The following is a 144,179-nucleotide window of genomic DNA, read 5'->3' as shown; positions in this document are numbered from 1 at the left end:
TGGAGGACCGGCCGAATGTCTGCGCGGGGTTAAATCCTCAAACTACACTTATGACAGCGGTTAGTACAAGGGTTGGCGAAATTATGCTTGTCAGGTCCATTATCTGAACGCCACAAGTAAGCAGCTCCGGCGCTTGCAATCTCTGTCCCTGTTCGTTCGGCTCTGCGTATGTGCGCCGCGTGCGAAACGGAGGGGTATGAGAGAAGGGCCGACCCTCCACATCAAACGACGATGCCCGGCATTAAGTCGCCGAGGATTACGTCTCTGCCTCCGCGGTAATCCGGTCTTCTACAACTTCAACACCGCGTGCGGTCCCAGACGCTTGCTCTTGCGTTCAAAAGCCGCCCCCCCCCCCCCCCCCCCAGCCCCAACCCCCCTCGAACATTCGAAATGCCCTTTGCGACGATCGGATTCAATTTCGGGATCGCTGAGAGCCGGAGACTCTGCCCGTGGCTGCGGGACAACGACGCGGAGGAGTATCGTTGTTGTATACTAAAATTGTTCTTCTTTGAATACGAGGAAAAATCAACGGTTAATTTTCCACCCCCGCGATTGGGCCGCGCGGAGAGGTTACGTCAACGAACTGAAACACCCCTTAGTCTCCTCTCTCCTTCGCCGCTTCTTGAAAGACAATTACGCGGGATTCACCGTCGCCAGGAATGCATTTGTCAGGGCGGTTCGTGGGACCGCGGATTTCCCTCAAGGGTGTCATCGCTCACCGCCTCGCTTCGCCTCGCCTCGCCTCCGCGCCACCCGGGAACCTTCGCCACCCGCTTCCTTCATCGCCCTGGTCTCGCCGTCGAGCTTTCCACCCCCGACGCCCCTCGACGCTGGCTACACAACCTATACCCACCAGCCAGCCTCCGGCCTACCAACACTGGCTTACCTCCACCGCTTCGAGCTCACTCATCGCCGTTTAAGGCGGATAAGCAGCCGCTATTTGTAACCTCTGTTCCACCACGATGAAGATTGAGTCGTCGAGGAGCGTGTTGACTACCTCGAGGACGGCGTCGATGAGACCCGGGTAACCGGCAAACTTTTCTCGCCTTCTTCCTCGTCGCGGTTTTCGATTATACGCTTAGGCGGGATTACAACACTTCTCCTTTGAATGTCACTTTGTAAGTTTGCGAAGGAATTGACGGTCATCGCGGAAAGGTGGCTGTAAGTACGGTGCATCGCGAACGACTGCCAACTACTTGGGGATCATTGCGGCCAAGATTGTTACCAGCCAGCGAGACAATGTCCTCGCGACAATGAATCTTTTACTCCGACGGGTCGCAATTTCGATGTGTAATTGATTTTGGATAAGTTTGGCCAGAAATCACTGATACGACAAGTTGCGTTCTCGAGAGTCTTGGGCCGCGACTACTGACTCTTGAAATATGACTGCTAAGTGGTCAATTGTAGGCGACGAATCTGTGTGTATAAAGGGGGAGCGATGCGTTAGTGCCTGATCTTGGAGAAGGCGAGGACAACTTGGAATAAGTTTCAAGTGGAATACCAGCGTATCTGAGGCATTGTTCGAGGCCCGTAACCGCGTGATCAATGCTCGGCGAACTATTCGCAGGTATAAGGAGGCCGGCTTATACGTGGAACTCGAGAGCTGATGTTCGACGTCCGTTCGAAGCAGGCGGCCGCCGACATTCAAGGAACAATCGCTCCAAGATTCTATGACTATATACGGCCTCTGGGAATGGCCGTTCATTTATTCCGAATTACGCCGGCACACTCCCGAACCCATTATTGAGGAGGAAGGTGCTTTCGTTGCCCGACAATTTAGCGCTTTCGCTAAACCTCCCGAAAGCTCGGCTTAGCCCACCTCCACCCCCGCTCGCTCCTCACTGTCGGTCGGCTGAAAATTCGAGGACGGAATAAAGAAAGCGGGAAATAAAGGTTGGGGGCGCGCATCCGGTATTCGGGCAAATCGCGTATATCGGACTCGAATTTACGCCGCGAGCACCTCGTTATTAGCACGCGCCCAAAGGGACGGATAAACGGTTCCTGCTAATAGCATAATTATACGAGGGACTTACGCGTTCGCCGGCTACGTCTGTAAAATAGTAACAGCAGATGGCACGACTCTGGCGGCAGCGGCGGCGGCGGCGAAGCAAGTTGTATCTCACAGATCTGTCGTGTGATTAAGCTTATTAAACGCTTAACTCATGGCGGGCTGGTTCAGCTGTACCCTTTTCTCCCCTCGCTTCTCTCGCTCTGCCACAGTTTCGGCCGCGCGGTGGATGCAATGCGGGAGAGGCGACGCGACGCGGGGGTGGAGAACGGAAGCGGGGGCGGCAAGACTACCGGCAACCAGGGAACATCCAGTGAACAGCCCCGCACACCAAATCATTGTTATTACGGAATATTACACAGCTGTATCAGCCTCCAGACTTCGCGCTAATAAACTGCGGTTATGTCCCTAATATACCGTATCTCAATTTTCACCGAATGGTTCGTTTGTTCGTTCGTTCGTTCGCTACATCACCCCGGCTTAGCCTTAGCGTGTTACAAATAAACTATTATCCCAACCCTACTTGGAGCATACACACGTGCCCGAATTCTTTTCTCAAAATCCGAAGCGTACTCTGAAAAATTCGGACAAGTTTTTATGCAGTCAGAAATGGTTTTTGGAAAAAAATTATTCATCCACACAGTGCGCAATTGTAACCAACTTTTGCGGAACCTTGAGTGACGATGTTTTTTTTATCGAGATACCCTGCGAGTCATGTGCGATACTTCATTCTGATCTATGGAATAATGGTGGAAAAAATCTCAACTTCAATTCTGAAAAATCTGAAACGGGTAAAATCATTCTCTTTGTTCTTTCAGAGTCGTTATGGCCACTCTGCTGAATCAAGATTGTTTTTACCGAAAGTCGTACTTATTTTACCTAGAAAATTAAAAAGAAACGAGCAACGTTTGCGAAAAAAAATACATTTCTTTATTAATTTGATTTTCTTTCTACATTAGATTAATTGCCTGCTACAAAGTTAGCTCTCCATCTCAATGTTTGTAAAAGTTTTTGACCGATTTTTGACCTAGTAACAACTCATGCGCTGTATCTTTATTCTTTCAATCTAACACTATTAAGGCTGGTAATGAATTTTATACATTTATTTTCACGACTTTGAAAATTGAAGTTCGAATACGATAGAATATTTTTCGAAATGTAGCCAGAGACTCTCGAACCCTGGGACTATTTCGCTTTTGACGCTTAAAGCACGAACTGAATACCATCGAAAATCGAAAGAGAATAAATTGATAAGGTCCGAGCGTTGAAAGGTGACTGAAAAAGCCCCAACGTGGTACCTGCGTTCAATTAGTGTTCTCTTAAATAATTGGCGAGGTAACGTGTCGACGAATCGGTTAATACCAGAGTGGAAAAAGGGGAGAGGGTATAGAGAGACGGTGCCGGGGCGTTCGGTAAGTAATTAACGACTCATTTATACGGTATCAGCGGCAGCAGCAGCACCGGCAGCAGCAGGATTTGTCGGTAAAGGGTGAGAGAGCGGAGAGTTCGCGGAGGTACAGGTACCAATGAAGAACCCCCCAAGCTAATAGGAAACGCTGTCGGTGATACCCTTAAATGTTTCCAGTGTTCCCCCCATCGCCCCTCCCTAATTCTTCCATTAATTTTTGCTGAGCTGCGGGGCTAGTTAATATGCATTAAAAAGAGTTGATAAAAGCATACTTTGCCTACCTGCCGCCTAAAGTCCACCTCGCCACTTTGCCCCTTCGTTCCTGTAGCTAATCGTAAGTATAACACGGATTCGCATTGCTTATGAACTCACAAAATTATCATATACACCACCGTATGCTCGGTTCGCTCTTGGCGAAACTCAACCATTGATGCAGCAGAATTTTAGGGGAAAAACCATTGCTGTCAATGATGTCGCGAAGAGTGTTTTATAGTGAGAGAAATAGAGATTTGGCAAATTTTTTAAAATTTATTCATTCATCTTTTGTCGGTTATAGAAACGCCTTTTCTTTCTAGATATATCGTTTGGCTTACTTACGTTTTTTTTTATCGAAATTATTCTACGATCAACTCTCCTTAAATATTTGCATGAATGGCATCGTGAATCAAGTCGCGAGAATTGCATATTTTAAACTGTAAAATTGATTCGAAGTGTCGAAAGTTGAAGAAGAGTCGATGAAGTCTTCGAGGCCTGTGAGAAAAGTCCAAGAGTAAGAGATTAATCTACCGACGAAGCGAAACTCCTGCTCTGATAAATAAGGAAAGTAGCGAAATAAGCTTATATATACATATGCTATACTACATATATACGAGTATATAAGCTATATACAGTATAGGAAAACAAAGCTAGGCGATAAATAATGCGATTAAACGCGAGCAATTTAAACGAGAAGAAGGTTGCACAGATCTACGACGAAGGCGCGATACTATTGTTCGGTGAATAATAATTGGTCTCTCTCATAATCCCCACGGGGTATATGGATAGGGTATAGGGTGGGGGTGGATGTGGGCGGCTTTGCCGCGAGCCGGACCCGCGAAGGGGTCGAATGGGAATAGGACCCAGCTCTCGCCGGAGGATCTGCATGGGTGGTGGTTTCTGGCTCAAAGTCGCAAATCACTTTAACTGCTCGAGGAGCAGTTTGGACCCGCTAATGGCGTCAAGTGTCTCAGATACCGCGCCGGCGGGTCACCCTAAGGGGGTGGTGGGGGTCGGTGGCGCTCACACCACCCCCAACCCCCTTCCTCCCCCTTTGGCGCATAGGTGCGCGCCGCCCAGAGGACGAGGTCGTGACGTTCGTTTAATGTCCGAGGCGCCCAGGGCTCACGCAGCGGCGTTCGCCATCCGTTACATCTATAAATCTAAGATAACAATATTGCCACCCCTACGGTCCAGTAATGAATGTTTGTACAGCAACCATTAGCGCTGCCCGCATAACCTCGCAAGCCGTTTCAACCATATGGGACTTGCGACAAGCCAGTCATTATCGGCTGAATAATTTTCACCAAGAAAACCTGCGCTTGCGAAAAATTTTCAATACCGTGCTCAAGTTTCATCCGTTAACGGTAAGCACGGCACGTATCTGGAATTGAAAAAAAATATACATATGTTGAAGAAAGTTGACGCGTCAACGAGATAATTTTTCACAGATTTTTGAAAGGATTAAAGATTCATGGATTCGAATGGATGCACTTGAATATATGCATTCGTTTCGGTCAACTCGATATTTTTGTTATGATTTAATTGAATATTCTATTCAGTAAAGTATACACGTATAATACAAAGCTCCGTTCAAATCATTCGAATATTTCTACTAGAATAAATTTTTTCCTGTCAGTTGAACATTTGATGAAATTCAATATTATTTATTATTTCATATTATAAAGGATATATTTCATCCATAATTTACGGAAAGTGTGACTCAAATAAATAATCAAATACAGTAATTCAGTGATTCGAATATATTGTTTGTGTTCAAATAAACTCGACTTGATTAAGAATATTTTCCGATATGCTTATTACGCAGGAAAAATTGCGTGGGGATAACAATTATTTTCTGCTTTTGATTAATTATACTTTTTTTTTTTGTCACTCGGACTAACGGCATGAACTAATACAATTCCATCGAATTTCTAGTAACCTCAATTGAAACCATAAAGCTATGAAACTATGTCCACTTGCTGTAAAGCGCTTTAGTTGAATTGATAATTCCGGGTATACTTCGTTGGTTCGGAAAATTGATTTTTGTCGGAAAATTATTACAGTTGGGCCGTAACGTGCGTGAATCTCTATTCTTCCAATTTGTCACAGAGAAACGATACGAAGCCCCGTGTCAAATGATAAAAGTTTTGGTTGCTGTGCAGCAATTTTGACCAAATATTTCTTTCAGCGACGCTTTCAGAATGACTGTTAGACCACCAGTAGATCCGTGCCCAACACGGTTGGTCAATATCGGTATATATGTATAACGATTTGGTGATAAATTAGAGGTAAAAATTGTCATATACATCGGGAGCGGCGTCACTGGTTGCAACTAGCTATAAAATTTTATTTATTTTTTGTCACCATTTTGCACACAGGTATATCAAATCCGTATACACGTATAGATATATATATATATATATATATATATATATATATATATATATATATATATATATATATATATATATATATGTAGAATGGCAGCGCGGGGTTGAAATTAAATTATTATTTCACCGAAATAAATCACCGTTCACTGAATCGTAAATGAATATTTATATTTCCCCCATTGAATTAGTGACCCGCGTGCATTTGCCTCCCCGTTTTTGATACTGCGGCTAAAATTGAAATATCTATTCGACAAATAACTTGGCCCAAAAGCCGTCGACTCCACAAACATCCGTCTATCGAATCCAAAAAAAAAAAAAAATCCGTATATATATATATATGAATCTCTGACGAAATTGCAAGTGACGAATTTCTCGCTGAAAGAACGATAAGTAAGCAAACTGTGCGGATAATTGAAGAAATAAAGGAATCGTCGATTATGCAAAGAGGAGAGAGGGGCGTCGGATATTACCGTTTGACCCGGGGAACATCATTTTTAACGAAAATGAACATGAGTGATAAGATAATGCAGTATAGTCGAAGCGGCGTCGGATGCTCAAAGTGATAAATGACGCGACGTACATCGGGCGGAAAATGTGAGCAGAGTTGCCGACTGAATCAAACCTCCATCAATCACGCAAGACCGCAACGGGATGCTGCGATGCGCCGCCCTGGAAGACAGCCGACGAAGCGACGAAGCGACGGACGCTGCGCGAAGATCGAGCTGTGCGGAGGCTCCTTAAACCGGCGGAAAAATGAGCACTTTCAATGCCGGAATCTTTCATTTGTCAAAGTCCCGAATGCCGCTCCGCGCTGCTCCGTGTAAGCGGTCACGTTGCCCTTTTCGTCGCGTTATACCCTTTGCCTTTTACTCGCCGATCTATACGCCTGCTGCTGCAGGTTACACGCCGCCTGGCGTTTCTTTTATCTTTCTTCTCAGCCGCGTTTACACGCACGTTACACCTGTTACGCGTCAGATATCCGACACTCGAAACAGCCAAGGGAAACGGGAGTGTCGAGAGATTTGAGTCGGTGATAAAATGCTTTTCCTCTTTTCCACCGAGCTTTTGCTCCTTTTCTTATATTTTCTTCTTCGCTTTGCACTCTCAATGATATACTTTCTTCGAGGTCATTTTTTTCTTACTCTGAAAATAATTTCCTTATCCCAAGTGCGCGGGGTAATAATAAACGAAGATGTTAAAATTTTGCTAATTATTGTTTTTTGTTTTTTCCTCCACGGCATCCTGGTACACCTGAATTGAGACAATATCCATAAAATATTCAGAGATAGAAAAACATTCGTGTAAAATGTGCCTACGGAATTCGCGCGGTATAAATAAAAAGCTCGTGGATCCGGAGGCGGTTTTATAGAGGATATAAACGAGCACTATTAACAATTAAAAAACGAAATATAGTCGCACTTAATAACACTTGCCGAGAAGTAATACTGCATGGGAAGGCCAGTTGCGGTGAAAAATAACAGGTGTTCACCTTCGCCGAGGACGTCCTGCACTTTTAACTCTGGGGATGCGTTTCGCCCTCCCCTGAAACTACCTCCCCGGTGCTTTTACCTGCTGGTTAATTGAACACGCTGAGACGTCGGATCGGCGCTTTGTGATTGTAGGGAAAATGGTGCACATATTTTTTACGACGATAAATATGAGGAAGGAAGTAAAAAGGGCAAAGCCGGTGAAACTTAACAATCAAATATCATTTTGCTCTGAGAAACCATGCGGCGGTAATTCTTTCAAACTTCTGAACGGAGAGGGACTCGCATGCGGTAACTCTGAAGACGTATTTTTACCGCGGATTGCTTCGCCAGTCACGGAATTTAAATTGCGGGAAACAGCGTCGTCCGGAGTGGGAAAACATGATGAAAACTTTGGTCCTTCCGCTGCTGCAAATGATCTTGGATGGAAACACGGCGGTATTGTAATTTATGCTTCAGGTATCAACCGATGCGCAATCAGCGAAATGGTGAGCTGTGGCGGACGGATCTGCGGGCGATTCACTCGGGATTCGAAACATCCGTCAGTGACACCTGTCACACGCCGGACTGCATCGGCTCTGATCCGTCAGTCGTTCTTCGGGCAGTCAACCATCGAAATTAGCCAGCATTGCGAGCCTCGGCGTTGCCGGAGCAGATGTCAGGGGCTCGACTACAAATGTAGACGTCGTCGTTCGATCGATGAAAAATTGTTACGGGCGGAGAAGAAATCGGCGCGTACGACTCGCCGGAGTGGAATTGGAGCTGGAAACGGGGGTGGAGGGTGGGACCTGAAGGGAGGGCGAGGGAAAGTTGCAGAGCGTGTAAATGAATACTTACGATCCACGTAAGGTTAAGCTCATTACGTTCGGAGAAGAAGGCCCTTGCAAACAATTCCAAGCAGCCGGCAACGAATATTACAACACGATATTACCCGAGATGAAATAATCCAGCTGGCTGGTACCCGTGAACAAGAGTAAACGAGGCTCCTGTGCTAATTGCCGTGAAAAGGGTTAACGCCGCTCTACTCGACGGCTCGGCTGAATATCGCCATCCATATTTAATTAGGCACCGCCGGATGCTACCCGGTAAAATTCCTACGATTGTCAACGGATCTACAACCGCCGCGTAACCTCTCTCGTTCTTAACTTTTTCACCCAAACCCTCCACAACGTCAGAACGATAATTCCCAAAACTTATTCGGGGACATTTTTTCTTCTTCGCCGACGCCGATCGTCCCTGAAAAATGGTGTATCAAAAGTTGTTCGCTGTGCAACTTCCTTCTCAGAACTAAGTAATTATACACGTGTATACGCGTATGTGCTGCTGAATACGGCTTTCGCTCGTGATGAATGAGAATTTGCTTGCAGATTAGAAATTTTCTCATCAGTTGGGGTTCGAAAGTGGGTCGAGAAGGGAGAACAATTACTTTGGAATTAAAGCTTCAAGTTTCGCTGTCTCCGCTTGTCGGTACTTGTCTTGTACAGTTTCTTTTATACAGGTATACTACACTTTTATACGTGTACTTTCGTTTCTTCATTTTTACTTATATCAAAAACGGTGATGCGCATGTACACAGAAAGGAGCTATGCATCGGTCCCCAGCAAAGAGAAAATGCTTTCTGTATAATGAGGAGACATGCTTCTCTCACTGTTTCGTTTTTGGTTTCTTCTTCCTTTCTATTTTCATTTTTATTTTCAGGAAAGACCACACGGCGAGAGTAAAAGAGAAAGAGAGTGACAGAGAGAGAGAGAGAGAGAGAGAGAGAGAGTTGTTGGAAATTGAAGAGGTATAGTAATTTGAGTTTCGGGTCGACAGTAATGCCCACCTTTTGCAAGCGAGTGGATCGCTGCCTGAGAATGTTACTGTTATTGCTTACAGCGGCGCTCGCCACCGCTACTGGTCAGTAATTAATCCAGGCTTCTCCGAAATTAAATCAGTAATACAGCAGTGCGCAACGCCCACCCTCCAGGGCTGTTTCAGCCCGCCTGACGCCATTTCGCCAGGTATATAACCGCTGTTATCTGTATTTGTTTTCCCATCAACGCCAGGGAAAATAGCCTTCCTCCCCCCCCCCCACCCCCCTTCCGCCCCAACCCCCCTCCCACCCCCGGGTTTATACACCTATATCCGCGCAAGAAGAGGGGGGAAGAAGCGGCTTACAGATCACTCTTTAAATGAAAACACCACGGCGCAGCCCTTACTCATGACTGCCCTTAAAATTGGTGGCAGTGAACCTGTGTCGGCTTAATTTATTTACCTGCTTCGTAAGGTTAATTCAGTTTATTCGAAGAATAACTCGGACCTGTGCTTATTTTTTTTTAAGGTACGAAAAAATTTTGATTCCAAATGGTGAACTGCGGATGTAGGGAATGTGAAGAGAGGAATAAAGAGAAAGGTGAATGGAGAGAGAAAGGGAAATTTCTCTGGAGGTGTTGTAGCCGCCAATAAATATATCTCCCGCGTCCCGTTCGCGGGTGTTCCGCCCACTTTCACCAGCTTCCGGTTCTCCTCAGTTTTATTTAAAAATCGGAAAAATTATTATCTATAGACGTGTGCGGACGACGGAAGAACAATGGAACCAGAATTGGCGTCTCACCGCGTTGAGCAATAGGTTTATCCCTTTGGAAGGAATAAAGGTACGATCGGTAATTAATGGGACGGTAAATCAGCGACGGGAATAATGCCAAGGAGACAACAGAATAGTTTATAAAGCAGCCGTCTGTGCAGCCTCCCTCTGCAGGTATATTATTGATCAGCCGATTGGTATATTCACTCTGAGACGAGAAACGACGGCTAAACGCTGCGTGATCACGGTTTGTTTGTCGTATGGATATTAGTGCACTACAGGCTTCACTGCAGTTGGCAGAGGTCGGAATGATAATTGTACGATTTCGATGTATGCCTTCTCAAACTCTAATCCTTACATTATTGAGGTATGTACAAAAACGAATTTTCCATCATGTTTTTTTTTAGAAGTCTCATTTCCCAAGCAATTTTCAAATCATTTTGGATTTTCCATTGAATTGTATACGTCATTGGCATGAAAAAAAAAGACTATTCGATTTTGTGCCTCGGCATTATTATTTATTCCCGTTTCTGCACGAAAATACACCGAAACCTGGACCGTTTTGAACGACTGTCCAGAAAAAAATCGATTTATGGATAAGAGAGAACAGAAGGAGGTAAAACGTTTTCAAATCCTAATTTTCAATGCACCGAAATTATTTTCTACACTGCAATCTGTTGAATTCCAACCAAACTCCTCGACATGTGGTAAAGTGAAAAATTTCTAGGTGCTCTTTAACGTTGTCATATCATGCGAATGCACCTCTTGTACCGGAAAATACATTTATAAGGGAACATCATCGATGCGAAGGAGGGAAGAATTTTTTGCCCGAAACGCAGGGTGAAAATTTATCTTAAATTTAGAGTAAACCGAATGGAGAGCGCGCATGCAGGGTACGTTGTCGCGGCTGATATACGAGCTCGTAATGTCTATATTTTTATTATTTACGGACTGAGAGATAACTGAAGTGTGCGGGGCGCCCTGGGCGGACTTCGTGATAGAGACGAAACCGAGCAAGAAATGAAAACGATCCCGTTGCCGTTCGTTCGCGCGTCCCAAAGCTCTCGCGCTTTTCGGCCGCTTCGGTGAAACCGAAGAACCGTGACCTCTCGGCCGCACCGCGCAGCCTCGCCTCGGTTCTATTGTACCGGAATATATCACCCGCCTATAAATCACCGCTGAGAGGAGTATTATATCCAAACTACGTTGGTGAAAAATTCGTCTTTCACTTCCTCCTCCTCCGCCGCGAAGCGCCGCAGACTCGCGTGAAGAGAGTCAAAGCTTGCGGCTCGCGGTTTTCCTGACTCGACGACTTGCGGCTGATTCCCGACGAGGGTGCGAAGAATTAGCGGAAGATCAAGTTGAAAAGCGACGAAGAAAAATTATTTAAGAAAAAAAAAGAGGTGGGAGGGGGGGGGAGGGATTACAAATCGGGTTGGCAATTAATTTTCGTCTCGTTGCTCTTCCGCGGCTCAAGTGAAAAACGGCGCGAATCGGAGAGAGAGGGAGAAAACTCCTTTGTCCCAGTTTCTCTGAGCCTGTAAGGCTACACGCGGCACCCTCTTCTCTCGTAAACGTTGAGCAAATCAAGTCGGGTGACGTTCATTTAAGCCCGTGACCCCCCCACCACCCCTTCGGGCCGCGTGACTCCGCTAAGGAAAACGCATTTTCTAAGATAATCTCGAGCGCTATCGAGCCATCGTCGTTCTTTTTTCTTACCCCTCGGCCCCGAGATTTATTTGGATAGTTTATTGTTATTCCACCCCACTTGGTTTTACGGCCTCCCTGCAGCTCGCCGCACCGACCAAGAGACGCTGAAAAGCCAACCGAGGTAAGGACTTCGAAACCTGCTTACTCAGTAACTGGCGCAACCTTAATTTTCCAGTGTTACATAATTTTTGTACAAGAATTATTGTCGCATAACTTGCGAAACCGTTTTGCAATCAACGTCTGAAACTGCCTGCAGACTATATGTATGTATACGGATAAGTAGTCAGTTTTCGGCAACGGTGGAGATTTATGGAGACGGATATTTTCATAAAACTATATTTGTATATGTATGATGTAAATATATAGGTATAATGTGCAGCCTGGAAACAAAGATGAACGAGGGTTGCGTAACACATGTCACACCATCATTCATCCCCACTACCGGGAACGTCCGCTGATCTAGTCATATTTACGTCGGTACTGAATCATGTCGAGCCGGGTTTTGATTTGTTGACGGGTTTTATGGGTAGGTAGCTGGTATTAACGCGGACAACGCTTCGAATTTTGCTACAGCTAGAAGCCCCGGTGCAAATGTCCCCGCTCGCCAGTTGGCATTTCCGCCAAATGGTGATTTGTTCGCGAGACTGACTCGCGGCCCACCCTTTGGTTCGAGGTGTTTTTTTTTTCTTTTTTTTTTTGTTAATTCATTTTTACGTGTCGCGCTGCACGTTCGTCCGCATAATTCAAACTCGAATGTCGCGCGTCACGAGCTGCTAACAAATTGGGCAATTTTCATAGCTGCACCCTGCAAGTTGTAAGCGAAGAGAATCAGAAATGATGAAGAGGAGGCGGAATATAACGCGTTTTAAACAACCGCTTACGACTGATTAACAACATCCAGCCCCGACAAATCGACGGAAGAAAAAATAGAATCCGAGAGTCAAGTGATATGCGCATGGCTGGTGACATCGACGCCCCAAAGCGTAATTACATGAGAAAGATGGCACTTTGCTCGGCATTTTGTCGCCTTGGGCGCTTAATGGTCGGTGGTTGATAACGAGGTTTCGCAGCCAGACAGCGTTGCCCACTGAGAGATGTTGACAGCGGCTTTCAACCTTACGATGCAGGGGCGAGCGAGCAGTCTCTCTTGCCCCCGCGGGTCACTCGCCCTCCACCCGCCCCCACCCCCGGCCACATACAACCGCCCCTGCCCTTCGATCCTCGGCGAGATCCTGCGGAGCGAAGCTGCGAAGGACGACGAGAGTGCATCGCGACGATGACTCCCTTGATGCAAGTTCGAAAAAAGAACTCCTACACGAATCGTCGAACATCTTGGGGAAGATAACGCTGTTGTAAAACGTCGTGTCGCAGCTTGCACGCGGTGAGAAATTGCGATGCCGAGGGTGCGATTATCGCGTTCGCGTTAAGAATTAGCATATTACGTGCGGGTACGAGGAGGAAGGGCGGCGGTCACGTGGTCACGTGGTCACGTGATAAGGTAGCGTGTGTGCCGTTGTTCCGTAACGCAAGAAGGCTTTCGCGCCCCTAATCCCTGCGCAAACTAAACGAGGTGGTGGATTTGTTCGGAAGAGCTTACTTCGGCGGTCCGCGCTCTCACTCGGAGCCCGGGAAGAGTCCCGTCCCGTTTTCCACCACCATCCAGGTAGGAACTGGCTAGGAAACCAGACGCTGAGCTTTTGCGTGCCCGGTAACCACTTCGAACTCACGGTAAGGAACAACCCGACAACAATAGACCAGCGCTACGCAGGATTACGCTTCCCCGTTGGGGGAGAGCTTTTCCAACTGCTTTTATAACCAACAACACCTGTATACCTACCTCGGCTTTTAAGACTCCGGGTAAAACCCAGCCTTGAGCTTCTCCCACACACGGTGCCGAATCTGCTTACCATTCCGGTAACGCAGTTACGCTTAAGCTTTAGTTGCTTTAGTTTGAGATGCCGGCGAAATACCAAATCGTTCACTGTTTTCTTTGATTCTAAAAAATCTTGGCTTTTTCAACGAAAATACCGGAGGTACTGCGCTTGGCCGATTTTTTTCTTATTCCGTAATGTATTGCAGTACATCAAGAAACATTTTTCGCAATTTTTTTCTTTTTGCTTACTGATTCGATTGATCGAGGGCTAAGAAGCAATATTCAAGTTGAGGCTAACGTAAGTGTGAAAGCACCGCGCACGTTATCGTCTGTTCATGGTCGATATTGTCCGATCGGTTGTTTAAAAAAAAAAACAAAAAAAATTGGCATTCGCGTGAAATCCTAAGGTAATTAATTTTCAGAGGTAAATTTTAGAGCGGTTCTTACCTCCTAGATGAACATGACGGCACGTAAAAAAAAAGATTTGTCTGATGTTTCGTTACTCACAGCAACATGTCACAGAATGAAAGAAATCCCGACTCCCATCAGTATCATTTGCAAAGGGTACAACAGTCGAAGAATTTGAGAAACTATAGTTTTGTCTGGGTGAAAATCAACCAAAGAACAAGGAGCATTTTCAGAGTGACGAGAAGATGCCGGAATAATGAACACGGTACCCTGGAAGTCATAGGCGTTCAATTAACGTTTGCAAATCGGACAGGCGGGTAAAGAGAGATGGAAAAAGAGGGGAGGGCGAGACTCGTACGAGCACGTTCGAACGTTCCGCGCGATGCGTTCACTGTGGTGAAATTAAATTAGTAATGTTTCGTGACGGAGTAGGTGGAGCGGCGGTGGGAAAGGAGGCAGGTCGTCCTGCAAGCTCAGAGTCCAGTTAGCAATTCAATGAAAATTTCCATATTTTCACATACCACGTATGTAGGTATATGTATATGTGTATACATATATATAAACGCCGGGTGTGTTCGGACGCGAAAACGGACCGCTCAAGTGCTTTTTCGCAGGTAGAATCGACGCGTTGCGTCCTGACGGTTCCTCGAGTAGTCAATCGGGCCAATTTAAATACCAAATTTCGGACTCCCGGCTGCAGGCCGACTCCGCGATAGGTAATTCTTAACACGACGAACGTCGAGGACGTCCGCATCGTCTCGCTCGAAATCGGGGAGCTTATTTACACCTGCAAGCGGCCGCGGAAGGACGCTCAGCCCGCGTCGAGACGCTGCAGGCAGCGAAACAGCGTCGGCGAGAGGGAAACGCAGAGAGAGAGACAGAGAGAGAGAGAGAGTGCAGGTAGTAAACAGGCGGGTGCTGACGGTGACTAATGATGGTGGCAAGGGCGAGAGTACACACTCGACTCTAGCCCGACCTGTTGCACCCCCAATAAAGCCCGCAGTCGCAGGAGGACGAACCACTAAATAGAAATGCGATTATGTCTTTTCCCGCCGTAGATGGATTTAAATTTCCTTGGAAAAATCGGCCCGCGTTAACAAACCCGAGCGAATTTCGTTGTTGTCAGAGTTCTGCGAAAAGCGTGGGTGTTACTCGTGTTATTGGTCTCTAAGTCGGTGATCACCGTACCTACTCGAGGGCGGCGGACTCTTATCAAAAGACGGAGTCGCTGGGGTGGAAAATTGTCCGATTATTCGCGGTTAGATGAAGCGCTTCTTCGGGGGTTGGTTCTCGGGATCAGAGACGGGTGTCGGATGAAAAGCTTTCGCCGACGGTCTCATTCTCACACGACGAGGCTGGCCGCGCTCTGGAGGACCCTCAACCCGGATTCAATCCCGGTGAACCCACGAAATAATCATCCGGCGCTAGTTCATCCCTTCACCTACAGAACTCTCCTTCAAATTCTCTCCCGTGTCCACTGCCAGACAACTTACACTCTTTTTATGCGGACCTATATACCTATACACAAACATCCGCCTCGGCCTGAAATTCAACCGCTCCGCAGGGTGTAATTGGATTCGCCTACTAATCGTAAGACGACTGTACGGCGTGATCGCGTCAAGCGATAAAAAGCTCGCCGAAAATCTGGGTCAACAGGAACGAATCGACGCTTCTATTCGAAATTCTTACACAATTTTCACCTCCGATGTACCCAATTACCCTCGAATTTTCATCAGAGATCGTCCGATCCTCGGAAAATCTTACACCGATTTTATTACCGAGAAATTTTCGCTACGATAAATCCCTACTTCTTATTATGTCATCTTCCCGCGGTGGCTGGTGTAGATATGCGTCTTGCGATGCATAAGTTATAATAATATCCCTCCTGTTTTATAGCCTCGTTGTTCTGGAAATCAAGGAACGTGTCAGCGGCAGGTAGGGTAAAAAGGTTAGATGTGCTTCCCGCTCCGAACTCTTCGGTGGTGTAGCCTTGGTCGTTGGCGTTGCGTGGTGGTGTCAGGGCCAGCTAAATCCGCTTCCGTTGCCGCTGCCTGCCTCTACATTTCAACGGCAAATTATCTTGAATGTTTAACTGGTCTGGCACATGCCACAAGCCTGGAGCTTTTCGCTGAATCTTAATATTTCATACCGTTTACCTCGTGGTTCGCCTCGAAAGTGGAGAAAGAAAAGTAAAGGGAAAAGTAAAAGGCAAGAGCACACGTTTAATCGGAATCGCGTGATAAAAATATTGGAAATTTCCGAAAACGATGAACGTTTGTCATTTTCGAACCAACGGAAAATTCCTCAAAGTCAGCGGGTGAACGATGCTTCTCGCGATTTCCAGCCAGTTCCCGCTTAAGCGTCGAGCCTTCGGTTATACTCGACACGAGAGCGTGAAAGGATGGAGGATGAAAGAGGAAGGATGCCGGTGCAGAGGGGATTTGCGAGAGAGTCGGGCAGAGTCGGCGGGAGGGAAAGAGGGAGGGGGAGTGTGGAGGAGCCTCAAGTAGGTGCTTCGTATGCGGAAAGGATCTTCCATCTCTGGGATCGCGCGCTTCTGTCAGTCACAATGGCCAGGCGAGATTGGCCTCCGGAGAGTCGGCTACGCGAGCTAATCAGAAATTAAATCTCGGCCTTAATTTCTCCTGAAACAGTTTTATCGGATACCTCTACGCAATATCGCAGCCACGACGGTGCAACGGAGGTTCAGCGAGTGCCCAACCACTTTCTGCAGTCTACCTGTAATCGGCTCCAGACGCCATCGTCGTCTCCAGGATAATCATTTTTTAGCACATCCGCACGTATATGTATGTATGTATAAGGTACGAGGCTGCCGTTGCTGCAAGTGTACGGTGAAACATAACAATTACTCGGAGAGTTGTTGCAGATAGTGTGCAGATGAGCAGACACCGTGCACGACTGTAATGATATGTAGGAATAGCAGTTGCGAGTTTTGACGCACGGCGCATAGCGAGGATCGGAAAGCTGAAGGGGCGCGCGGGACGGACGGCGTCGAAGCGTGTCTATCGGTGATTCAGGGAAACGATCCATTTGATTTTATTTTACGATTTCCTTTATACGAAATACAGGATTTCTATTACCTTTGTGTTGTTAGATTGAATAGCCCGAGGCTCTCAGCATACGCTCATGACTGTTTCATTTACAAATGTATTTCCTTTCAGAAGGAACTTTCAATTTAGTTAGATGTTCGGCACAGCGTAGGACGTACATCCCGTATGTGCTTCGGGTGGTGGAAGTCGATGTGGAAGCAGTCGCGGGCTACGATGTCGAGGGTGGTGCGAAACCGCCCTTATAGAAACCGCCGGGGTTACGACGACCGGGCTGCCCGAGGATGGAGAGGAAGGGCCGAAGGCCAACCGTTAAAAGTTGCGGATGAGCGCGCATCACCCGCAGAAAACAATCAGAATCTGCAAACGGCTCTAACAGCTAGACGCCCCGGACCATTATCCCCCCTTTTCGCAAAACCCTTGAACAGGATCTCCCTTTTTTTTTTACCATCCGAGGCACTCAGGAGTATACGCGAAAATTTCTACCATACCTTCTTTTTTTACACCAGTTCGATCCGAATGGACAAGAAGTGATTCTGACGATTGGAATAAAGGATTGTAAATTTGGATCGAATCAATTCAACGTTTCAAACGTTGTATATAACGCAAGTTAGCTATCGCGAGTACGATTTAATTCCGAGCATATAAATAATTCAGAGATAAAGGGAGAAAAAAAAGGATTCATTATACACACAAAAGGGAAGCAGAGAGAAACACGAAGCTTGCGTCTCGTCAATTATCCAGGAGCCTTTAATAATAAGCGTAAATATACAATAAGCGGAGGAGAAGAAGTTCCCTCGGGCGGCATCAACATGTTTCATACTTATACCGAGCGTATAACGTATACAGTAGCTAATGCCTTAACGGCTAAGTGTCTTCCTGCAGGAGAGCCGACAAACCGACCGCCTCGCTTCCTGGTGCTCAAGCTAAGACCGGATATTCCAGAGTTCAACCGAGACGACTGCTCGGCCTCAACCCTTTCTTTACCTTAGCCACCCTCCTGCCTCCCCACCTTTGCATATCTAATTCCTCGGGATATTAGCTACATTCAGTTCTTATTCGCGCGGTAATATCGTTACGCGAGGCCAGAATTATTGCAATTCAGTTATCCTAGAGCCGCGTAATTTTCACGTAGGTACTCCAATATCTTTCGGAAATCACGTCATTCGAATGATCAGCCGGGGTTCGCAAAACTGATTGAATGAGTGATCGGATGGCAAAGTGAAAATCTTCGACTTCGTTCAGAGAGCTTATCGTTTTGCCTTATACAGTCCGAGGGAAGCTTTCACTGATTCACTCCAATTTTTTATAGCCTCAATGCAATGTCACTTCGCTGGATGGGTGTATTTAATTATTATAGCAACACCGTTATACCGATACAGATAGCGATCAGATATACACATGTGCATATCGGATTCGACTACCGCATGAATAACTTTTGAACGCGACGTCGTCGTCGTCGTCGTCGTCGTAGGGGGTGAGCGCAAAGCCGGGCGCAGGGCGAAAGCACACTCGAACGCCCCTCCGCGCGCATATATCAAGTCAATAATTAACACCAGTTACAACTTGTGGGAATAGTAACGGCGTTTATGCTCCCCGGGACGTCGTATTTCAGAGAAATGTGCTCGTGCCGTCGCGCTATCCCGTGGTATAGAAGAGCGGGACGCCGGGGCGACGGGGCGCAGGATAACGCGGGCTCACCCAGGGGGTGGAAATGCCGGTAGGCACCCACACTCGGCGCTGCACACGTACCGCCCCCGTCTCCCGTCGGTGGAACAGATGAACAGATACGGGAATATGGAAGGAAATATAGATTTAGGCGCGCACGGCACACAGATAGTATATCTGCGGTCGCTTAAGTCGCGCTACCAGGTTTACGGTGATTACGGATTCCCGTACTCCTCGCGATCCCGCCGAACGGAACGGAACGGAACGGGACGGAACGGAGTAGAGAGAAGCCGAACGAGACGTTGCGTTGCGTTGCGTTACGTTACGTTTCGTATGTTTGGACTGAGTTTCAGGTTTGCACAGCCCAGCTGAGAGAGAGAGGGAGATTTACTGCTGGCTTACGGGGGTGGCGGGTACCGCCGATTCGGAGGAAGCCTCGAGGAGGTGCCACCGCCGCCACTTGCTCGCCTATGAACGAGTTAATGGAGCGAGCGAGTGAGGCTCCCCCTTCTCTCGAACCCGGCAGTCCTAATCACTAATGATAACAATATTACTAGCGACCGGCGTGCACCGCCGGCTCCTAAGCCGTCCTAGCCAGATTTATTACGACGGTGTTTTACCGCTGTGGTACGATATTTGCCTCCGCAGCTTTGCTGTGTATACGGCGTATCCGCGAATCGTTATATGTAACTCACTAAACGCCCGGGATCAGACCGCTGCTCGGTATTTGCCTCCTTTCGTCGGATTATTCGACCTGATGTAAAAAGACTGCGTGAGAAACTCAAGCCCTGAGAGACTTTATCGTCTCGGGGGATTGGAGAATTAACGTTATACGAACTAGGCGTAAATTATTGTAGATCAGCCATTTTAATGAATTCCTTACGAACAGAGTAAGAAAGTGCCTCGATTATCCTAGAGCAGTGAGTCTTCCGATATTTCTATACCTCGTCGAACTCTTCACTTGAAACGCCAGTTGTGGTTCAACAGAAATAGAGCACGGCGTTCGCCCTTGTAGGCCGCAACGAAGGGTGAGGATGTGGCGGAAGTTTGTTCCTGAATGAGGCTGAGGCCATCGGCGAGGTTGTCTTCGCCGAGCATCAGGTAGTAGACAGACTTGAGCCCTACGACGTTGAGGAAGTACCAAGAGGCGGAGGACACCCAGGAGGCGTCGAGGGAGTGAAGCTCGACGCCGCGCTGAAGCATCGTCTTGAAACCGAGGGTGAGGGGAAAGGGGACCTTGGTCGTGACGAATCCGGAGAAGGTCCAGTTTATCCAACCGCCAACGAGGACCATGGGCAGGACGTTGGCCAGGTTGCACTTAATCATCTCGGAGAAGACGGCCGGGTCGATCATTCGCGGGGCGTTCGCCTCGCGCTGTAGCGACTTCCGCTTCTCGGCCTTCAAAAAGCTCTCCACTACGTCGCTCAAGTAGAGCTTCCGGGCGATGAAGCTGACCCGAGGAAGCAGGTCACCGTTCCTTCGCAGCAGCTGGATTCGCCGAAGAACCTCGCCACTCTCAACCTCGATGAATTTAACCTCTCTTCCCGTCGACAAGCACAGACTCGCGTAGTGACGGAGAACTCCGACCAGCAGGGTTATCACGACCAGAGGCAGAAACACCCAGCTTCGGATGCTGGGGTCGAGCAGAAGCTTGGTCATCGCGACGACAGGGTTGCGAATCACTTGGTTCACCTTCTCGAAGTGGCGGATGAGTGACGTTTGGCGAAAATCTCAATGATTAGAACACGACGACGCGGTCTGCTTTCGATATAAAAACCTGACGATCCGCGGATCGAACTGCGAAACGGAATTGACTGTGAGACTGCTTCGAATGACAGTACTTTGATTATAATTTAGAAGCGAATAGGGGCTTCTACTGCGGAAGTAATTGTGAAAGGGTTTTTCAGTTCGCGGTGGATGGTTGGCGCGGGAGAAACAGTTTGTGCTAAATCAGAGCGTCGCTCGTTAGGGGAAGATATACAGGCTAATTAAAATAAATCTTGGGATGGAGTAATTATACGTGTATTAGCTGGGCTGGTAGGTCGGGTGATGGACGGTTGGGCGGCAGATGTACCCAAACACCTCTTCATTCCTAGATTTTGGTGATTTCGCAAATTTCGCGGATCTCCTTCCTCGGGACTTGAGCCGGTCTTTCGGTGCCTTGGACTCACTCGAAACGAATGAACTCGTTTTGCTACAAAAAAAAAAATAACGGATTTCGAGCTGACACGGTACAAATAATGCGGTCGAATTGGTAATTCATTAACTATCCCGTTCGTCACGCACGGATGGAGACCAAGCAATTTTATTAATTTTCATTCCTGACGCATTATTATACATTTAAATATAACGCCGAGCCGTAGTGTGGACAAAATGTAATGTTCGACTGCAGGGTTTGCGCATAAAATAATATACGTTTAGTCATTATTCACAAGTAATCGAATGCAAAATTTCATTAAACAACTTAATGTACCGAATAACCCGATCGCGAAGTACTTTCATGCTGCGGGAAATTCGTTATTTACGCCAATTAAAATAATTAAAATATTAGCCGACATATACTGGAATCGTGCGGATCGGTACGTGTAACGTAAAATATTGATATCACCGGTCAGCAGTACCTCGACATCCGGACTCTGTCGACGTTCCGATCTCCGTCACCTTCACATCGACAGAAGTTTCTCTCGTTAGACACGAAACGGCATATCCTAAGGCATAACACGAGCGTCAAAGTTTCGTACATCGACTACCGATCGAGTCTTCGGACATCTATAAATCAGAGCCCGAGCGAAAGGCTCCGTGAATTCGGGCAAACAGGGGCGGTTTCGTTGGCTCCGATCATTCTCTACGGGTATATCGGGCAGCGTCAGGTTAATTAATTAACCCCGGAAGCCGGGAAGTATGGGGCGGTCGCATGACAGACAACGTTAATATCGATACATTGACAGAGCCAAACGGGGGCACGTGCATGAAATGGCCTCGAGGCGAGCCGCGACGAGCGTCGACGATCCGGGGCGAACGGTGCGCAGGCGGCACTAATGTCCTCGTGCTGGACAAACGAGGAGGAGCAGGACGGGGGAAGAGGGGGGAGGGGGGGGGGGGCGAGGTGGCTGGTTACGGCGAAAGGGGTAAAGGGTGCGGTGGGTGGTTGGGCGAAAACGGGGGTGGGGGGGAGGGGAGGAGGGGTTCGGTGGGCCGTTATTGTTATCTTAGATTTATAGTCATAACGGATGGTACTACCACGGTAGCCAGCCACCCCGAGCGGTCTTATAATCACCCTCCACCCCCGGGCGAGCTCACCCTCGACCACCCTCTCGGCCCCCCTTCGCGCAGCTCGAGCCCGCAGTTTAAGTGATTTGCGACGTGGTGGAGCCGCCATGCAGATCCTTTTGCTGAACCCGGCGCACCTAACCCACGGCTCGATGCCCGAGAGGGATTAACGGGGTCCAAATTATTATACATTGCACAATAACGCGAAAGTAGTCGGTGGCTGCCCGGGGTGACTCGGGGGTGCAGCAGCCGCGGATCTCTCTCTTTATCTATCTCCCTCTCTCGCCCTTTCTACACACTTGGGATGTACCGGCAACGCCGCCTAAGGACCGCCGACTATCCGCCTTCATCTCGACCACCGTGGGATACCTACGTATATAACATGCGGATCCGCTGTACCTCCTCTACAAATCTTCCTTTACTCTTTTTGCAATTAGTTCGAGTGTGTACCGAACGGGTTATCTACTTTTCACTTTGTCCTGTTTTCTTTCGTTTCTTTTCTCTTCGTTCCGGCAAGGATCACCCGAAACCAAGGCACGAGTCAGGCGATATCTCTTCTTCAAAAACTTTCTCAAAACTTCAAAAACGGCTCAACCGTCGCTGGTGATTAAATGTGACTGGAATTTTCTTACTAGAACTTGACTCAAGTTTGGAACGAATACTCAAATTCCAAGGGTTTCGAAAAATTGGAACGGCAACTGCTCGGGATCCTGCAGCACTCGTTCTTCCCTCAGCCCCTTCTGCCATGCACCCTTTAAGAATCGTTCGAAACTCTTTCTGGCTTTCCTCGACCCTTCCGACGGGCGAATCTAAGACGGAAAGGTGGTGAAGCGGGAAAGTCTTGGACCGGTAGCCTTCAGGATCGTGGAGTGAACTGTTGTGACGAGCACGTAGTCCTGCGGATGGAGGCAATCAAGGAAACCCACAGTCAGCGGCTTTGCTCAACTTTGGTTGTTACGGGCAGAACCTCTGTCTCCTGGCCTCTCGGCCTTCCCGCCCCTTTCCTTCCTTCCTTCCTTCCAACCCTAGCCACCTCGCCTCGCTTCGCCTTCTAGCCACCGGAGAACGGGAATAGAATGTTGGCTGGAGGAGTGAAGCGGGAACTGCCACGCTAAGCGACACCATTCCTGCACACGAGAATCCGAAGTTTCTCCACTTACGACGAAACAATAGTCACGAATCACTCACGAACATGCAACGGAAGAATAATTGAAGGCTGCGGGTTTTCAGTCGATCCCCGATGGTTGTCTAAAAGATCGAGTACTTGGTTTGTGATCGTTGCAGGTAAAATCGGTAAAATAGAATGTACGTTTAACTGATAAGAGGAAAGAAACTAGTAACAATCAGTCAGTGATTTCTGCGATAAAATTCGTCATTGTCTCTGTGTCTCTACATTCTCTGGCAAATTGTACTGAATTTTGCAAAGCTAGATACGAAACAGATAAGCATTGAAACGGGACAAAGATTTTCCAGAGAAGGCGAAAATGTGTAGATATGCAGGCGATATGAAATTTACACTTATCAATAATTCATGCTCGAGCAAAGTTTTCTTTTTGCGAATAATTTGGTGCCAAAATAAATGGCGTGGTTCGCATTCGTCCCCCAGGGCGTGGAAAAATGCGAGAATGAAGAAAGCTGGTGAGAAATTTAAGGAAAGGGGAGTGAACTGTGCACGAATGTGAAGAAGCTACACACGTGGTGAAAAAAAAAAAGAAGACCGAAGGAGGGTTGGAGAAAGATTTAACGGAAGCTGGAGCTCCTCTAAAAGCAACCTGCAACGATACGTCATGGTGGTAATGGTGCCATACGTCTCCACGTCTGCGCTGATCAACTTCACGCTCCCGAGCCTTCGGCCAGAATATAAAAAGGGAGGAGGGATGTCTGACTCGAGCCTGACTTTTGCAAAAGTTAAGTTTCGCCGAAAGCTCGGACTTGCACCGAATGAAGGAAGAGAAGAAACAAGACTCAGGGTGCAAATTCTCCCCTACGTTTTGCGACGGATAAAAGAATAAAAAAAAAAAACGGAGCGCGAGAATCGGATGATAGGGTGGAGAACAGATTCTTGGATTCTTCTTTGCTCTCGGGATATCACTCAATATCCGTGAACGATCGAAGGAGCGAGTATCGGTCGGGGCGCGGATCAAGCGGGGGTAGCTGGCAATAATAAAAGATTTTGTTCTTCCCGGCGAGAAGTTGATGGAATTCCATAGATCTCTGTCCGCGACGAGACAGAGTCGGTTGGATAAGCAGCCATTTAAATGCAACCGATGTGTCTCGGGGAGCTATTACATCTGATGGACGGTTATTGACGCCCTGGCTTATACCCACCGACCCAACCCGACCCCGCGAGCCGAGCGCCAGAGAAGCCAGCTCCGAGCCACCCCCGCATCCTGGGGGAGCTGGGGCGGGTTCGGCTCGACGTGCAAGTGAACGAGGAACGCGTCGCAGCGATACGGCGAGGCGCCGTTGAACCGCCGCGACGCCGCGCGTCACCCTGAGAATTGCCTGCGAAGTCGCGGGAAAAGTGCTGTTGTTCGATTCGCCCGCGGTACCGGGGAGAATACGAACGACCGAATTAGGAATTTTACGCGGCTGCATCGCCGCCGCTGCCCTGAGCGAACCTCCTCAGTCCTCGTCTTACGCGGGGAAATCCGGGACGTAGGAAGACCTTCGCGGTCCGATTCTCGGTCAACTGCGCCCGTATTCGTCGACCTTATTACCTCCGCTTAATCGGAGATGACTGGATCGTCGGACACCTTGTTCCACCCGGAATCAAGATCCCGCTAATAAAGATGCCGGGCGTAGTACGTGTCAGCGAAAATTGATCCAATTTCAAAGATCCATGCCGCGATCTAGCTCGCGTACGGCCGTCGGCCGCGGAATACTTATGCGGAGAATATACGTTACGGATTCAGGGCATGTCATTCGATTGCCGTTACACATGCTTATTCTCCTCGAAATAACAATCATTTCGACAAATTTATCGATGCGAATAAAAAATAAGAATATTCGTGAATACACGGGTGTGTCTGTGAATGTGTGCAGCGTGTTTTATAACCGCGTTTGCTCCCGTTTCCAGCGATTTACGTCGTCGCGGGCAACCTCGAGACTATCCGGACAACTTGACGGAGTTGACTTTGCGAGACCGAGAGACAGTGCACGGGGAGTCGGAGAGAGACGGAATCGATGTATACGATTCTGTTTACTTCCATTTCGGGATTTATACCTTGTTACCGGTGTCATTTCACCGACGTTCGGATAAATAAATTCCAAGAACAAACGTCGAGGAACTCCTGCTGGGTATACGGATAAAATCTTCTAAAACACGGCGTCCTCCTTCTCGTTGACCCGTACTACTTAAATTCAATCTTTCGCTACTCGGCAGCTTCTATAGCGAGTGGAAGCTGATCTAGACAGAGCGTAAAACTTCCGCATCAATTTTTCAGCCCAATGCATTCCCCTCTCTCGATCTGAGGTCTGATATATTTTATTCGTTCGTAAGTTATTATATAAATTAGAAAGAAAGAATACACATGTCCGCATACAATTATCGAGTGTCAAAAATTATATCGGAATATTATTCACCCGATTTCACTACTATCGCCGCGATTGTAAAGAATTCTCCAACTACTTTGCGACGAGGTGCGATTAGCGCGACGGGTTGCTGGGCCGAGGCGTGGGTAGAGAAAAGGGAAGGGGGATGAGGGGAAGTTTTCACGGGGTGTAGATATTATCGGCGCAGAAATATTACTTAGAAAATTGCCGCCCATGACTCCATCCGACTCGTTAATTACCGTAAATTACCGTAAATTACCCATAATTATAAGGACAGTAAAAGTTTTTACTATCGTCAAGGGGCAAACAGCTCGCGAGGGGTTGTGATGCAGAGTCTCGGTGGGCCTCTCCTTTTCTTCCTCCTCCTCCTCTTCTTATTTTTGCAGTCTGCGAATGCAACGAACCGAAACCGCCACCTGCTCCCGAACGCCATCAATTTGTGCATCCGATAATGAGACGTTTCGCCGTTTCAGGGTTCAGAAATTCGGTTGGCCGAACCGTCGCCATATTTTATTTTAATCTTTTCTCATGGATAAAATGCGGATAAAAAGTATTTCAACTTATGGTATATATATTTTATTTTTTTTTTCGTAATTGAACGGTAGTTTTATTCGCCGATAACTCGTCTCTTCTTTCTCGTAAAATTTGCAGGATCGATTCCGGAAAGTTTCCAAAATATAATATGAACCGGTCGAGTGGAAGGTTGCTGCCTCTAAGGCTGGTGGTTCGAGAGCGCGGCGTTTACGCGGTTGGGAAAACGCAGGTACAACTCCATCGGTCAATCTGACTATTACACAATACTCATTCGTACTTGACAAGCGGATGTATTTGCTCACAAGCCACCTGTTGCTCTGCTCGCACACTTCACCAGGCGGGTGAAGTTTATACTCTGAAAACGTTTTAAAATGGAGCAAAAGAAAGAAAAAAAAAACAGCCTGGGCATATACACAGACTCTCGCATTTTTCTGGTCCTCCGCGCGGCTGGTCGCGAATTCGCGCGACATCCACGTTCGATGATATATGTATATATATAATAGACACGTCGAACAATAGCCCGGGAGTTTATATTCGCGGTGACAAAATCTGTCGCTTAAACGAAACTATTCCGGTAAATTGTGAGATACGAGGTTAGTGCAGGAATCTCATCGGTAGGAAATTTAATATTCGCGATAATGCAAGCGCGAATTGCAATTGCTCGACATTGCAGTCGCGGATAATTGGGACGGTGGGAGAGAAATGATCACGGGTGACAAAATTTTACTGCAATGCATTTATTGATAAGGTTATCATGTGTAATCGAAGTCTGTGCAGGTCAGCGTTGATAGTTCGTTGCAGCTATGTAATTTTGCCCGTCATATTTCCACGGTTAAATCCAGCGGCTGGACTACACGCGAATCGAACGATGCCTGCAATGATTTTGTAATGAATGCGTCGCGGTGCGGAACGACGTCACCGCATCGGAGCCGGTGGTCTGTGTTACATATAGTATATTCATGGGAATGCAACGAATATATCATTCATAATTTGTTCAGAATGGTTGTGATTTGTAGCCAGCGATGTGCAGCGAGCCTCACTTTCTGTCTTCCCTCCCTCCTTCCCCGCCCCCGCACCGTTCCACCCTCGTTCCCTTCACCCTCTCTCTCTCTCGCGGATCACACGCCAATCGGTTCCTCGCAGCAGAGATTCAAATTAATACCCAATAACGCTTGTAAATCATTAGGGAAGCGCTATAGCCACGTTAAAACTACAACGATGTTCACTCATGTCTATAACGTTAGGCCAACGTGAAATATTCTCATCAATTTACGTGAAAACAAAAAAAAAGATAAGCAATATTACCGATAAATTTTTTCCTCTTTCAATTCACTGAATCACGCTTTAATCATAATAGTTTATCGTATTTTTAATGCTCGGTCCGTCTAGAATAAGTTTTGAGAGAACAGTTTTTGTTTTATCTGCATTACGTTGCAACCGAATTAATAATCTGTTCTTTTCGACGCATGTATCATTGGGTTGTGAGAACAGTTTAAAAATTGTGCCATCGTATTATGAATTTTAAGATTTGCGATACGATCGGTAAATTTCTCGACGAATTCATTTATTGCGAATTTATTTCGCATCGTGCTTCAAAGTTGGTCAATCATTCTATTGATCCGAAACAAATCTTTCTCTCTCTCTGTCTCCGTTTCCTTCCTACCGATCTCTCGCTCTAGAGTAGATCTGCGATCAAATTGAACTGAATTATGAAGGCCGTTAGGACCGGGGAACGTCCGCCGCCATAATTCGAACTTTTGGTTCACGTTCCGAGCGCGATAAGATCGGCAGTATTTGGCTGAGTGTAATCTCATACTTCCTAATAGCGGGCCGGGTTCGACGGTATAGCTTAGTTAGCTGTATTACCTACACCCATTGCAGAAGTGATTCTAAGCCAATAGCAAACACAAGTAAATCAAGATTGTTCGTGATTTGTAGTTACGGGGTTTGGCTCGAGTTTCATTGTTCAGATACGGGCTCCGTATCCCTGTTCCTTTCGGCCTTGATCCTTGGCTATCGCTTATTTGGATAAAGACGCCTTAACCCCTTCCCGTTTCCCCATCAGTTACGTTTGCAGAGAGGATCAGGTTCTACGTGTTGTACGTAACACTGCACAGCGGATACGTGAATGTGTTATCGGCGTTGAAGAGCACAAATGAGGCGTTTCTACTCCTTCGAGAATAAGTTGCGCGATCGTATTTTCACCGCACGAAACGAGGCGAACGTAATAAAGGAGGAGGGACACGGCGCCTAAACTTTGTCACAACGAGGGGTTATAAACAGGAGGGAACAAATGATATTCAAAATTGCATCACGGAAAAATATCGGCAAAATGTTTGAAACAGTGATAGCCGAGGATTCGAATTTATTCGTAGCATCCGCAATAACTTTACGCTATAAAAGCCATCAACAAATCAAATTTTGACGTGATTCACTGCCCGGGTATAAATACCGAGGCAGCAACAGCACCACCACCACTACCACCACCAGCAAACGAGAGCGCCGGTTGCGGAGAGACGCCGCTGACACCGACAGACATGTGTTTTCTCTCTTTTTCATAGCCATTTATTGTTTGATGCTACCAACAAACAACAACAAGTTACTTTTGACCCAAGTCCATTACGACCGCGAAACAACCCCCCGTTCTTCCAGTCCATTTCAAAGCCACCGTCCGATTCGATACGAAATGTACGAGCTCGCTTTAATTTCAGAATTTTTTCACTCTTCGCCTGCTTCAGGATACAAGCTCCGGAATAGATCAGCTTTCACGTCTATGAGGAAATCGGCAACGATCATTGCTCGAGGCGTTAATTTACCTCCGGTGTACCGTGATAATTGCACTCTCGTCATACATTGTACTTTATATATTTTCGAGTAAGATGAAAAGGGTGCAGGAAAGAAAACGTCTGCAGGCCGATAGGCGAGCGGGTGTGTATTTTAATTCTGGTTCGTTGGAACCCTCGTCCTTGCGCTACGGGAGCTTATTACACCCTGAGGTGGATCTTTTTCTTTATTCGAAATAGAAGAAAGAAGAGATCTTAAGGAGTCTGGAAATATGCGGGAGAACATTGCGCCTTCCACCTCCCGGGTCTTCTTCGCCAAATAATGAGGCGAGGCCTCTCTTCCTCGCCGCTGGTCCCCGCCTTGAATAAGGGATGGAACGACAAACGCGACGAAGCCTAGAAGCATGCCTGATCCGTTTCCCGGATTTCCCCTCGGAGTCAAAAACCGCAAATAAAACAGACTGCCGAATTCTCCGCTCAGCAGCGACAGGTTAAATTCCTGATTCCTGTCCGGGTGTTTACGGCGAACCCGTGACGGAATCGCAAATGTATCCGGCCGTTTCCGTTCGTGCACAGTTACGATTACAACGTCACATACAGGGTATAAGATACAGCGCGCAACACTTTACGGAGTTAGGGGTGACGGCGCTGGGAGAGGGGGGGAGGGTGGCTACCACGTGGCGGGCGCGCCGAATGTTCGGATTATCACCACGTCGTCGGGCGTCGGTAGGGGTTCAGGGGTCTGCGGGGGGCGTCGAAGAGATAAGAACACGGCTCGCGTCACGTTCCGGTTTGAGTGTGATGGCCCTTCCCGCTTTCACCCCACCTTCTCCCTTCTCCTCCACCACCCTCTCCTTCACACGCAATATATACACCTACGGGAGGCCGGAACGAGGCCAGGCTCCGCGGGGTTGAAGGTTGGGGGGAGGGAAGCAGGGCTGTTTCCTATTCCCTATTGCTCTGCCAAGACTCTAACGGCGACGACGGTGTATCCGTGGCAATTTGGCCGCTAGTTAACGGCTATAAATACTCATAGCATAGGACATCGGGACGAAATTGCACCCCCTGTCTCGAACCCCTCCACCTCCCCCCTCCCCCCTTCCGCCCGCCTCCTCCTGACCTTCCTGTTCCCCGAATTACGGATCTCGTTATGTTTCGCAATCGGATCTGTCCCGTGACCCGGGTTAATGGGACTATATGTGGTCGCCAAAAATTTGATCCTGCAGCTGATCATCGACAAGGTGGATGAATTTTTTACGCACGCAGGGATTCCCGGTTATCCTTACTTGGCTACGTTGCGTTGCTCGCAGAACGTGGGGTGGCAATAATCGAGGAGCAAAAGTTAACATCGTGCTAGTCGGTCGACGGGTGTCTATATCGTTTGGAGAAGAAGCCTCTGGGAGCCGAAAGGGTTATGGTAGTCAAGATAGCGAGCCAACGCCAACATGGTTGCGAGTTGCGGGGGTGACGCGGGCCCTGGGTGGTGGGTGGAAACGGGGACGAGGCGAGGCGAAGCGGGGAAAGCAATCAGAACTTGGGCCATTGCTAGATATTACGGAGACGTGAGAGATGTCTCCTCAATCATATTAATTGTCGAGATAACCGTCGCTTCACCGGCAATGCTATTCCACCGTCGGCTCGACTCCTCTCTTACCACCCTGCACGGTACTCGCCCGCGCTGCAAGTTGGAAGGCGCGTTGATATATCCAGTCGTACGCGGTATACATACCGGCAACGTCTACCTCTGTATCTACGTCACGGATATGTGTAGTAGGGTATATATATATATATTTACCCCGGTAATCTGATGTTTGTTTCGGGAGTGACTGCACGGGGACCTGCAGTTAGCAAACTTTACTGAAATTACAAGAACTAGTACGCAGTATATATAGCGCAACGTTTTCAAATCATTGTCGTATTGGCGAGATTGATTTTTGACGCGTATCTTCCAGTGGACATGGGAAAAAAAGAGTTCAAGCCAGACATCGTGCATTTATATATATGTTTCTGCACGAGGAAATCAGAGAGCGTTTTGCATTTCTTGGGGAATCAGCTACCGGGGAGAGGTATAAGAGGAGACGTAGATTTTTATATATATATATAAACATATATAGATTCTCTAGGTATATAGAAAATTTCATTTCGCATATTCTGAAAAATACTGAGTCAGCCCCGGCTTGCTGAAGGGATCAAGGCACATATTGGATGCTTGTATAGATATTGTTTCTGATGCAACTCGATAACGAGCGCGCAGCTTTCCATGCCGTTTCGCTACGTTCGGTTCGTTCAGTTCTCTCGGTATCACTCGCCTGCTGACTTCTTGATATTTCCCTCTAAGTACCCTCATCTTGACAGACACATGATCGTCACAAATCCAAACTACGCGCTTTTATATTCCCCAGCAGAAATACGTATCGCTAAACACTTCGTATCCCGGTTGCAGCGGTGTAGTAATTCGTGTCACGACGTTCTCTTCGACATTTGTAAATCCGTATACAGGCAAGAAACTTTGACTTGTGGAAAATAATTATATAATTTTTTACAAGGTGAATTCGAACGATAAGTTATTTGACGAATTCGTTGAAGAAAAATGCTCTCGAAAATAGATAACAATCTTTGAATACTTACATGAATATTTGTCAAACCGTGAAAATTATTGTGCTACAGAATTAAAGAAAAAAATTCTTCTCCGCGTCGAGGGAAGGGAGGGTGAAATTTTAATTGGGTTTTTCAGGGGGCGTTGTGACGTTGGCAAGTCGTGATACTTTCGGCGTTAGCCTGACCGAGGGAAGCGCGAGTTGGTTGTATTATAATAAGCCTCTGCCGAAGGGAATGGGGGGCACGGGTGTAAAGTGCAAAGTGTTGAGCGTTAAAGTATAAAGTAAGCGCGTAACTACACACATCCTTATGACAGGGTAAATGTTCCTACGTGCTCGCGACAGCAACTCAGCGTATATAAAACACGCTGACCGACTCAGGACTCGAAACCGCGTTGCGCCGTTTCCCTCGCGACGGATGAGTTTGCCCGAAAGTGCAGAATCAGCGCGCTGATCGAGGGACGAGGGGAGAGGAGAGAAGAGGAGAAAAGAGGAGAGCCGTCGGACTCAACTCTCGTGTAATCTTATGTCAACAGAAGAGGCACTTGCCGTTACTCATCCAGAACAGCACCCAAGTTTACATTAATGTTACATACGTAATCACGTGTGTGCGAGGTAAGTATGTACAGCCCATGGTCGATGGTTGCAAAGTTGTGCAACAGAGACTCCAAGAAATTGAAGGAACGTCTCATAGATGCCAGAATTTATAAATTATCCGTAGAAAATCGAATGTAGACATGCAGTTAGAAAGAAATTTTCCATCGAAAGTCTGTGAAAATTTCTTCCGACGTATAGTTTTAATTAATATCCGTTTCTTTCCTATTTAGTCCATACGATGTATGAGATTCTTGATGAACGGATTTTCATGGGAGAAAAATCTGGACTCCTATATGATGTACGACAATTTTTCAAAAATGACAAGTCTACGAAGGTTCTTTCGATGATACTTGTAATTAAAAAATGTAAGCTGGAATAATTGAGTCTTAATTTTAGTTTCAATTGCTTTGAAAGACTAGATTATACAGCTGAATAACTCAAAAAATTGCAAGCAAATCAAAAAATGATCACAGAGTATAATTATTTAATTGACTAGCTTTTTTCAGAGCTACGCGAACACAAATTGGCCCTTTTCAGGTCCAAAGATGTGAGCCAAAAGGCCCCCTACGTTCTCGTCATCGGCTCTGTGGGTGCTTATACGTGGCATAAAAATATGCGCAAGTAAGTATCGCAGAGAAGGGGTCTACTTATTAATAAGACTTTGATTCTGTACAGACTGGTGCCTTAAGTGATTGAGTCGTGCAAGGCGTCATTTAATGCTTTGATTGGCTTGAATTTTTTTGAGCTGCTCATCTCTAGAAGTTAAAATGAGACACCCTGTATGACACGTTTTTTCTTATTTGATATTTCGTTTCGTTCGTAATGCAACACATTTCTGAGACACATTTTTATAATGCACATCGTCTCGGTGGTTTCGATAGTTTCAAATCGCTATCGATAGAGTCACGAAATCTGTGATAGCTGATGCGGTATTGATTTCTAATGCGGTTCCACAGATATAACGATGGTGGTAACAACGGCTAGAGGTAAGCCTGAATGAATGGATGACCGGATAGGTATGATCAAACCCGTGAAATAACGAGGAGGTCATTTAAGCGCGTTACATGTATTTATACCTCACATACCTACACGTATACCTGCATGCGAAAATAGAACCGTTTTATTGCGTCGATCAGGATAATCAGCGACAATCAAGTTTCACGGCAACGTTAATGATTGCGGGAGTACGCGGGCATGAGATGATATGCCGCACGGACGTTATCCGGCAGCATTATTTCTCTTTGCCTGTGTGCACCGTTATGCACTCCTGCAGGCAGACTGCAACCCGATAATAAGCCGCCCCTTTTGCAGCTGCATTGCCAAATCCGCCTCCGCCAATCACCGTCGTGGCTGTCGTTATTCGTCTGTTATGATATGCTGATCGGACAGATTATACCGAGAACGTCAGTGTTGACGTCCCACAAGGCTTAACGGCAGTCGGAACCTTCTCGTTTCTGAATTGCCCTAGAGGTATTGAATGTGCCGCATTGCCTACCCGTGTTTGCATTACGTCACTTTAATAGCGATCGATCATTTGATGGCCGTGCTTAATTGTATCCTGAATGTTATTGTACGGCTCAATATCCGTTTCACTGACTTCGATCGTTCAGAGAGGCTATTCATTCGGCTGGATTCATCGCGGTCCTTCGTTTTCTTTTCCACCCATCTTTTGAATAAAATTTCCCTTTAAATAAATTGCTGCAACAAAATAATTATCGGTAGTCGAATATCCGATAAAAAGCGTGTTTTGGTTGCGATTCAACGATAACATTTTTGTTGAATGATTTGTTATACGTGTACGTCGAAATAATTTTACCTGCCGTGTAAAAGAAGAAACGGAAGAAAAAAAAACTGCACGTTCGCATAGTGCGTGCTAACGAATACCGATCTAAATAAAACAACAAAGAGGAAATCAATGAATTGTGTGCATCGAAACAACCACGCTGCTAAACCATCCCGCAGGCATTTTGATCGGTGCTGTTTTATATTTTCCCTATGAATAAATAACTCGTTACAGGTCTACGTGTGAATGTACGTTGTGTGAAATCGGAAACACAATGAATTAATATTTGCCAGTATATAAGTATGCGCAATTGCCGTACCTAAAATAAACTGTTCACCCATCGAGATGTGCCAGAAACGTTATCGGTACGCACATTATAGTTACTGCGATATCAAAGGAACTACCGCACGAAATTAAACGCATGTGAATTCAAATGAACAAGCTATTTTAGTCGACCGTACCGTCTTTGCCAGAGCGGAAAATTTACAGAAACCATTTTGAGTAATCGGTGCATTCGTGCCGATTTTGAACAGATACTAATTTTCAGTCGATTCCGTAATGCAATTTATCGATCCTAACAATTGCAACGTTACCGTATAGTCTGTACCTTATTTCACTTTGTCTAAATTTTTTCGTGCAGGCTGCGGACACGGAGACGCAAAATTTTTAGGGAACGGTATCCGTCACGGGAGTCCGGAGACAATAATTTGGGAATAATTGTGCACCCCGTCCGAAGCGTTGAACATTTCTGCGGAATACCTAATTCCAGCACGCGGTGTATCCGGTGCAGGAAAGCGCCCGCTCGAATTGCTTACCAATTCATACGTTCCGTCCCGAGGGGTGGCTACGTGCATGTGTGCATCCACACGCGCCATGGCCATTAACGTAAGCTATCGCCCGACGCAGCGTACAAATTCTCCCCGGCTTGCGGAGCTTGCGACAATTAAATATTGCAGAAGACACCCTGCAGCTCTGCAGACTGGCCCTCTGTTAAAACCGGTAAAAACAACGCCGATGGTCCGCCTGCAGCCGTAGCCATAATAAAAACGAGGATTGATCCTAAACTGCGTCAGTTTCTGCACAGCGGAAAATAACGACGTGATACGTTACCGTGGAAAATTAATGTTTTTCGGGGATAATATAGTTGCTTGAAAAAGAAAGAACGCACTTTTCTTCTTCAGCTCTGTGAGAAGACGAGCGGTACGTTTTCTTCGGGGTCTGTTATCAAGACCAATACTTTACCGTGAGAAAAGCTCGGGATAACCCGAGGCTTGCGAGCCGCGAAGGTATAATACCTATAGTGCGGTAATTTTGTGGGCATTACGAGCCAAAGTGGAATAAGTGGGGTCATTATAAATGCATGACGAGCTGCTATGCCTCGGCAGGTAATGCGTGACGGATGAACCTGGCCTATCCCGCAGCATCCCCCTTACGTATGGCTCACGCATTCATCGGCCGGAGGATCACCCTCCGAACAAGCCTTCGCCTAGCGAAACGTTGTATAGATTACGGTTAGCGATAAGTTTCCCAAGCTACGCCGGCTTCGCGAATTCGATTCCTCCCTTACAGCAATTTCTTTTCCCCTCCTGATGTTCGGAATTTTCAAAATTATTACGAAGAAGTCGTTTTAGTCGGTATAATAGAAGCCGAGGATAAAGAAATCGACGGTGCAGATGCCTGAATTAAAAATTATGAAGTGTACACTGTATTCCCTGATAATATTCTTTTAATCGTTGAATTAATCGATGAAATACATGTAAATAACTGATTTAAACCTTCGTCAAAAAGTTTACGTTATTTGTGAAACTTTCACCCGCAAAAGTCTATGAGAAATATTTGAAATGCTCGTAAAATTACGGCGATAGAATTGATCGTCCAATGGATTAAAAAGTGCGCGCAGCGTCTGACCGCATCAAACCGTTACTACTGATCGCAGCTTATAGGGTTCGCCAAATTTCAGTCGAAGAAGCTTTGATGTCCGTCCGGCTGACCAGTCGGTAACAGCGAGCTCTTGGCAATTGCATCGAGGCTGATAATGATTGATAATAATCCATCGGCGTCATGTTTCTTGATGATAAAAATAACGGTCTCAAAGATTTCGCTGAAATTTGTGCGAAGATGGATCTGAGAATATTGTAACAAGGAACGCGTTATGCAAGAGGTTTGTTTTAATAAAAGAATGAAAAGATTGAAGCAGTGACCGAAAGTATATAGTAAAATGGTATAATGGCGCGGTTTCCGTGCGGCGGAGACCCGGATGTTATTGGCAGGAGAGCGGAGCCATTAGTCGCAATGATGGATGCCTGACAGGAGCGGCGGCGTCCCACCCCGACGGCAGTTATAGTAAGTAATGGCTTCACTCTGTGCTCTGAGAAAGCCTCCCCGTAATAACAACAAATCTTGCCTATATTAATTCCCTGACGGACATAACTCTCGGTATATGGACGCTAACTCAGGAAAAATTGCGCGATGAAAACGTCGCGCTCTAACAAAATACGAGCCAAGTATTAGGCCAGGTCGTCGCGTCTCGCGCATCTCACCACGACGACGACGGGGGGAAAAAAATAACAATGATAAGGATAACAGCGAAACAGAACAAAAAAAAAAAAATAAAAAATAAAAAAAAAGGAAAGAGAAGAAAAAAAATTAATAAAACGCAAAAAAGAACGCCGACGAATAAACCGCTCGAACTACAATGTCGAGCGTATATACGAACGCTGAAATTTTCGGTGAAATGCGGACACTGCTGAATGCCGTTCTCGCTGCAGCGCTGCAGCGGCGGGTATTCAATTACTTTGCTCGGAATGATCGAGGCTCGCGTGCCCCGAGATGCTATATAATAGAATACGGCAGGTAGCTCGACGCGACTCGGTGTGCCGATAATATCTCAGGAGGAGAAATTGGAAGAGATCGACGAGCTTCATATATATTATATTATATTATATAATAGGCGTAGATGATATACCGCAAACGCTGCTGCCTTTTTCGGTCCGATTGTGAGACGTGAACCTGATATCGAACCTTATGTAGCTATAAGTATGCCTGTACATATACTTGGCGGTAAGGCAATTAATGAGGTTCCGACGGAGCGTTTTTTCGCCTTATTAAACTCCCGGGATCCTGTAATCGCCGAGTCGTTTGTCTATCCCGTTTCTTTCTCCGGGCGTGCAGGGGAACCCCTGAAAGCTTCCATCCCTCGTCGAGGGATGGCTTGTACATTACCGTTCGGCAACAGACTCAAAAATGTGGAATTTTCGATTCCTTGCCGGCGCGATTCCGAACCACGCAGAGCCTGCAAATTTGCGAAGGGAGCCAATTATTATTAGAATAATCTGCGCGGAGCCTGTTGGGACTGTTTAAATTGCGTTCGGTATTGCTGGAAGCGTCATTGGGCTCGGTCCATACCCCTAAATCATTGATTGTTGCATTATCTGTTATTGGCAATGCAATTAACCGTTTAGCAAAACAACATCGTGCGTATGTGCCGTTTTGCGCGGGCGGAACGCGCGGCATAAAGGCCGCTCAGCGGAGCCGAGCCGTGCCGAGCCTATCTATGCACGAGCGAATTGATTTGTTGTACATGAGCGGCGGGATTAAACACACTGCAAATACCGGGGACACAAGCGGCGCTTTAATACAGAGCTATGCTGTTTCCGCCTAGCCCTGTATAATCAGCCGGTGCATTGCGGTGCAGTTGCAGTTGCAGTTGCAGTTGCAGTGGAGCGGAGGTGCCACGCTGCATATCCGTCTCCGAGAAGCGGCGACAGTTGATCCCAGCAATTACCGCCCGAGTCTGCAGCTTGTACAGCGGAACACCGTGCGGAGGCAATTGCACATAGAGTCGGTCTCTTTTTCACCGCAGGTGCGATGCATGCGGAAAAAAAAACGGGGATAATTTTCTGATAGTGAGCTTAGGAAAGGTGGCGATCCTGCAGAATCGCGAGGCGTGAAGCTTATATCCAGGAGGAGTAAGGCATTAGCGACAGTTAATAAAAGTAAAAGCTATAAGGGTATTATCGCGGTGTAATAACCTTGAGGTCAATAAGATGCCGTCTAATTGAACGTTACCGGTATTAGAGCAATTATCTTTCTCATTATAGGGCCGTACTAAAATCCGTGAAAGACCTGCAAGCTGCGCTTAAGTAATACCCGATTATCGCCCTGCAGTATTCTCATAATAAAACATGATGTTAATTCAAAAATTTTCTTACTCCGATTATATACCGTTTATATCTTGCAGCCGCTACCTGCAGGATATAATTTCCTAATTGCCTTATATCCCTGCAACATCGTTTTTAATTCTTCAGTCTTATCGAGTCCGCGCGCGAATCGAACACTTTACTAGAAGAAATAGAAAGAAAAAAAAAATGGTTAACCAAAGCTCGTGCAATGAAAGAAGTTTTCCAAGCAATTGGAAGCCTGAGGATAATTTTCAAGCCGAAACTAATTCGAAGATAAATTTTTAAATCAAAGACATAATTAGGCCGGTATTTTTGCAATTCTTCTCGTCAAATGAAAGAGGAAATTAAACTATGAAGAAACGTCGAGTGTACGAGTTTTCCAAGGCGAATTTGTGATTATTCTCGAAAACATCTCGGTGCGAAGTATTAAACCTGCTGGCAGGAGTGTCGAGACGGGCGTCGCGAGGATCCGCATTTTTCCCCGTTTGAACAAGATGCATGAATATGGAGAAGTAAGCTAATGCCGACTGCTACCCGGTGCCACGGCAAAGACCGTAGGCTTCTTGTTCAGGCTTTCGGCTCTAAGTCCTTGTTATGATTCAACACTTTAAGCTGGTCTTGGCGTTTGTTCGTGTTTCCCCTGCTAATTCCCCGACCGACGCGAAGTTGTGTTCGTTGTCTATTTCCTACTGCCAGGAGAGGAGGAGGCGTATGCGCCGCGATCCCCGCATCATAATACATATTCCTCTCTGCCAGACGCGATGCGGTGCGTGTGTCTCACACCGACGCGACGTAGCAGAAGCAGCAGCGGCAGCAGCAGCAGCAGCAGCTACACCATCGCCTGACAATTGCCGGGCTTATCTACGCGGAATATAACCAACATGAGCTTATTTCGTTCCGTTTGAGGACCGCGCCGAGACAACAGCTCCGAGGATCAACCCCGATGAATATCTCAAACTTGAATTAACTTCGGGAGAGCCGCGTGGATTCTACCTCGTTTTTGGCGACGCTGCAAGCTCCTAATGACTCCGTACAAACCGCGTTGACGGGTAGACAAACTTGATCTCTCGATACCATTCTTACCGTTATTTTCGAAAATAGGATGTTAGAAGAAGCGCCAAGAAAATGGTTGTTCCAAATGTTCAATCAACTTTCATTACAGTGATACTTCAAATTTTTTTTCTCAGAGAAAAGAAAGCTCGACGAAACGTTTCTTGAATATTCAACCACGCGTACTTAACTCTCAGAAACTATCGGGATGATCATTGTACACACCTGTTCTATTTTTTTATCAACTTGTCTTGAACGCGACGATTTTAGAAGTGAGCAAACCCAGCGTCCGGCTTGTGAAAAAACGGTTGCGTTATTCCTTGGACCAGAAGGTTCGCCGAGTCAATAGGAATCATCGAGACTAATATAATGCGTATAAGCCACACTGGAGAAACATTCGTGGGTGGAGTGTCGGGCATCCATTAGTAACAGAAGTAGGTATTCGTCGGATAAGATACATTACACGCATGTGTGTGTGTGTGTAAATGTGGACGTCGAAGTAGAGAGAAATTTATAGTGACAGGAGCGCTTGAAGGGATTGTAAATCCCCGTTTGAGGATCGCTGATACCGAGTTTTATGTGGGACATTAGTTGGTCGGGGCGTGGCTGAAGGCCGGAGAACGCAGCGCGCGGAGCGGACGGTGAAACCGGTGAAACCGGTGAAACGGCGAACGGTGAACGGTGCGGAGTCGAGAATAGCGGCCGCGGAGTTACCGGAGTGCAATAAATTAACCCAAAATGAAAGACAAATCGCCTCAGAGCTGTCCGCCCGCCACCGTGATAGAAGCACTGCCCTAGCTGATGCCGGCTAGCGGTCCCTTGGGCAGCGAGCTCGTCAGCTTCCACGAGCTCTCCCCCTCGCCACCCCCCCCCCCCCTCCCCCTCCTGCCCCCGTACCCGCCCCCGCCGCCCCCTCGTCAAGCAGCCCCTGAGCCCTGGACCAGGGTGATGGACGCCTGCCCAGCCACGGGGGACTCCCAGAGCAGACCCGACGTCGCCGCAGCGCCTCCGTCATCCGAACTTTGTTTTTCGCACGACGTTTGCCGCTGGACCGACGAGACCGAAACTTCTTACTCGTTACGGTGTCTGCGCGAGCGGGAAAAACTGGGAGAATAACGGTGGGTTTCTTTGGAGTGGTCTTTTTTTTTTTTTATCGCACTCTAAAAATCGAGACGTTCGAGACGAAAAGCTCTGTTTGACGACAGGACGATTTTTGGTTCTGTAATATTAAGAAGCTGATTGGTTGGTCCGAAATCCATAATTGTTGTCAATTTTGTTAAGCGATGATAGTGCCGCGTTGAGTGGTTATCAAAATCTTAATATAAGAAAGATTTCTTTGGAAATGTTAAAATTGAAAATATGTACTGGAATTACGAACGGAAAATTAGATAGCAATACCTATCTTCCGATCGCTTAGAAATCGTTCAAAAACTATAGTAGATTCATCCCGTTTCACTCTGTTATGAATCATTTTATTCAGAACACTATTTCCCACAAAATATTGAGCTTATGATCAACAAATGGCAATATTGAATTGACTATGAACCATCGTACAGTGATATCAGACAAATCTACTATACCTTTTACAACTCTGAAGCAATTTAAATTGAGACATCGATATTCAATCCAATTTTTGTAATTCCAGTACTTTCTTTTATCATATTTTCAAAGTGATCTTCACGGCTTAGGAATATGATAATTCGATGAATACTTAATGCACCGCTCAATCGTAATAAAATTCATAAAATGTATCGACATTTGGTCAACCAAACTCTTTGACAATTCAAATTTCAACATAGAGCTCGCTAAGTTACAAATGCGCACGACGTTTTTGGGGTTGCCATGTACTATGCAATCCATCTGGCACCAGCTCAATCGGTGAAGTCAGCTTCGTTCGTCTTTAACCAAGATCGCATACATTTTTAAAATTCTCGTACCAATTGATATTCTCATACAATTTATAACTTGATGTCAAAGTTGACCAAGTGATGAACAACACAATGAACGATGGTTTCCTGTTTTCTACTGCTTTGTTTTCTTTTGTGCAGTTATAATACTCGGTAGCTTTGCGGGAATATTTTTATCACGTATCGCATAAAAAGTAATGAAAACGACATCCTCGTTAACGCAGACCAGAGCTTACCTTATACCTACCCTCTAGAGTCTGTATATATACATATATATAGAGAGATATATATATATATGTGTATATATACATAATACATATAACCTACGTATATATGCTCCGTGTAAAAAAGACCGTGCTTATTTGTTCATCCTGTGGTTTTCTGCCGGATTAGAATTTAGCTTCTTCTTGTTCTTCTCCTCCTTATTTTTTTCTTCCGCAAAAATAGTCTCGCAGATTACCAACCCTCGCTGCAGAAAAGTTGAAAATTTCTTACCTACTCTTCATGTTTACTAAGAAAACCCGAGTTGATTGCGAGTAAAATTTCCATTAAAGTTGAAAGTGTGAAAACATATTGTAGGTAATCGGGTGAAATAGGTTGTTCACCTACAGACAAGACGCAGATGATGCGATCGGACGATTGACACATCGTAAAGTTCAGTACAGGACTTGTTCGGAAGTCAATTGTAATTTCGCTGTGAAATCACACGTTCGAAGAATGCGTGATGCTAATTCGAATACTTTGATCCGATGAACAAATGATTGACATTTATGAATCTTGAACTTGAAGATGGTTTTGGAATTGAACAAAAAGACAATAACCACCTAGGGTTGCATAATTTAGCCAACACAAAGATAGCATAGGTCCTGAAGAGAGTGAGAAACTGACGTGGCAGTAACCGACCTTGACGAAGGGACTTCCTTCAATCTTGGCTTCGCCGCGCAAGCAAACATCTCAAAGGAACTTCAGCACCAAGAACCACTCATAAGCAGCCGAAGGCCCGAGGCGTGACACCGTCGACTTGAGATCTCTCTGTGTCTCGCCTGCTAAGCTCAGACGTATCAATTAATTAACCTACCGGATAGAACCTGCTAGGCATTGTACGCCGCGAAAGCTCAAGTTCCTTCGGTAGAACGGTTCGAAATTTACGGTGCTAGTCGGGTTTATCACGCGTCTGTCTAAGAAATTCGACAGAAGCTCGGTCGAGCTTGAAAAGGATCCGACGACTCCGAGGCAAGGAGCAGAACCTTCGAAGTGAATTCACCTTCGTCCGGAAAGTGGGAAAGGGTGATAGATCAGAGGAGGAGCTTCGGGGATTGGAGGGGACAATTGGGGACGGTTATCGTTGCGCAATACAATCAGCAAAGTTTCTATATAAGCCCGGCGGCCGATAAAGCTTTATGTATATTACTTGTCCAACTAATGATAGTGCCGGCACGTGAGATTTGCGTCAAAGCTTCCTCTTACAAAGTTTATCGCGAAATCGAAATAGCTTTATCCACCGGATCGAGGCGCGCTGGGTACCGAAGCAGTAATAATCGCGCGTCCATTCCGACGCCTTTGCAACACCTCGATTCATTCCTCTCGGAAGTATGCCGAGTAACGTAATAGTGGCGGAAAGAAAAGAAAATTTAACAAGCAAGCATTCAGTTAATTTATTCCAGACAGTCGGTGTATGTAATTCGATTGTAAAACGAATCCGTCTTCAGGTAACGAGTATCGTTATTTCTAACGAGAAAGTGGAGGACGAGCTTTTGCATGCTTCTGCCATCTAGCGCCGCTCTCCTCAACTTGGACGCCAACATCAATTAGGACGTGTGGATTTACCAGTTGCAGCAAACCGAAACTTCTGGAATCTGAAGGAACATAACAAATAGCCTGTGAAAATAATGTTATAAGTATGCGGAATTTAAATTGATAACAAACCGTCAAATACTGAGGCCATTCATCTCTCGAGTACGTCGTCATCAATTCTTCACTTTTGATCAATGCTGCTTCTCAAACCCTAAAATAGATTCAATCCAACAAATACGAAGGATAAACTAATCCCAGAGTAACTCAGACTGTGTAACCAATAAAAATTGTTCAAGGTTTCGTCCGACGGTGATTCTCGCGTTCAAGCTTTTCGCTTGCAATCGATACTGAATACTGAAACAAGGAAACAAAATTCAGCCAAACGAGAATCCGTCTGGATTAGTTGACTGATCAAAAAGCTGAAGCAGATACACAATAAAGTAGGCACTAATTGGCCTTCTTTTCTTAGGGTTGTCGGCAGGGTTCGGTACCTTAAGTCCCAGCCGGCAGTTGGTAGGCAGAAATCGTATGATATTTTATTCGCTCCTTTATCCCCTAGATCGCGGAGAGAACAGTTGGAGACATAAATTAACCACAAAAGGCATTATCAACCTATATTGCCATAATTTATGGCTACTAATTAAAGGGTTTAAGGAGGATCGTGGGGCTGATTTGCACCCCGCCGAGTGGAGTGAGCAAAGTTTAAACGACAAGGGCTCATTAAGATATGAACTGAGCCCAAGGAACGGTCCCTGTGAGCTCCTTCACTGCGCCTTCGCTCCGGTTCCCGTCTCGCTCTGCTAACGAAACTAACAAAATTTTACTAAATTAACCAAATTGAAATGAAAAAGGAAGAGAGTCAAAGAAAGGATAGAAAACAGGAAATAAAAACTTGATCATGGCTTGGAGATATTCCGGAAGAATATAATAACACCAGCATCGAATTGTCGGATCATTTATATACTTTTGAAAGGTGTGTACATACTGTGTCAGAATCATACTCGAGCTTCTTTGTGCCCACATCAAAGAAAGATAAACATGAATTCAAGTTCTGTTGGGCCAATCTGGCGATTTGAAACCCAGTATATAAAGTTGTGGAAAAAATTTTTCGGATTAGGTTCCAAGAATTTTGCGACTTGAGGCAAACACTGACTCGGTATATAATCGTTGTGAAATAATGAATACGTAATTTTTCCGCCCAATGCCAGTTTTTTTTTTTTTTTTTTTTAAATAACCCCCCTCCCCTTTTACCGCTTGCCGGTTTATATCCGAGCACCTCCCCACCTCTCTCACTCTGACTTGTACGACAGTTGTACACCGAAATATATCATCGCCCGATATCACTGTAGTTTTGTTATAGCGGACTCAACGTGCCGATCTCGCTTATATATCTTCTACGACAAAGTAAGTCCTGACCATATTTACCAAATAACTGCATCCTTTAATTCTACTTGTATTGAATAAATCATTGATTATCTATCAATATATGTATGTGATAAGACAAATTTATGTTACGAAGCAAATGGCCTTTATCTGGAATATCATTTGTTTTTGAAATATTAAAAAAAGATTTTCTTTATCCCAAAAGAGTGCTGCATACTCTGGTTCAACGCGGAATAAACAAACTGTTTTTTTGCGCCTTGTATGAAGATTATTGTTTTTATTACCTTTGACGAGCACTCCCCAATTTTTTTACAAACAAGAATTTTTAATGTTCTGGGTCAGGTACTATAATACATTGAATGTTTTCGAGCGACCTTTGAATATTCATATTGAAGCTTGATCTTTTTTACAACAGTTTGACATAATTATGGAACAAAATTACAAATGATACACATAAAAATACTTGATAATATACAGTTACTGGCATACTCAATTTACGGATAATTTAATTAAAAATAAGTTTTTCACCTGAATTCTTTTGAATTTTTGATAATTTTTGCTTAAGATGATACTAATTAATTTCAAAATGCATACTATTAACACTGACTTATATTCTAAAAGAGTGCAATTTTCGTCGCGAGTTAAGATTTCTGCACGACGATCGTTAAGCTTTTATATTGGTTTTCAGGGATTCCTGCAACAAGTCGATACCATGTCTCATCCCGTCACCATACAACCAAACACCATGTTAACCATCAGTGGCCCAACGATCAACCCGACAACTAATTACTTAAAAACTCTTCTTGGAATTCTCCGATTACTGGAAGTTGTGAGTACTCCAGCATGTATCGATAAATAAATTATTCACTGCGCGGTATAACTTCGCATAGTCAAGTATTTCATCATCCTTGTGAGTCGTGTTCTATAATTTTTTAATAAGACGGAAAACTGCTAAAAAAGTCGGTTCCTGTCTAGCGTTTCACGCGGTTGGCGGTTCTCGATAAGGACACCGCGATAAGTCAGTGAGTTAAAATCTGACCGTTGCGCAAGACGTCTTGCTTGCTATAAGGTTGCTCTAACGTAAATATATTGTGTGCAAATTATTGTAATACCATGCAAAATTTGGTAAGAGTTAGCCCTCTTTTGCTGATTTTCTCTTAACGGTCATACACAAACTGGAGCCTACGGATTTAGTACTTAAACATGGTGGACCAGACTTCGGTACATCATATACGGCGACGGCATAAGTTTTTGAGCAATTCTTAGGCCATGGCTGCCCATACTCGTACATGAACTCACCTGCAGTTTACGCGCTCAATTTCAGGTGCTGGGCATCGTCTGCGTTGGGATCATTGGATACGCTCAGAATACAATTGGCAATATAATTGATGACGTTTACGCCGAACTGCAAATACCTGGCGGTGCACTTAACTACTATTTCAACGGTCTCAGTGAAGATTTCCGTGATAGTTTTGGTAGCATTGCCAGCAGTGTCAACCAATATGGGCGCATTGTCAAGGATTTCAAACTAAGTGCTTACGCCGCCAACATTCCCGTCCTGGGGATTGTGACTAGTTTCATAGTGACAAGACCGTACAGCATGTTTTTTTTCCTCATGACGACAACATTCATGGTCGCATCTTTCATTCTTCTAGTATCATGAATCGCGTCCTTTTCAATCAACTTGATAATATCATAGGGTGACTACGTAAGTTCATCCAAGATGGAATTAACGGAATCCATTTGTGGTCCTCATTACGTGAAATTATTCCACTGCACAGTGAAACTTCACACACCAGCATTGATCCTATAATTTCCAGTTGCAAGACGTACTCTACCATGTGATCGGATTCGTATTGCTCCTGGCAGCATCAATTAGCATTCTCATAGAAACTATCTTAAACAGTTCCAATCGAGTTGTAGAATTGGTTTTTTCCTCGAAGAATGCCGTAATTACAGCATCGGTGAGTTTACTTAAAATAAACAATTAATACCATGATAACGGTGGATGATTATACAGTCGACTCTGAGACATGCAATTACTTCCTCACAAGTGTCTCTATTCTTGCACCATACACTCAAAGTGTTACTTGCAGATGTCTGCTAAAATGAGAAAATGAAACTCTTGGAAACAACCAATATTTAATTTTTTTAGGTTATAGGAATGGTCAATGCGTTATTGTACTTTTTGCTTAAAGAAACTCATACTTAAGACAGTTACATTTACATTACCAAAGTTGTAAGGAATGCAGAACAGCAACTATCAGGCGCAAGCAAAGACTCTTGTATCATGATCGTTCCCATCGTATGATAAATGTGCAACAACGAAAAAAAAAAAAACTAACGAACGTCGAAGTATGCTGTAACGGATCTGCCAGGATCCAAAATTTTTAGGCTGAATCCCTAATCTCAACCATACGGTTAATTATCTAACAAAATTAATCAGGTGAAAATGTAACTTACTTTTAAAACAAATTGACTAACATACTATTTCTAATTTAATATTGTATTCATATCATACACGTAGAGCCAACAGTTTATCACTAATGTATTATCTTGATAATGGTAACCCTCAATCGAAAATTCATGTATCGATGGATCTAACACAAATAAATGGGCATTAGCCAAACTCACGGGTAATAGAAAAACAGCAACTCGAAGTTGTGTGGCAAAACAGACTGCGAAGTTTCCTTTCTCTGGAAACACGCATGTGACGCAATAATAAAATTTTCGGTATTCAAGATATCATAGAAGCACAAGCACGAACACCTTCGGTCAGTTGCGTCCGAACGAGTCGAATTAGATCTCAAAATTCTCTTTACACGGGCTTCAAACGCTTCGTTTATAAACATTAAATTTCATTATTCTTTCAATTTGCCAGTACAATTCTATTTTGATTTATATTTGTTAATCTGGCACTGAGCCTTTCCTTTTTCAATCATTTACATGTCTATCCACAAAATAAGTGAAAACTGCTTCACTATTAATATCAAATCGATCGCTCTCTTTATTTGATCTAGCTAGCCTCAATCTCTCTTCAATAGAATGAATGACGGAGGATTCTTCGGTATCAACCAGTAGTAATCTGTGTCAACCTTCTCCCAGTCCTAAGCTACGATCACGAAAAGCGGGCGAAAAAAGAGACAGAATATTCTTCGGAACAAGCCCAAACAACTGGAACCTTTACTGTCAACCGACGCTTTAGTATCACGCGTTATACTTTTTTAAAATACGGTTTTTTCTTATTCAAAATTTTTTTCCTCTCCTTCATTCGCCTTCAAGCGGTGACTAAATGTATTAAAAATATATCGCATCCAAGTTCGTTTAATTAAAGGATCCACATGTACGCTGCGTTCTCGCACACAGTCACATACCGGTTGGTTTTAATAATGCACGGAGATCGCAGGGTACGAGTGCGTATGAATTAATTCGCATGCAAGGTTTATTATTTATATATATGTATATGATATGAAAGTTTGCTCGAACAAAAGACCGTCCGCTTACTTCTCGATTAATTAATATTTTTTTCATGTTGTTTTTTATTCTTAACCCCCATATAAACTTTCTTTATTTTTTATACAGCAAGGCGTCTGCGCAACTTTGCAGGCTCAGCGACTCGTGACGCGAAGTAAAAATAAAGGGGAACGGTAACTAAATCATCAGGTAAACAAAATAGAGTCTATACGTGTGCGAAATTGGAACAGTCCCTCACTCTTCTCAACGTGTATCATATAAGTATATGTATATGTATGTGTGTATGTGTGTAGATGAACGTATGTACGTGATATATGATAAGAGAGTTTTCGTGCTCGGTGGGCATCGGTCTATGCCATACAACGGAAGTAGCTACCAAGGTTAGCCGTTTTAACGCAAATGGAAACAACTTATAATTCTAGACTCTATTGCGAGGGTCAGATAAAAATCCAATCTATTCGTACGCTCCGATTGCTCTATATATTGCATACCTACCGACCTCAACAACCCCTTCGTGACGAAGCGTCACCGTAAGAGCAGCGGACAGCTAAAGAAGGACGTAGCAGTTCAGTAAAAATTATATGTCGCTTTGTCCCTGAAATTTGAAAAGGAAGAAATCAGGCTTCACCGTTGATTCGTTACGCGGAATTCGGTTCGAGAATAATCTAGCGGTGTTAGGAGATTCGAAATCAGATATATCATAAGAGTCACGCCTTGCGGTTCGACAGTCTTGCGAGTAGCCGTTTTCGCTTGAATATAGAATGACGGGGGCGTTTGGTTGCACGGGGTTGACGTAGGGCGCCGACCACCCCCGGTTAAGGAGGGGGCTTAGTGTAGGGCGAAACGGGAGCAACCAACATCGTTAACAAGTACTTACGAGGCATTGCCGGGTAGCAGGTAAAGTAGACGAGCCGAAGCTCGCACCTGCGTGCCCCATTAAACCTACTATTAAATATTACCGCAAACTTTTATGGGGTCATAATACACTCAGCAGCTCATTGCTGCGCCGCTGCCTTCGGGTTACCGGGTGGATTCTCGATGCCGTCGGATGCTCCGAAATAGCGACGCAGTCGACTTACTCGCACCTCGCACTTTTCTTACTTCCAGGAATAGAGCTATTCGGCTATGTGTCTATACGCTGTACCGAAACTATGACAACTTCGAGAGTTCAACCGCGGCACTTGGAGCTTCTCGGTATAACACCTCGAGTTTATACGCCGGGAAGGCAGCCTAAGACCGACTTAATATTCTCCGAAGGGTACTCGACGCCATCCGAATTTTATCGCCCCATCTCTTGCTATGCGAAATCAGGAATTGAATATCACTATTGTGAGTATCACACCTGTTTCAATAAATACTCAACTCCTAAGAGTTTAATTCTGAGATGTAATCTCCACACGGTATGGGAATGGCCATAACCGTGTGGCGAAGAAATTGGCAGGATCATTTTTAAAGCGAAACATTGGATTTGGACATTCGGTAGTTTCTGCAGAACGAGACTCCCGAAAGCCGCGAAGACTCCCTGGACATCCATCCATCCACGGAGTCCGTGTCTCTCGGCTCTTGGTTGATGGCTCTCGCCCTCGGTGGTTCGCCCCTCTCTTACCCCTCTCGTTACCGGAGCAGACTCACGTTCGATAAGCCGGCCCCAAGGGTCTATACAAAGGCCTAATTACCCATAAATTTTCTGATTTATGGCGGTCTAGAAATGTAAATATGAAATATGAAAATGAGGAGGAGAGTAATAAAAGTGATGTACCGGGCTCGGCGGGGTCGTTCGCGAAGGCGTCCATCATTGGCGCGACAGGCTTCTTTGTCTGGTGCGCCGCGCGAGGAACCATTTCGCTCTTCTCACCAGGCGACGCGACGCCTCGTCCCCGCCCTCCACCCTCCGCCGCCGCCGCACCAGTTCCAGCCATCGCCTTCCATCCAGTGGACTGGCCTCGAGCTCGCCCGCCGACGGAGAGGTCGGAGTGATGAACGGGCTATGGACTAACTTACTGCCGCCAACGCACCGGAAGATATGTGGATATGTCGCAACAAAGACGCGACCAAACCACCGCCGTGCCTCGGAAGCTCGGGAGAGGACGAATGAGAGAGACGGAAAGGGAGAGAGAGAGAGAATGAATCCGGGAGAAAGGGATGGTGGACTAGCTGGAGGAGTCGCTGATGTCCAAGAACTTCGGAGAGGCGAAGCTTCCGGAAGCTGTTGGTCTTGCTCCGGACCTGACCGCTTTCGGATCAACTTGGTGCCATTCGTCTATTTGCTTTTCTCTCTTCGTTTTCACCCCTGGATCGCAGACTTTGGCCGTCAGTTAGGATCAACTTCAGAGGGGAAATTTATCGGGTCATGTTACATGTGTGTGAGTATGAATTTTTATTGCATATCTTTGAGTGAAACAATAATTGCACGAGATGTGTATCTCAACACTGATTTCTTTGCACCGATGAAATCAATCTCGTACGTTATACGGACATGAAATCGAGATCCATGTTTCAACGCGTTTCGTGTCGACGGCCTGCAGGTCAGCCGAGGTTGCGCATCGTCGTAAATGGCCTGCTCTCAGCAATGCCGTAACTCCGAGAGCCCATGTACTCCGACATGGCGATCTGGAGCACAGTGTACGACGTGTCAGGATGGAGAGGCTGATTTTTGACGACACCGTAAAGACCAAGAGATTCGTCGCCATTGCCGACAGTCACGATCAGCTCATCTTGAAGTTCCTCCTACGGGAATATACAGTTTAATCTCTATGGTACAATTTCAACGAACTGACGTATTGTCACTCTGAAATAAAATTCACGCGTACATCGTTCAGTGTAATGGCGATGTATCCATTCCTCTTCACCTCCGCTTTAACTTCCGACAAAACCGGGTCTATTTCATCGTCTTGGTAATCGTGAAGTTTGTCCAAACTGCAGACCATGACAAAGTACGTCCTAAGGTAGGGACATACAATCGTTGATCACATACACTAACCATCGGTACATCTTTAATTTAAGGTCGAGAGTTCAAGGACAGCACGGGCATATGGGGTGGAGGAGGTTCGTTGGGTATTTAGTACACGTGACTGATTTCGAGTCACCTACCAAATTGGACCACCATTGAATTCGGACACTGGACTGAGTAGGACGTCTGCGGTTGTGTTGGTGACGGTTTCTTGGAGCACGTAAGGTGGATTCTCGCGTAATTGCGGTGTGCCGGGCCTCGTATAAATCGTGATTGTAACTGGTAAACTTGCTGCGAGAGTTACAGCGACGACTGTAATGAAATACTCCGATGCTGGCTTCAGTCCTTTTATCTGGATGACATTAATGGCTCGTGAACGTCACGAGTACAGCTCATTTTGACGTGCGTACTTTACGCCAAAGAAATACTCGACAAGGTACCTATCCTATGCCACGCAAACCTGACTCCTGGACATACTACCGCATAAGTCAAAGCTTAAAAGGAACGCTGACACGAAGAGAAGATTGTTACCCGCACCCGGCATACTTGATATATCTTCTGACCACTAACCTGAGCTGCGTACGTCGTATTTTCTCTTAAAAATTTTACGTCGGCTGACATGCCGCTGTCGCAGCACAACTCTGACACGTAAGAGTCCACGTGTTCGGTCTGGATGCGAAACGATCTAAGAATCCCATTCGTCATGTTCGGATGGCCCCATTCGATGATAAAACTTCGGTCAGTCTTTCTAACCAGGCCCAAAAACGATGGCGGGTCAGGAGCTGGCAATAAAATCGGTCAATGTAAACGGTTCAAATTGTAAGTAAAAAATTTGCATAACCGTGTTTACCTCCTTCGACTGTTAGCACGGTTACATTAGCCGGTAGTCCCAACTCTCCTACGACGCTGCTGAATTGCCGAACCTGAATGTTCATTGGACCGTATTGAACTTGTGTTATAAAATGGCAACTAATTTGTAATTCAAAACTTACCGAGATCAGATAAGTGACGTTTTCTTGCAGGGAATCAATTTCGTGGCACACGAGCGTTCGCCAAACTGTGCAGGATGAAGTCAAGACTCTTTCAACAAAAGTTACATTATTTCCAGTCACGTGAATTTCAGCGGAGTCGATGGGACCGTGCAGGTATTCAGAGGAGCGCCACCTCAGACCCACCATGGTCGGCCCACGCGTATAGGCCACCAACTCTTTTGCTGGATCTGGAACTATCATCTGAGAGTTTATAGAAGACTGTGAAAAATACGCAAACAAAATATGCATCTACCTTTCGGCCTCGTCTGAACGGTAAAATTAAGCATTGTCTGGTCATTCCAAAGGGTATCAGCGAGACTCATATTATTCACGATGATAATTTCAATTTTGAATATGGTGAAACTCGGCAGCATGGTAAAGTTAGCGGTAGTGTCCCGCGTCAGAGCTGAACCCTTCGATGTTTGCAAACTATCGGCATTCCCTTCCTCGAATATACGGTACCGGTAGCCAAGAAGAGGACCATGCTGCAACGAACAATCAACTGGTGGCAACCACGACACCAAAACCCATGTGCTTCCGCTCACAGGAGGATTAAGTGGATCCGATCGTGGTGCGATACCGGGAGCTATGGCAGACAGTCCCTTATCAAATAAAAATCAAGATCCATTGATGGCGTTTTGGAGAATGGCTATTAATATGGATAGATTGATCAGCTTACTTCCGGTCAACGTGCTGACATTCACTGTGGCGAAATTTCCGGTTTCTCCGGTGAATGCTGCGACTGCTACTTCGTAGCTTGCGTATGATTCCAGGAGCGTCAATGTAACAAATGCCTGGTTTCGTTCTATGGTTCGGTTGTCGGTGCAAGCATGCGAGGACTCCTCACAGGCCAAAAGTCGGACGCACTGTGCAAATTGTGACATAGAGTGCTTGGAGTTGTTAGAAGTAAAAAAAGATTCACTTGTTACTTACTCTGAAAGTGACTACAAAGTACTTGACAGCATCGCGTGGGAGACCTGGTGGGTAATTCCAACTCACGGTGACAGTCGATGACGTTACCTCTGTTGGTTTCAGATCCATCACTGCGAGGGCAACTGTGCGGTAAAGAATAAAAACTGTTGAATAACATATCATTACGCAGAAATGATTCTCAATCGCAAAGTCAGTACTTGTTCCCCGAGTCCTGACGGGAATCTCAAGCTTATAGTCGTGATTGTGAAGTCCACCGGTGACCACTTGCTCGATATGGACAACGTAATCTGTGTATGGTCGAAGGGAGGTGAATTTTATCGGAGGATGAGTAACGTTTCCTTCCGCGACAAGAACGTCTTCTTGATTCGGTTCCTTCGTATACAACCAGTACCGATAGTGCAGAGGAAAGCCATGCAGTAGTCGGCAATCGCGGACAGACTCCCAAGTGACCTCGACGGAAGTTGACGTCCTCGATATGACTGTTTGATCACCAGCCGTTGGAGCTACTTCCGGAGCTGACGATAAAATTGATGAAAATTAAAATCACAGTCATGTTCGGTAGTGAACGCAGACTCTATAAAGGATCAGTTCCGCTGCTGATTGCAGACCGGCAATTATTCGTTATTTATAACCCCGTGATTCTGACCGGCGAATGGCGTTGCTGTCTTCGTTTGAGCCCAGGGGCCCAACTCGATCGTAAACGCTGCTACCTTGATGCCGTACTGAGCGTGAGGACGTAATCCCGGCAATCTAACGGTCAATTCAGACGTTTCGATCCGTCCGGCGGAGTCTTTGCAGTCCAAATCCGGACAGGCAAGATACCTCAAACACTGTTGGTCGAAAATTGTGTAACATTTATTTATTAAGTTGGTGGTACACTTCGAATTTTATGACAATCATACCTCATACTCTATAATGTACTTCTTGATTTTTCCAGACTTTTTCCTAGGCTCCCTCCAGTGAACTTCCAACTCCCTTGACGAGATTTGCTTCGTCACAAGATGAAGTACAGCGGACGGTGCTTGATGGATAATTTAAAGTTTTAGAAAGCCTCCGTCATGATGAATAAGTGTACATTGTAATTACCGACCTCCCTGCAATGCTCGAACCGATGCAAAATCCGAGACAGCCGAGGGTCCACGCAATGTAACTGCTTGAATTTGTACAGCATACTTGAAAAAAGGGCTCCGGTTTGGAACGATGATCCTCGCTTCCGTTGTTGTGTTGTATAAGTAACGACGCCAGCCTTCACGAAGATATACGCGGTAATGTATCAAATCGCAGGCAGTGCGGTCTCTTGGTTCGTACTAAAAATTACCCTAATTATTATATCGACCGAGAACAAGAATTTATCGGAAGAAAATAAAGTTCTCAAAGGGCTGATAATTACTTTCCACTCAACCTCGAAGTCATTTTGCGTACTCCACGTCGCTCTAATATCGTACGATGGGGTTTTGGGAACTGTAAAAAGAAAAACAACATATACCTACAATTACCATCTCAGTGGTTATTGTATTATATTAACTACTTCGTGGTTAATTCAACTAAATTCATAATACAAAGTTCCAGGGGTGCTCGACCTTGACAACTAGTGGTCACAGTGGTGAACGGAACTCTGGAATCGTTGCTGTAGTAGCTTCCATCCCTGTCGATAAGGACTATTCGGAGTTTGTATTCAATGCCAGGTCGCAATTCGTCTACAACTCCTGTGACGGGTTGTGTAGAGTGTCGTTGCAACAGAACAGGGGTCCTCGAGGTCCATGAAGAAGTTCTATTGCCCTATAAAAGTGTAACGATCATATCATCCGTAAAGAACACTGAATCACATCCACGCTTGACCTGACCTTCAATTCAACTTGATAAAAGCAAGGATCCCCTGCACCATAAATGCTATCTGGATCTGACGAAAAAGTGTACGTAACCCTGGTAGCTCCCACTTCCGTTATTGTCGGTGGTTCAAGAAGGTAGCTGTACGCTGATAAACAAATCTTTAATGGTCTGATTGTGAGAAAGAAAATCATTTATCTTATAGATAGTAGGTCTTCTATCATTCACCACTTATTATCACTTACTGATGTTGCACAGAGGCGGATAAAATCCTGAGGCACACCCCTTGGCACACATGCCTGTGTAGGCGTCGCAGGAGCTCCCGGGACTGCAGGTACCACAGGAGAATGAACAGTTTGAACCGTACCATCCAGGTTCGCACTCTGCATGAACATTTGTATCAAAACGATTACGAAAAATAGAATAGTGCAAGTAAGTATATACCAACCAATGTCACAGCCAACTCCGGTGTACCCTGGGGCGCATCCACAGCCAATCGTAGGAACGCACAGTACTAATCCCTCGCAGCCGTTTTTTCGTCCTGAACACTGTCCCAAACAGTCATAGCCGAAAGAATTTGGTCCACATCCTGTGGGAGCAGAATAATTGGGTTCATCGAAATGGCGTTTGAAAAGGTTTGACTTGAATTATACTCTTGTTGTGGTTGTTTTTTTTATCGTTGGTAGTTGCCGCATTACTCAAACGAGTAACTAATACTCCGCGTCTTTCGTAATGACTACCTAGCACTTATTTGTCATACTTTCTTTCAAGATACACCAACCTTCTTCGCAGGTATCACCAGTAAAGCCAGGAGGACAAACGCACCGGCCGGAAACAGATTCGCACTTGCCACCGTGTAAGCAATATGGACATGTTCGCGCTACTTCTGAATAGGTAAAAATGGTCTTATCAAGTAAATCTACTATCTGAGAGTAATATTCTTCATAGCAGAATTATTAACCTTCCTTGTCCTGAACCGTTGGAACGTTACATATGAATGGACTCGCTCTATTGAATGAGATTTCTGTCACTGCAATTTCTTCCTCATCTGTAGAATAGTAGCCATCGAAAGCATTGTCAATAGTGATTAAACTTTGAATACTAGGATATAAGAGTCATATAAAAAAATCTACTCGTTCTCGATACCATCTGGATTGCAGCCCATGAGACCGTGGATTGAGATGAGCGCAAAAGGATTTCCTTTCAGGCCTTCAATTACGATTTGAATGTTACCGTTACTGACGTGATCAGAGGATTTGAATACGAATCGTTGAAGTATCCACTTCTTTTTCTGAAAGCAGAAGTTACCTTGAATCATGAGATCATACGAGAGAAGTACGAAAGGCAAGGATGAAACGGAAGCGTACATTTTCCCAGCTATTGCTGAATATTTGCCCCATATATTCATAAGAGCCGTTTGAGAATCTGGCTGAAACTTTAATTCCAGAACCAGGTATGGAATCCATGAACGCAAAGAAGGAAATGCAGACTCTTGGATGTCCACCTAGTGCCAATATTGGACTCTTCAACATCCCGGTTACGCCAATTAGGGACCATAAACGGCCATCTGAAGTAAAAAAAAAATAATTCCAACTATTTTCACGAAAAATCATTCTTTGAAATGCTGGCTATATACCCAGATATAAAACCCAGTCACGTTCAATCTCAGAAGTCGTCACGGCGACGTATTTCACTCGAAGAGGGCTCGAATCTGATTGCGTGAAAAGTGCTGACGATGAGCCGTTGCGCCATAGCTGCAGTTTTCCACCTGCCATGTCCATTTTGAACATGACGTATTCTTCGCCCAGCCACCGCTGCGAAAATGAGCCCAATACACATTAACATGAGAATCTCTAATCCTGACTTGCCAGCTAGGATCAATTGCGGTTACGTGATCGAAACACGGCTTACGATATAAATGTTACCAATGCTGTGACACCTTCGTAACCCGATTCCAGGTCCCAAATCAATTTCATGAATATACTGACGTCCTCTGCCACATTTTAACAAACTACTAGTCTGGTGTGCAAGGTAGAGCATATTGTGGACCACGTCAAGAACGTAGAGTTCCGCATTCGCAATGTCCATATCGGTTAGCAGAAAAACGCGTGCCGTGCCTCGCGTCGACGTCTTTACCGAAAAGTTGAAGCTAGGCCAGAACAACGGCACAAGCTGCGATGTTACAACACCGTTGGTGCGAATATAAACGGATTCTGTGGATAGAAGTAAATTTCATTTTTGCATCGATGTCGGATCTTCAATCCATATCATCGCATGCTGGTTCCTCAGGGTACATCAAAAGTTGAATTACGTAATTACCATGATGCAACCTTAACGGTGGTAAATTAGGATCTGACCCTCCGGTGATTTCCCAACCCTGGGAAGTCCATGGACAGTTTGGCTTCAGTCCTATCTGGCAACTCGGAACCAGCAATCCTATTTCCGGTTCTAGAATAATCATTGGTCCTAAATTTTCAATTCGATCGAGACTAATAACGCGGATTCAACTCAATAAACTCCGAGTTCAAATGTAATTGATCATCACGCATTGTTCAACGTCTGAGATTTTACCAAAAGTAGAACCATTAGGAGCAATGAAGGGCAGCCCTAATGCATCGGTTCTCGAATGACATTCCGCGGAAGCGTAATTTTGCTGAGGATGTCCATTGTTTCTGTATATCGTCGTCACGTCAAATCCTCCGCATACCCAGTAGACTACTTCCAGAGAGTTGATGATTGCAATAAAAATATCGAACAAGGTATGGCATGAATGTATTTAAATAATGATGACTCAAGTTATTAACTAATTAGAGGATCGGAATCCTCTACAACTGAATCAGTTGTACCGAAAACGTTTACTATATGAAATGATTTTATATCATACCGATGAAATGCACCGTCAAGAACAGAAGCTTTGATGAGAATCGGGAGCTCATTCTCGAACGACTGATTGATTGTGAGTTTTGTATAGTCAGTACAACCTGGAGGTATAATTAACAGCTTACTAGCTTCCAGCTTCAGTAACAATCGTGTATAGCAATAATATTTTCACACCGTGGTACCACAATCGGTTGTTATCTATTCAACGATCAACATGCTTTCAAGTATGCGCTCCACTATCGATCGCTCTCCAGTTACTTTAACTTGAAAACTGTAATTGATACGCAATTTCTGAGTATAATTAGGATGTACAACATTTGAATCCGGTGTGAATATCTCTCTAAATAATTTTATTTCTAAAACGTAGTACAATGTATAGTTCCTCTTTGGTCGCAACGGAACTCACATTTTTAAGGCAAAAATATCTATTACTTCTGAAGAATTAATACAACCATAATCTTTCAAGATATCCAGTGGTTATTACACCTACATACAGATACACAAAATAATGGGACGTGTAGGGCAAGTTTAACAATCGTCAAGTTAACCAGTGATGATGAGTCTTCCAGAAACCGACATTCAAAATTGCGCTGCGCGTCCCGCCGTAGCGACAGCAGCGCCAATTGCCAAATCCAGTAACTAACGAGGCAATTCACATGCGGCCAATCGACCCAATCCAGTTCGCCTACGCATCGGGTGTAAAGATTGTGTTACTCCGCCATATTTACATTTCTGAAAGAAAATAATCTCACGAGACAATTTTCAATGGAAACACATCGACGATTCTGACAGTCCCGAGTAGTGAATCGATCGGGTAGTGGATTAAAAATTTGTTAAATAATTAAAACGACAGGTACGTTCTGGTAATATTATTTAAAACCGTGAGTTGATCTCATCTGTTTGGACCTACATATCCATCTCGCCAAATCGAGGCGTAACAACGCAGACGTCACTTTTCGCACTTTCAAGTCTATCGAGTTTTGTAAACAATAATCAATCTCTGCAGCGTTCCGAGCTCAATTATATCGTGCGAAATGTTTCCGTTGAACACGACGCCGACTGCGTGTCGACGGCATCTTGAAAATCCCTCACCTATCATAAATCATATCGAATTCATAACTGACTCAATTTTTTGGTTATTTTCGCGCTTTCGCACGAAAAAGCTGAGCCCGCTTCGTTGTAGATTCTGGCATATTTGAACAGACATTAGGTATTTGACCGTTTATTTTTAGCAATCTCTCTACCCAACAAGTCCTCTTTTTATTTGTCAAATTCAGACTGGTATTACAATAATGACTTGGAGTCCTAACCTCAAATCTTGCAGTCCTGAAACTGTCTGAGACTATAAACGATTGATTTTTCAGTTTGTAGAACAGATATGAACAAAGATTTATGCTACAGCAAAAACAATTTTCATTCCAGCATCTGATTAGCCAGCAAAATGTTGTCGGAGCAAGCTATTCTAACCGAGCAGCTGACTACTGGCACAGAATCGATGCCGCTCGGCTTCATAATATCTGATGATGGCAGAACTCTTCTGGCAGTCACAGGTAAATATCAGAAATATGTTGATCTGAATAGTCTCTATTATGTAAATAAGAAATGAACAATAAACTCAAGGCTAAGAGTTGTTTTAAACTGTAAAGATAATAGTTACAACAGCTATTCAACTCTTAGAAATTGTACTAACTGAATTTTGTGGTTCGCATTCACAGAGCGGGATGACGGAATTCTGGAATTCATGTCTGTACCGGTGACCATTCAGCAAAGCAACGTGATTACAGCAGCTCCGATGAAAACGAACGAAGGAAGCGTGAGTATCGAACAAGAGGGTAGACGATGAATTGATGCAAGTGTAAACACGGTAAACACATTGAACATCTGCCTTTTGCTTTTGCTGTTACAGTCTATATTTCAAGTAACGCTCGAAGCTATGGGTGCGGATAACGCAGCGCAACAGGCAGCTCTATTTACGACACAGGGTTACCAGACCATCCCTGTTTTAACCGAACCGGAGCAGCCATCTTTTGCCCCAAAAGCCATTGAACTGAACGCTGGTGGCACTACCGTCGAACTCACCCCTAGCGCGACAGAAATTAACAGTTTACAAACAAAAAATTTTGAAATATTCGAAACCCCTGTGTCCTCTGCTCTTCCACTTCCTCCACCTGTTGTCAAACGAAGTCCTGGCAGACCGAGAAAGGATGGAAGTACACCACCTTCGGCGGTAGGTTTGCGAATTGGAAAAGATATTTCTCAGTGTTGTAGATATCCTTCATAAAAATACCAGACTTATAATTTGACAATGATTTAGGAAGGATAAAGAAAATTATTTTTATTTCTCTGTTGGATTTGTCTCACATGTTTTGCGTGGTATTTATACTAATTGGATTTGTTCCATTGTCTGTTTCTCTACTTTCAGCATCCGAATAACCTCAAGTGTAAAATATGTGGTAAAGGATTCACCAGACTAATGTTACTTCGAAGACATACCGAGCAACATGCAGAAGAGAAACCGCATCGTTGTCCGAAATGTCCCGCATCTTTTAACGTTCCTGTAAGTTGTGAAAAATTAATTTTTCTTAATTACTTTGAAACATGGCCACAAATTCTCTGCAAATCGCTCCATGATCCGAAAATAGTAACTGCTGATACCTCAAACTCCTTAAACGGATCAGATAAACATATGAAGTCGCTTTTTTATATTGCTCAAGGATAATGAACTTAATTAAAAGCCTTTAGTACTTTTCAACCGAAAAAAAATCTGCCAAATCAATTCAAAAATGACTGCGGTTTCAATGAAACATAAAATCTGCATTGTAAAGTTTTTTTCGTGTCTTCGGTCGCAATTATAAAATCGATTTTCGGTTAGAACCTCGGTAATTTGAAATTATTGTATCAGAAATAGTTATTTCTAAAGCTGGAACTTTTTGGCTTTCCCTACAGTCTTAATGCAATATAGTTGAATAATTTCTCGTTCGAGCTCGAATGAATATATCAAATGATTGATGAGTGATTAATAAAAATTAGGGCTTCTAAATTGTTTATCAAATTGTAAGAATTCGTTAGTAAAAAAAAAAAAAATAAAGAACGGTTTTTCAAACATATTTCTCGAAATGTTTTCGAATCTTTGATTGATTTTGACCCGGCATCGAGATATTTCTACCTAGTTGCATATTGCCCCCTATCCGTGAATTAAAATGTAAATTAAACGCCAGCAAATATCCTCCGAAGCATGCTCTGTTAAATCTGCACAATGGCTATGTTGCAGACTAATTTTACGCTTCATATGGCGACGCACAATATCGGTGAACCAAAGTGTCCAGAATGTGGTCGAAAGTTCGCCCGAATGGCGAGCCTCAAGTCTCACATGCTGTTGCACGAAAAGGAGGAGAACCTATTCTGCACGGAGTGCGAAGACGCCTTCACGACGAAGGTGAGCAACCTTTAATCATACCCCTAAATAATTCCCGCAGCGCAATTTTCGAACAAGCTTAAAACTTCGATGTAGCCGCAGTCGACTCCTAAACTTGAAACCAACTCCCATCCTCCGCTTGCTAACTTCACCTCAGGATTATCAGCGACCTACTCTCTGATACACCTTGCCGCATTCCTGCTGACCGTGCAGACCGAGTTACTGATAACATGGTCTGAAATCGCCGTTTCTTCCAGCCTTCTATTCTTTATACGAGATCATTGCGCAACGCAGTTTCGCCGAGAGTGCTCCGCATTCACTATTTCAATTATCACAGATTGTTTTCCTCTCTGCACCGAGGAGATTAACTCTTGCTCTAAAAAAGCCGACAAATTTAATTCATTTTCACTAAATGATATCTTTTATTCGAGTATTTTTTTCTCCTCTTGTTTTGTTTTTCATATATCGCGGAGAGTTATAGAAAGCTACTGTACGCAGCATCTTGTGTTGTAAAATATACAGTATTATAACGTGTACGAAACAAAACGTTTCACCAAATATGTAGAGTTAGCCAGATTATTCGGTGCATGTATATCAGTACCAGTTTGGGTAAGAGGCGCCTCCTTGACCCTAGCTTTATCTTTACGCCTTTAATGTAACTACGATTAAACGATTTAGAAAAAACAAACGGTTCTTTCATTAACCGTCGACACATCTAAATTAAAGGATAAACTTTTCCGTCACGATTTACCAATATTTTGTAAGCATTCCAAAATTCGGACGCGTTACATGTAGTATGGATGAAAAAATACTTTGTGTCTTTGTTAAGTTACGCAACTTTCTTCCCAACGTCGTTATATTATATATAATTTAACTAAATCTAGTATGTGTTATTAAAAAATGTACAGTTTTATCTTTTTCCGCGTAAATGACAATGTTTTTTTTTTCTTTCCCCTCTCACGGTGCGACTCGATAGATTAGTCTGAATAATCAGCAAATCGGAGTAAAGAAAACAGAAATACTATAAACTCGCGAATAATCTGTACAGCATTTCCATCAGTCTGATCTGTTTTTATTTCGAGAAAACTCGGGATAGAACACGTGCGGCCAGCGGTAGCGACGAGAGCGTTTAACCTAATATCCAATGAACCCTGGGTCTTAATACTTTTTTTTTCAATTGTTTGTTACCCAGATCGAGACAACTGTTTCTTGATTCCAAGTGTAGGGATATTTTTCATTATTTATTTTTCTCTTCACTCCCGTAATGAAATTACGAAATGCTTCAGTTCGCACGGAAAAATACAAGCGACAAGTTTTGTCCAAGTTTGTGTAAACCTGACATGGTTAGCCGAATATATCCTAAAATTTGGTAATTAAGTATATATATGTGTGTGTGTGTGTGTGTGTGTAGTTCGCGTCTTGATCGTATCTCGGGAAGACAGCCGTGCTCGAATTTGTGTATTTACGTCTATTGTATAATAACGCGAGTTGTAGGTGCAGCAGTAAAAAATTCTCCAAGGTTGTTTCGCACTCTCTCCCAGTCTCTTGCCTTTTTCGTAAAAACCATGCGTGATATTGGAATACTGCTAGCGTCGAGTATTATATTATACTAATGTTAGCCAATTGCTGATATATCGTCGTATTTCCTAACCGACGCGTCGCCGACACACGGCTGATGTTTTCATATCCAAGGATCATTTTTATTGTTCTAGCTAGTTAAATAGATACCGATTTTTAATAGCGCGCCTCTTATCTGCCGCCACTTCGTTAAACTGCTTTATATATTATGTATAAATACGCTTTGCCGCATGTGAGCTATGATTGTTTCAATTTTTATGAACAGATCACATTCCTCTATGATACTTGTCGCGTGAAAGATCTATGATGAGATCATATGCCGCCACAACGATGCTGATGCAGTTGCGTAACATGTGCCACAACTGCACCGTACGCTGATGTGTATAATAACGACAACTTGACAGAGTCAACCGCCTACTTGCAGTTTTACAACCCACATCCCTGTATACCGCGCATATGCTGTATATTGTTCTAATAAGACTCCGCGTGTGTGTCAATTCGCAAAAAAGAAACATAAAACAACGACGATCATTTCTATTAAATGGTATACGCAAGAAACCAGCCGATCTTCGTACATTCGAGCACGTGACAAATTATTCCCCTAGAGCAGCACTGTCAGTATCTTTTCGGTGGTTTCATCCGGTTGTCAAAGGCAAATATATTATGTCGTTACAAAATCGTTCTGCAAAAACGTCTTTGCTCTTATTTTTCACCGCACAGTTGGAAAGAAGCGATGTATGAAAAGGGTGGAAATTTACTTGGTGGCTCTTTCTCTTGATAAAATCGTACGATGAGTTGAGAAATTTCAGTCATCACTGCTGGAGTAGTCTGTAAGTCGACATTAATCAATCCGTGTAACTATCTCGACTGGTTGTGTAAATCGAGACCGTTTCCATCAGCTTGAAAACGCGTGAAATAGAAGAATCAAAGGGAAACGACTAAAAACGAACTTTAATGCATTTTCCGGGTATAATTTCGTACGAATGTTTGTACGCCAGACTGTTTGTATACGAATTTATACCCACCAGCGCAGAGCTTCTTGTTTTTACACATGTGCAACAACACCATGCACCATGCCCACCATTCATCCTCACGCATGTAACGGCCAGATGACGTCGAACATTCGAAACCCCGAAAAACTTATTCAAATTCGAGTGTGTTCTACCACCGAAGCACGATCGCTTCGCCAACGAGCTGGAATCAGAATCCGTCAATTTATCGACTGCAGAACCATTCGAAGCGGGGCAAGCCATTATCAACGCAACCCAATGGTTCATCAATCATCGCATCATCTCTGACCCGCGTAGCAAAAACATGCGCAATTTGTCCGAAAATATTAACAAACTACCGAAGGTTGAAGGTTTTTTTTCAATTTGAATTACAACAAACGGAGTTGTCAGTGAATTGTATAAAATTTAAACTCTCTACCGATTAAAATCTTTCTTCCAATCTTAAGAGCCAAAGAGCAAAGTGTCACTTCGGAGTGAAGATCTTGATAATCGTGAGAGAAGCGCGAAGAAACTTGAAGGAGTCAACGGCCGACTGTTTAGACTATACTACATCTGTTTAGACTATCAAATCGTGATTACCGCTGACTGGTTTTAGGTGTACAGATTTCACGCGGACTTTTGACTTATTCACTAATTTTATTTTCGCTTTAACGCTCCTTCGCGGGCCGATTCAAGGCGATATAACTCAATCCCACGCAGGCTATTATTGGAATTTGTATAATCGATGCACGACTTGGATCATATTCGCTATATCTGTACACTTTTTGCCGCTAGCGTCGACACTCGGTCCTTCTCTGACGCGTTCGGCCTCGTGTAACGATAATTAGTAAGATCATTCCGCGACCTTGTATACGCTCTGAATGAAAACGAGTCCCACGTTTTGTCCACAAAAATGATTATACAGAAGAGACAGTCTCGTTGACGCTACAAGTACATGGGTTACCGACTCCCGGACACAGATTTATAATCTTTACTTAATCCGATGTACACGTGCGGCTCGCTTTCGAACGTTAAGTGCAATATTCGACGCTAATTTTGACGGACTATGAGATATCGACGAATGATTTCATTCAAAACCAAAGATTTAAAACGTTTGTGCAACGTAATGTTTTATTTATTTATTTTTTTTAAAATTTTTTTTCATCCTACAATCGAATCAGCAGTTCTTCAAATTTTTATCACGTGTGATAAATATAATTCTGGGATTATATTTGCGAATAATTTGTTGCAGATTTTGGTCCCTCTTGAATCTCTTTGGTTTATGGTAATCGAATTCTCTTTATCACATTGTCAGAAATATTCTGAGATTATATGAAATTTGAACGATTTTATTATTGTTTTGTAAAAATACAAACTTTCAGATGTCCGAAAAATTCACGCTACGTTACTCGGCAATTGTCGATCTCAAAATGTTGGTAATAATTTGGGATATTTAATCTTATAATTAAAGCTTACTAACAAACCCTGACAGTCGTCCTCGTCACTGTAAATTCGAATGAGTCAGTATCACGATTCGAACTTGGTTATACTTACATTTTTAATTACCGCAGCGTCGGAAATCCCGAGACATCGTGAGATTAAAACAAACCGTATTAATAACGTCACAAGATGAAATTTGAATCACGTTGAAGTTAACAAGGGTATCGTAACGATTCATGCTAAGGAAATTCGTTATTTCGCAATTTTGGAATTGTTTTGAATTCGGTGAACCGTGATAAAATAAGGCATATTCATATTTTAAAATCTGTGTTTCTTCACAATTATTGCGAAAAGAGGAAAATATTCATTCTTTCCCAATGTTCCGTTTCGATAACGTCAGTAACGTCAACCTCTTAAATTGAAATCCGAGACAAAAACTCCTTCATCGATCCTCGATCCTCTCCTCCTTTCTTCTTCCTTCTTCGACTATCTCCTAATAAGTATGTCCCTTCATCTCATCAATCCTCCCGTTTCCAGCAACGTCTTTCAGAATCGTTTCGAAACCCTGTCGAAAACCGATCGAAACCTGTAATCACCTGACCATAAAATTTTCACTAAAAATTGTAACGGATGCTGCCCGAAATCCGTTCCGAGACTAACATCCTTCTCCTCTTCTTCGACGAGTATAGCTGCTGCTGCCGCCGCTGCCGCTGCAGATCCGGCGAAGCCGCGTGTTCTACCATTGACAGTTGGTCACCGACCGCGTTCGGTGTCGTCGGCCACGCGAGAATCTTTCGTCTAGTATAAGCAGGACCTAGTTTTGCCCGCCAAGCACGTGGGGGTGGACCGTGCATTAATTTTCCGCGAATTTAAACGGTCGTAACTGGATCCTCCAATTTCTCGATCATCCGCCTTACCGACGCAACCTGTTACCTACAGCGTGTGACAGTGATTGGTGCGTAAAAAAGGATAAAAGCGGAAAGTTAACATAAAATGAAGAAAATTCGGCAGACGAGTACAAAAATTTAGTCACCGTGTAACAGATGAAACAGTGCCAGTTGCGAATCTCGACAAATTCATCCCGCCAATTTGTGCGACGAGCTTTTTCGCCGAATACCGTGCCAAGGTTTTAAATTTGTTTTTCTATTTCCACGCGAGTTCTAAATTTCTTTGCTGCGCGTACGGTGAAAGCTCAGCTTTTACAGGTACGTTCATCGGAGGACGGTGTACAGCCTGTGTAATTATAAGGATCGTTAAGGTACTTCGAGAAGGGTTTGGGGGACTGGTTCTTCCTCCTCGTAGATATTCGGAACGGGATGATGCTGCGGGCAATGAGAAAGAGAGAGCGGTCGAAAAACGCTGCCACTCTGTGGAGCTTCGCGAAAGATTCGCTGACGTAATATTATGCGCAAGGTTAAAATCTTTTGAAGGAACCGCCTGCACCGGATCGCTAGGGATCCTAACTCGCAGGGCGCCTTTTTTCTCAATTTTATTTTCCTTTTTTTCTTTCCTTCCCTTTTTCTTTTTTTCATTCCGTCCGTACAACATTCTGCTTCTCTTGTTGTACCTTACAGTTATTCCTACCCTATTACAACTCGCGGCCACTGCGGCCTGAACGTTGAACTTCGAAAACGCGAGACATTTCTTTGTGCGAATTATAAACCCCGGCAGTCTAAACCGTGACTCTATACCGTTTATAGCTTTCGGTCGAATTCTTACGTGCCTGACTGCCTGCCTGTGAAGTGCACGTGTTTTCGCACGGCGGCGTGGGTGAAGGCGTGTATAACGCATCAAAGTACCGCGAAGTTGAATTCGAGAGAGTTAGAGACGCGTCTGAGAATCCTGAGTAAAAGTCGAGAAATTTTGTGAAACATTAGCAGCGCCGAATTCGATTAATATTGAATCATACAAAGGGAAGAAAATTTTGAATTTGAAAAAACGAAGTCGCGATAACTTAGAGAATGTTCAAAATTAAAAGCTTGTCTTAAGGATCGAACAAATTTTTATCACCTTTTTTCTGTATTTTAAAAAATTCACTTCCGTTATGCGTAATAGGATGAAATGAAAACTAAATGTTGTGTGAAATTTTGATATTTTATTTGTACATTTCGGATCCATGCACGTGGAGAAAAGACATCGTTATTTATTCCAGCGTATATAATAATAATTATATAACAAGTTGCCGGCTGGGGAGGAGCGGGGGGTTATTTGTTTATTCGACGCCTTCCGTTTCTGCGAGTTTGACGTAATCGTCCCAATGCGTACATGTACAGTACAGTACGGTACAACATATACGCGCAAAGATCGCGGGCAAGCGATCCTTGCCGCAAATCTGCACGTGGAAGGTACAGTGGTATAAAAAAAAAAAAAAAAAATGCGAACTGTATCGTGTATAAACTTCTTTGTTGTCCTCGCTGACGATGAGACACACGTTTATCGAACTCTCGACTTGCGCTGCATCTCATTTATACGAGCGGTGAGAAAGAAGCTTGCATGACGTCAGATCACAAAATATGTCATGTAACGGCTGACGTGTCTTTCTCAGTATTTTTCTTTCTCCCTTCGCGTCTGTAATGAAGCTTTTTTCGGACCTTGTCATTTCGTTTCGTATTCGTTTTTTTTTTTTTCAAAATTTTGTCTTCATTATTTTCGTTGCTTACTTCTGTTATCTTCATATTCCGAATAACGCAGCTGCAGCAAAGCCTCATAACAGCACAGAATGCAACAACGGCACAAACGCCATGGTTCACGGATGAATTTATACCACCCGTATCACGACGTGACTTACGAAACCTGTTGCTGCATCTGACCGCTAGCGAGATGCTCCTGCAGAACATCCGGAGGCGAGTTCGCGGCTTCCCCGTCGTCATGTCGGCGAAAGTTTATCGCAGAATAAAACTAAACGTCACGAGCTCATCATTATTATACATACATATATCCGCGTCGTATACACGTAACAAAAAGGTTTTCGGCTTGTTTAATACTAAAGGATACATGGTGCATGCGTAGTGCATAGGTATACATATATGTGCATGAACGAGAGAAATGACTCGGATGATTTATATGCGTACTGCATATGCACGCAGAATCTTCCACGGAGGCGAGTTATTAAACGAGAAAAAAATCGCTACCATGCCTTTATATGGGACGACGACGACGAGCTTTCGGACAAATTTCACTACCCTTTACAACTTTATTGTCTATATAATTGTACGTTCGAATTTCGGATATAAATATTTATAAACGAAACCCCATAAAATGCATATAATCAGGTAACAGTTTATCTTGAAACTTATATTGATTACCTCGTGACTGCGTTTCCATTGATTGAATACCCTTATGAACCTTTTTTTCGCTACGTATATGTATAACGACATAGATCTACGTGTAGGTGCATATAACGCGCAAGGCTGATTGTGGGAATCGTGTGTTGTACACTAACACAAGTACACGTTAACTACCTTCGGTCCATGGAGAGAACTCAGATAAAGATAAGACGTGGTAGGTGGTGGTTTTTTTTTCTTTTTTTTCAGAGGGAAGGGGGAGTTTCTTCTTTTTATTGCTGTTTTGTTGTTTTTTATTCTCTTTCATACGTTATGTTACTAGCTTCTGAGATAAGCCGTAGCCGCCGATATAGATTCAGAAACCTTTTACAACGGAAGGCAGAAATATTATGCGTTATTAAAAAAGTAACACGCCGGCGGGATATTATCGAAACTAACCGATCTTTATGTTTTTAATAAAACGCTGATATACCAAGTAAGGTGGAAATATTTATATTACCCCTGAATAGACAAGAATACAAAATATATGTTATTTATCAATTAAGAAGAGGAAATCCAAAAAAGAGAAAATATCTTTTGCTCCACGTGAAGTCCAAGTTTGCACGAGTTGATTGATTAAAATGATTTATTCATAGATGAATCGAAACTATCGAATGACCTCAGCCTTCGTACGTGACGGACTTGAAACGAATCATAATCCAACTTCACTTCTGTCTTTTATGTGCATTGTAAACTATAAACATGATGCCGTTAACCCCAAGCCGATTGACCCTGCAGTTCGAAGAAATTCAATGCACGGTATAAGCATGGCGAAGAAGATTTGCCATTTTTATGAAAAACTAAGGAAAAACGTTTTACGCGTGCACAGCGCGTTAGAAAGTGAAAGAACGAGAATCGTGTAGAGTAAAATATTCCTTGTTTCGCTCAATAGACACCGGGTAGTGTCATCCGTCCGTATGATTTGTCGCAAATTGAGTCTACTGCGTTTGACATAAATTAGATGTTTCGCGCAAAGAACTTCATACTTGTCAGTGAATATATTCTTGCAACACTGATATTCGTACCGTGTAACAAGAATATAATAGAAAAATTTAGCCACGGTTATGTCGACAAATGTATCACTTATCGGATTAACCCTGACTGATTATTAAGCGTGACGATGCCTTCTACAGTCATTAATATAGGTACTTAAACATCGCTAGCTTTCAATGATGTCGTGGATGTTGAGCGACCCATAGTTATTAGGTAATATAAACATGAAGGAATCAGCTCCACGTAATTCGTGTCGCGAGTAAATTTGTCGACCAATTTTTTAAATACCCTTCGATAGACGTTTCGATCTATTCGAAAGAAGCTGTATGCTCGATTATTTATCACGCGTGCAGTAGAGAGTTGAAAGAAGAAGCACGTGAAATATACATGTACGCAAACGGCGATGCACCATATACGCACGTAATATACGTATAATATATGTATACCTATATACAAATAACGGTGGGCGATGTATCAGACACTTCCTGAATGCAGCTCTTTTAGATAAAAGTTGAACTCTGCTGTGATAATGATATTAAAACCCCGTCCTGATGCAGTACTTTATAAATATACGTACAGTTCATATACGCCACTCATCGTTATGGTCTCAGCAAATTAAAAATGTATCTAAATCTGCTGGAATTTTGCAATCGTTAGTCGACCCGCCGAAAGGATATCCGTTTAGTTCGTTTTACCAACCGTAGACTTCCTCGTCTTACTATCATATTCCGTGATGCGATTTGCACAAGAATTTGTAGAGTGATGCATGTGACACGTTGAAAAACTGTTATTCGAAGGAATAGAGTTGCCTTTATGCGCGAGCTAGGATTTAAATCTTGCGAATATATGTGTGGAATATTAATTTACAAATGTATAATATTCAGTTGGACTGGAAAAAAATAGTACGTTCACTTTCTTTCGACGTCTCGGGCAGTGAAGAAGAAAAATGATGGGCATTTTTTGACGAAAATGTTACCCCGTAATTTTTTGACATTAATAACTGTTTACATGTGGAATTATCGCTAAATTGTGACAAACGTTCGTCCCACCTAATGCCCAATCCATAAATCTCTAATGAGTATACATCTTACATATAATACGTACTTGCATGCGTGGACGTTAAACGATTATGTATTCAGTGAAGTACAAATATGTTCAATTGATTTGTGTACATGCGTGAATAATTGAATCTAATTTGAAAACATCTGCTGCGGTCGGCTATATGGACGTTTATATATATGCATACACACACATATATATATGTGTGTGTCTGTGTGTGAAATAATTGTAAATTCGTGTATTCTAATGAACGTGCAGGACAACGAGAAGAAGTGATTTATTTGTCGATATTGTAAATGCTCGTATAATGGTATCCAAACACGTAGTAAATTGATTTCTACGATGTCACTTACGGTTGAGTGCCTTAATTTTGCATTGCTGCTCATCTGTTCCCAAGTATTTCATTTCGCGCTTGGTTTAAGCGCCCATTACTACAAGGTATACACACACGATTGTTACTATTATCTTCTTATTACGATTTTCCACTCCTTCTCCTTCGCTATAAATCTCACCCTCAAATTAGTTACCAAATTCGAAAACTTATTTTGAATATAAAAATGCGTTGCTTTAGAATGTCAAGTCTGTTCAAGACTGTTTATTGAAAAAGTTATTGTACATTTATTTATATTGTTTACTGAAATTTTTTGTGTTCTTATCGATAATCGATGTACTAAATCTATACTGTTTCGATCTCAGGCACAACTTGATGCCCATTTAAAACTGCACAATGAAAAATGGACCACAGACGATGTTAGAAAGTGTAAACTGTGCAACAAACAATTTACACAGCCGGCACTTTATCGTCTGCACATCCGCGAACACTATAGAGTGAGTACCTACATAAATTCAACCTCATAATTCCACCCATGATAAACCTATAAATTTTCATCTGTCTCTGACAGATTGCAGATTAATTAACGTGTCTTACTATTTGTTTGCCCATTCAGTTACAAACGAAATTAGTAAAGCAGACGAAGAAAGGGGTCAAGCAGAAGACCATGTACAAATGTAAAATATGTTTGAAATCATTTCAAAAACCGAGTCAGCTTGTACGCCACATAAGGGTTCACACTGGGGAGAAACCATTCCAGGTTCGTTGGGATTTTATTAAGTTTTCAATGCTTTTCAATTCCAAGGTTTGCTGAGCTTGGGTTTGAATTGTTTTGTTTTTCTCATTCAACAGTGTACAATTTGCACTCGAGCGTTTACGCAGAAGGGATCCCTTCAAATACACATGTGGAAACACAACGGATTTCGACCGCACAATTGCAGCTTTTGCAACGCAAAATTTAGCCAAAAAGGTAAATAAGTTTGAAATATAGTTCGAGATCTTCGAGAATATACAATCGACGCTGATGATAACTTCTCTATGTCTGATACAGGAAACTTGAACGCTCATATACTCAGAGTCCATAACGTGCCGGATGGCAAGCCTTACTACAAATGCACGTACTGTCCTTGTACATTCAAGAAACTTGGAAGCCTCAACGCCCACATGAAGAAAATGCATTCAAATCCGGTAAAGATACATGTTGTTAAAAAATTCTTAATCTCGACCAGATAAGTTACTCTGCGTGTCAATGTAGTCTCACCTTCTATCTGATGCTCCGATTCCATGAACAGCAAAACTTCCGACATCAGAACTGTTCATTGTAGTTTTGTACCAAATGCTGAATATTATTCGTGAAAATTACAACTACGAACGAGTAAAACGTTTCACTCATGAAATCGGTTTGTCTTTTTTCTGTCATACCTGTAAACGCTGATTCACATGCTCAAACCAGAAACCACAAAGCTGTGTCAGCTCAACAGAAGACATGCAAGCGACTGTCGATACAGTCATGTCTCAGCTGGCCATGCTTGAATCTGGAGTTAAAAATCCAGCCGATTCTACGGCAAACAGTTCTCCAAATAAGGACATACTGCAACAAGCTTTGAAGAACAGTGGATTACCCAGCAAGGACAAAGAACCGGCTCCAGGTACAGAGTCATTCGTATCATTTTTTTATTATATGTCTATTTTATGCTGCCATTTATGAAGTCGATATGATTACAGAGGTGCAAACACCCAAGAAGGGTGAAGCACAGACCACTATGGTCACCTTACTGGACAGCAGTATAGACAGTGCTACGAGGTAATTATTAATAATGTAAGAAATGTGTAATGGAAATGATCTGAATTTACAACGAGGTGTTTTCTTTATAGAAAATATGTTACGATCAAGCAACGCACCATCGGAAATACAAGGTGGTATACTTGTTCTTATTGCCACAAAGAATTCAAGAAACCGTCGGATTTAATACGCCACTTACGTGTTCATACGCAGGAAAAACCGTTCAAGGTACTATTTGAAGAAATAATTGAACTGTTTCTAACTTGGAAAATTGGGATTTTATACCAATGATTATCGGTGTTTCAGTGTTCATATTGTTCCCGGTCTTTCGCAGTGAAATCAACGATGATCGCACACGAGAGGACGCACACGGGAGTAAAAAAGTACATGTGCTGTAATTGTAACAAAATGTTCGCATGTCATAGCAGTCTCACGACACACATGAGGTATCTAAATTGCCGCAAGATGCATGCAACGATTACTTCATTCTTCAATTAAATCTCATTCTATTGTTCAATTGAATTTTTGCAGGATTCACGCGGGTGTGAAACCATTCACGTGCAACATATGCGATAAATCTTTCAGTGCTAACACCCTACTTAAAAGCCACATGAAATCTCATGCGAAAACGAAAACAAAACCAACTCCTCAGACGGAAATAATCGCTCCGTCTATAGTGCTTGAGGAACCGTTAATCATCACAGACGCTGGGAACAAGATCAGTATTGCTCAGGTCCAGTCGAAACATCAGCAAGTTTATAATAGTAACGACGTTGCCAGGCCTCACAAGTGCTGGGTTTGCCCTGCGGCATTTAGAAAAATGAGCCACTTGAAACAGCACTATCGAAGACACACTGGAGAGCGACCGTATAAGTGTCAAAAATGCAACAGGTATTTTAATCGACAACTTGTTCATGTATTTCATTTCATCGGCAGGTAATTATGATTTGTTTCTGCTCTGTGTTCACAGGAAGTTCACTTCCAACAGCGTACTGAAATCTCATTTGCAAACCCACGAAGGGTCAAGACCTTATAATTGCTCGATGTGTAGTGCGAAATTTTCTACACAAAGCAGTATGAAACGTCATCTAGCTACGCATAGTAACAAGAGACCATTCATGTGCCCTTACTGTCACAAAACATTCAAGACGTCGGTGAACTGTAGGAAGCACATGAAGATACATAAACACGAACTCGCACAGCAGGTGTGTTTAGAAAATATTGCGCATTTTAACTAGATGTATTTCTGCCAGTCAATGGCTTGATAATTTATATTTTCATTTGCTATGAGCAGCAGTTGAATCAGCAGCAGTCGGGACAGCAACAGCCTAATCAGCTGCAGGATAAACCGGCGATGACGGTACTATCCGAAAATTTAACACTCCCTGAAGAAATGGAAGTCACATTCCAACCGCAAATGGCACCCGATTTTTCGCAAGCATTCTCCGATCAGTTTCACACTATTGCAGTTGAAAAAGATAAACCGTTGATCCCTCAGAACAATCCGATACAAACGATCGTTAACCGTAAGTTCGACCAAGTGTTGATCTGCTTTTTTGTAACTGTAAACAATCGTAGCAAAACAAGTTGAAACACCCAAGAATTATGGTTTGCAAAATTTCAGTTCCAATATTACTGAAAAATATCGATGCTTTCAGAAGCCCAGCCTGCTGTCGAACCGATTAATTTGGGCCCAACCCAAACCCTGCATGCGGATGAAACTGGAACCATAACGTTACCCAATTATTCTGGGGACCAGACACTCACGCCGGTTTGTTTTAATTTTTTTTTGCTAACGTGGTAATTAAAATAAACGTGTTTTTTAATTGTGAATCGCTTTTATCAACTCTGTATAGGAAAGTATTCGCGAAATTGAAGAAACTTTGAATCAGCAACTGTTCAACATTGGTATGAACCTTGGACTGGGAGGAAATTTGACCAGACAGATAAGCGAGACAGCGCCGAACTCCCTAGAACAACGAGAACAACCCATTTTAAATATTATTTACGAAAACTCAAAGAACGTAGAGACTTCTACCAGCGGTACAATAAACAGTGGAATATTTGCACCACAGTTTGATTCCTTCGACATGAGCCATATCGCACTTCAGGTTCGTATCAATCATACAACCTCATAGCTGAATACTTCAACTTTATAATTATTGTGTATCACTTTGAATTGTCAAATGCCTCATCCACTTCACAGGGGGAAAACGAGATGGACATTGGTATTACTCCAGCTAATTCAACAAGTATGGCAAGTATCTTGCCTAGATCTGCTCAGGAAGAGCAGCATTTAGTGTCTGTCACAACGACGACATCGATGCCGGATGATAGCCAGTCGAAACAACCGCGACATTTGATGGTTGTTAGTTCTATGCAATCGTGTCCTGAATTATCTCGTCCTGTTCAAGCCTGTCCAAAATATCCAAAAGTTATAGCCAAAGCAGATACTACTGACGGCTTGGACGTACCAACGTCAGAAGAAACGGTCAAGGATATCGCCGTCCAAGCTGAATCTTTGTTGCCTGAAAAACCATCGCAAATTCCTTCCTACAAGTAAGTAAATTTAGATTGGACTGTAATACTTTTTCCTCAGTTAGGCTTTTGGATACTTATACGTAATTTATTCTCATTTCTTTCAACTCATTCCAGATGCAAAGTCTGTGATAAAACTTTCAATAAGCAAAGTCAGTTAAGAACTCACAAAAAGATTCACACATTGCAAATGGCACAAAAACCTGAGGATAAGGAGCTAGCATCTGTCGCAGAATCAGAAAATCTATTGCAATGTCACATGTGTAGTAAAACAGGACTCACCGCAGTCGCTTTAAAGGTACGTAGTTACGAAATGTCTACATGTTGAATATACCTACCAATAAAACCTCGGATGTGTGATTATTGCGCATCGTGCTAACGATCTTACATCTATCCTTAGGATCATCTTAAAACACATAAAGGCGTCAAAGAATTTCAGTGCACAGAATGTCCTCTAAAGTTTTGCACGAATGGAGGACTTAGTAGGCATTTAAAAATCCATACAAATAAAATGTGAGTAAATTTAATTCTGTTTATGACGAAATCTCTCACGGCATGAATTTTTATTCGCTTCATTCAATTTGCAGATTATGGAAGTGTGCAACGTGCGATCTGACATTTCAAAATAAGACTCAATTGTTACTTCATGAAGAATTCCACCAAAATAGCACAAGTTTAAATACCGTAGAACCGGACAGTTCGCAAAAGGATCCGTTGACAATAGACGGCAACTACTTGGCCCCTCCTCATATACGATTAGAAGACAATTCTATTATTTCGGAAAAAGTTCTTATGGATGCAGTGGCCGAGAAAGAGACAGTTAGTCTCTTGTATTCTTTTGACATGACATTTATTTCCAGCCCGTCAATTTGCATTAAAATATGTCTCAATTCTTCCATCTCATCTTATTCCAGGAAACCGATCTGAAAAAGGACAAAAAAGTTTACACAAACAAATGCAAATACTGCCCGAAAACTTTCCGGAAACCAAGCGATCTCGTTAGGCATATCAGAACGCACACAGGGGAGCGACCTTATCAATGCGAGTATTGTAATAAATGTTTTGCTGTTAAATGCACACTAGATTGTCACATGAAAGTACATACTGGAAAAAAGACATTCTCATGTCACGTTTGCAACAGTCTTTTCACAACGAAAGGCAGTCTTAAGGTCCACATGCGATTGCATACTGGTAACTATCACGTAATATTTTCTATCGAGTATTTCTGACAGAAGCAAACCACGTCAACTCTGTCTCTGAATATTTTATTCCAGGATCCAAACCTTTTAAATGCCCAACGTGCGATTTACGGTTCAGAACATCAGGGCACCGAAAAGTGCATTTACTAACCCACATGAGGGAGCACAAAGATCCCTCGAAGCCAAAGCCAAAGGTGCGAAAAATTGCTGCGATAGCTGGTGTCGCTGCCGAACTCGAAAGATCGGTAGGAAATAATGTTAATGCCGAGGCGACGGGGCCTCATGCCGAAGAATATGGGAATATCGATTCGATTACGATTGAGACTAACGCATTAACCGAAAATATCACGCCCCACATTACTTTCAACGCAGACGGAACGATATTGAACAATAACGCAATGTTGTCATTAAACGAGAGCAATGAGCTTGTCGCAAATCTCCATTTCCTCCTTGCTCACGGGTTGGTAACTATCCAATCTGACGACCCGATGTTACAACAGATGCCTGATGCTGAGACGAATGTTATACAAAATGGAACAACCGTTGAAGAGCTCATAGATCCGGAATCGTTAAGAGCGCCGACGCAATCTCTGATAAGTAATACTGAAATGAGTGATTCGAATTCGCAGCCAGTTTTATATGAGACTGAGAACATGGAAAATGGCGGCACCGAGTCGCACGGGACGTTGGAACTCGATGACTGCATGCACATAGATCCAGGGAAAATAGCATCCTTGTCGGATCCTGAGGAAAGTAACCAGAAACTGACAATTGATAGAACGCAATTTAGAAGAGAATGCGATATTTGTGGTAAAAGTTTTCTTAAACCGTGCCAGGTTGAGCGGCACAAGCGTATTCACACTGGAGAAAGACCGTATAAGTGCAATTTATGCTCTAAATCATTTACGCAAAAGAGCACGTTAAAAATACATCAAAAACATCATACAGGGGATAGACCATATCCATGTCCTCATTGCGATTTTTCGTTTAGCCAGAAAGGTAATTTGAAAACGCATCTAAAACGTGTTCATCAGCTAGACACGTTGGTGGTAAAAAAATTGCGGAGAGGGCAGCATCTACTAAGTGCTAAAATAGAACAAGATAATTTAGAAGATGACAGGATAATAGGACTGGAAGATATTTCGTTTGCTAACATTCACTGATAACGATCCTACTCGGTCTTCTACCGTAATTGGATTGAGTCAAACCGCGCAGTATATCTGTTACGAAAGCCAAAGATTGAGCAAAAGACTGAAGTCACGTGTATCAGCCTCATAATGCAAACGTTTAATTTTATCTTATTCGCATATCCAGATCCAATATCTCCATAACTTTGAATCACCTAATTAGATATCACAGATCAAAAGGACTGGGGTACATTTGTCCGTGTGTCCTGATTTACGGCCCGTAATAAATTACCTTTCAATTTGTACAAAATTTTACAATCAATGTAGTATGTATGTACAAAATTCTCGTCAAGCACTACTCCCAATCTCAAAATTAATGGTTTTTTCTTTTTGGCATACGTTTAAAATGAGAAGTTTGTACCTGTCACATTCCATGTCGACTATCTGAAAAACTAATACGAATGAAAAGTACGCTATACAACACTAATGAAAATGGAATATGTAGATTATAAATTGCAATGAGCCGCACTCTCCGTACCCAATTGGGCTTTCTTACGACCGATTTTTATTACACTACCAGTATGTGCAATGAAAAATCACGCATGAGTGAAATAGCACGCTACACAAAAAAACAACACATTTGCTAGTAGCATTATTTGAGACATACATTCACACTTTCCGCAATTTTTTAATCGAGGTCGATACAGTGATCACTTCGTTGCTTCACAGCTTTATTTTATGTTATGACTAATTTTATATAGTTATTTGATGGTCGTTTAAATGTCATATTAATTTTATTGGGAACGAACGTCAAGGCGGGGCCTAGCAATATGACAATATTTAGTGCAAGTTGTGAAGCTTTAGTTGTTCAACAAGGAATCAATGTACCGCAAAAAATACGACGGTAGAGTTCTTTAAAAATGAAATATGTCCCACTTAGAGCAACGCATTATTCTGGCAGCAGATGTCACAACGCCATACTTTCGTTCCCAATATCGAACATTCTAGTTCCCATATCTCCTCGTGCCTTCCATTCTAATACATAATACATTAGCTAATCACTACTAGGTATTTATTATGCATTTAACGAATGATTGAAATATTGTTGTTTTATTGAGCAATTGAATCTGCTTTGCAAGGAAATAGAAGGTAATTCAATTGAATATCCGAAATCTAAAAATTCGGTGGCAGATGAAGTATGTATACATATATGAAGCTTATCTCTCACAAACATACACTTTGTCATAAAATGCTTAGCTGAAAAGTTTACAGCAATCAATCGTTGATCAACTTGAACTGCAAACTGCGAACCACATTTTTTCGTAATTGAGAAATATTTAGCAGTCTTATATGTTATTACTAAACTTACGTAATAGAATTGCTGGAAGTTTAATTACTTTTTATAAATGTAGCTTTACCAACTACAGGAAAGGAACTATACGCACAACGCATGTATATTGAGGATGGTAATCACTTTCGCGTAAAGTAGGCGTACTAAGCACAGCTGTATATATTGTATATTGTCGTTATAAGTGAACTATGATATAGCACTAAGTTTGAAATAGAATTGTTTATAATGTAATTTGTCTTTGTAAATTGTACCATCTATGTACGATAATAAAATACATTTTTTATCACACTCCAATACTTCTGGCGTTACAGGAAGGAGCACCTTAATCTTTTTGTAACCCTGTATCACTACACGGAATTTTTATTTACTACTGTACTTTGCATTCCCGGGAGTGCAATAAGTAGAATATCAAATTTATGAATCGAGAAGTTGACGGCGATACAGCAAAATTTCCAGTTCAAAAAATTGCAACGAAAAAAATTTTATACATGCTTCTTTGACGTTGTATTGATAAGAATGAGAAAATTTCATCGCATGGCCTTCGCACATTCTTAGCTGACGGAGCTGCGATGTTTCAAAAGCGTTTTCTGAACTTTTTTGTGTCCAATTAATCTGGAAAGGATTTCTCTCTATCGACATCTATCCGATTTCATTTCTATTGATTCCACGACGGAATTTTTTTTACTAGAAACACGTAAGGTTAACCCCTACGAATTTTATTCGGTCTTTTCAACTAGATTTTCGGAAAATGCTGTGATTCATTCATTCACAGCTGTGAGCAACGGATCAAGAGTTACGGCAAACAAACGAGATACCATTTTTTTCGTCAATTTTATGCGGCTGGTTATTACATTACAACTTCTCTGCTGTGCGACCTACACTCTTTCTGTTGCGTTTTTATTCATTCCTAGGGGTTCAATTAGTCTAGAAATGGTCGTACAAATCGATTGTCAGACAAAAGTTTGTTTGGCCACAACAAAGGTAAGTTTGGGGTGTCAAGGACAAGGACACTACGGATAGAAATGGAAATTGAGATTTTATTTGTTTTTACAAATGTCGATGTTATGTAATACTTAATATATGTATTTTGTCACTTTAAGTAGCCGTGGGTCCCACTCTGATAAGCGGTGCGCAAGGGGTGGGGAGCTGAGTACGCCGTGCTTCAGATGCTGCTGTTCTGATTTACCAGTACGCGGGGGTGGCTTACAACCTCCCGGCGTCGGTCGTGTTTTCCAAATAATTTTACTTTTCTTCGCCGCCTTCATCGTTTATAACTTCCAGGAGACAAATTAGGTTATCTACAAAAATAGGGCTATTATATGAAAATAGCAGAATTATTCATTTCGAAATGGGATTCTGTTCGACACGCGCTCGATGTATTCCATAACATGAATATTCATAATTATACCAAAAACTTTTCATTTGCTCTCTCGATCTTGAATTTTCGTAGGCATAGAATCTAAATGCTGTGTTAGCTAGTCGCGAGTGAAGTATCTAAGTAGGGTGGAGATGCAGGATTCTGAAAAACGTGATTGTCGGCGATTTTTTTTTTCTTTTTTTGATAGGGAGAGAAGGAAAGCAGCTTCTTAAAACTTCAAGTGTATTTTAACACACATTTAAAAGGTGCGAGCAAAAATTTTTATCATTCAACTATCGCGGAACGGCAGCGTTATAAGCTGACCCATTGACTGAAGAATACATCTTTAGTCAACGGCTGACCATCGGAGGTCCTAGCCGCTTGAGTCTGGAATCGGAAGAAAAGATAAAGTGCGTATTTCTTGTCTGATATGTGAAAGCAAATCGTTATACATCATATCATATCATACATCATACATCATACATCATACATCATCATACATAGTATTAAAGTTCGAATCCAAAATTCGGATGTCGGATGTTCAGAAAGTGACGTCACCAATTCAAAATCAGCTAGCCGAATTCCTCAGTCTGGAAACAACCGCGCAGTAGAGCGGACGGATGAGAGTCGCGCTCCGCAAATTTCGAGTACCGGGTTCTCAACCTCCCGGATCCCGCGCTTCGGGTCCGCTACGTATTTCGAGTACCGGGTTCTCAACCTCCCGGATCCCACGCTTCGGGTCCGCTACGCGGTGAAACTCGACTTCCAGGACAAGCGCTCCGTAATTTCTTTACTCCAGGTCCGCTACCTGGTGAAACACGACTTTCAGGACACGCGCTCCGTAGTTTTTGCGCTCAAGGTCCACTACCTGCAGGAACTCGACTTCCAGAACAAGCGCTCCGTAGTTTTGGCTGTCCAGGTACTTGACCTGATGACTTTTGACCTCCGGGAGTAATTTTGCGTAGTTTCGGCTGTACAGGTTCGTGACCTCGTGACTTTTGACCGAGCACTGTGTAGTTTCTACGCGGGTCCGCTACGCGGTGAAACTCGACTTCCAGGATAAGCGCTCCGTGGTTCCTGGTTCATGTTTACAATAAATTATTTCAATTCGTTTTTCGCGCAACCCCAAATTCGGTAGCTGTCGGTCCGCTAATAAAATTTCTCGACTTCCAGGATAAGCGCTTCGTGGTTCCTGGTTCATGTTTACAATAAATTATTTCAATTCGTTTTTCGCGCAAGCCCAAATTCAGTAGCTGTCAGTGCGCTAATAAAATTTCTATAACTTTACAATCTTCTCATAATCTTTTTGGTAAAATATGTCGATAAAAAAATTATATTAAACCTTACACATTATTTTTGATTTGTTCTCATGCTGAAAATATTTATTAGTATTCGAGGTATAACTCGAGGTGGTTGGCGGTGGTCGTTGGGGGTGGTTAGGGGTGGTTGCGGGTAATCGAGGTGATTCAGGAAGGGGACGAGGATTTGTGCTCGGTGAGTAAAACACTTTTATAATATATCATGGCAATTGTAATTATATTTTATCTAAAATATTTCAAACTAGTCATGTTTACATTAAATTGTTTCAATTCATTTTTTGCGCAAGCACATATTCAGTATCTATGAATAAGCTTATACAATTTATTATGTTATTAATTAATTAATTAATCAATTACTCAATTATATTAATCCTTACACAATATTTTCGATGTGTTCTTATACTGAAAATATTTATTACTATTCAAGGTATAACCTGAGGTGGTTATCGGTGGTTGTTCGAGGTGGTTGAAGGTGGTCGGAGGTGGACGAGGAGGAGGACGAGGAGGAGGACGAGGAGGACGAGGATTTGTGCTGGGTGAGTAAAACACTTTTATAATATTTGATGGCAATTGTAATTATATTTCATCTGAAGTAGGTATTACAAACTTGTCACGTTTACAATAAATTATTTCAATTCGTTTTTCGTGCAAGCACATATTCAGTAGCTACGAATAATCTTGTACAATTTATTATATTATCAATTAGTTAATTAATATTCTTATAATGGTTAATGGCAATTGTAATTATATTTCATCTGAAATATTACAAACTTTTCACGTTTACAATAAATTATTTCAATTCGTTTTTCGTGCAAGCACATATTCAGTAGCTATGAATAATCTTGTACAATTTATTATATTATCAATTAGTTAATTAATATTTTTATAATATTTAATGGCAATTGTAATTATATTTCATCTGAAATATTACAAACTTTTCACGTTTACAATAAATTATTTCAATTCGTTTTTCGTGCAAGCACATATTCAGTAGCTATGAATAATCTTGTACAATTTATTATATTATCAATTAGTTAATTAATATTCTTATAATGGTTAATGGCAATTGTCATTATATTTCATCTGCAATATTACAAACTTGTCACGTTTACAATAAATTATTTCAATTCGTTTTTCGTGCAAGCACATATTCAGTAGCTATGAATAATCTTGTACAATTTATTATATTATCAATTAGTTAATTAATATTCTTATAATGGTTAATGGCAATTGTCATTATATTTCATCTGCAATATTAAAAACTTGTCACGTTTACAATAAATTATTTCAATTCGTTTTTCGTGCAAGCACATATTCACTAGCTATGAATAATCTTGTACAATTTATTATATTATCAATTAGTTAATTAATAACATTAATCCTTACACAATATTTTTGATGTGTTCCTATACTAAAAATACTCATTACTATTCCAGGTATAACCCGAGGTGGTCGGAGGTGGACGAGGAGGAGGACGAGGTGGATGAGGAGGAGGCGGGGTGGGTCGTGGGAGCGGCGAGGAGGGAAGGGGGAAGGGGCGGGGAAGGGAAGGGGGAGAGGTGGGTGGGGAAGGGGGAGAGGTGGGCAGGGAGGGGGAAGGGAAGGGAAGGGTGGGGAAGGGATGGGCCGGGGCGGGGCGGGGGGAGGAGGGCGGGAGGGAGGGAGGGGGGAGCGGGCGGGGGGGAGGGAGGGAGTGGAGGACGGATGTCGATGCGAGCCCGTTAAATTTAATAGAGCAGAACGCCCGCCCGCTCGCCTTCCCGCCCCCCCTGCCACCCTCCCTCCCTCCCTCCCTCCCTCCCTCCCTCCCGCCCTCCTCCCCCCGCCCCACCCCGGCCCATCCCTTCCCTACCCTTCCCTTCCCTTCCCCCTCCCTGCCCACCTCTCCCCCTTCCCCACCCACCTCTCCCCCTTCCCTTCCCCGCCCCTTTCCCCTTCCCTCCTCGCCGCTCCCACGACCCACCCCGCCTCCTCCTCGTCCACCTCGTCCTCCTCCTCGTCCACCTGGTCCTCCTCCTCGTCCAGCTCGTCCTTCTCCTCGTCCACCTCCGACCACCTCAGGTTATACCTGGAATAGTAATGAGTATTTTTAGTATAGGAACACATCAAAAATATTGTGTAAGGATTAATGTTATTAATTAACTAATTGATAATATAATAAATTGTACAAGATTATTCATAGCTAGTGAATATGTGCTTGCACGAAAAACGAATTGAAATAATTTATTGTAAACGTGACAAGTTTTTAATATTGCAGATGAAATATAATGACAATTGCCATTAACCATTATAAGAATATTAATTAACTAATTGATAATATAATAAATTGTACAAGATTATTCGTAGCTACTGAATATGTGCTTGCACGAAAAACGAATTGAAATAATTTATTGTAAACGTGAAAAGTTTGTAATATTTCAGATGAAATATAATTACAATTGCCATTAAATATTATAAAAATATTAATTAACTAATTGATAATATAATAAATTGTACAAGATTATTCATAGCTACTGAATATGTGCTTGCACGAAAAACGAATTGAAATAATTTATTGTAAACGTGAAAAGTTTGTAATATTTCAGATGAAATATAATTACAATTGCCATTAACCATTATAAGAATATTAATTAACTAATTGATAATATAATAAATTGTACAAGATTATTCGTAGCTACTGAATATGTGCTTGCACGAAAAACGAATTGAAATAATTTATTGTAAACGTGACAAGTTTGTAATACCTACTTCAGATGAAATATAATTACAATTGCCATCAAATATTATAAAAGTGTTTTACTCACCCAGCACAAATCCTCGTCCTCCTCGTCCTCCTCCTCGTCCTCCTCCTCGTCCACCTCCGACCACCTTCAACCACCTCGAACAACCACCGATAACCACCTCAGGTTATACCTTGAATAGTAATAAATATTTTCAGTATAAGAACACATCGAAAATATTGTGTAAGGATTAATATAATTGAGTAATTGATTAATTAATTAATTAATAACATAATAAATTGTATAAGCTTATTCATAGATACTGAATATGTGCTTGCGCAAAAAATGAATTGAAACAATTTAATGTAAACATGACTAGTTTGAAATATTTTAGATAAAATATAATTACAATTGCCATGATATATTATAAAAGTGTTTTACTCACCGAGCACAAATCCTCGTCCCCTTCCTGAATCACCTCGATTACCCGCAACCACCCCTAACCACCCCCAACGACCACCGCCAACCACCTCGAGTTATACCTCGAATACTAATAAATATTTTCAGCATGAGAACAAATCAAAAATAATGTGTAAGGTTTAATATAATTTTTTTATCGACATATTTTACCAAAAAGATTATGAGAAGATTGTAAAGTTATAGAAATTTTATTAGCGCACTGACAGCTACTGAATTTGGGCTTGCGCGAAAAACGAATTGAAATAATTTATTGTAAACATGAACCAGGAACCACGAAGCGCTTATCCTGGAAGTCGAGAAATTTTATTAGCGGACCGACAGCTACCGAATTTGGGGTTGCGCGAAAAACGAATTGAAATAATTTATTGTAAACATGAACCAGGAACCACGGAGCGCTTATCCTGGAAGTCGAGTTTCACCGCGTAGCGGACCCGCGTAGAAACTACACAGTGCTCGGTCAAAAGTCACGAGGTCACGAACCTGTACAGCCGAAACTACGCAAAATTACTCCCGGAGGTCAAAAGTCATCAGGTCAAGTACCTGGACAGCCAAAACTACGGAGCGCTTGTTCTGGAAGTCGAGTTCCTGCAGGTAGTGGACCTTGAGCGCAAAAACTACGGAGCGCGTGTCCTGAAAGTCGTGTTTCACCAGGTAGCGGACCTGGAGTAAAGAAATTACGGAGCGCTTGTCCTGGAAGTCGAGTTTCACCGCGTAGCGGACCCGAAGCGTGGGATCCGGGAGGTTGAGAACCCGGTACTCGAAATACGTAGCGGACCCGAAGCGCGGGATCCGGGAGGTTGAGAACCCGGTACTCGAAATTTGCGGAGCGCGACTCTCATCCGTCCGCTCTACTGCGCGGTTGTTTCCAGACTGAGGAATTCGGCTAGCTGATTTTGAATTGGTGACGTCACTTTCTGAACATCCGACATCCGAATTTTGGATTCGAACTTTAATACTATGTATGATGATGTATGATGTATGATGTATGATGTATGATATGATATGATGTATAACGATTTGCTTTCACATATCAGACAAGAAATACGCACTTTATCTTTTCTTCCGATTCCAGACTCAAGCGGCTAGGACCTCCGATGGTCAGCCGTTGACTAAAGATGTATTCTTCAGTCAATGGGTCAGCTTATAACGCTGCCGTTCCGCGATAGTTGAATGATAAAAATTTTTGCTCGCACCTTTCAAATGTGTGTTAAAATACACTCGAAGTTTCAAGAAGCTGCGTCCTTTCTCTCCCTATCAAAAAAAAAATCGCCGACAACCACGTTTTTAGGTCTTCAAATCAGTACACTACGTTAAATACTGTCTCATATACGGAGCATCCATTTCATCTCAATCAAAATTAGCGCAACCGTGATGTACTACAGTTACTCTGAATTTATTTCCATACGAACACATTTCGAAAAACAATTCTGCATCTTCACCCTACTTAGATACTTCATTCGCGACTAGCTAACGAAAATTCAAGATCGAGAGAGCAAATGAAAAGTTGTGGGAATAATTATGAATATTAATGTTATGGAATACATCGAGCACGTGTTGAATAGAATTCCATTTCGAAATGAACAATTCTGCTGTTTTCATATTACAGCCGTATTTTTGTAGATAATCTAGTTTGTCTCCTGGAAAATTATAAAATTTATAGTGTGCGTCACGTATTAATCGTAAATGGATCATGTATATTAATATCGTACATGGATCGCATATACATATATACTTTTTGGTGTCTGCATCATTATTACATCTGATCTATTATTACTTATGTTCTATGTATACATTCTATTCTCGGGTACCTATACTTTAATTAAATCACTGTTCTGCTACAAATTTTGGAAGAAATTTATTCTCATTATAATTTCTTGCATCGTCGACAAGGCAGTCAGTACACACAGGCTATGCACTGGCTCCGAGCTCACCATTGCGAAGACTGTGTTACTCGGAAGGTGAATGCAGCCAGCATCATGTCGAAATCGGTAACTCTCTGATGTTCTGCAGTAAGTTCTCAACTCTACCGTTGGAACGTCTTTACATTCTTCAGTCAACGACTTGGGTTTCAGAGCACGAGTAATCCGTCTGATACTCTCTACACCCATGCTTTATAAGCTTTCTCTGTTAGCTCTGTTAGCCTTTACAGTTGAATGAAGATCGATATATCCGGAAGATGTCGCTACTGTACAGTCGAAAACGAAGCAGCAGGTAGCGAGAAATGTACGAACCATTCCACCTACCGTGACTACATTTTCACTCCACCATCTCAATCAGATCCAGTAAATAGCAATGGCCTCCGCTGTAAGGACTGTCCGTCGCCAAGTGCGACCAATTTTATCCATTGATCAACCTGAAGCACGGTCCAGAGTTCTCAACTTATACAAAGCGTGGTACCGCCAAATCCCATTTATCGGTAGGTACACCTGAACTTCGTCTATTCGTAACAAAATCCGGTTTTCTAGCGTTTAACGTCGTTCCAAGGTGCGTAGACAGTTTTCTCCTTCGTTATTGCTTTTCCGTATTACTTATCTCAATTCTTACAATATTAATGCATTTATTGTTAATGTTCTTTTTCTCTTCGTTACTCAGTCATGTCATCTTATAATGTACTAGCCCTGTAACAAGTATATTTTATCGATTACATAAATAACCTAACCTAAACTGTCTACTTATTTTCTGCTGTAATTATTAACAAGCCCCGCTTTTTATGTCAAGAGACTTTAACTCTACTACAAATGAATAATTTTTTTTAATCTAGTTCAGGATTACCATATCCCGAAGTCTGTGATACAGTGCAGGAAGAAACTTCGCGAGGAGTTCTTGAAGAATGCTCATGTGCGAGACATCAGAGCCATAGATCTGCTTGTTATTAAAGTAAAGTACATTTTTTATCACTCATTTTAAGCGTAACTTGAAATTATTCATAATTCTCAGATTTATGGTCTTTTAAAAATTGGAAATAATTGTATTTGTCAATGTGAATCCAATTGTAGAAGTATTCCGATACACTTTGGTTATCGACATTTGAGAAATATCTGTTACTTTTACAAAGGGTCAAATGGAACTGAAGGAAACTGTGGAGATTTGGAAGCAGAAAGGAACGCTCATGAACTACTTCAAGGAAACCGAGGAAAAGAAACCCACCGACTTTCTGTCTAAATTTTTATCAGGGCACGATTAGTTTCGATTGTGCGCGTAGACTTTTCGAGATAGCCAAAGTTATAGTTTTTCAAAATCGATTCAATCACATTAATGACAAAAAATCTGTACAAGCAATGTCTTTTTCCTGTAAGTTATTATTGAAATAAAATGTACATAGTATATCATAATCATCTGCCGGATAGTGAAATTCTCTTAGCTTCACATATCTATTTCGTATATTATTATCGATAACGGTAGGCACTTTTTTACTATATAATTTGTAACAAATAGGGCGTAAATAAATTAATCACTCGAATTGTTCGCTGTCCGGGATACAAAGCTACTTCAATCCTAGGACGGGATAATTGTTACACAAGATTGTCACAGTTTTAAAGATTCGAAAAGGTAAATTTTTAATTAGCATTTACAGAAGGTGAAATTTTTTTGTTTGCTTTCTCTTAAAATTACATTTCATTTTCACATAGATATATTATTATTTACTTATTATATACATTTGACAACATGATATATTACTAAGCACCTTAGGTACGATCTAGTTCACTTTTCACAGCCATACAGATAATTTGCTTCCCTTCAGTGAACAAGTATATGTTATGTTATGCATATATAAAATTATTTGTATTTTATATTTATATGTATATATAAATATATATAGAATACAGCACTTTTTGAGACTAAGAGCATCGATAGCGGTGCTTACCTTATTTTCAATTTGTATTTTCATTGTTAAGGTCTCGTTGGTTCACTTTCGTGCTAATGCACAGAGCGATCTCATTTAGGAAGATCATATTTCATGTTTGTATACTTTGGTTAGAATGATTTTCATAAAATATTTTTTTTTTTTTGTTTCTTATTTCTTGTTACACGCTTAGGTATTTTAAAACTAATTTTATAAACATAGTAACAGTCCCGCACTATGTATTAACCGCATAATCACCATCAACATCATCATTCAACGCTCATTTTAATACAAATTATAAAATATCTTTATCATATTAAAAATATACACTGACGGTAACTTTCATATACATAAATTGCACATACCTAAATTGTAAGCTAAAATGGCAACAGATAATCATCATGCTTATGACTCATAACAATAATATTACTTTGACGATCCTTTGCATTATCAATTGATCTACATTTTCACGTAGGTCATTATTTATATACAAAAAGGCGGAAAGTGATGAAGGTTAGGAGAAGAAAAAAAAATATGAAACAGGGAAGAGAATCATCAAACTATACTCTCCCTTTCCGACTGTATGTCGTACCCTGTTATCACTCCCCTCCGCAGAGATGCGTCGCTACTTCTCAAACCGTTTCCATTAAAAAGATTCACCAGCCAACTTCTTATCGAGTTCCTTGCCGACGATTTTTTGTCAGGAACATCCCCTGTACTCGGAGTAGGTGCAACTTGATCCAGCGAACGCCATCGTTTCACAGGCACTACTTCTCCTACGCAACTTCCGTCACCTGAGAGCAACGGAGTATCTACATCACAAGTTACATTGTCTGTTCTAGGCACTATTATCACATTGCCATTAGGGTAATTATTATTCAACACTTTATCGGTTGATACGTCCGTTTTCGATGTAGTCTTTGTGCACTCATCACAATTCTCCATAGATCTGAAACTCTTTTTATTTTCCTTGGTAGAAAAATTCGGAGATTGAAGCTTCCGACTGCACTGCCGTTCCATGGGGAATGGATCCAGCGATCGAGATTCTCTCAAGATTGTCGGTGACGGATAATCACTCGTCGAAGAGGAGGCGGCTATCGTCGATAACACTCTGGCATTCTTACGGAACTTCGGTTTGACGTCGACGAACATGTCGTCGAGCGCAAGCTTGACATTCGCAGCTCTGGTATCCATCTCCCTGGGCAGCGCGATGTTATCTAATGTCATTTTCGAATTACTCATCAAGCTGTCAAGCAAGTAAAGAGGAGTCCGCTCCAGCTTCTTTGTCACGGAACGGGGTACGGGACTCGATCCTCCGTGCTGCGAGGACGAATCATCGGTATTTCCCGGCCTAGGCACGCTAGAGTGTCTTCTACTACCGCCACCTCCAAGGCCTGCCAAAAGCGATGCTTGTCTCGATTCGGGATTAAATTTCGGGCTTCTTCTGGGCCGACAAAATAGAGGCGGTGGAAGCTCTCCCAGATTCACCTGCAGAAATAGAATAATTAATTTCGCTAATAATTTCGAATCAAAAGTTCCATCTCATCTGTTGATCCAAGCGACATCGATGGTCAAAGAGAAACGTACCTCTCTCTTCTGTATGGCTTTTTCAGTCGCTCCAACAAGCCAGTATGTTTTCACCTCGCCCTTTCCCTTCATATTAACGAATCCCCTGTCCTCGACGATATATCCCCCGACTTTGTCGAGGGCTTCCTTGCACTGGGCGCTAATGTGTATCCGCAGAGGTTCACCATTGGATTCCATTCGCGACGCTGTATTCACGGTGTCTCCGAATAAACAATACCGCGGCATTGTTAGACCGACCACACCAGCTACCACAGGGCCTGTAAAAAATATGGAATCACGATTGGAATAAAAATAAAAAAGTTCACAATAATCAAAGCGTATCAAGTTCTAATACACGCAAGCTTTTTATACCTGTGTGAATTCCAATCCTGAGTTTAAGCGTATCGTTCGGCCGATGAGCTATCGTGTGATGTTTAACAGCATTCAACAATTCGAGGGACATCGATGCTATTTCACCGGCGTGTTTGTTTCCGTTCTTAATTGGAAGGCCGGAAACCTGAGGAAAAACATAAACACGGGAATTTCGTGTTGCGGTTATATTTAATCGGAGAATTGTTACGTGTTAAAAATTTACAAGCTTCGTAAGACTCACCACCATGTAGGCGTCTCCGATCGTTTCAACCTTGTAGACGTCGTATCCTTTGATGATACGATCAAATAAAGTGTACAGATCATTCAGGAAATTAACAACCTGTAATCACAAGTATATACAAATTGTGTCATACATCCGTTCCGACATCCGTATACATATACGAAGCGTCTAACGTTATTTGCGACAATTGCAAAGGCTCAACGGGACAAATGTGAATGAAATTTTACCTGAAACGGTGTACTCTCAGCTGACATTGCAGTGAATCCTACAATGTCACTGAAGTATATTGTGACTAAATCGAAAGCTTCTGGCTCAACTCCAATACCGTTTGTGAGACAATTGGCAACAGGTCTGAAAAAATCAAAGAACATTTTTGAATACGTAAAAATTTTTTCTCGCGTATAATCCACGGAACTGTCGACAATAGGAAAATGGAACTCGATAAATAACTAACTCAGGTAACATTCTGTGGAGAAGATCTTCGGTTTTTTGTTTCTCCTCGAAGAGAAGGCGCGTACGCTCACTGACTAGATCTTCGAGGTTGTTGGCATATTTCTCCATCATGTCCATCATCTGGTCCATTATATTTCTGTGCCTGCCTGCTTTCATCTTCTTCAAACGAGTCCTTATCATTTTAAAGTCTGGTCTAAGTTCGGGGCTCTCTGCCCAGCAGTCGGTTATAGTATTGACTATGTAATCGCTGGATCCCGTTTCGGAATCCGACAATATGTCAATGTTCGGTCGAAACGGCGGCTCTCCTTCTTCCGGGTATCTCTTTACTCGATCTATGATTTCTGATCATCCCATAATTTCAATTATACGTTATATTTCGAAAGTTATCCGACTAAACATGAAACCTTTAAATTTCGTCAATTACCTTTGGGCTCTAGATTTACCCCCCCAAACGGTCCCTTCCGTCCAATTATTTCAAACAATATGATAGCAAACGAATATATATCTCCTTCCTGAGTTCCTCTTATAGGTGCGTTGGGATTCCTCAGTAATTCTGGTGCTTTCCAAAACAAGCCTGAAAAATTATTTCAATTTATTTTTTTTTCACCGATCAATGGAACCGTGTCTCACGCTTGAATCTTATCTTTAAAATTTAGCGATCAATTACTTCGATAATACTGATGTTCCCCGATACTGTCAGATTCAGCGCAGTGACGCATGTCGTGGAGACCAAAATCCGAGACTTGAAGTACCCAACGTGACGTTACTACGCAGTTGGAAGACTTGAGATTACCGTGACAGACTAGCACGGATGACTCGTGAATGTACAGCATGCCCTAAATTCAGAAGAAGGAAATAATTGCATTGTAAACTGTGAAGTAATACTTCTAAACATACGGTTGTCTAAAATCCGTATACGCTGCTGCGAAATGCACGTTGGATTCTTTGAATCCATCGAAATGAATTTACCTTGATGAGATCATGAACTAACGACGCAATGAACATATCGTCCAACTTGATATCCTCATTTTCGATTATGTCCTGCAATGAAAACGACAATGTTTACTGCCAATTCTTAGCGTCGACTGCCACAGTCATTGGCGCACGATTATCACGTTTATACTCACGTAAAGACTTCCTTTGGCACAATAGTCGGTAATTAGCAATATTCTCATGGGTTCGACGCAGGCTCCGATAAAAGAGTTTAGATTTCCGTGTCTTATTTCACGAAGTACGCGCATTTCCTTCATCACGTCTCGCGGGGTGTCTTTCTTTTTTGAGAATTTCAGTTCCTTTATCCGTACAACTACCCCATGGTAATGACCAGTCTGTGCAAACACTTGTCCTCCACACCTGGATTCGTATGATATGGCACTAACTAAACTTAACTGTAAAACCAACCAAAGGATAGCGTTTTTATTCATATAAACTATGACGGTGAAAATTTTTCACGACTCAACGGAGACGAAAATTCTTTCCAAACAAATCATTTCCACTCATTCTGCAAATTTCTCTTTTCCATCAGTCATTGTTCTCTCAAGATGTCTCAAGTTTTCCCGGAATATCAACGAAATTATAAAAAATTTGCCAAAATCGATTTCACTGACCTTGCTAGGGGATGACATCATGTTGTCCAGATGAGGATAGCCGTGAATTTCACTCGGATCAATTTTCCACAGCAGTCCCTCTATCTCCTGTTCTATTTTCCACCTTCGATATATACTCAGGGCAATAACTCCGGCGCAAAATAATAAGGCAGCTAGTACACCTGCCGCGATAATGCTCCGCGAATACGTGTCAATTATTGGACAGTGTTCGTTTCGAAAACCACAACCGGGTTCGGATTCCGGTTTGTTTTTACCAGGCCAATCCATTGACTTGATAGGCCTGTAGACCTGCAACGGTAATTATTCATCATCATTGAAATGCGATAATTTTGATTACTTCAGACAACTTGATCGCGCAATTCAATTGCTCTGAAACGCAGAGGTTCTGATCCATTTTTCAATTATTTGATAAATCAGATTACCAAAAGAAGACTTGGCGGAGTTTTAAAGACAGGTACGGGTATAATTATATTTTCACGAGTGTTATGAACAACTCACTCACTATAGTATCACCCTGTTGAAATTGCCCGACGGGAATCATTTGGTAATCGCACGAAAATTTATCTCGCGTCATAGGTAATTTTTGCAGTGCAAGAACGGAGAAATTTCCCTCCGAGTCTCCGTTTTCGTCCAGTTTTATCGTCGCTCCGCTAATACCTGCGGAAATGAGAATCGGTGAATATCACATCGTGAATGTAAGAACGGAGCGATTGAAATACGAATACTATACCTACTCGAATGAATTTCCATTCAGTTTTAATTTGCTATCACGGAACTAGATACGATTATAGGTATATGCCGTTATACGTACTGTCGTAAGTGTGCCTTTTGATGATCGTCTCTATTATCCGAGTGCCATTGCTGGCAATCTCTTCGACGCTGAGATCTTGGTGCTCCCTAATGAGTTGATCCAAGGCCTGAGCATATAATTTTACCGAATCGTAAAGATAGGCCGCGTGAATAGATACGTGCTGAAAATATTAGAAGGAAATACAATATTTAAAAAATGAATAACCGAAGAGTAATACGTGATGTTTACTCCGCATTTATAAGATTATACTGACTTACGTAGGTACGCGAATAGATCTACGAACATGAGAGTATACGTTATTTTAATTTCTGTAAAGCAAAATTTCAAACATTGACAAACCTTTTCGAAATTCGACTGTTTGAAGAGTGGAGGAATAGAGAAACGAAACGGTTCCTTTATGTTGTAGTCGCTAACTTTTTTAGTAAATACTTCGTAGCCCTGAGTCGGCGACGTAGCGACAACAACCAGAAGCGAACGACCCTTTTTCAAAAAATCCTTTGGCTCCAAGCAATTTCGTAAAGTATTAACACTGTTCGGTCCTAAAAAAAAAAATATGAAAACTTATAGTGAACCAGTGTCAAATAAACACAGAGTCAATTACTGTTATATACGTTAATAAATTGGCAAAAAATATTTCACGTGCAAATCCCGAGACAAATCATATGAATTATATAATCCTACACGTAACAGGATTACTATTAATTACTGCAAAAGTTTAATACGCGTAATGCGATGTTGTGATATTCATACGAAAACAAGAATCATTTGCTCGCTAGTCTGTGAGCGGTGACGTATTCATTCCGTGCAACGATAATCAATGGCCTTCCAGTGACCTTTGTGGCACACGATGTTAACTGAAACTACTGCGGATGATTTATTTCAGAATTTATTGAAATTAAAGACAAACAAAATCCATTTACTACGCGTCTCTTTGCCATCCACAGTTTATACGTACACAATTAAGCGGAAAATTTACTCAAGTATCACGACATACACAAAATCTACGTAAAAAGTATCTAACAAAGGTTTAGATGACTCAGGGTAGAACAAAAAACAAAATAACAGTGTATTGTAAGTATACGGAGGTAAACGGGTGACCGATTAAACGCGATTAGCGTATCATCGTATAATATCATATAACGGGTATGTATGTTGTAATGTACGGTAAGTATTAATAAGTCGGATTTGATAAGCGACTAAATTCTCTAAGAAGCATGGCTATACTAACTCCATAAGTACTTCTCTGCTTCTCGTTGAGAATATGTCATCATGTCAACATGTATTACCATGTATTCTCCATCGTCCAATAATCTTTGATTTTGCATTGAATTCATCATGTCTACCAGGGATGAGGCTGACCCAAGGAAAATATAAACTGAAAATAGGATAGTAAAAAAAACATGTACATCGGTGATTGGGATTTAAAAAAACAATACTGTAATGAACATGAAATGAGAATGTGTTTAAAACTTGCGGACTGACTGCGAGTCATGTTTTTGGTGTCCTGTATCAGCTGAAACCAATCGTTTCCGCAGCAAGGCAATCTCTGTTCGCAGCAAATGTGCCGGTCTTCGACGGGTTTAAAATGGTTTACAGTGAGGTTGTGCTTAGCTGCCTGATCTTTCAACGAGTGAGCAACGGTCGCCCAAGATTTTTCCGTTATTATAGAAAATTTGTCCCAATTGTAATGAAGCAGCAACGCGATGACGGACTTCGACACCTGAGTGTCCGGCGGCTCCGTCCGCGCAAAAGTTGACACCGCCGATGCCTTCGAATCCGAGCATTTCTGTAAAATGACCAAGGAAAACAAACTTACACAAACGGACCTTCGATAAAAATGAATATTCTGCAAATAAATCAAACAGTGCCGACCTGCATCGAACACGTTTCCATTTTTTTTAACTGGAAATGAATTTTTCAAAAAATGACCTGGAAGACTGGCATTCTCTAAAATATTCCTCATCTATGAAAACCCATTTCATTCGTTGCAATGTTCTTTTTTTCAAGTTTTTTATTTCATTTACGTGATGCAAGAAATACGGTGTACAAAGACCGGACTTGACAAAAGCGCATCGGATGGTCAGTGCACGCATTATGCAGAGGGATATAGTAAAAAAGAATGTTTGTTTTTTTTCTTTTTTTCTTTTTAATTTGCGGAACAGGGTCGAGTGGTACTCAGACACTCGGGTACACGATATACCTGTCAATAGGTCGGTAGAAGCACGATTACGCAGGAAATGCATTAGCGCCATATTCCGTGCATTCTATACACGCTGATATGCTGTAAGCTTTTTCCCTGGCCTCCACAATCAGCGAATCAGGTATGGAAGAATCGTGGTTAAGTAACGCGATCGGGGATCGTGCAGTATTTGAAATAATAATCGGCGCATGCTTCGGTCAGAGATACAAGATAGCCGCCAGCCGCCGAGGCAGCATATTGCACATGCTCCGAAGAATTCGAAGTTAAGAATCGACGGACCCTTTCGCTGCGGAAAGGCGGCAGGCTGTTCGTGTAGGCTGCTGCATATGGTTTGAGAAGAGGGAACGAAACTGTTGCGAGCTGAATGCTGGCTGCTGCAACGGCGTGCACAGCAAAATGGGCTGCGCTGTTAGGCCGCAGTGTGGCGGTAGGTTAAATATAAACTTGCTGCGCGGGCGGGAGAGGAAAGGAAAGAGGAGAGGAGAGGAGAGGAGAGGAGAGGACGTGGACGTCTCTGGAGTGCACGGGGCGGTCGACTGAAATGTGACATGCGCTCATTAACATATAAATTAAATGTGACAACTGGGGGTCAGCACTTGATTCTCTGCAGTTCTCTCCCTTCCCCTCTTTCGGCCCGTCCTTTCTTGGATTTTTTTTTTTTTTTTTGTTTTTTGTTCTCCATATTCTTATTCCTACTCTTCTTCGTTCATAATTCTTACCATTTTATCCCCCCCCCCCCGGATCTAACAATACTTGCTGCATCATATGCATTGCAAGTCCATCATGCAACGCTGTTTGTCGCCTTGTTGCGGGGTATGCGTTTATAGATATATAGATGGACGGATCGTATGTATATCGAAAGGATTCGTCTCACTGCGGTTCATTGAATTGAATCCGAGTAGCAGAGTCACTACACACGCCTATATTATTGCACACACCCTGCACACGTACGTTATACGCGACGCGCGACTGTAAAAGCGAATCGCAGTATGTACGAATATATATATATATATATGTATATACGCAGAATAGGTATAAAGTATAACAGTCCGACTTCCTACATAATTTTCAATCTCTGCTGCATGCAGGGATCTAGACGCGGAATTTATTTCTGAATGCTGCTGCCGCGGGCGTATCGATGACGGATGCAGCGGCCACCTGTCGCTCTCGGAGAGAGAGGTGTGTGAGAGAGAGAGAGAGAGAGAGAGAGAGACGGAAAATCTCCACCGTACCGCGTTCTATCTATATTCATAAACGCTCTTTTCCTCCCGCCGCTCCATCGCCCTTCCTCTCTCTCTCTCTCTCTCTCTCTCCCCGTCTCTTTCCATCTGTTTGCATCTCTTTTCTCCATGAGGACGTCGCGTCGGCTGCAGCGGCAGCATCGTCGTCACCGTGTGTTGTGCAGCCAGCAACGACGAGCCGTGTGTGAGGCCGATGGCCTGCGGCAGGCAAGCCTATAGGAAGATCGTCGGAGCTAGTGCAGCAGGCAATTAGTCGCAACCCCGTTAAGCCCGGTCTAATCGCCACAGAGCATCGGAACGGTGACGCTGATCGATTCAACATCTATTCTCATTTGCAGTAATCTACCCTACCACCCCTCCCTCCGCTGTTAGGATAATCACTTTTGCCAGGTGACTGTATTTATTGAGCGATAAATATTGCGCGTTTTTCATTTCGTTACCACTCTCGGATTCTGTATTATTTACACGCTATTTATACACGTCTATGAGATGCGTTCAACTGGTGAAAGGAAATTTTCAGTATTCAATGGAAACAGGTTGGTATAATTAATTACACCGTTGAAAGATATTATACGCTGCGGTAAATGATCCTCACCATGATATGTAACATGGCCAAAATAAAATCGTTCATTATAACGACATTGTTCACATAATTCTGTAACGACATTTTGATTGAAATACTTACGTTTTGGAAAAATTTTACTTTCCATCACGCGGTACAACAATTTCAACCCAAATTATCGTCACTAAAAAAATTTGTTATTACAGATATGACTGTAATATATCTTATATATATATATATATATATATATATATATATATATATATATATATATATATATGTATAAGAATCGTTACGCGATCAGTCAGTGAAGATTTATTCGTGTCTTGAAGCGGAAATCAGGCATCAATTACGCGATGGAGAGAGTCGCGATATTGAAATGGTGTCTCTTCGTCGAATAAATGTCACGTACAGTGATGTTCGTTACAATGTCTTCCCAATGGCTAGCAATTTTTTTTTTTTTTTTTTTTCGCAATCAAAACCGAGACGAGTTTTCTTTCTAAGAAAATTTTTTGTGCCAACATGATTATAGCGACGCAAGTGAAACGGAGAAGAAACAAACGATACGTTGATCGCAGACACGTACAATTTCTGTACAAAGAAAATTCGTTTCAGTTTTTATTCCATAAACAAAAAAAGAAGAGAAAAAAAATATTGACCCACTGAGAAGCGATTAATGAACATTACTCTATATATATATATATATATATGGATATGGATATGGATATGGATATATACGTATATCCAAAACACAAGGTACGCATCGTTGCACACACACACACAGGTATATTTCCGCACGCCCAATCTCGTCGCACTCCGTCATGCTCACGAGCGATACAATTCCTCCAGCGAACCGTGTGAGTCAGGTACCTATACTTCACATGACACCATACACGAACGTGCCTATGTCGTCGAGGCCTATCCATATACCTATAGGGTGAAAATAAACTGCATTTTATGCAGTGCTAAAAGGCATTATGCGGCCATATATAATATACGAGTATACTATACTTCCAACAGCAGCAGCAGCTTCGCCGCGACTAACAGTAATTGCCGTTGCTTGGTGCATGGTGCATGGTGCATCCATGGGTTGCGGTATGTACACCTACCCAGGTACTTGCGTAGGATCATGTGCCTGTACCCAACGTATACGTGTGTAAATACTTACAAAAATTGAATGCAACAAGTGTTGCGTTGGTACCTCGCGTACCTACAGGACCTACCCACTGCGGGAGGAGAATTCTTGCGCATAAATACGTACGTATATGTTGGGCACGAATCCTCGAGTCTGGCCTGCCAAGCTGCACCGTGTGCATCGTTCGCGATGCATGCGTGCAAGCGTGCACGGGATGAAGGGAGAAGAAGGCGAAGGCGACAAGATTGTCTTCCGACGACGATGTTGTCAAGACGGATTTAACACCTGTCGGGCGTCTGCGGAGGCCGGGATTGAGACCTCGCTCGACCTCCTGACCCCCACCCAACCAGAGACTCGTATATGTATATTGTTAGAGGTGCGGTACCGAGGTGCATTATACCCGGCATAATGCACATGCATACGTGTACCTCGAGTACTTCTTAGCATAAATCATGCGGTAATAGCGAGGATCCGGAGGATCTGGGACAAAGATTAAAAGTTTAAACCGTAACGTGAAGTATGATAGAGATGAAATAATCAAGTGTCGTATACTCACATTACGTATAAATATACAAAATTTCATGCAACAATAATGAGCGTTTGGTACAGACAAGAATTCACAGTTAAATGCACGGCATGTTTAAATTCTTATATGGGGATTGGTTTTGATTGTTGGTATATTGACAATGGTACGTCGTATCTACTGTCGAATTAGTTTACTGTAAATACGCGTATTAACGTTGAAAAAAGAAAAAATAAAAAGAAGCCAAGAACGACAACTTGCTTGTCTCGAGTGTACGATTCGCGATTAATTTTAAATATTTCATAATATCGAAAAAATGTCTAACAAAATTCGCCGTAACTAAAGTCCAGGGCAAACGTCAAATTATAGGATTTAAAAAATCCTTACAATCCTATGAAATTTTTGAACATGCGATCGCCTTCCGACGTACGATAATCTTCCCTGACAATTTATAACGCCGTTTCACAAAATTATTGAGATGATGATGGAATTTGCAACTGCAGTACGTCCCGATATTTGCATAAGAATATACTTTGCATATGACTATATATTACACAAACAATATGCAAATTTAACTAAAACGGACGTCTCACGACACCGCTGCACAAGTCAAAGCGGCCAACGAAGCCGAAGAATGTTACGTGAATTGGAAAAGAGGAAAAGAGGAAAAGAGGAAAAGTACAGCGGACGAATCGAGATGAGAAACACGCGGTCGACCCAGTTTTTTTTCACCCCCCACCCTTCGTTCTCACCGGTTTTACAGAGAGAAAGAAGAAGAGGAAGAAAAAGGAGAAGAAGAAGAAGAAGAAGAAGAAGAAGGCTGTGGCGGCTTGGTCATTGTCGACGGGTCGTCTGACGGTGTTATTCTGGGCCTCGATCGTCTATATTTAGATGGGACCACCTTGAGAGCCACAAGAAGCTGCAGACGGAGGACCCTGTAGCCCTGGCCGACGCGATGCGATGGGTTGTGCAACGACTTATTGTTTGAAATTCTAGCGACACAATACGACGTCGACCATTCGTTCATCCGTTCATCCGACGATTACCGCGGCACGGAATCGATATACATACCTCTACATGCTGAACAGTGATCGGCAGGGCCCGGATAAATATATTTATGAAAAAATTGCAAAATATGTACATGTAGTATACATGTGAAAAACTAAAATATGGGAAATGGAAACTGCATTTTTTCGGTCCAAACATCCATACTTTATGTAGAAAAATCAGATAAGGATTGAAAATGATTCGATTAAAAAATATCTATTTACATGTATAATATTAATCCTCTCCTTGGTGATCGCGAATCAACCGTAAAGATCACGTAAGGACAACGTGTGATCGGTAACGTTAAATACGTATGTTCATATAAATGATCGATCGAACGGTGTAACGGGTTTTTTCTAGAGCTATTTTTAGACCCGGTGTATGAAAAATTTCGATACACGCGTGACGTGAATATGTATATACGCGGACAGTGCAGCAGTTGGGGACAAGGTGAATGAATGGTAATTAACGTTTTGTAATTCGAGGTTGACAGCTCGCGGGTATAAGCAATACAGCACCGTGCTTATGCCAATTCTCGTAATAATTGCGGCAGCCATAACTCTGGAATTCCCTTACCTGCCACTAATTGCAAGTTTTACGCTTTAACGATGACTCGGTAATTTCTCACTTGCGGAACTGATTTATCGTCGAATTAAACAATGTTCTTCGATATTAATGTACGGTAATGTTCATTAACGGCTCTCCCTTTTCGGCTAACTTGTTTCCCGGTCCGAAACAAAATCCGAGTTCGATTCTGTACGAATTATGTGACACTGACCGGTGACGCAGCCGACGAGACGTGGGAGATTGATAATCATTGTCACATAACTCGTGTAGAATCGAACTCGAATTTTGTTTCGGACCGGAAACAAGATAGCCGGAAGGGTAAGGAATTAATGAACATTAAATTACCGTAAAATAAGTGGTATTCCGGATGTTTACGATCATTCGATTTAGTTAATCAAAATTGAAATTACCACGAGAATGACGATTTTCTTTTTCATTCATTCACTTTCGACAATGATCGTAAATAAAATGTCGAACAGCTTCTTCCAAAAATTCAATTTCTTACGCAGAGAAAATGTGTAACATATTTTTCCGTATGATTATATAAATTTTCTCTTTACAGCGCGGTTGTGGCTGGAATATTTACACGTAAGATTTTCTTCCAAGATTTTTCAGCAACCCCACGCACATATAATATGCTTACGCAATGTGTGAATAGTCCCTTATGGCACGTCGTTGATATATTTAGACTTATTTTCCATATGCGTATGAGGTACGAAGCGACGTGCAGCGCAAGAAAAACACGAACATATTTTGAAGAAAAATATCACGTTCTTCGGAGCTATTACATATTATATTTTAAGTCTGCGTGATTTTGTTCCAACGAAAATTCATTTGACGATAAAGAAAAGAGACAATCGTTATGATAAATTGTCTCGATAAACGGTGGGGGAAATTTTTACGAATACAAATACCTCCGACAGATATTTCAACTTGAAATATATAAATTGTTAAATTCATTTTGCCGAAAAATTGTCAAATCTTCGACATTTTCACGCAGTGACCGTGAATTACTGTACGAGTTTTACAATTAGAAAGCTTTGACCCTTCTTTCGCTGTATCGACGTATCTTCATTATTAAAAATATATCTCGAAAAATTTTCACGGCGAATATAAACTACAACATGCTCGAGTGAAATCCCTCGTGTACGTAGGTATATATTTTCCTGTAGCCCTGTGTCTTTTCAACTTAATCAACAGCCAATACTTCGGCATTAAACCTTGGTAAAAACTCTGAATCGATATCGAAATACGACTCAATTACGGAATGAAAAATCACTGGAACGACAGTACAACATATGAATAGAAAAAACTGTAGTCTACGATAATTGAGCATGGATCATAACTCCTGAGAAAAACGTTATTTTTTCCATAACAAGTTTGACGTTCGTAACGTTACGAATGTATCGACGATGTAATCGTAGAAGAGTAACAAAAAATCATTATTATCCGACATTTGTGTGTTTGTCTGAATTTCACTAAAACGTGACAGAGCAGAATATAAACTCATACACGTATTTCACAAACCACAAATCTTCCAAAGCGTTTCCGAGATAGCAGAATAGTGATTTTTCGTACAGTCTTACGTTACGTTACAACGCAGCTTACTTCAACCTCGTTATCTTCCGACTAACATAACGTGTATCATAATATTACTCGTACCGCGCCTCTACGTGTGGATCAAAACTCGAGTACCTACACAAGTACCATGCGTATAACGAGAAAAAAAGAAATAAAATAAAAAAATTGAATCTGTAATACATATGGAAGGAAGCAAAACAACGCGTTTTCCGAGATACGTAGGTGTGTGTAGACGATATAATAATAACCAGTCGTCGTTCGGTTTACAGTCGAAGCGGTTGGTTACATTACGATCAACTCTGAGAGCTTGCGAAGAGATGAGAAGTAGGAGGTGGAGGAGGTCGCAGGAGGGAAGGGGTAATACGTACTTAGGAACGCACACTCGGTACCGAGTCGACACACACGTTGCACACAAGGAAACGTATTTCACGTCCCGTTTATACACGGGCGCGTGTTCGACACGCAGAAGCGGCATGTTGCGTATACGGCAGCGCACACGGGCGGCAAAGGCATGCTGCTTTCGTTTATTCATAAATCAACAGATTCTATTTATAGAAATATCAGACAAATAGCGATAGTCTCACCGCGGTTGTAATGTATATCCTTGAATGGCGAAACGCGAAATAGAATAACTTGTACGCGTTAAGTGGCGTTGCGGAACTTTACGTATAACGCAACTTATTATACAACCGGTATAGTTACAACCGTAATACATTGTTGACTAGCTTACACGGAAGAAACCTGTCGCTGTCGGGGCGACTGGTTGATTGATCGAACGACAAATTTCAAACGAATTAAAACTTTATTTTCGTATCGAGACGTCGCCGAGTCTCTCGGACTCGAATTATCGCAGTCGCGAAGTATGCGAAAAATGCGCAACTGCTGCATCAAGTTTCGCATATATGTACACGTACGTGTACATATGTAATAAAACGTCAGATTTCATAATTGGCCTGCCGAGTTTAGCGCCGCGATTCTATAACTGCAAGCGGTTGACTGCGGTTTAGTTGTCGTCGACTCGAGGAGCGGCACTACTCTAATTAATTCAATACACAGCTCTTCGTATTAATCGCGTCGTTACGGTCGGATCGCGCATTCCTTTGTTTAAATAAACAAGCTCGCGTTGCGGGCAACGATAAAATTTGTAGTACGTATACCTATGTATACCGAGTGCAGTTGATGCAGCCTTTAATTATAATCTACATCGCGGAGCTGAGGCGGCGTGCAGAAATTAATAGCTGCGTCAAGAAAAAATGCGGCGGGTATGCGACGAATTATCCACTTTTCAAATGGCGGCTAGTAATGCGCTTAAGAAATAAAAAGAAAAAAAAAACAAAAAAAAAACATCGCACGTAATCCATCAAAACTGAACGTTGCTCGTACTGCATTCCTTGCTACAGGGGCGTTTCGTAAATCGCATTCGAGGCTGAATTCGGTGCCGGCTAATGTTGGCGTAAATTACTGAAAGTGCTGCGAAGCAAGGCAAGGCAATTTGTAAATACGTTCAAGATCACGCACCTATTTTTTTTTGTTCGTTTCTTTCTTTTCAACCTTAATTTTTTCCCTCGATCTATTAATATTATAACTCTTCTTCTATTCGTGTCTCTTCACATAATTTGTGCGATTATATAGTTGAATGAAAAATTTCGAAAAATTCCAACAGGTCCGTCAGACCTATGGCGAAAAATAATTATATATATTATAAAGGTAAATACGCACAATTTTGATTTTACTTTACTTCGGAGAAACGAAAATTTCTCCCCTTCCCGTACTTTTCTCACAAAATATCTGCATCTTTTCTACTCTGCGTCTGCGTCTCGTCACGTATATGCAACAATAATTGTAACGTATACATCAAAGTGGAAAAAATCGTGACAGGCGAATTTTTATCGAGCAAATCGAGAAGATAGGTGTGACGGAAAGTTTTCTTCCTTTATATTCGTCAAAATACACTTTCAAAAGCGAAAGAAAATATTAAAAAATTTTCGTTGGGTTACGGTATAATAAATTCGAATTGAAAAATTTTCCGAGAACTGTACTCGAGATGGTCAAATGATAAGTTACAAAGCTCAGTGGCCAAAAGGTGTCAACAATTACCAAATCAACGACCTAGATATTGCCGAAAATAGAAAGGAAAAAAAGAAAAATGACAACTGAACAATGTTGCGAATGAATGTATAAGGAAAAAAAAAACAGCTTGACCCGAGCATTGTCCTAAATAGTGTAAAAACTACTCTTCATTCTACAGTGTCGTTTCAATCCTCGTTACCTGTATAAATATAACCCACAAATTGCAGTTATAAACGTTCGCTCCTTCGGTCTGTGAATACAAAAAAATGAGAAATGTCTTCAAAGGAAAATGTGTATAATACATATGTACGTTGCTGGGTGTTCGGAATTCGATAGCTGGGAGATACCGCTATAGCTGTATAAAAATAATCAACAATCGTACTTGAATCGCTCTGTACAACGGAGGCATATGCATAAATACGTGAATTCCACATGTTCGCACGCGTTGCACAGCAGCTTATACACGCGGACGGAAAAAAACATGCAGACAAAGGGGGCATACATACAGTCGGTCGATCTCGTTGCAGGCGTCGTCGCCCCGCGTCTTCTATATATAGACGACAAGGCGTGTGCATAAGTGCAGAGTATATTTATACACCCGTGTGTACCTTATGCATATTCCGTGTTTTACACCATGCACGCTAATGAAACCGAGCCCGTAAAAAAGGGCCTCCTATCCTACACCTACGCCGTTTCGTAACACTTGACTTTTTATTAGATCTAATTATAAGACTCGCTTGGTACGCGAGGTGTCAAATTTTTAAATCTCCGTTCTAATTACGGATCACTGTGTCTCTGATCCAACCGAGTCACCGAAATATTAAGCTATAAATATAACGTACGTAACAAGAAACTGTGTACGCCGCAATTTCGTAATCGTTTTTTTTTTTTAAATTTTTTAATTTCTCGGTTAGGCGTACAACTTACAACCTGACGCTGTCTCACAATGACAAAAAGTATAATTATCAACGAGAAAGACATAGAGTTAACAAGAATCACTAATGTAGACAGACATCGTTTGCAAGATTTCAACGATCGTTTAAACTTGGACCGCTTTATGCCTGATTGCCGTGATGTATCGAGTCGCTAATTCACGGACACCCGGTGCATACACAATCACAGATTTAAGGCTCTCCCGAGACGTGCTGCAAGCGATGCAGCGATGCTGTACGGTGGGAGTGGGGGACGTAGATCGGTGCACATGGTCCACAGGGTGGTCACAAAAAACGGTGATCCCGACGTTTCGGACTCTCTGGAAATTTTCCACAATCAAAAACCCAACTCCGTTACCGATCGTTTCGCCTCGAAGCTCGAGACGAAATTCTCTACAATGTAAGCGTAACACGAATTGTAAAAATCTTTCGCAGGTGGGCAACGTAATTGCGTTGGCATGACGTTGCGTTTCCCTGATTTATACTTGTGAAATTTCCATTCGAGGCCACCTTTCGATGCAGGAACTCGGTTTGACGTCACGCCGACTTGATTCGAGTGCGAAAACTGAAAGATCCTCTCTTAGCAGCAGCCCAGCATCCGGTTCAAGTACCAAAAAGTTGGGCTCCTCGAGGGCTCCGGAGTCTCGTGTCGAGTATATATATATACATATACATGCAGCGGTCGAGTTTAACATATATAGCTACACACACACACACACACACACACAGAAATACACAAGTCGGGTCGTTCGTTCGTTCGTTCGTTCGGTCGGTTGGCGAGCAATCGTGGAGTCGTGGTCTAAATATAGGCGCGATAAACACGGGCAGTTAGTGTATAAGCCGTATATACTATAGTGCCAGTAGAGCTCTCGGCGTATCCTTGAACGCTTAAATAACGAGGAGGAGGCAGCAGGCAGGCTGGAAGATCGAGTGACTCTGCTCTTCGTCGATCAACGTCGAGGACGAGGACGAGGAAGGCGGAGGCCGTGAACGTGACAATCGCGACCTCCTGCCGAAACACCCCGCGGCTATCGGTTTAGGTTTAGGCGATGCCTGAGAAACGAGTCGAGTCGTTCAACAGGTTGCGTAACCCTGAAACACACCGACTTCAAGACTCCGGTATCCGTCTTTGTGCGGTGTAGCGATGTGTGCGGAATATGACTTTTCGAAACTGGAACCGTGATTTTGCTAGAAACGTTTGTGAGATGGTACTCGCGAATTATTACATCGATCTTGGCTGAGGAACGCGATCGGTCGACGGCAAAGTTCGTCTCGCTACCGACAGGTGGCGGTGGCGCAGCTTTCACCCACAGTCAAAGCAACGTGTGGGATGAAAAGGCGCGTTTAGCGATCAGCGATGCTTGACGTCGCGGTGGGATCAAGTTTTCAATAATGATCACGCAGCTCCGTCCGAGTACGCGAAAATAAATTTGTCGTTAAAGAAACCGTTGAAACCGTTGATGAGAAATCGTTGCAGAACCGAGTCACCGGATACGTCGATCCGATTACATAAATCAATTACCGTCGTATCGTCGACTCGGCCAAACGGTTTCGCAGTCTTCGTTTAATCTGTAGTATGCAAAATGACTACGTTCCTCCATTTTGGACAGCCGTCAAATGAGGTACAATGTTGTCACTGTGATAGACGTTGATGAGGATCTTTTTTTTTTCTCTTTTTTTTTTTGGTAAAAACGCAGAACATCTTCACGGTTCCACTATATCCACCGTAGGAACAAGAAGAAGCGGAATTCGTGCAAATGATGATGAGCCGATGCTGTGCACGGAGGTTAATTTGAGAAGCAGAAAGAGAGAAAAGGGAGCAGGAGATACCGGAGAAGAGACGGTGAAAATTAGAAATCCGGTTTGGTACGTCTCTCGAAGCGACGTCATCCGAGTATGTATAGTTATAAAGTTCTCGGAATGTTATCTGAGGACGAAACGATAAAAGCAACGTCCTCTGCGTTTAATACAACGCGCCCCCCCATTTCGCTGTCGCAAATTAAGGAAAGAAGCCGCGAAGTTAGTTTTTCCTCCTTCCTTTGTTCCCCTGCATCGTTGCATCTCCTTTACCTCCATCCAATTCACATCCAATCGACTCTTCGTCGCAACCTTTCTTTTTCCTCTCCGCTGTTGATCCTCATCCTCGATTCAAATACTAGATGGATGGAGAACGAATTAGTGAGTTTATGGTGATATACATGTATACAATGTACTTAGAACCTGACTTTAAGTTGACACTGCGCGAACCAACAAATTGATACGACGATGGCGGTGGTGCCGGTCCTCATTTGCTCACACGCACTCAAATTATCTTCTCGATTATACCGAATGAAGTTACACGCTGCACACTCATCGGCCCTGTTCCCGTCCCTTTAATTTCAATTTCTTTACGAACAACTTTATGAATTTGACCCAAACTCTCTCTCTCTCTCGCTCACTCTGCCTTACACAACTTGAATCACCAACTGCCCGCATCACGTCGCCTTCTTTAAACGTCTGCAATCCCTCCCCCCAGTGACATCAAATTTCGAGTCGTATTCTCATCTTAAAATAAAACCCGTATGCGGCATACACATCAATCAGTTACCATTCTTCTTTTTTCATTTTTCTTTTTTCTTTTTTCTACCTACTTATTACTGCGTAATTGTCGCTCGAGACTGTCATAAATCGAGCACGGTAAATATCAATTCTCCAAACTTTTAGACTCCGGCATGGCGGACAGACGACGCGGTTCGACATTCACACCGTCAAACAGCTCACGAAACTGCCTTGAACTGGTACACAATAACTTTTAGGACGGAACGATAATGACGTTTTTAGACCGGACCGGCTCCTCATTTCGCAAATTTGATTTTGGATAAGAACCACCTTTTCATAGAATAGTCTGAAAATACGCTGAGATACCGCAATCTTCCCGTGTGTAACTGCAGCAGCAGTGCACGAAGGTGCAGTCCAACCTTTGAACCGTTTGTCTCTTTTCTCCCTCTGTCCTTCTCCGGCACCCAAATATTTATTTAAATTTATTCGCACGTAAGTGCACTCATTTTCTTTTTCAAATCACGAATTTACATTCATACATGATGCATCCGGCCGCTGCGGTGCGCAGAAATACATCGACCGATCATCGCTGCAACGAGAGTGACGCGTTTGCTAGATTATAAGAGAAGGGGTGGTGGTACATAACAGTGCCATAACGGTTACACGAATGACGGACGATAAGTTAAAGATTGTGTTCCGAAAGTAGGATAGATTTCGTTCTTTTCTTTTTTTTTTATCTTTCTTCTTTCCGCCTACCCGACGATTCGAAGACTCCTAGTTACCAGTCGTGTCTCGCGAAAACGAGAAGAGATCGGACGTTCGTGTATCACACAAGCACGGTATACTTTTCCGCGTAGATTGAGCCGTACGGAATATGCGAGTCGCAGAGGGAGAACGTGATTCGTGTAGGACATTAGGCTAACAAGCGATTTAGTTATAACGCAACTATTTTCGTCGTTGAAGACACGTATAACCACCAACACCTCGAGCAAACGGGAATGGAAGCTTTTTGTGACAAATTGTCCCCGACCTCGTCGTCCGCAAAATCACCAGTCATCATCATCCGTCCGCTTCTGCTGTTGCAGAGGCGTATAGGTGCGTATGGGCGTATGTGTGTACGAATGTATGGACAAAGCATCACGCGTGATGAAGACGCAACGCGTGATATGCCCGAAAATCGGGGCTTCGGTCCGCTTCTTCTCCTCATCTTGTATCTTTTCGCAGAAGACTGGCAACGGGAATCGGTATTTCTAGATCGCGTGTAGATCGGTGGTCCTCGCCCATAAATCTACCATCGATACGTTCCGGAACGGTTTCCTAACGCAATACGGATTCGCACACTCCATTGAATTCGTAATATTGCTGTGTATTCGCTACGTCGAATCGCCCGGGCAACTCGAAACCGACGTTAACCATTTTTTTCCCCCTTTAGCTATTGCGAGCCGTAAATTTTTCATTTTTTACATAGTCGTGAACGACGAAGGAGGAAATTTTTCTAGATATTTGCTTACACTGAATTTACGGCACTATTGATCCAACTTTGATTTACGTAAACTTGACGACGTGTTTCGTGCACGATACTTCGTATTTTTCTAGAGAAATATTGTTGGATTTTGTTTTTTGGATTTAAACTTGATGAGAAAATTTAAACCCAAAATACATTTCGTTAAAATTAAATATCTCGAAAATATGATGTCAGCAAAACGTGAAACACAATTATTTACAAACATTAACAGTCACGGATATAAACGATTGGATGCTAAATTTTTGGGAAATATTTTTCGTCAATTTTTTACACGTAATATCGCGATATGTATATATAAACAATGTGATTAACATTTTTACGGTGAATCTGTTTATTCGACTACAATTGGTTTTTTTCCGAGAGTGAATTTGCGTCACACGAACGAAATGGAAAACAGTGTAGCATGTTGTAAAACATACGTATATAAAAGCAAGACTGCACAGAATTTTTTCGTCACGTACAACGTATAACTACATGTAGAAAAACGTCATCTTCGTAAATTTTGTTTTCCTCGAAATTTCTATATTTAAACAAGTTGTGTGCAAGGTAGTTTGTACTCAAAGATACGCTCGTATAATATTATGTTCTCTTTATCACAAAAGTCTAGACTTCCCCGAGAGTTTCTTTCCCCCTCCATTTCTCTCTTCTAGTTTCGTCTCTCTCCTTCCTTTCACGCCGCGGAGTATAAATCCCTACCGGAAGTGAGCAAGTCATTTCAACCGTACAAAACGAGCGACGCAGATACGTTGCGGCAAACATGTGTATTTAATCCATCCCCGAGATTGTCACGTCACGGATAATTTTTGCAAATGAAATTGCGACACTCGAGTAAAATATCGGTGCGTACGGCGGGCAGAGTTGTACCGTTTTACCCGACAGAGCTCAAAGATGCAGTCTCTCCGAATTGCAAGTCTGCAGTTCTATTATTAAACATGCAAACTCCTTTCTTTCATTCGGTAGCAAATATGCAGCAAGTGCTAAAAGTATGATCTGAGAAATAAAAAAAAAAAAAATAATAAGAATAAAAAAAAACGGAATCAAATTTAAACACATCAGGCTAACGAAAACGGTAATATGTGAACTTTACGGCGTATCTCAATTTATTTATTTATTTTTTCACCGCTAGTTTTGATCTTCGGCACCGTAGAGAACATTATACAATTTTCTTATGCGTCTGATGACGTGTTTTTTTTTTTTTAGGTATGTATACCAATTTGTATTCGGAGCAAAACTTTCTTTTTTTTTTTTTTTTACCGGGATGCAGATGATTAGAAAATAATACCCGACATCCCGCCGCCGCCTGTAAGCCGGTTTCATCACAATATTTCATCATCCGAGCTTTACGTGACTTGAAAAAATTCCAAAACGTTATGTACATTTCTGCGTACAATGTGTATTAATAGGAACAGTTTATTTTCATCTACGTCGTACATATATATACGGTACACGATGAGACATTTTTCTTTAACTTGTCGGCGCTTGATTGACGGGACAAAATACTTATTTACTTGCGATAATCAGACTGTAGCTATATACCTACAACAAGAACTAGCTTCAAATTAAAATCACTTCGACGTACTTGCAACTTGTACAGATAAACAAGATATCTGAGCGATGAGACGGACAATATTTCATCACTTGAGAAAATTTGTCTAATCCCGATATTCGGAATCTCTTGTGCATTGAGAGTACAAGATGTCAAGTTTCTATATTCGGCGCATTAGAAGAACCTGATAAAACGAGATCCGGCGAAATCTTTGCGTCAAGCTTAATAATCGCGCGTGATTGTAATTGCACCGCAGGCATTGCGGGGTAAATAAAATCGTTAGAAACCGCGTTTCGAAGCAAGCACGAGGCTCGGCGTGGCTTTCCGCGATCTGGAAGGAAGGATCGGGCCCGGCGAGCATCTGGCCGTCCGTAAGGCCCTGCCAGCCAGGCAGGCGGGCAGACCACGCCAGGGGACCAGGAGGGACCGACCGGACCAGGTAAGTGCCCGCTGCGTGGGGCATCACAGCCAACACACAGCAAGCCTGGCTATAAATAGCCATCCCCGAAGGTCAGGAGAATCAGCAATTTTAATGCAAATGCCTTGTCGATAAAATAATATTGTTCCATTCTCATATTTCAGGTATCGCCCGCGTGTGTGTGTTGTGGCCAAAGTTGCGCTGCCAAGGTGAGGTGTAGGTACTTACCTACCTTAGCAATTTCGCTTCGAGGTTCGTCAGGATTATAAAAGCCAGCTGCTTTCTTATCGCGGGAATCGCGTTCGTCGATTTTTCCATCGAGATACGTATCGCCTGCCGGTGATTGTGATTCTCGGTCGAAGGAAGAATCGTCGGCACTTGCTTTCTCGCAGCCATATACCCGACATGCGTTTTCAAAATTTCAACGGTTTTCAATGCGTTTTTTTTTTTTTTTTTTCTTCAAACATTTCATCCGAATTCGGGAGAAATTTATAACAAGGTTTTGAAAACATCTCAACATCTCACGATACATACGCTACGAGTAAACTGATCACAAATGTTTCCAGGTTTCTCCACGTATCTACCGTAAAGAAATTCCGTGGCTGTGCATCCGACTAATTACACGATGATAGGTAGCGTGGTATTTCCGGCTTTCCCGAACGGATGGAAGACAAAAAAAAAAATCGCACAAATGATGATTCACGTTGCGTTTGTTGTTAATATCTAAAAATGCGCTCGTTTTCAGTGCAACACCGGGTACATCTAACATTATTTTCGAACTTACGTCCGTGTGCTGAATAAATATTGTCGATTGAATTCCCTTGTTAAACACAGAGTAGAAACATGTATGGAAATTTTTTAATCATTATTTGATTGATCGCCGAGCTTTCCGTGCTGTCGTACTGCCGTCTGCAGCTGTCAACGGTTCATTGACGGGGGCCGACTGTCGTGATCGAGGCAGTTGGCAGTCGAGAGAAAGAGAGAGAGAGAGAGAGCGAGAGAAAGAGAGAACCGCGCGATAACTGCAGCGATACCTCATACGCGAAGCTTTTATTATACCACATGCTCATGCATTGTGTTTGCGGATACCATAACGCGTGTACCGAGTGTTTGCTAATAACTGAACGGCAGAAGCCGTATCGTCGTCATCGTCATCGTCGTCATCGTCCATCCGCCGCAGGCAATTGACCGCTGTGTTTTAAACAATTGCAGTCTCACACTACCAACGATTCGTGATACCGATTACGCACGGTGTTTGTTGAAAAAATTCCGCGAGTATAATTACAACGAACAACCGCGATATTTCCTGGTTGGTGAAAAAATTTCAAAGGTATGAAAATCGGCGACGATTTATCACGCACACCGGTACGATGATATTCTTACACATTTTATTTATTCTCGGTTATCGGAGGGAATTTTTTTTTTTTTTAGTTTTTTTTTTTTTTAAATCGCTACATTCGAACATTTTTCAAACTATTTTATGTTCGAACGGCTGTCTGTTGATTCTTCTCGATTTTTCCAACGACGAAAAATATATTTATCACACGAGTCCAAGAATTTGACAGCTACTTTACTTGACTCACCGAATACTAGGGATATTTATTTGTTTTTTTTTTTTTAAAGAAGGATTAAATTTTCGAGTTTGAGATAGGGGTGAGTGAGAAGACAGAAAAAAACGTCGAGCTGAGATGAGAAAAAAAAGGGAACAACGAATAATAACCTAAAACGAAAAGCATGGCGAAGAGAAAAGATTGTTTTTTTTTTTAATTAGCGCGAAAAAGTTCACCTTGAGAGGATTTTACTACTTTTCATTAATGAACTATACCACTTGCACGGTGGCCAAGACAAGAATCCGTTTGTTACTATTGTCATTATTATTATTATTATTATTATTGTTATGATTATTATTATTATTCTGCATCGATACGGAGAGCAAGATTATGATATTTGGACAGATGTGATAGGTAAACGTTTTAAGCTATACAAATCGCGCGATAAATCACTCCGAGGTTATATTTTCGTTGAATGAATCGTCGCATTTATACGTTACATCGCAGCCTGGAGTAGAAGAAAAAAAAAAGAAAAAAAAAGTATCCGACAAGAAAAAAAGAAGAGAAGAAAAAAATTTGGCATCTTCAGTTTTTCTTTCTCGCGTATTATAACTATGAAGGTTTGTACGTGAAAAGATAATAATAATTCACTCACACGTGACGGATGTTGCTTGGATGAAAAAAAAAAAATGGTTTGTTTTTTCAATTGTTGTTTCTTCACTCCGTGCATCAATAATTAATTAATTACACCAACGCCCAACACGCTACACTCACGTCGTTCGATTTTTTCAATCGTATATGTAATGTGAGGTACAGTTTTTTTTTTTTTACATTTAAATATCTCCCGTGATTCTGAGCATTTTATGCGACTGATCGCTCGCTTTAAAGTGCACTTGTTCAGCGCGAGACGGCGTAGTTTTGAAACAGGTAAAGACAAACTAAAAGTAGCAGGATACGAAAATAGAAGAAAATGTTTAAACGACCTGTAACAAAAATCCTTCGACTTGAAAATAAAATGGAAAAAAAAAAGTACAATAAAAATGAGCTGTTGTAACGAAGCAAGAGTGCGTGGGCGGACGGAGGCAAATGATTCCCCGACATCTCGATCAGCGGACGTTTTTGTCCCCGGGACATGCCGGGATAATTGCGTATCAGGAATTCCACCAGTTTTCGAGGTCCGCAGGAGCACCGCGTGGACCTCGCACCTTGTAATATCGTATGATTTTTGACTACGGATTAGACGCAGATAATCAACGCTCGAAATTCGGCGTTGCGGAAAATCCATGGCGAAGGGATATTTGATGAAATTACATAGTATAATGCAATTAGGAGTAAAAATATTGACAATAATAATATCGTGAAAACCAGTTACAGAGATAAAAGGGTAACAAAAATGTATACTTATAACGATGGATGTGAAATGCACCAAGTCGAGTGAATTTTTGAAGAAATTTCTCCCAAAAGAGGGAGAAAAACATAGAAAAATATGGAAAAGTGCCAAAGTGTTTTCCGTCGCGTGTTCAAGAATGATATCAGCGACAAACAATTTCACAGGTTAACGAACACGTTGAGTATTGCACTTACGTAGCTTATCATCGGTATGTTCCGAGATTGGGCGACGATTGCCTCGACGTAACAGGATCCCTCCGGGCCAAAGAAGGCGACGACACCGTCGCAGATCATGTCGATCATCGCCCGAGTTGCGTCCACCGTGTCGCCGCGTGTGTCCTTCCATCGCATCACCAGCGTTACGTTCGGCAAAATATTATCATCCGAATTTATCTGAAATTTGAGGAAACGTTCGTTGCGTCATTTCAATGATTACTTGCAACCGATTCGTTATCGCGCGATTTTGCCGTAGGCACCTACTGAATTTTTTAACATAAAATTTGAAATACGTCTGATCTACGTTGATTGCATTTTGATTTTTGATTATACATCGAAGAAAGAAATTGCTAAATCATTTCAGAACAATGATTACTTTGTTATTTTAATAATTACAATTAGTGCCCGTGTATGTAATGTACGATTATGCGAGAGAATTTCAATCTCGACGAAGCAAGAATAAGGATTTCGAGTATACGCGTTGTTTCGAAACAAACTCTCAGAGTTGTGTGAAAAATGTAAAGGTATGTATTACATCTGTAACCGTATCGCAGCTTTGATATTGCAATTCGGTTGGTATGTTACAATAACGGCTTGAATGCGGCGGCTGTAATATAATATGACAATGTCGTTAGGATTATTCATTGCTCGAGTAATACGCTAATTCAAAGAGAACGAGGAGGAAAAAAAGTGGAAGAAAAAAATGACTCGTCAAAGGACGCGCATTGTATGCATGGTAAATATATTGAGCACCTTTTTTATCAATGGAGTTGCGGTAGGAATTTTCATCGACGACCAAGCTGCGTGTAATAAACGACTGCTGATTAAAAAATTTACCGCATCGCGTTTAATAGTGTCATTTAATTAAATTCTTCGCAGTTGCAGCGTGTTTAATTAAATGAAAGCAAAGTCGTGCGATTTCATCCGATTCCGATTCTGTTGAACAGGCAAAGCTGATGGGATGAATTACATTCAATGTAAAATACTCCTTGGTTTGATCATTTGTTAATGTTTTTGCAAATATCAGCTGCCCGCAGAAAATCAAATAAAACAGTCACTTAAACTTTGTAATCGTCGTTACAGAAGGGAAGAGAGAAAATATACAAAAATAGAAAAGAACAAAAAAAGACGTTGTCCGATGAAAATTACGAGGCGTGTGTGTATTCCGAACATATTGGAAGAAGAATAATAGAAAGAAAAAAAAATTAAATTTTTAAATAAATAAAATCTATAACGACGAAATATTCCGTAAATTTTCTGTTTTTACGTTATAATATTATTATACTACCGTCGACATATGAATACCTCCTCCAACTTCATGATCTTTATACAGCAGCTGGCACGGGAGTTGAAACTTGTGAAAACTTGAACGTTGTATGAATTCTTTCATTTCCCGCTATTATTAAAAAAGCATCGCTGGTAAGAAATATTCAAATCGAACCAAATGTACGCGTTTAAAAATTAAGTTAACCTTAAACGATTCACGCGACAGTGATACGTGGTAGAGAGAAGAAATACAGAAATTTTTATGCGAAAGAACGATATATGATACGTATGTGTCTGGCGTCGAAGCGTGATTAGATTGGCAAAAAAATAAGAAAAAAAAAAAAGATCGCCGCCGCGTTTAGTTTTGCACAGTTGCGCGTAATCCCGAGAGGCGAATAATCGATTAGCGCGATGCTGAATATATAGGCTGTAGATTTTATCGCCGCCTTCCCAGTATGCATGACGATGTATGTAACGTACATTGCGAATCTGTATCCTCGTAAAATATTCCTGATTCAACGTATGATCGAAGCCAAAGAATCGGATACACGGCTGACCTCTCCGGCTCTCTGCGGACGCGAGGAGTGAAAAATTTGTATAACCACACCGCGAAAAGCAATTTACGCAGGTCCGAAATGTGGGCCTCAGCCTCAATGCCGGTGGAACTGTATGAAATAAAGACACATGTTTATGCCTAGAAATTTCGGATTCGGTACAGATATACAGCCGAGATTTAAAAGGCCGCGGCTGTCGTCGCATGAATAAAATCAAACAAGACAAATAATGCCCGCCTGCTTAATAGGAATTTATCTTCTACGCGTGACGTGACTATTTATATACACATATATATACACATATATATATAAATATATGTATCTACACACGTGTGCAATACGGTGAGTGAAATGAATTTCGGGACAATATAAATTACAGGTATGTATATTGTTAAATATTTAAGTTGCACAGGGACGGAAAGAATAATAATACGTGTAGTTTCAGAGTCCGTGAATCGTATGTCAGGAGAACGAATCTCGTTCATCTTCAAGACGCGCCAGACGTCTTGATATTGTGTACAAAACTCGCTTTACGTTAAAACTATTTCATGTATTCTAAGCAAAGCTTTTTATGTGACAGATTATTTCAACGTATAGCGGAAAGAATTTTATTCGAAAATAAAAAATTGATCTCATTCATCGCAAACACACGCGAACGTCCATCCGGAATGGAAGTGATTCTCTAGATCTTGAAACGTCGAGATCTAGTTAAAACTCAACTTTCAACTTTCGGGGTGATTACACGGTAACTTCCGTCTTTTTTTTTCTCCAAAATTCTCCAAAAAGATAAGCGGGAAGTCGATTGAAAAGAAATTCGACCCTCTTCGTTGTTCCCCACGTTACACCGGCTCGTAAGCTGTTCAAATACCGTAAAATTTTTGGCCGTCAAAGTATCCGCGGTTGTTCTATACCTATACCAACGTCGAAATTTCTATTTTCGAATTCATCAGCAACACCGAAAAGCCAACGCCAGCAGCAGCCTCCTCCACCTTCTCGTTCGCACGTTCATTAGAGAGTAAAATTTCAGGTCACAGCTTTATCGCTAACTAACTCACGATCGGCATCGATCAAAAAAGAAACTCTTGTAACAAAAATCGACTACAAGTCTGTAATTCGTTATATCTCATATGATATATAAATATACATATATTACAGAATAATGATGAATGCGAGTATGAAAATTTTTCGTATAATATATTATACGTGTATAATAAATATTTATAACCGTCGTCGCGTGTCGGTGTGAAAATATTTTTAGACACGTACGCATGTATGCCAATACGTTATTTGCTGCTGACGGGTTTGAGAAACGCGATGTTTTACGGGTTGCACTTGACCCGAAGAATCTGTTCGGATAATGTAATAGCACCGGATGAGACGATACGTACATAGCTCTGTTACATGTATACGGTATGCCTACGCGTATCTATTCTCGGCGGGCTTGGCGAATTCTCGACAAGAGGATCCTTCACTTTTTCGCGCAGTTTTCGCAGGATCAGCAGCCGCAGCAATTTTATACACGGAGTCTATATTTTATAGATACAAGTATATTATACCTAGGCAAATTGTATCGAAAACGCGTTCGGTTCAACAAATTGTTTGTGAAATTTTATAGCCAATTATTATCCGACTGATTTTATTTATACGTTGGTTAGAATTACAGGCGTCCGAATTTACCTAAAAATGTAGTATCAATCCGAGCGAAGAGAAGATGATTAAGAAAGTAATATCTCTCCTTCGCATTATACGCGCAATGCAGTTTGATAGCGGAAAAAAGTAATTCCGAGTTACGTGTACGATATCATTAGTTTATAAAGCGATGCAGTTATATTCTACTTTTAATCTTGAACAATAAAACGGTCAAAGCTAAATTACACGGCTCCGGTGTAATGGAATATTTACCATCACAGTTCATTCCGTCGGGAGGATTGTTTTTCTCATTTTCATACTTTCTCTCCGTTTTCTCCTCCTTTTTTACATCGCGATGCCTGCTTTGATCACGATAAGACTTACGTACGTCTCGTTTCGTCGTATTTGATTATCATATTTGGCCATTATTATCAAATAAATATCACTCGCCTCCCGACAACAAATCTCTCTATTCTTCTCTTTGCACTTGCAGAGATAGGAATGGCGTATATTGGCTACATACCGTAAGTTTGTTTCACCGACACGTGTAACATACATATAATCATGTATGATACAAAATTGTCGGGAATATTCGATAATTACGTTTCTTTCTAAATTGCATAAAAAATAAAAAACGAAGGTTTATATCCTCCATACACACACGTTACGTGTGTGTGTGTGTGTGTCACGAGTTCGATTCATCTGGTTTTATGAAAACGTGCGGATATCCTGAATCGGGATCGTAAGTATAATTTCTGCGGCTGATCGATGCGCCAAATAAATAAATTCATCAAATTACGTACGTTGGATCATAAGTATATCCTAGATCTCCTTGGCGAGGTTACGGATCGTATACGATAATCTATTTCGCATGCATTATCAGACGTATACCGTATATAAATTCTCCAGGTTGAACAGGCGTCGAGTCAAAGCCGCCGCCTGGCGTGAAGCAAATATCGACGAGAAGAAGTCAGTCAAGAAATCAGCGTGTAGCTGGACTGTAAAAACACAACTTCCGATGCCTTCGGGCACTTCTTTACGCATCGATTGTCCTTGCCTTCACGGTTTACGGATGTATTTATACCTATGCTTAATTATACACACATATATACATATATATATATATATTTATATATATATGTTACATTTATCGCGCCACGGATCTCTCTATTTATACAGACGATTCCTGCAAAGCTGTTTATCAAATCGCCTCGAGCTTTTCGTTAAGCGTCAATTAAAATTTGATAAGTTGCACCGTTGTGTTACTTATACATTATAGATATGACATGCATAAGTTATATTACACGAGGAAAAGCCTCGAGATTACGAACGGTTTGTCGTATTTAACACACCTAATCGATTGTATGATCATTTTCAAGAGAACCGTACTTCAGAATATAGCCAAGGATTGTAGTACATTATACCGTAGGTATAGGTACGTAATATACTCGTATTTTATCTCATCGGCGATCTTCAGCTTTAACAGTCAAATCGAAGATTTCACTCGAAATAAAATTAGTGTATACACATTACAGCAAACTAATCGCCGACCAATTTCGATAATGGTTAGAGTGTTTGCCAATTTTTTGATAAAATGAAGTAATTTAAATGCAAATTACACATTCGCGCGTTAAGAAACATTTACACACGGTTTATTGGATAAATTTAATCACCGAAACGACCATTTTTATTAGAGTTTATTGAAGATAGATGAGAATTGATGTTGAAAAATCATAACATTTCGTTTGTGATTATTCGCGAGCCTTATTTTCGATCTCCTTCACTTTCTATCATTTTTTTCATTCCCCAACGCCGCCGTAAACGATCGAGAACTGCATGCACTCGCATCCGGGTTTACGACGGCAAAAATTACCGTGCCTCAGAGCACATGTAAGCGCTTTATTACGCAAATCGTTAATTCAACAAAACAATACATGCACGCTGCGCTGCAGGCTGCACTTTCCAAGTGCAGGACGCTTCGTATGCAGTTGCAGGTCACACGGAAAGGCGCGTAGAGTTCTGCCTTTGTCTTATACACTTTATACCTGGAAGGTACGAGTCAAGGGAATGCGGACGAGACAAGCTGCAGAGATAAAACAACGTTCATATGCGTGCGTCAATTGAGAATTGAAGAAAAAAAGAAACCCTGAGATCATTAACGCCTGTCTCGCGATATTATATATTAATTAATTTGTAACCTGACTGATTCCGCAACGATCGTCCTTCGTTGTCACGCTTTAAGGTTGTCCCGTACAGCTAACGAAACACGAGTTTGAAGTCAGCAACGTTATCGTGACGAAACATTGGAGATAAAAATCGTTATTTTCATAATTTTACATTTATCTTTAAGGAACTAAGATTTCGAAATACGAGTGTGTTTTGTTTTATCACGGTTTACCGAATTTCAGACAATTACAAAATCGCGAAATAACGGTTTTTTCCGCGGCAAGAATCGTTACGATTACGTTTTTCTAACTTCGACGTGACGATGAACTAAGAACGAATTTAACATTGTAGAAAGTTGTAATAGCCAATCTCTGCTACAACCGAGTAAAAGCATCGGAGAGACGAAAGAAAATCCCAAAAGTTTCTGTCGAGGGGACGATAAAAAAAGAAAAGTTTCGAGACGAGTGATCGATGTAGCATACGAGAGACAAACTCATTCCGGCCGAAGATTTTTAGGGTATAGTTACTTATTCTGACCAACAAGATGGAATCGATCGAATTGCTCAGCTCGTTCACGTATTTTTTCATTCTTTCTTTCATTCTTTCTTCCGTTTTTGCTTTTTTTTTTTTTACGAGCCACTTGAGGATACCATGTCGATAAACAGAGATCCGATATTTTAGTACCTCTCTCATCCAAAGTCGTCTCTCTGTTATATATAAATATATTCTACCGCCCGTGATCTTTTTTCCCCCATTATACCCAACATTTGCAATAAATTTGTATAAACAGGTATTAGATACTACATATACGAGTATATATACTTGTTAGTAAGCAATCGAAAACCGACAAGGCGTGAAATATTTCATCAACGTATAGAATATTGGGTTAAAAACCGAATAAATAATACTGAACTACTTCGTATCGTCGAGCTCTAAAACGAATTGCACGTACGTTCAACGGTACTCGACGTTCTTGTATTCGTTTCACACGTTGCGCCGGGAGATTTTTTTTTCTTTTTTTTTTTTATCACGGATGGTTGGAAATTTGCATGTGTAATAACGACTTGTTGACTGATAATTAGAAAAACGTTAATATGGTTCGCTGAACCAGTTTTACAATAAACTTTACCAAAATTTTCCTACAACACGTTTCAAATCGGTGATAATTTTTTGCAAATTTAGATTCAAGTTTGATTAACACGGAGTTGTTAAAAAGTGTATAGGTGTTATGCTGCAGCTAATCGTGTATCTAATACAGCGAGAATGATTATAAATTGGATGGTTGAGGTATCGACACGACTAAGATTAAACAAGTTAATTCTATGTGTTGCAAATATGCAGAACTCCCCTCCCCCCATCACCTATATAACAATTACAAGCCAAGGTGTTTTGAGCGTGTGGTGTCACGTGATTGATTCAGGAGTTTTTACGAGAATCAATTTCATACTTTCGTAAAACTTTGGATCATTAGCATTGTCGGGAAATGGACTATACTAACGTAGCGCCGCACGAATATCGTACAGATTATTCGTCGGCTTAATTTACATTTTGCAAATAATTGGGTAATTAATTCATATGGTAATTTATCGGCCCTAGCTGACAAGAGCGCGCGTCACAAAAAAATTCAATTTTAATGGACTTTTTGCAACGGAACGAGATTGGAGCCTCGTTAAAACTTGTTGAATCGGTCACGTGACACCACCCGCCCGATTTTACGATTTTTCACCGTCGTGCCCGCTAAAAAGTTTGTTCGGGGCAAGAAAAATAAAAACTCGTACTCTATGAAAAGATGAGCGTTCGTTTCATTTACAATTTTTTTTTTTTAACCCATCTTTGAATCTGCGAGGAAACGCGTTGTAACATATCAATTATTACTTCATTCCCGACATTTATATTCCACCCAAAGATCTCGATCCATAACGACAATATATCATCCGGGAATCTCATTCTCCTAAACTAAAAGTTCATATTAAATTATAACTGGTCTATGTTATCAGATTGAATTAACAATGAAAAGATCGTCAGATACGCTTCTCAAACATCAACCGTAGACTTAATGTTACAAGCCTGAATCTTCTTAGCGACGTAAATTGATATTGTGATTGATCAAAGTATTAAAATAAAAAAAAATGTATTCTCAATTCTTCGTAACATGAATAAAGAAAAAAAAAAAAAAAAATAGCGTGTAAAAGTGAACAATCAACCGAGCGTGATCATTCGAGTAACGTAGAAAGTTCATCATTTGCCAGAACCTTTCTTTCTCGACGAGAAGAAACTTTTTACCGAAATGCCAGGTTGAAAAATCGCAAATAATTTTTAAAAAAAAAAAAAACACCCCATCGCATATGGAAAAGCAAAGTTGCGTAATAGCCGTAATAAAATGGAGCGGAAATAAGTAAATAAATTGAATAACAAAAGAAAAGCGAGGCAAACTCACCTCGTCGAGGGCGATGGATATGGCGCCGGAAATGGCCAACCCCTTGCGGTCGCTGAGATCACCCTTGATGGCGGCGAGGTAGCCGACGGTGAGGTTGAGCGGACCCCTCGCGGCGATCTTCGGCTGCACCTTTTGCTCGCTCGTAAGAGCAAGCTGAAGGGGGGTGTCGGCGAGGAGGGAGGGAGCGGCCGCGAGGAGAAGGGCCAAAAGCACCCGAAAGCTGCAGGCTGCGATCAGCCGGGGCTGGCGACGACGGGGAGGCCTGCGGCAGCTCGTTGATGGCGGACCGGGGCGCATGGCCGCCGTCGCCACCGGTCAGCGCCTCCCACCGGCTCACCTGACGAACAAATAAAGGAACAACAAATTATTCGAATGTTGGTGGAATGGCGAAGAACGAGGTACGCCTGACCCTTGCAACGCGACATCAGTTTCCGAGGTTTGCTCTACTTTTTTAGTCAAACAAGGCTTTGACGTCGATTTATCGTTGCACGAGCGTTAAATTTTCCCGTGATTTTTTCGTCAATTTTACACCGCGAAAAGAGTGTTGGAAAAACCTACGTTCCGATAAGGCGAAATAAGGGTTTCGTATGTTTTTTTATCAAATTTTAGCCGAGCAGAATGTGATTTTTTAACCGTTGACGAAACTCTGTCGACCGGTATTTGGCTCGACTTAAATTTGATAATAATAGCAGAAGATTTATTTCGCCATGTCCAAATGTACGTTTGTTTGTTTGCGGTAAGTAAATTATTTCCTCAGTGGTACAGTCGAGGTGCGGTAAAAAATAGGAAATACTGGAATTATAAACAAACAAGCAAAAGGCTGTAAGTACCATTGATTGTGCAATGGAAAAAAAAAAAAAAAAACAGTCTTTCTCAATTTTCTTAAAATTTTTCATCGCAGGCACCTACGGACTTTTGTTTAATCTTCCACGAGACGATGTTACTTGACAAATAAATTGTAATTTGATCGCGCGATTTCCTCACAATTTCCAAGATTTCATATCATTTCTTAAGATTGCAAAGAGATTCCTGTGACCCTAAATAATTTCTCACAACTATAACCAATCGTCGCCTTCGCGACTACCGTTGTAGAATTTTACTTTAATATGTATTACCGATTTCGGTATGATTTCGGAGATTACGAAATAATTTCGCACGATATTCGTCCTCGATCGCTTCGGTGAAATACCTCTTGCCTTTTACCAACAATAAACATCGTTGGATAAAAATCCACTCGTTCGTGCACCTTGTACAAGAATTCTTCAGCACACGGTGCATCGTTTCACCGGATTATGCAATGTGATGTAAAACGAAACTGACGTGCGTCGCAACTTACCATACATACGTATACACACCCGTGCACAGGAATAAATGAAGACAAAAAAAGCGAGATCTGTTTGGTTTTCCCATGTACATATATATTACAATGGTATCCGGCCAAATTGAGATGTGGTGGTGGGATCGTAAATCTGCGAACATTATGGACCGTATAACGTGTAACGGCTTACATTTCGAAGAGTTTCCTGCAGCCGGATCTGTCAAGAGCTAGAGGCAAGATTGCAGGCATCCGTGCAGATAAACTGTGCGAAAAATATCTTTCCAAGGGGGATAGTTTTACGGCTCTCTTACAGTCGGGGCGCGTTTACATTCGGTAAAATTGTGTACCTTACTCTCAGCTGCGTTCAGTATCCGGGACGTAATCACCGGCAATTTGTGCAGGAAACATTTGGGTGGATATATTACGCATTAATAAAATACTTGGAGGTTTGTAAACAACGTCTCATCAAAGTATGATAATTTCAATGCCTTGGTATAAGCATGATTATAAATTACTATAAAAGTTTTAGATATTGAAAACATTGGGGGAAAACCCGTGTCTTGTGTTAAAGGAAAAAAAAGGAAAATCGATACTGCTGACCACGCGATGAGATTTTTTTTACCATCTCGTGTCATAACAATTCTATGATACGTTCCCTGAGATCGTTTGGAAGATAACGCATAACAGCTTTCGTGTTATCGTAACTGACAGCCGCTAGATTATAGCTTTTTCACAGGATGTAATATACATGTAGTATTGATTTATTATATTCATATATACCTGTTGCAGCATCTTAGAGTGAGAGAAAAAAAACAATTTGTTAATCTACGTATTTCTCCTGTAACCCAGTTTTCTGTACTCGCCGTGCGAACTGAAAAGTCACGAAAAAGTTACTAGAAATTTATACGTTCAACGTGTTTGAACTTCTGCGGCTACGTGTAGAAATTTTCATTCCGCGAACGACTTGAAACCAAAAATACAAACGTATACAGAGTTGGGGAAAAATTGTTTTTCTCGTGCCAAAAATTTCAAGCAAATATATTACATCGTTCGTAAAATAACCCGACGCAAAAGGAATGGATAAAAAAAAATCTGCTGCTTTCGATTTTCGTCTCTTTCGGTAGAGATGTTGTTTTTCCTAATTTTTATAAAATCTTTTGTTGTCCCGATACATTTTGTAAACATGATTTATACACATGTATATTTCTTTTTAATTTATACCTGTAGTACATACGGTAAAATCGATTCCTGAATACGCAGAATTACGTTTCTAGATTTGTAAAAAAAACTTTTCCCTCGTAATTTATAAATTGTAGCAAAGCAAAACGAGGTGCCTTCTACGCGTATCCGAGAATACAAAGCCCTGCAAAGCCGGCGTCAATCCGACGCCGAGCATCCCGACGCGACGCGGCGTCTCAAAAACGAGAATCCGAGGCTGACCGCCGACCCTAAAAGAGATGATATCGGGCATCGGGGTGAGGAAGCATGAAAATCACCTCGAGTGATTCATACGGAATGATAATTAATGACTGTAAATGGAACGATTCTCTCCTTCGAGATCCCGAGAATACGATAATAATATGTAATCTGGACCAAGCGACGCGACGCGACGCGACGTTGATGAGAGTCTCAGGATGAGGATGGATGTCAGTGTGAGGCGCTTGGCAAGTGCGAATTACATAATCCTTGCTTTTCGTTTACCTTAGAACGGTGGTTAGCCGTCGGTTAGAACCTCGCAATGTATTAATATTACTAGTTAACATGCTTTTGACATTGGCATTAATTGACGCAGCTCAGGTACATATGTCTGTATCCATGTATATAAACGACGATGCGAGTGAGGCGTACCGCTACTGGTTAGGGGAACCTCGAAAATTAGTTTCCTTAACCTCTCTCTCTATCTATCTCTCTCTCTCTTACAGCTCAATGCGTTGGACGTATAAACGAGCATCATCCTCCACTAGCCAAGAAATTGTCAGTCAATCAGGAGTATTATATTATATGTATACACGTAGCGTTAAGTCAAATATTTAACGGGCGTTCAAAATCGCCAATAAAATCAGCTGGGAATCATATTCGTATTAAAATGTGAAAACGAGGATCGTATTTCAGACGGTATGAAAGAAAGTATTCAATCATTTCAAGATTACATTTATAATGTACAGAAACAATCGTGAAAGAATGATTTTAGTTGTATAATGACTGTTACAGAACAACAACAACAACAACAACAATAATAATAATTTAAAATGATCCGAATTTTATTATCGATACATTTTTTTTTTATTATTTCTTCATTAAGATTGATATGTAATTGTTCGAGATAATCGTACTGCTTCGAAATTTAAGTAATCCGAGAGTTTGGACTAACAATAAGATAAAAGAGGATAATATATAATTGCGCAAGAAGAGATTCGTTTCGATTCTGAAAAAAAGTTTAAATACTCTGTAACGTGTAGAAAACTAGAGTATCATCATTTAGTATCACCATAAGTATCATGAATTACGGCGAATAATTCATTTCGTTTGACAGTGTAATTCAAGGGAATGAATCGAATTCATCGTATCCTTGATTTAAGGCACGGTGCTATAGGTACACGAATGAAAATAAGATGGGGGGAAAAATTATTCATTGAACGCAATGAAAATTCATTTCCTTGATCGAAATCTTTCCTTCCTTTCTCTGGACGCGATTATCGCCTATACATATATGAACATAATGTGTGTGCGTGTGTATATTACATACAGATAAGTACGCATACCGTTTAAACGTTCATTCTTTCTACGATCGTTGCGTAAGGTGCATTATAATTTCGATGTTATTTTTTTTTCTTTTTCTTTTCGTTTCAAGTCAAAAACGATAAATTGACTTGACTGAAAGATCAAAATTTCACAAAGGCAAATCATCGATCGAAGGTTTTCCTTATCCGTACCACCAACGATTAGAGAAATCGAAATAAAAGATAATCTTCAATAACTATTCACGTGTGCATAAATGTATTTATAGTACATAAAAACCACAAACTTATGAAAACTACACACGAATTCGACTCGAGCTTATAATTCTGACTTTGTTAACAGTCCGTTTAAGCAAGATAATGACGATAGTAATAAAAACGACAACAACAACAACAACAATATCACACGGCGCGTTTGACGGTGAGCTGAAAACCACGACGCCTACATTACGGTATAGTAATAATAATAATGAGACGCCACCGCCACCGCAAATAGGCATATTATTATTTCTCCGCCAACGCAACCCGCACACTCACACAATCCTGTATAACGCGTGCGTACGAATATTACATGCGTTACATGTATGTGTAAACACCCGCGTCAACGAACTTGACATTTCTTCTTTTATATTTATATTTACATCAATGCTCCGTGTTTTTTCCACGTTTCAAGCTTCTACATCATATCTACACATGTATATAACATATGTCATATACAACATTTTCGTATACACATATCTATACGTATGTACAACATGAATATGCACATTTACTTTGTAACCCATGCGAAGCATTAGCTGTAGGATTATTATTATTATTATTATTATTATTATTATTATTATTATTTACATCGATATTATTATATGTATAATATTACAAGGCTTTCTCTGGTATGAGTTGCGCTGGGTGTAACAACTTCCTAGCCATCATCAAGCTTCATCGACGCATGTAAAAGCTCACAATCAGCTTCGTACGTACGTATTTATGTATAATACACGTGTAACGTACCTACACGATGAAAAGACTCACGTATGTTGGCATCGCCTGCACCTTTTCACCGGCACCGTTGCATCGCAGGTTATTAACCAAGGATACATAAATCGAACGGACTTGCCTGTAATATCCTTATTATATATATATATGCATATATATATATATATATATATATATATATACACACATACATACATACGCCTGGGTTCACAGATCTTCTTTCTTCGCGATGGAATATGTATAACACGTTTGTACACCGATCATCGTGTTTAATAATATATATCCTGTTTCCGATGCTGTTGCAGGACTGCATATAATGATTACACGCGTGTAGAATTCGAAGCGCAACGCTTCGATTTTCCTTGTCGCTTCGCTCACGTGTTCGATTTTTCGTTGGGCAAAGTGGAAGAAAAAAAAAAGAAAAGAAAAAAAATTGAACGAAACAAAAAAATGCAGAGAAATTTCCGAGCCGTTTTATTTTACTTTGTAAAATTCTACGATCATTATAGAAAATCATAGGTTGCAATTAAAAAAATTGCATGATCATTGAAAATTTGAAAGGAAAAAAGCGTCGCGTCGAAGGTATTGCTACGGTAAACATATTCAAAAAGGACAAGACGAAATTGGAATATTTCCAACCGATAATTATAACGGTGATAATAATGCTTCATAATCAATGGGTTGAGAAAAAAAAAGCCCCCGCAAATTAACGTTTGTCGATGAAAAATTTCACCGAGTGTCGAATATCGCAGAATACATACCTATCAATTAAGTATATAAGGGCAGACGTGTACATGTATATGTATATATATATAACGGCGTACCCTTCGAGTAGATCGCGTTTTAAAATTCACACACACGCACGCACAGAGAGACATCGGTGCAACACGCGCCGCGGTTGACAAAGTAGGCATATTGCGAGACGTTGCGAATTAATCCTTGGTGATATTTATAGAATAAATTTATCTTCTCCTTCTCGCGTATAATGAAGATGATAACGCCGCAGCATCGTTTAACTTTGCCACATAGTCGTTTGCCGGCCGGTTGAATAATATAATATTATAATTAAGTAGCTTATGTATTGCATTAACTATGTGCATACATACGTATACATCTGTATACATATACATGAGATGTATGATCTCTGCTACCGCATAGCGTTATTTATACACAGACTCTGTCATCTTCTTGCAATAAAATTTCATTTCATCTCCCAAGATTTCGCGATTGACATTAAACCCAATATACATATATATATATACATGTAATAGTTAAAATTTGGTTATAGGTTTGTACGGTATAATACGCGTATAACTGGCTTGAAATATTCGTCAGGCCGAGGTTTTCGGTACGGTAGGTACCCACGATATTTCTATTTCGTTGGGGGATATTTTTGGAACGATTCTGACAAAGAACAAATAAACTTACAGATAAGCGCGGCTGCGACGCGATGGCAACGCGGGCGGAAACCATTTTATAGGGAAACAGAATTATTATTGACGAGCGTCGTGAATATCGTGTGACACACGCGTGTCTTTACGTATACATATATGTAAACAATATATACACGTATATAGTAACAAGTATTGTAATTATACACGATATTAACGAGTATTTTTTGCTTTGCGAAAATTTTTTACATTACAAAGATGTGGAGTTCTAACGATGGTAGACATTGTCTTATTGTCTATATTCTTATTAACATATGACATCCCCCTCTCCGCTCAAAACTCTGTTTTTACATTTTTAACTCGTACTTTTACTGTCATTGAATTTCACTCCTGATCCGTATTTTGTTTATGTAATTGTTGAACGTTTTACTTTACTGAAATTGTTGTCGATTATTATTCCCAACTTTCTTTATTTTATTTGTTTATGACCGACTACGTGGTCCTCGTCATAATTTGCTAACTTTTCACAATTTCACTTGCATCGATTTGGAATTTATATACCGGTATGTAAAGGCGTATATATCAATAAACTGCAGTCGAGTGCGCTATTTGTACAAACTACCTCAATTTTATCATTGTTCTTTTATGTAAATTTATTAAACTTATGGTTGTAAAGATTTGTGTTCAAGTAATTTGACGTGATATTTTAAAAAACAACTTCCGACAATAGTGTGTAAATATGTAACAGTCAATTTCCTTTAAAATTACGTTGCTTTTGTTATTATATTCTTACATAAATACATATCCGTCACGATTCTCAAGGCTGTGATTAACTTTTGTTAATATTGCACCAACCTCAACTGCCTGGAAGTCTATTTTTAAATAATCACCGTACTATTTACGTAAAATAATCTTTGCGACGATTATATGCATGTACAATCCGCTGTCCGAATAAATGTACATCCGCTGGTTGATAAAAGCCTGAAACTCAGTCGTCCGATTGACGACGCGCCATCACGGCGTCATTAAATTATCAACAAATTGCAAGTAAAAGCTCAGGTGCGTAGCCAATGTGAATAAAAATAACCGATCGTGAATATCCCAAACTTATTTATATAATAACATACAGAAGATTCAATAAATCGCGAAAAAATTTGTCATTTATAATCGCCGAAAATTTTGCGGATGTATATTATAATAATTTCAGCCAAGCATGTACGAAACATCGATGATGATAATTATGACGAATCATGACAGATATTGCGAAATTTCGTTAACTAATGCTATTGCGTGAAACAAAGTGGATACTTTATTGTTATTGTTATTGTTATTACGATTATTGTATAATATCGACGTTTTCGCGTAAGTTTCATGTGAGCAATATTGTGTGTGGCTGGTAAACGTGAACAGATTGACTTTATTGTCAGCGCCGTGTTACCAGTACCTCGTCATCCCAGCTGCAGCTTAAACTTTGATATAATATACTGAAATTGTACGTTGATATCAGAGTCCAAACTGCACAGCATGGCACCGCATGCGCGTACACTTAACACACATAGCCATACGCATGGGTATATTTATGTCATACGCGTATAAATACTGTATAACGTAAGAGGAAATTTTATGAGACGATTCGTGCGTGAAAAGTATATTTGTTCTCCTTGTTTTTTTTTCTTTCTTTTTTCTTTTTTCCCCCACCGTTGCGAAATTTCAATACAATTATTGCTCATTATTTAACGCGGTACAATTTTTAGCACCCACATGTATGTATCTCGAAGAAGAGAAAAGAAGATAAATAATCGCGATCCTTTGCAGAGCATGATAGTAACCAAAAATTTGAATTTCATAAATGACGTAATAACTGTTCGTACTATAACGACGGTCTTGAATTTTGCCAAAAAAAAAAAAAAACTGCAGAAGCCAAATAATTGAATTGAAAAAATGAAGACATAATACGCATTTTGTCGAAAGAAAAAATAATCGCGGAAAAATGTTTCCGTGCAATTTTACTTTACGTAACTTTTTCCCCTAACCTTTTACATTTTTTTGTCCAATTCGATCACATCGCCGTTGCATGATAAATTTTGAAGAGATCGGTGCACGGTTTCAAAGTTTCCGGCCAATAAAATTTAAGTACGTACAAACCTTAGGATATAATAAACTGGCATAAGCTTGGCTCTAAGAGAACGGCGGAGACCCAAGATTGGTATACAAGGAAGTATACCGGCGTCAAAATTATCCCGAGATATTATAAGCGGAGAGGCATGAACACGTTTATTACACATATACGATGATATTCTTGGATACCTGCCAGGACGATCAATCCTCGATCGCAAATCGCTTTACGAGTAGAGAATATAGCTCGCGGTGTGTATTCCTGTGCTTTTACACTTCGTTAAACCATTTGAAATTTGTTTTCCCTGTTGGATTATACGTGCAATGTAAGATTGTAAAATATTTCGCGGTCCGATGTGGTAAGATATATATCGATTATGTGTTAAATCTCGCCTTTCATCGCCATTAGTTTTGTTACGGTGCTACGTTTTTTTTTTTTTTTTTTTCAAATCCGCAGCTCGCACGTAATGAATCATCTGTAACACTATCATCATCATCATCATCATTGGCCTATATCACCTTCGGTGACGTCTTTTTAGTCACAAACGTCATCGCTTTTAATTTCGTAGATTCGACAGAAGAAAAATATATTAAATGCGAATTTTCAAACATTATATATATATACGCAAGACGTGATATCATATTTTCAAGGTATGTCTTTCAACGTATCTCACAATATTCAATACATACCGAACGTTATTACAGAGAGAATAAAAATTGATACTGATCCGAATACCGTATGTAGGACAGAGCAGTCATTTTTCTTTATCATCTTTATTATCAACATTCAAACGCGTACGCGTAGAGTGTTGAACAATCTCCAACGCGACGAATAAATGTACCTACATATACATACGTATACCCATATATATATACATGTATATATATATATATGTATATATTTAGTAATGCAGTAATTGAAATTAATCCGACGGCGACTGCTGCAGGTTAATTGGATAACTTTGTGGACAATTGACACACTTTGGTAATTCAGCCATATGTAATACGCATATGTGTAATGTATATGCATACGTATCATGTATCTGGCAAATAGATACGTACTACACGCATTACACAAACGTGCCGTCTATTTTATATATGTATACAGCCAGCTGCTATAATGCAACTCCATGTATAATACGCATATACATATATACATATATAGGGCTAATATGTAAATAATTCCCACCAGCAGTCAAGTCAAACATTATTATACCAGGTTTTTCTATTGTCCGAGCAAATACGTTGCATCGCTGCAATTTAAATTAACGGGTCAAAACAATATCGTTATTATGTTTGAAAAGAGAAGGGTGGAAAATTCTTTTAAACAAATAATTGATCCGGAGCAAAGATCGAAGGTATCTGCGTGTACAAGCGAATGAGAAAGGATGCATAAAACGCATGTAATAATGTATAACAATAACGAATCGTCGAGGCTTGCGAGTTGCATTATTACATAAATATCGGAGTCAACACCCTGCGTTGAAAAGCTTGTGCGCATACCTATACCTACATGTCACACAGTTCTAAATCGCATAATATTAATAGAGGCGGAGGTTGATGGTTGCATCGACTTCTCCTCTCCGCATACTCCATACTCGGGGCACACGCGTCTCCGCATACGCGATAAGGATAAGTACATATTAAAATAGCCGAGGCGAGTGATAACGAGCACGCTGCATATTTGCGATACCTGATACATATAATTATATATAAATACTCGCCATTTTTACTGTTTCATCAACCGTTAACTGTATATCTACTACTTAGGAATAACCATGTCGGGGAAAAATTTGTCGTGCTATGAATAAAAATCTGTGCACTGTACAGGAAAAATTGGTGTACAAAAATGACAGAATATTTGTCGTACGATGCACAGTGTACGAGATATCTGATAAAACGTGTTCTCGAAGATGGCGGATAAAGCTCAACCCCCCCCCCCCCCCCACCCCCCGGTTCCCACCAACTTGAATTTACGTTCAAGAGACACCCCCAATCATTTTCAAACAAAAAAATCAATTCGGCGGAAGATTGTATTACGAACTTACTTTATTTTTTTTTTTCATCTCCGGCTCCTGGACTATTTGCGTACGACACAGTGTGTTTTATATATTTATACATACCTCCTCGCATCATACTCACAATCAAAGGCACGTACGTTTCTCCGTACGTATGTATATTGCAATAATACGACGGGTGTCCGGTATCTCTAGCTTTGCCCGCCTCTCCGGTATGATATTATAAGTGTATACATGTATACACATATACCTACGTTACATACACGTATATAATAAATATGCATATATACACGATCGCGTCAGCTGCTGCACTTTTCGATTTGCATTCCTGCCGCTGCCGCAGTTCGGCACGCGGTTACACTGACCGACGACACACACATACTCGCGTATATGGGCGAGGGTATAATGCACAAGCATACGTGCACGTATGTATGTATTGTTCGCGCGAAAGAATAAACGCGCGGCATATTTACGAGGAGGGGGTAAAAAGTGAGAATGGCCGACGGATGAAAGAACAAAAATGTTTAATTTCGAAAGACGCGAAAATCCAATTCGTACAATCATCAAAATGTATATATTAGTCCAAGTAGAGAAAAACAAAATGTATGACAAGACAAGTCAAAACGTAGAACGGTAAAATCTAGAATCTTTACAGGATTCTGTACTTTTTAAACGAGTTCTGACGATTCTAAATTTTTGCATTCTACGTTCTGAACTTCATATTTTTTCACTTCTCGATATTTCGACCGTCTACAAGAATTCACGGGACTTTATGGTTTTAAACTCTATATATAAAAATTTTCAGTTCTCCAGCACTTCGACATTGTGGTCCCTTTTTATTTTTATTTTTATTTTATATATATTTTTTTCTATATTTTTACCCGTACATTCATTCTTCAGGGAGTTTAATTTGATCTTAGAAAAAATGACACGAGAAGAAACAAATTCAAGTTGAACGATACCTAATCGTATTATCTTTGTTTTTCGACATGATCTATTTAATATTGAACTAACAATAAGAAACCAAGAGTCATGTCTATAAGATTCCAAGTATTAGAATATACATATATATATATATATATATAATATGTCGTATGATGCACGTAAAATCAACAAATACGCGAGATAAGCAATGGAAAAAATTTGAAATTTTACGTCTGCTGCACGGGCGTGTAAAAACCGTGTATTATCCGTAAAGTAAGGCGATGTTATGCACGTAATAACGATACGTATGCTAGTGTGTACGAGGTGATGCAGATCGTTGGTAATAAAGAGCGGTAAACATTATCCGACGGTGGAAGAATATTTCGACAAAGTTGTATAAATACTGATTTCACACCGTTTATCCGTTATACCATATGACAAGGCTAAGCACGAGAGAAATTTATTGGTGAAAAATTGTTCAATTTACCTGCACAACATGGTGCGGACAGCCTCAGCAGGAAGAATGTCGAACTTGGCGTGCTACTTTGCGAGCATATCGTCGCCAAAAAGGACTCTTCTTCCCAACTGGAGCCCGAACGTCTAACCGGCACCTGAAAATATCAAAACAACATTCTCGTCAACGATTCACAGCCTGACGAATTTTTACAAACAAACAACTAGCACAGATGAGAGCAAAAGATTTTCGGGGGAAAAGAGACGGACGTGAAAAATTCCAAGTTTTCTCCCCACTTTTTATTGATACGCGTAACGTCGCCGATGCCCTTAAGTAGCCCGGGGTTGAATCGAATCGTCGTTTGATTAAATTTGAACCTCGATTACGTCCCCGGGAGGCTAGATTTTTAACTCATCGATTCCGCCGCGACGATCGTAATTCGTTTAAAACGTTTTCGGGTGGTCAGTATTCGGCAAGTAACGCGTATGTATAATTATACTACACGGATCTCGTACGGTCAATTGTCTCGGTTCAGGGTGATGAAAAATAAAATGAATGAAAAAGTCAGTCAAGAATAACAGACGGAGTGAATTATAGGCACGTATATTTTTATTGGGTTTAAGTGTGTGCCTACAGTGCGTATGTATAGCTGTTGTAATATAGTCGATTGAGTATCGGCACTGCAGTGTCGTACAAGTGCTTGTTTATTGATTTTGAGTGCAAATATACAAGTTAATAAATACGACTCGGGTCACTGAACCAATAAACAATCTTGATTGAACTTGAAACGGAAGTAGTGTTACGATAATGCGATAATACGATCATCCGATTAGACGTAGATATGTCTTTGGAGGACCGCGTCGTTATTTGTTATTTTCTTCGTTTTCCATGATTTTCGAACAATTGTATAAGCACGTTTTTTCACCATTGCTGAAGAAGCTTCTGAACAGCTACAAAAGTGAAACGAAAAAATAATCGCTTCGCTGAATCAAAATTTAAAAGAAAAAAAAAAGAAGAAGAAGAAGCAATAATTATTTCACTTTGAATTGATCGAACTAGAAAAGAAAATGATCACGCGTCAATTTTGAATTTAAATACTCCGTGCACGAGTGGTGAAATTTATTTCTCCTAACGTTTCCTCCTCCCAGTCAGATTTGCAAAAAAATAAATCTTACTTCGAATTTTGTTCGCAACTTTCTTCTTCGCTTGTACAAATAAAAAAGAAAATAAAGAAAAAACATGTCTTTCGACCCAGATTACATTCAGTCAGTGATAATCTGATGCAGGAAGCGGTCTGAAGTGGTTCCGGACTCGTAAACGCGACCTGCATTCTCAGTGTCATGTAACAACTTACACGCACATATTATACAGCTGTTAAATACGCCGGTTAAATAATAAAAATTCTTAAGCACGGAACGAGCGATGTTTACCACAGATATACGCATAACGGGGCGCCGACGGATCGCACACGTAACATTCGCAAATGTAATAAAATGAAGAATTTTAACGGGAATTTTATAAATACTAAGAATAGTTGCGTCTACATTTTTACACACCGTGTACCTGTCGTAAAAATCCTGTAACATCTCCGAGGGTATGAAAAAAGGGAATGGAAAGCAGAAGGAAAAAAAAAAAAAATTATATTCAATCGGCCGTAAAAATTCGCGTATATATAATATAACGATTCGGCAGCTAGGAATTTCGGTTAAATTGACGACGTCGAGTCGGCGGGCGCCGCGAGATTCAAACGTAAGCTAAAATTCAAAAGTAATGTGCGATAAAACATTTGGAAATGAATATATACGTATGTATGAGAGAAAGAAAAAATGTGCATGGAGAAATATACAGAAAGAGGGTAAAAGCCACGATATCTAATAAATTGAACAATCTAACGCAATGTTTATTGTTCATTGCTTAAAATAAGCCTCAGCGATTTGCGATTTCTTATTACTTACGAGTCTCTCTCTTTTTCGCGTTCGACTTACAGGCGGATTATTTGGTGTTAACGGCTTTTCGAATGATATTTTCAAGGCACACGCGTCTTTTTTGTCTGGAAATTGTTCTTTTGCAAAATCGAGTAATTTAAAGCGATTCGGGAAACGACGTAAACTTCTGCTTCGATCGATCAATATTTGAGCACGTGTCGTTCTCGAGAATTTAAAGAACACAATATTTCATTCTTGCCGCATGTATTAGTACCACGTGTACAGAGTTCACACGTTTTATTCTTCGGTATAAATTTTTACATTCGAAACAAAAAAACCTCTACGGTTAATCCTTGGCAATTAAGTGCGGCCAATTTCATCTGTTCGGTAAATTTTTCGCCGATAATGCGAAAGCCGGAAATAAAACGTGTAAGAAAGTCGAGTGAAGAAAAAATTGCGTTAATGTACTTCAACACCTACGAAGACATATCATATATACCTGATAATTTATTACAAACATGTCGGATGATAAATCGCGAGCCAGTTCACAGCGGCATTGTAAGAAATACAATGCTAGAAGAAATTTTGTAAAAGAATCGATTTATTTATCTGGCTGTTCGGAATTCAGGAGGCATTGATAATATTTGGGATCAAGAAAGAAAAGAAAAGCAAACGGATCAGCGCAGAATTTCTAAACGCGTATAAATAATATACGTGTAAAATCGCGAGGATTAATGCTGCGGCGGTTGTATGCCGTACCTAAATAAAATTTATTGAAATATTGCAGCAGAGGTGAAGATGAAAGATTTGCTCCAACTCCACGCGTGTCTTATTATACGCGAATTATTCAGGTTCCGTAACTATACCGATTATACATTAAACAAACTTCGTACACTTTAGATTAAAATCAGTTTTATCTACGATTTACATAAGCAAATACCTCTGGAAATGGCTTATTAAAAAAATTCACCCACATGTAATCGATGGAATTTGTATATACGATAAGTTGTATAAATTTATGTAGTTAAGAATAATTTTGATCTCTATCAAGTATGATATGAATACACGTGTATTTAAAACAACTATGTTCAATATGGAAATTCTCAAACAACTGAAATCTAATCTGCAGCGATTTAAAATACAGTCAGAAGCAATTGATTATTAAATCCCTGTCGGTCAGCGTTCTTTTTGATTAAAATCTAACATATTTTCGACAGAATTTGAATATCCTTCAAATACGTGCATGGAAATAAGAGTAAATTTTGCTAAACCGCTTTTGCAAGGCACGATGTAGATTAGTGACATGTGGGATTTGTATCAAGAAACGTTAACAACTTTTAATGAATGAATGATAAAAATCTGCAGAGTATACAATTGTAAGTGAATATTTTTTTCTCCTCTTTTAATTCCCGAGGCAACATCCGGTTTTCACGATTAAAATACCGCGATATCCTCGCATCGGCGACGACCGTATAAAGATTGCTCACGTTTGACCGAATTCCCGTATTCCGCGGCTAAGGACGACGTCGTTTATCATTTCACCGTCTCGCGTATAAAAAGAACGGAGATGCGGTGAATGAAAAAAATTAAATAATATAGAAAAAACGATAACATTTCACGTGCCGATACTAACAACCACAAAAAGAGTACGCGCAATAAAACTGCACATAGAGATTATTCACAAGGATGAAATTAATAACGTTGTTGTTTAAGAAAAATCATTATTTTGCACCTTTGCTAATTGCCGAAATTTATTATATACAACGATCAACAAAATACGTACCGTTTATTTTGAAAAGTCATTCGAAAATTGCGCAATATAATTATTTATTTACCTGATATTTTTTGTTACGACAAAGTTACCGACTTCAGCCTCATGTTTCTTCTATATGTGCTGTACTGCGGTAGAAGACGAGAATGAGAAAGGCATAAAAAAGGTAAGAACTAAAGTCAGCTGCTTGTCGAACGATAGTCAATTATTGTAGGTAACTTGACTTTAGCTCGTGATTCGTTGTCGTCACACGTACGTATTTACGAATCGATTAGGTCACGGAGTCGTTTACCACGTGGCCACATTGCCGTGTCATCTATAATATGTACTACTGCATGCCTACGTGTACATTATTAACATTACCGTCACGCGTGACATAAGCACAGCAGGAAGAATAATATAGGTGTGGTTAAAATCGGCGCATATATGGGGGAGAAAAAAAAAGTAAATTGACAAGAATCTGGAAAAACGAAAGAAAACTCAAACAGTAAACAATAAGGATAATAATAGAGAATTACGGAGTCAGAATATCGACGACTTGTTCAAAAAAAAAAAAAATGGTTTGAGAAGACGGACGAAGGATGATGATAAAACGAGGGTATATATTTGCGAGAAGAAATTGCACTATCGCGATTGCAGTTCTAGAGTGCAAAGTGCAACTTAACATGCACCGGGCGACTGTCGACTATAGTAACATGGTTGTTGAATACAGTGTACAAATATTGTGATTCATATAAGTATGTTACAATATACAGGGTGTATATTGGAATCGAGAATTTCTAAATTCCAGGACTATCCAGGAGTTTCCGGGATAACCGATTGAAAGTAGTTAAGGATAAGTTGGTTAGGTGTTGAATGAAAATTTCTTTTATTCGAGCAGTTCAAACACCGAATGAATCGCTAAGGACTGCATGATCCGTCGTCTGCTAAAAACGTCATTGTTTATTTAACAAAAAATTTACTGCGTCAACTTTTCCAAAATAAATCGAATTATTCCAAGACTTTTCCAGAATTTGAGGATATTTAAGGAACGGTAGACGCCCTGAATGTATAGTACAAAGCCGTATAGTACCTACACGGTTGAAGAATTAAAAACAAACAACGAACAAAAAGGCACGTAAAGAAGAAGAAGAAGAAGAAGATGAAGAATAAAACGTAAAAGCAAGACGATCGCCGGCGGAAGTGGAATCGTATACTATACTAGCTGTAAATAAAAATATTTCTCCGCGTGGTCTCTTCTTCATAGACGGGCTGATCCCCCCCCCTTCACCCCCGTCATCCTCCTTCGAGTATTTATACGCACGCCGAGATGCGGCGTGGATTTATTTATCTCTCTCTCTCTCTCTGTCTCTGTGTCTCTCTCTCGTGAAACCCGCCATGCGACACAGAGAGAGGAGAGGAAAGGAGCGGAAAAGGGAGCTGCGAGTGTGCGTCTGTTGGGACTCTGTAGGAGCGGCAAAAGGCGGCATGGCAGGCAGCAGTGGGACCGGTAGGTTCGGTTCGGTTCGGTTCGGTTCGGTTCGGTCCGAAGCTGTTTCCTCGGCTCGACTCGACTCGGCTCCGCTCTTCGCAGACATGCTGGCAGCACTTTGGCCCCGCGTCTTTCCCTTCGGCTTCGCTCCGCTTGTCTACGACGATCCGGACGATCCTCGCCCATGCAACGCGGACACGCAATGGCGCCGGAGGAACGCGGTGCATGCCTGCCGCCGATCTTGTGCTTCTCCTCCGCGACTCTCCGAAAATCTCACTTGTTGATCCCTTCTTTGCTCGCAGAGGTACCTGCGGAATACGCTTGCCGATATTTTCTAATCAGCGATTTCGGCAGACCGACTTTTCGAGACGAGGAACGAGGACGGATGACGATAATCGCAGCTGTGACACCTTTGCACGAAAATTCCTATCTCTCCGTTTCAATATCGTTTCCTCTACAAGTTCACGCGATTCAACCATCGACGACTAAAGTCCGACTTTGTGTAATTTCACATTTATCCGTTGACTTTTTACATAGTTGAACATTGTCAAAGATTATTAGATTTCGCAAAACGATAGCTCGTTAACCTTTCCACGAGAGTTTCTTTCGCGATCAGTCCGTCTTTCGTTTGGTATTTAATTTGTCGCGTAACGCCGATACGTCTGACGCATGATCGCGAGGACGACGTAGAAAAAGGTCGTTTGACCTCTTCGACGCTTCTCCTTTTCTTGCTGCTGCGGACCGCTCGGATCTATCCTGCAGAGTAAATTGCGTGAAAAGTTTTTCCCACGGTACAATATTATTATCAATGATCGACAGACGCGGGCCGAATTCGTGACTAGCCGATAACGATGATGACTATATAATATCCAGGATGAGCCTGAAGTTGGTAACGTTAGCGTAACGAAACGTTGGTGGGATAAAAAACACTATTTTGCAATTTTCTACCGATTTAGAAGTTGCCAAGTTTTGAAAACATGAATTACTTTTGACTGATTATAATTTTCTGCATTTCAGAACTTCTTAAAATTATAAAATAACCACTTTTCCGAAACACGAATCATTACATTAACGTTACTAACTTCGGTCTCTCATTATCTAGTTGCGTACAACACACCACAGCTTAATTAAGATGCATCCTGCGTTATACGTACGGAGAATTTCGACAAACCGAAAACTTCCGAGACGGAAAAACTTGTGGTTCAACGATAACGCGTCTCAAGCACGGTGTGTATAAGCGAGCATTACAGGGTGGTGAAAAAATCACGTTAAAGTATATTAGAAAGATTTTTTAGTCGCTCTGCAGTTTGGATAGACAATATTCGCAAAGTTTTGGTGCTCGCAATTCGCGAAGATGATGAGAAACTACAAAAGGGGAAACGCTAATTTGCGCAACTTGAGCATGACTTTTAAGATGCTGAATTTTCGGAATTCATCACGATACAATGAATATTCATGTTTGAATATTTGTCGTTCCAGACTTTTTCACGAACAGAAATCATCATCGAGGAAATTGACCGATGGTTCAACAGTTACATAAATTTTGCTTCGATTTATCGTTGGCGAAACTGAGAGGCGTAAAATTCATGTGAATTTATATATAGCGAAAATTTCAGCACGTAAACAAGTAATCAGGTATAGGATTTGATTGAATGTTTCGTAGATAGCGTGAAGCTGTGTCAAAGATAGTAAAAATCTTCGCCCACGATTCGGGGCGATAAGAGAGAACGGCATTCGTCGTAAACTATTAATCATACCGGAGTAAGATAAAAATTGAGAATAAAAGTGTCGAAATGAGAGAAAGAGAAAAACTCAAATAGCTTCTCAAATCTTCACCGTACATCAAGTCTCGCGAAAAATTTCACGAACAATTCAGATTTCGTCGGATATAAGATTATATACCAAATAACAGCGAATCTTGGGTCGAATTCAAACGTATCCAATAGCGGTAAAAAACGTGAGCGTAAGGAGCGTATGGTGAAAAAATAGAAACGAGTCACGTTGCCTGTCAAGTAAAAGTAAACTTTATCCTCGTTATACAGATTACACGTATATACTACACTGAACTATATACTTCTTATAGTTAATCTTATTTTTTAATTAACAGCGATTTTTCGAGTCAATTACATATCGCGACGGGACACCCGGTATACTTAGAAGCAGCGATCAGGCAGCGTAACATGTAAATATATATACACATATATATGTATATATATACATGCTTACACTACACGCATAAGTGGTACGCGTATTACATCGAATGCAGCACGAGTCCTCTTGGTTCGAAATATAGCCGAGGTATAATCTAACAATAAGTAAAAGTCGAGGAGGCTTTTTCCACCTTTCTTTCGTCGTTCCTCTCTCTCTCTCTCACCTCTAGGGGGGAGGTTCTTCTTGCTTTTCCGTTAGTTTTTAAGGGGATGTCGCGGTCGATTTCGACGATGACGTAATAAAACAAGTAACAACGTGTAAGAAAATCGCAACAGCAGACGAGGTTGAAGTTGATAACGATATCGCAACAAGACGTTGAAAAGACAATGACTGTTTTCCCATTTTCAATCCGTTGGAAGAAGCTTGGATTTCAAAATCTGAGCGTGTCTTCTTTTATTACGATATCCTAAACTTCGGACAATTGTAATTCTTCCTCGAGATGAATCGATACGGTAACGTTACTAACTTCGACATGTTAAGAGCAGATTCGTACAATTCGTGCAATTTCTTCATTTCTGCTTCAAACGAAAACGTACATCGGAGTGTTTTCGTTCGGAATTGAAGTTGGAACGGGGCTGCTCAGCCCTTTTTTGCGTTTCGGATACGCGGACTTGGATATTATCGGAGACGTGTACGTCAAGTTCGGAATCGACCCCTTCGACGCACCCCTTCAAAAGACGTCCATCCAGCGATGAGAAATTACATTACTGCTCGGGGGCAGTACTCAGTATTGTTTACACGTTCTATAAATACATCACCTCTGTACCAAGAGGGGCGAGTCACGCCGAGTAACGAACAACACGCTGTTGGAGCTGCTGCTCACGCTAATTACTTACAATCGTCGTCGTTTTAATTTCGATAAGTAGCGAGCGTCGGCCGCTCTTTTGAAATTATAAAAAATTGTTGAGGATAAGAATTAGAGACATAGAAAGAGAGAAGAGAGAGAGAGAGAGAGAGGCCGACATTGATTGTGAATCTGGAAGAAGGTGCGTAGAGAGAAAAATTTAAAAAGAGAAAAGCGATGAATCGATGATCTTTTACTTGTTATGCGTACCTACCGGACAACGACGAATATTCGTGTAAATACTCGAGAGACGACGAGATCGTTTACAAGACAGTCTCGTTTACCTGGAACAGCACGGGGTTGCATCCAGCATGGCAATCTTTATTATCCACTCTCGGTAATTACCACATTCTTATTATTATTTACTATTCTTATTATTATGTATAAGGTTTTTATCGATATTTTACTCTTCCCTCTTTCGTTTCTATTATTATTTAATTCCTCTTTTGAGAATCATCTGTATTAAAAAAAAAAAAGGCACGCACTCACATCGGTGAAACACGTATTTTATACAAGTTCCGTATCGACGATCGTGTATTGCTGTCGGTGTGTTGTACAAAACTTCGCGCGACGATTAGAGATAAAGAGAGAGAATATAATGTCGGGGGTACAAGCGCGCACTTCTCACAATCTCAACGGAATAATGATACCGAACTGTTCGACTGGGTAGAGAAACAGAAGCAACGTAAAATAAATAAACAATATTAAACCAGAAAGAGTCACTCTTCGGCGTTACATCGCGAAGAGCGAAGAAGACGAAGCGAAGCGTGCGGGCCGAGTGAGTCACGCTAGGAGAGGGGACGAGAGATGGGAGAAAGGAGAAGGAGAGGAGGAGAGAAGAGACGCGCTCGATTCGGAGTAAATAGAAAGACACTTCTTCACTTTGCAGTTAACGCGGCACACACGGTACGTATCGTACCGTATACGACGGCAAGGGAGGGGCAGAGGGGGTCGGAGGGGGATGGGATGGGACGGGACGGAACGGATGCGGTGTTTTCGTTATATATATACATATATATACATATATATGTATGTATATATATGTATATATATATATATATTTATATGTGTCACCGTGAGAACACCGTCGGTGATTTCTACGCGTGTGTCAGTAGGCAAGGAAACTATAACCGGCCGTGGCAACCTGTATCCTTTTTAACACAGTCACCGACGAATAACCGCGAAAAATGCGTGCGTAAACCGGCGGGCTCGACGAGCAGAGCCTGACTATTAAAGCGCTCGCAACCGCCTGTGACCAGAGGCCGCAGCATACTGAAGAAACACATGATTTCAATACCGAGAGTGCGCGGCTTCGCTGCAAGTTGGCAGCACACGCGGCTCCCGCTCTCAACTTGTCCCGCCACTTTCTAGACGCCCGGCGAACACTTGACGACGCGACGATACGGTGGCTGCTCCGTGCCGGCTGTATTTTCTTTCGCGTTCTTTAGCTTCGATGCGAGATACGTACACGCTCACACGTAAGACCGCATCTTACTGCTGTGTAAATATTTACACAAACATCTGCGCGCAGGGCGAGGAACGCGGGGAGCGTTTTTCCTACGAGGTGCCGCGATATCCCGCTCCACCCTGGAGTGGCGACGAAACTTTTCAAGAAGTTGGGTAATAGGTATTCTATCCCCGTGTT

At 41.7% G+C, this 144,179-nt stretch overlaps 4 protein-coding genes and 1 long non-coding RNA gene across 9 annotated transcripts; 3 read left to right on the top strand and 2 right to left on the bottom strand.

Moving 5' to 3' along the window:
- Positions 1-19,801: 19,801 nt before the first annotated feature.
- Positions 19,802-20,503, bottom strand: LOC124175642 (ER membrane protein complex subunit 3-like). Its single transcript, XM_046556043.1, has one exon. It carries the CDS (start codon positions 20,501-20,503, stop codon positions 19,802-19,804), a length of 702 nt encoding a protein of 233 aa, XP_046411999.1.
- A 23,744-nt stretch (positions 20,504-44,247) lies between these two features.
- LOC124174774 lies at positions 44,248-46,469 on the top strand. The gene is made up of 5 exons (XR_006869001.1): positions 44,248-44,299; positions 44,967-45,107; positions 45,603-45,986; positions 46,099-46,242; positions 46,434-46,469. It is a non-coding gene; the product is annotated as an uncharacterized LOC124174774 (long non-coding RNA).
- An 11,601-nt stretch (positions 46,470-58,070) lies between these two features.
- Positions 58,071-78,787, top strand: LOC124175304 (zinc finger protein 236-like). Of its 3 annotated transcripts, none has more exons than XM_046555399.1 (25): positions 58,071-58,226; positions 58,796-58,923; positions 59,089-59,186; positions 59,280-59,600; positions 59,796-59,930; positions 60,645-60,809; positions 70,867-70,998; positions 71,118-71,261; positions 71,354-71,471; positions 71,553-71,689; positions 71,955-72,150; positions 72,227-72,305; positions 72,377-72,512; positions 72,591-72,730; positions 72,816-73,175; positions 73,255-73,489; positions 73,579-73,810; positions 73,943-74,055; positions 74,141-74,395; positions 74,491-74,843; positions 74,940-75,120; positions 75,223-75,335; positions 75,410-75,641; positions 75,737-76,013; positions 76,097-78,787. In XM_046555399.1, exons 2-25 carry the CDS (start codon positions 58,815-58,817, stop codon positions 77,182-77,184), a joined length of 5,349 nt encoding a protein of 1,782 aa, XP_046411355.1. In that variant the 5' UTR covers positions 58,071-58,226; positions 58,796-58,814; the 3' UTR covers positions 77,185-78,787. The 3 variants fall into 3 exon arrangements, with proteins under 3 accessions (XP_046411355.1, XP_046411356.1, XP_046411357.1); XM_046555400.1 differs by lacking the exon at positions 58,071-58,226 and adding an exon at positions 58,328-58,583; XM_046555401.1 differs by lacking the exons at positions 58,071-58,226; positions 58,796-58,923; positions 59,089-59,186; ... (1 more) ...; positions 59,796-59,930; positions 60,645-60,809 and adding exons at positions 65,563-65,921; positions 70,429-70,608.
- A 7,855-nt stretch (positions 78,788-86,642) lies between these two features.
- LOC124174703 (receptor-type guanylate cyclase Gyc76C-like) lies at positions 86,643-143,806 on the bottom strand. Of its 3 annotated transcripts, none has more exons than XM_046554097.1 (21): positions 143,609-143,806; positions 142,749-142,991; positions 134,346-134,469; positions 122,362-122,698; positions 114,289-114,486; positions 94,752-95,055; positions 94,498-94,644; positions 93,609-93,808; positions 93,270-93,429; positions 92,961-93,115; positions 92,459-92,746; positions 91,979-92,239; positions 91,821-91,892; positions 91,519-91,687; positions 91,276-91,425; positions 90,853-91,192; positions 90,626-90,749; positions 90,399-90,497; positions 90,158-90,302; positions 89,807-90,063; positions 86,643-89,707 (listed from the first exon to the last, which is right to left on the bottom strand). In XM_046554097.1, exons 4-21 carry the CDS (start codon positions 122,656-122,658, stop codon positions 88,775-88,777), a joined length of 4,299 nt encoding a protein of 1,432 aa, XP_046410053.1. In that variant the 5' UTR covers positions 122,659-122,698; positions 134,346-134,469; positions 142,749-142,991; positions 143,609-143,806; the 3' UTR covers positions 86,643-88,774. The 3 variants fall into 3 exon arrangements, with proteins under 3 accessions (XP_046410053.1, XP_046410054.1, XP_046410055.1); XM_046554098.1 differs by having other exon boundaries at positions 142,745-142,991; positions 143,609-143,805; XM_046554099.1 differs by having other exon boundaries at positions 142,819-142,991; positions 143,609-143,805.
- LOC124174705 (NADH dehydrogenase [ubiquinone] 1 alpha subcomplex subunit 6) lies at positions 86,649-87,707 on the top strand. The gene is made up of 3 exons (XM_046554102.1): positions 86,649-86,791; positions 87,137-87,252; positions 87,431-87,707. Exons 1-3 carry the CDS (start codon positions 86,668-86,670, stop codon positions 87,557-87,559), a joined length of 369 nt encoding a protein of 122 aa, XP_046410058.1. The 5' UTR covers positions 86,649-86,667; the 3' UTR covers positions 87,560-87,707.
- Positions 143,807-144,179: the final 373 nt, after the last annotated feature.

This window comes from Neodiprion fabricii, chromosome 2 (genome assembly GCF_021155785.1).
Source record: "Neodiprion fabricii isolate iyNeoFabr1 chromosome 2, iyNeoFabr1.1, whole genome shotgun sequence".
In the NCBI taxonomy this organism is placed as follows: Eukaryota; Metazoa; Arthropoda; class Insecta; order Hymenoptera; family Diprionidae; genus Neodiprion; species Neodiprion fabricii.
The sequence above is the reverse complement of the archived record's forward strand: the minus strand, read 5'-3'. Positions and strand labels throughout refer to the sequence as shown.

Coding starts and splice junctions, on each gene's coding strand:
- LOC124174703 (XM_046554097.1), bottom strand. CDS start 122,658: ATGCGCCCCGGTCCGCCATCAACGAGCTGCCGCAGGCCTCCCCGTCGT. Junction 95,056..114,288: donor ACATACCGATGATAAGCTAC/GTAAGTGCAATA, acceptor GTCATTTTACAG/AAATGCTCGGATTCGAAGGC. Junction 94,645..94,751: donor CACCAAAAACATGACTCGCA/GTCAGTCCGCAA, acceptor TCCTATTTTCAG/TTTATATTTTCCTTGGGTCA.
- LOC124174705 (XM_046554102.1), top strand. CDS start 86,668: ATGGCCTCCGCTGTAAGGACTGTCCGTCGCCAAGTGCGACCAATTTTA. Junction 86,792..87,136: donor CCGCCAAATCCCATTTATCG/GTAGGTACACCT, acceptor TTTTTAATCTAG/TTCAGGATTACCATATCCCG. Junction 87,253..87,430: donor TAGATCTGCTTGTTATTAAA/GTAAAGTACATT, acceptor ACTTTTACAAAG/GGTCAAATGGAACTGAAGGA.
- LOC124175304 (XM_046555399.1), top strand. CDS start 58,815: ATGTTGTCGGAGCAAGCTATTCTAACCGAGCAGCTGACTACTGGCACA. Junction 59,187..59,279: donor TGAAAACGAACGAAGGAAGC/GTGAGTATCGAA, acceptor TTGCTGTTACAG/TCTATATTTCAAGTAACGCT. Junction 71,262..71,353: donor CTGGGGAGAAACCATTCCAG/GTTCGTTGGGAT, acceptor CTCATTCAACAG/TGTACAATTTGCACTCGAGC.
- LOC124175642 (XM_046556043.1), bottom strand. CDS start 20,503: ATGACCAAGCTTCTGCTCGACCCCAGCATCCGAAGCTGGGTGTTTCTG.